This window comes from Pinus tabuliformis, chromosome 4_2 (assembly GCF_031772625.1).
Source record: "Pinus tabuliformis cultivar Carrire ecotype Pingquan chromosome 4_2, CPIR1, whole genome shotgun sequence".
NCBI classification, from domain to species: Eukaryota; Viridiplantae; Streptophyta; class Pinopsida; order Pinales; family Pinaceae; genus Pinus; species Pinus tabuliformis.
The window spans coordinates 605,477,624-605,621,802 of NC_142304.1; the positions used below are offsets into that span (position 1 = coordinate 605,477,624).

Sequence of the window (144,179 nt, forward strand, 5' to 3'; positions counted from 1 at the left end):
CTCAGAAGCAAGCGCAGAAGCCATCCACCTCCAAAATTTATCTTGATGTAGCAAGGAGAAGTGAACAAGTTGACAATCGACAACAAAAGCATAATGCAGATCACCAGGTAAATTAGGGACAATTTGCTTGAAGAATGATTAAAGATCATCAAGTAAATAGGGGGCAATCTATGCCAATGATGAACAAAAGCCTCAACTGACCACAGGTAAATCATTCTCAATTTGGCTCAAGAATGGATGGAAACTACAATCATATGGTTGGTAGATTTGATAATCGCAGGAATTTCTTCAATGGCCAATGTTTCTCTTGTCATAAATTTGGTCATAAAGCTACTCAATGTGTTGCCTACAAGACCATCATGACTAGGGAAGCTCAAAAACAAAGGAGTATGACAGGAATCATGAAAAGAACCTACAATAACTTCTCTTCTCTTGAAAATGAAATAGAATGTTATATCTGTAACAACTTCGGTCATGAATATTCTGAATGCAGAAGCAAGTTTCGGCAAACAACTCAAAAGGAGCAAGCTTCATTGAGTTCCAAAACATGGAAAAAGAAAGAAACGCAATCGGAAAGATGTGGGATAGACTTAAATGCGGAAGGACAAGAAAATCAATGCTACATTGACAGTGGATGCTTGAAACATATGACAGGTAATAAAGAAAAACTTCACTCATATAGTGCCTCCTGAAAGGAAAAGGTCTCATTTGGAAATGACACCCCTGCATTCATAAAAGGTAAAGGCTCTGTTCATTTGAAAGAAAAGGTCAAGGCTGGAAATGTTATGTATGTTAATGGCTTAAAGCATAATCTATTGAGTGTACGTCAAATGTGTGATCAAGGAACTGAGGTAATATTTTGATCAAATGGATGTATTGTTCATGAGCTTGATATAGGGAAAACAATGATCAGATGCATAAGGACTCCAAATAACTTATACGTACTCAAGGGAGAACAAAAACAATGCTATTTAAGTAAGAATGATGAACACTTGCTATGGCACAGAAGACTGGGGCATCTTAGCTTCTCTCAGATAAGGAATGCATGCAAATATCAGGCAGTTCGTGATCTTCCTGACATCAGAATTCCAGACAATACAATATGCAAATCTTGTCAATTTGGTAAGCAAACTGGAACTAATTTCCCTGAGAAGGAAGGGTCAGCTAGCAGGCCACTTGAACTTGTCCACACCGATATATGTGGTCAAACTAGGAAGAGGTCACCTCGAGGAGAAGAGTATTTCATATTTTTCATTGACAACTTTTCAAGGAGGTATTGGATAGGACTCATGAAGTATAAAGATGAAGCTTTTGAAAAGCTCAAGTCATTCAAAGCTTTGGTTGAAAACGAATCAGATCACAGAATCAAATGCCTCAGATCTGATTGAGGAGGGGAATTTACCTCAGATGAATTTTTCGATTTTTGTGAGGAACATGGAATAAGAAGGGAACTTTCTGCTGCAGGACTCCTCAGAAAAATGGAGTAGTGGAAAGGATGAATAGAATGGTTAAACAAATGGCTCGTGCTATGCTTGATGAGTCTGGAACTCCCGCAACCTTCTGAGGTGAAGCCGCATTTGCTGCTATTACTATTCTCAACAAGATAAACATCCGGGTAGACATCACTCAGACTCCTCATGAACTTTGGTACGGTAAGACTCCCACGGTAAAATACTTCAAAATTTTTGGAAGCAAATGGTACATTAAAAGGACTGATGAAAATCTTGGCAAGTTTGAACCTAGAGCAGATGAAGGCATTTTACTTGGCTACTCTCCCCACAGCAAAGCTTACAAATGTTACAATAAAAGACTTGGTAAAATTTTTGAAAGTATTGATGTACTGGTTGATGAAGAAGAAAACACTCCTAGGCAGGTAAAATCTGAAGATTTCGAAGATGGCAAAGACTATCCATCAACATAAAATCAGATTCATGAAGAAGAAGAAACCCATGAGGCACCAGAAGAACAGATAAGGATAGAAGAAAAGACTCCATCGAGATATGTTTAGAAGAATCATCCAGAATCTCAAATTTTGGGGCAGAAAGAGGTAGGTTTACAAACAAGAAGAACCATTTCAGAAGCTTCAAGCTATCTAGCATTTCTCTCCTCCACTGAAATGCAGAATGTAAGAGAGGCTTGCAAAGATGAATGCTGGGTCAAGGCCATGGAAGAAGAACTCGAGTAGATTGAAAAGAATAACACTTGGGAGTTGGTTCCTAGACCAAAAGATAAGAATGTCATAGGGACAAAATGGATTTTCAAAAATAAGCTGAATGAAAAAGGGGATGTGGTTAGAAACAAGGCAAGACTTGTTTGTAAAGGATATGTGCAACAAGAAGGAATAGACTTTGAAGAAACTTTTGTTCTAGTTGCTAGACTTGAGGCCATAAGAATGTTCCTTGCTCTCTCTAGCTTTTAGAAGTTCAAAGTATTTCAGATGGACGTAAAATCTGCCTTTCTGAATGGAGACTTAAATGAAGAAGTATATATTGAACAACTAGATGGGTTTATTCTTGGAAATGATCCAAAACTTGTATGCAAACTAAAAAAGGCTCTCTATGGCCTTAAACAGGCTCCAAGGGCATGGTAGTATGGGTTGGATAAGTAACTCCATAAACAAGGTTTTATAAAAGGATCAACTGATAGCAATCTATATATAAAAATTGACAATTATAAGTTGTCGATACTTGTTTTGTATGTTGATGATATCATCTTTGGTAGCAATGAAGAAGACATGAGTCAAAATTTCACCGTGGTGATGCAAAAGGAGTTTGAAATGTCCATGCTTGGCGAGCTCACATATTTTCTTGGTTTACAAGTCCAACAAAACAAAGATGGCATTTTTCTGTCACAAACCAAATATCTAAAGCAGATCTTGAAGAAATATGGGATGGAGGATTCGAAACCAGTATGTACCCCTATGGTGACAGGATGCAGCCTCAGCGAAAATGATGAATCGGTAGTTGTACATCAACCAACCTATAGATCCATGATTGGTAGTCTGTTCTATCTAATAGGTACCCGACCAAACATTATGCATGCAGTGGGAATAGTTGGAAGGTTTCAAGCAAATCCAAAGGAAACTCATCTTCAGGCAGTTAAGAGAATCTTCAAGTATCTTCAAGGAACTCAAAGCTATGGCTTATGGTATCCTAGAGGTAGAGATCTCACACTTCATGCATACACTGATACGGATTGGGCAGGAAGCATGGATGACAGGAAAAGCACTAGTTGTGGTGCATTCTTCATGGGTCCTAGATTAGTATCTTGGTTTAACAAGAAACAAAGCTCTATTGCCTTATCTATAGCTGAAGCAGAATATGTAGCTGCTGCATCTTACTACACACAACTCCTTTGGATGATGCAAACATTGCAAGATCTTTAAATCACTTGTACTCCACCTATCTCCATTTTCTGTGATAATACAAGTGCAATTAGTATTTTGAAGAATCCTGTCATGCATTCAAAGACTAAGCACATACTGGTCAAGTATCATTTTCTCCAAGAACAAGTGCTTGAACAAAAGGTCAAATTGGATTACGTTCCCTCTGAGGAACAAGTTGTTGATATTCTCACCAACCCACTGCCCAAGGAGACCTTTGAATACCTTAGACAAAAGCTGGGGGTAGTTGATGCATCATCCTGCTGTTGAATCTTGTCTATTTTATAGATTTTTGGTTGTATGCGAGTTTCATATAGGGTATACACGTACATACGCCGGTTTATGTGGGTACAGTCGACTTGAAGAAAAGCAAGGATGAGAAGAGTTCGATATGGGTCTGTCAGAGACCATATGGCACAGGTTCAAGGGGAGCATATATTCTTCTAATAATGCATTGTTAGCATTATCATAGAAGATCTTGGTTCAATTCTTCAGTTGTTTTCATTTCAGGAGGAGCAAGTGCAGAAGGAGAACATGGATATTGATCTGAATAATTATTGACAGATTCTGCTGATATTTTGTCTCTATATTTCTTTTGTCAAGGTCATGTAATGGCCTATCCTGGTGGCCCCACTATGCCTGGGATGGATAATGTAATATGATTATTATATCATGTATCCCCACTTGGTTGGGAGTCGTATGTATGAGTCTTTGGTGATAGGAAGGTCAGTTACGATGTATAAAGTCATATTTCTTTTGTAGAACATCTTCTTGCAGATCTTGCCTATATGTCACGGGGAGCTTGGACAGCACAACAAAGCAGAGATTTCAGCATGTACTCAGGGGGATCATAACCCTTTGCCCTTGATGTCAAAGGGGGAGAAAAGACTTTGAGTGACTTTGGGTTGCCATCAAGTCCAAAGGGGGATATTGTTGGCATTATGAAACAGGTTTGGCACAGGTTTGGCTCGATGACATAAGTGTTGTCCTTGATGGAAACTCACTCAAATAGCAGATCAAAACTTTAGGCTCTCAAAATAGTATAAAATGAGATACCCGCAGGTTCCTGTTCACAGAGCCGCGAACATACGCATGTGTGCCGAACAAAAGGTGCGAACATATACACAGGTGCACTGAACAAAAAGTGCGTACGTAAAGTACACGCACTTTCATGCAGAGAAAAATGCGCGCACGTGGGAAATCTTATGGTTGGTCCATGGTATTTAGTCTGACATTTTTGATCCTATGGTTTTGGTCTGTGGTTTTGCATCTAAAGTATTGAACCCAAGTTTTGGGTCCCTAGAGGATCTTTATGGTTTTGTACCATGGTTTGAGTAAGGCCTAGACTATAAAAAGGAAAGGAGATCATTTGGCTGGGGTGACTGATGTGTTGAATATCTTGAGAAGAGAAAGATCTGAAATACTGGTGATTGGTTGGTGAGTTATAGCTGGACCTGAATCAAGGAGAAAACTTGAGCATTACAAGATGGATCTACTGATGGGTCGAGATCTCTTTGGCGCATGATCAGATCTATAAATCTGATAATTTGGGTTATAATTGAAGTCTGATAAATTATCTATACCTGCAGGTTTGACACAGTGCAGGCACGGATACCCACAGGCTTGACACAGCGTAGGCACGGATACCCGTAGGCTCGACACAGCGCAGGCGCGGATACCCGCAAGCTCGACACAGTGCAGGCATAGATACGCACAGGTTAATGAAGTGAATACTGTGTATGTACATAGGTTTCTAGTGGTGAAGTTGCAGACTTTTCTTGAAATATCTTTTAGCTGCTTTTGTCTATTACTGCAGTGTTCAAGGTTCTGAATTGGTGTCTGGTTACTAGTACTGTGTTTTGAAAAGTTATTGATTCATTATTTGTATAAGGAAGTTGGTTAATTACAGATCTATTTGATGTTTGATTGATATTCAAGGATCCAATATGAAAATTTATGAAACGTGGCCCGTGGAAGAAAAGAGAAGTATTCTGTAGGTCATCATCTACATACTAGTACCTCAGCTAGTACAAGAGCTAACGGGGTTGTAGCTCCCTTCCAGAAGAGTTTGGAGAATGAGAGAAGGTTGTATCCTTATGTAGGTTGAAGCCTGCATACTGGTATAAGACTGCACCAATACAGAATCATTGTAAAAAGAAGTTTCTAATTGAAAGAAGATAGAGACATATTGCAGCAGGTGGTTTTCACCCACATTGGGTTTCCACCTTATATCTTGTGTTATTTTGTGTGACTGTTTGCTCTACTTTTCTGTTCCTGCTTACTATTATATGATTCTGACACATAGATTAATGATCAACATCTAAAGAATAAATTAGATTATATGTCTGGGAGGTATACGCAAGTTTCACTAATCAGATCTGCAAACCTTTGTTTAAATTGAAAAGGAATTTGATAATACTGATTCACCCCCCCCCTCTCAGTATAATTTTCAACACATTTCCCTCAATAGATTTTGAGCATGGACCTCCCTTGCCCTTATCCAAGCCTATGAACTACCCTAACTTTGGCCTTCCTTCCTTCCTTTAAGTGGTGGTAAATTCCTCTCTATTAACCTAGCCTTACCTGGATGGGACATTTTCCTATGTGAACCTGGCCCCCTATTCCCTCAACCCACTAAGCTGCTCATAAATGAAACCATTTAGTTACTCTTTGAATCTTTGATCATTGTGCCACCCCTTGCTTGCTTTTGTTGGTTCACTGAACCCAACCCCCACTTGCACTTGTCATTTAGGGAGTCGGGTCAATTACCACTTGGCGTTTAGGTCCCTTGGTTTCTCGCTTTGGTAAATGTGTGACCTTATGAATAACCATACAAGTAGTGGGAGCCATATCCTACTGAGCCAGAACTAGAGCCGCCTGAGCCAAGAAGGCAGGATGGTAAGCTTGATCGTTGAGTGTCTATTCCTATTGGGTATCTGCTGCCAATTCTGATCACGTCAATGTTCAGAGGGGTGTACATCAGCAACATGTCTACCATCAATTTGATGCACGTAGCGGGGGAAATTTCTCAACACATGTCCGGATTGCATGGATGGAGGGAGAAATGAATTGACCGGATTTGATCTCCTAAGCTGTCTTTAGTGGCTTATAAACCAGACCATGCCCACTCCCCGAAGTTTGACTCCACTCCGGAAATAATCTATGGAGAAAAAAGGCATGCGGGGCATGTAGCTTGTACCTCCCTAGTAGAACAGTTCTATTCAATACAACTGAAGGCTATAAATGTTGGATAATCAATCCAAGGCAAGATCCACTATATATAGAATTGATCTGGGAGATATAGAGAGCTTAGGAGAGGAAGTAATCCATAGAAAGAGAGTAATCTACAACTATGGGCTATATTTATGCGAGGTTCCCAGCATGGCTTCTTCCAACCAATAACATTTGAATCGATTGTTTAAACAAACAAATGAAAACTAATGACATTCGATTGAATCAATCGCTTAAACAAACAAATGAAAACATGTGGGGCTTTTCTTATCTCGATCCAAGCCTATTTTAGCCTTTATTTTGATCAGCAACATAAAAGCTGGGTGGGATCGCTTCGATCATCAGCTCCGATTGGACCCCATAAAAATGAGCTCACCCCTTTATATATATATAATTGTGACATATCTCCTAAGCGTTTCCACACCACCCCATTCCCATGATGATGGCACAAGCATTCAAGTATTTAGATTGGGTTTCGTCTCTCAAGTCTCTTGGGGTGGAAAGCGGTGATCACATAAATGAAAAAACCTAGTTGGGTAGCCGACAAACGTTTATTTCAAGAGAAACTCGACCAGCACTTTAATGTAAAGCTCAACCCTAATCAAGAGGGAGAGGAGATAAGGATGACATCTGGCTTGTAACATATAGTGCCCCAAAACATAAGACTACTTCCTTTTTCGGAAGGATTTTCCTTCCCAAAGTGCACCAGGAGAGGAGATACGATTAAAACATTGTAGCGACCTTCTCCATTTGCTTGAGGGCGAATAGAATAATCCAGTGAGATACACATCAATCATAGGTTCAACGTCTATAAATTTAAAGCACTGATTAAAATATAAGGGGGTATTTATTTTTCTTTTTATAAGCCCACCTGATCAATTTCGTAGTAACTGTTGTTTAGGGAAAAAGGGATACCCCGATTTCCAACTATCTCAGAAGCACTAGGATGATAGCCATTCCCCTTTATAAGTAGGGTTGGGGTGGACTTGAATATCTCCCCAGTATTGTTGACTCAAATATCCTAAATTTTAGGTGTTAGCACTCGTCCTAAATAACGGTTTCTTTTTGAATCCGTAGACAAGAGAGTCAGCCAACCCACCTCCCCGATTAATTTGAGGTTTAGAGATGAACAACAAGACCTGGCTCTTTATAGGCATCTGACTGGCAAACTCAAATTATTTTCCAGATAAATGAGCACTCCGTTGCTACCAACTCTTTTAGCTGTTCAGCACGATCATTGGCGCTCATATTTCCAACGGAGGGATACCTTGTCCCTTCTCCCTTCAAACGTTGGTCGAGCAATAGAAACTTCTTGCTACGAAGCAGGACGAATCAATCTGCTTGGGTATAAAGAACCCATTGCCGAAATCGGTTAATCAGCAGAATATGGTCTTCTAGTAGTAAGAGCCATAACATCCCGCTATGCTAAGCTTTCCCATGTCTGTCACAACGGGTCACATGTCGTTCATTTGTTCTACCCCGCCATTAAGCCATTGATTGGCCTAGACCTAAGGGCAGGCCCCTACTATTATAATAAGGGTATGCAGACAGAAAAAACCAAATCATGGTATACACTTTGGTGTACCAGCTAAAGCATTGCGTATGTCTGGAGCGGATAAGGTTCTCCTCCACACCCAGGAAATCCCATAGTTTCTTCTATTCCACGCCCCAATAGCACAAATTAGGGAAATTTTAGGGCTTTCGATAGCTATGTAACCTTGTGAATTTGACCGAATGTCTCACTTTTTTGTTTTGCGATTCCCTCCTCCGTAATAGGCAAATGACTAAGAAAGATGTTTTCATGTAATTACATAATAACAAGAGAGGTACGTCGAGCCAACTATTCCATCATCCACGACCTCAGGAAAGTGAGTCAAAAATATCTTAAGCATAATTGAATAAGCTACTCAGTTCATAGAGAAGTTAGAAACTGGTCAACGTATTAGTGCCATTCCTTCATGCAAACGTGCCTTTGAATGTTGCCCATTCCTGACCTAAGAGAAACAAGGAAAAATAAATAGAAGCCTTAGAACTAGAGCCAAGGATGAATAGAGAAAAGGTGGGGCCTATTGACACACCACCTTACCACTCTTAAATTTACCATATCCATATGCTCATCATTTCCAACCACTTTGAACCAAAAGCATTGTCAAATGCCACTTTCCCAATCCTAAATTTTCCACTTGAAGATGCCAAAATGATGGAACCATTCTTTGAGCATCCATATCTGAGATTAGCAATGATAGACCAGTCAATTGTGTGCCAAGCAAGCAAGCAAACATTTAAGTCTTGAACCAATCTTTAGGGCGGGAAGTCATTATGTTATGGAGTGCATCAATGCAATGCTTCTTATCGGTCCCAATCAGTGATAAATGTACTTTCCTAATCAAATAGTAATAAGACCGGCCCAGGTGTAGGTGCTTTTCATAGCACCTAGGATGAGGAATAAAGAAGGAAGGTCAACGTCTCCATGGCGATATAGTATATCAATGAGAAGTAGTACTTTCTATCTAGTAGTTCTACTTGTAAGCTACGACCTATCCTAGTGAGAAGGAGGAAGGTGAAATTTTGTACTTTCCATGGAAAGGACGTAGGGATCTAAAGACATAAGAAGGGCGAGGACGTCTCTATGTGATATCATATATCTATTATTGATGTAGAGATCTAGATAAAAGGCAGTGTCATTTCGACCAACCACTATTTCGACATCCATGCTAGGCTTTCCCGCCTTGTCCAAAATAAGTATTCGTTCACACCTAAATCACTATGTCAGCATTGGTGATTGAATGTAGAACGTATATATGTGAGTATCATAGACTTATGATTGGCTCCTTCTGACATTCTATGTGTAGGTCTCGATGCAATGGCTAGGTCTCTTAGTTAGGTAACCCAAAATGTATGGATATCCCACGGGCTCATCAATGACTAACTCACTATTGGCCTAACTCACCTCAACTAATAGTATAGTGCAAACACCTATGTGGTAGTGGAACCTCCTCGGTCTCATCGTCTCTATGGCAGCAGGTTCCATTGCTCCTGGGTCTCTATATAGCGGTATAGCTCCATCTTCATGCTCCATCAGCGAAATGCCTCATGGGGAATATGGCAGCAGTAGTAGGCTATCCAACCAACACACCTAGGGAAAGCCAATGGGTGGGGTGCTAAGGAGATCACGCCTAAGTCTTGGCACAAAAACATGCTAAGACTTACTCTGAAAGTGAGTTGGGGATCTACATTTAGGAAGGCAAAGGAAATTATTCCTTCGATAGGGAGGTGGTACGGAATTATTCTTTACCTTCAGGCAATTTTTTTATCCTATATGAAATGCGAATCAGTTGGATCAATGACGATCCCACTCACTTAGAAGGAGCCCATAACTTTTGCTATAAGAGAGTCTAAACTGATTGCATACTTACCATGTCAGTAGCATACTTTTGTCTCATAGAACTTCATCTTGTAGATTAAGTAATTGAACTTCATTCACTTTTGCTACAATTACTTAGAGGAATTGGGCCAGATATAGCTATCGGCTTGGTTCGGCCAAACGATGTTGAGGCATCTTATTTTGCAGCTTTTCAATGAATTTATATTGCTAATGAAAGAACAAGAAGGGATTTGATTGTGGCTTGTATTTCTGCCACTAGCAAACATAAGAGACTTGAGAGAAAAGTAACTTGCTGCAAAGGTTGGAATGCCCTATGTTCCCAGCTACCATTGGAGAAGAATTCAGAAGTTTTTCTTTGGGGTACAAACTTCCAAGAAGTGACTGCTTGGAGCTTAGCCAGTAGGAAGAAAATCATTGTTGCCAAAGCTGCCAAATTAGTGTTGCTTGAGTCGAGAGAGGGAATATCACGCCTTACTCCACCGAGCATATGAACAACTGTGGAAGATCTTAATGGAAGCACTTCCAGCCCTACCAAGCCGAAGAGGAAAAAGCCACACCCCTTGAAAACTCTAAGCTACTAATTGCATAACTCCCTGCCCCCTGGGGTGACATACTCTTAGACAATCACTCCCCACTGACCCAAGAATTATGCACTAAAAAAGCTATCTTCCCTGCCTCTATCATCTCACAATCTCGCCCTCACACTTATTCATGTATTTAGAGCAAGGAATAAACGACACGAAGACCAATCGTAGTTCTTGGGACATCGCTAATATGCTTTTTCCGTAGCATAGTAGGTTTGACATGCTCATAAGTAATAATGATAGAGTTGCGGTCATCGACTAATGGCTTTCGCGCCTGGCTCATATCACCAACTTTTATCCACTAGCCAAGTGGTTCCAATGATATAGATATATACACCTTTAGGGATCGCCTGAAATAGGCGGTTTGGGTCAGTGAAAAACGGGCTTCACCTTTCCCACTTGTTTCTATAATTGCCGAAATTCTATGATCACGACATTATTGATCTTCAAAGTAGGGTTAGGAATCGGTCCTCATTACTTTCGGCCATGAACATCAATAGATTTGATAGAGAAAGTCAAGATGATAAACCCGTTACCTGTGACTTTGAATTGAAGGAAGAAGCTTATTAATTAGCTCATAAATAAGCTCTTAGGTAATAGGATTAACAGTCCAACATCGTTATCAGGATCACACAACTTCTCGGTTGATGATAGATGACTGCAAGGAGATGGACGATGGATGGATGGATGGGTAGCTTTTCACTATAGGCCACTAGTAGTGAATTTACCAGCTACTCATATTTGATCAATTCTGAAATAGCGTAATTACGTATATAAAATATAGGAAGCATTCTTTTTTAGGGGGTTAGGGGAACAAAGCCATTCAGACCTCAATCAATCACTTCAATTTACACATTTTGGAGGGAGTTCATAACATATTCCTATTTATGTTTGTGGGGAAATTGCAAGGCAGTTGGTTTGGATTCTTATTGCTTGAAGCTAGAACAGGTATATGAGAATTCTCGCTCACCGAACGTGTCGAGAGCAGGCTAGTTTAGCCAGGTTCAGTGCTTCCAGACCTAGACAAATTTGGTTTTGTGGGGTCAGGGATGCAGTCTTAACTCTAGGAGCCTCATTTTTCTCTATGATCCTAACTTTTGATTGCCGAAAGTCAAATTTCAGGATACGCCTTATATTTTAGCAGCCCTTTGTTGCCAATTAGTTGGTTTCCTCAATTGTTATTTAGTACCTCTTGCCAACCTTTTCTTTTGGTTTATAAAACCTTAGTCCCAAGTTATCCATGCCGTGAACCTGGAGTTTGGGTTGATCGACCAACTATGGGTTCCTTTGTAGGGCAGGTCTCTTGATAACGAAACCTTTTGATGAATTGCTATTCTTTTGAACCCACCCTCCAAACATGGTGCCTGTTTCAGTTGGGGATCTTCTTTATAACCCCGATCTTTGGAGGACATTGAATTCAAGTTATGATTATGTTGAGTTTATCATACATCCCCCCATAACCTAAAATTTTGACAAGGTTGAATCCATCTAGATAAATCCCTTGGTGATATAATCTTTCGCATCTTGTGCATTCAGGCTTCTTCTTGAATCACCTTCTACTTGATCTTCCCTATTCATAACCTTTTGATTTAGTCATTCATATGCATAGAAGTTACGGGCGAGGTACAACTTGATTATATTCGTTTTTGTCTGCAAAGGGAAGGGACTTTGACCGGGGGAAATCAAGCCATTTTGACTTGGGTCAATTGGACGTTTCGAATTAACCATCAAGTCGTGGGGACCATACCCCTATTTATTTGGGTGTAGACATGGCAAGGCAAGGTAGCTTGCTTGGATTGTTATCGCGGAAAAAACGTGTTGAGAGGAAGGAGACCCGGGAAAGCGTAGACATACCCATCCCTTTAGTGGATTGAGAGATCTTCTTTATAAATCAACTTTTTCCATATCTTGTTTAGAAAACTTCTTATTTTCTTTATTTAGAACCCACCCACTGAGGATAGATTCTTTATCACATAGGAATTTTCCTTAGAACCGAACGAACCCTTTGATTCTTATTCTTTAGAACCCCAGCTTTTTGGATTATATGGGGCTCGTCTTTATAACAATGAATTTTTTCCAAACGTGGTCAAAATAAAGTTGAGAAAGATAGACAATAGGACAAGGTTCAGGCCAAATAGACCCATACCTTCCAGACAGACACCCTTACCCATTCTTGTTCTCTCAAGCTTCTAACAAACTTATACTTTTATAGATTAAGAAACTTTGAATTATGTCGTATCCTATTTATGAATATTCTTATTAGGCTTTCTTCACAACCAAAACTCCCGTCTTTGCACAACCCAAGCAACTTCAGTGCTTCTGGATTCAAACAACTGAAACACATGCCCTTATTGTGTGGAAGGATCCACATGGTCCACCCTACTTGAGGAATTTCAGTTAGACAGATACCACCACAGTCCTGGGATTGTCAGAACAACCCTCTTGGATTGATTCCCTATAGTCAGACTCAAGAGATTGTACGTGCTTAGGTGGGCTTGGCTTGTGAAGAGAAGGTAAATGAACTAACTTCCTATACTTCCTATACTTTCTATACTTTCGAGTAGCCATACTACAAATGAACTTCGAGACTTTTATGGATAGAATTGACCATTTGTGTTAGTGAGCTACTTCGAAAACTTTGTTAGTGAAAAAATTTGAATGAACTTGGCCCATGGACCTTGAAAAGCCCTTTTTATAAGTACTAAATTGTTTTTTCTCTTTTGACATATAATAGATGGTGGCGTTGAGGAGGCATTTTTCTGGGAGACCGCCAATAAGGTTAGAGCGGCTGCGATGCCAATTTGGTGTCCAAATTTAGGCGACCAATTCAAGTCTATTATAAGCTGCCAATTCATTCTATTATTTAGTAAAATTCTTTGATTTGTATAATAATAAGGGGAAATATCTCTCTGCTTCTTTACTCCCTAGCAGTAGTCTGCCTTTTCTTCTTTCCAATAGCTCCCTTCGGAATTTTCCCCCTTACTTCTCAAAAAGTATAAGTGTTATATATCATACTATAATAGACAAGCATTAGGTCTCTCTGAACAACGGTATTAAGGTCCCTGTCTGATTGTAATATCTACGGGTGACACCGTGAATATATTCTGTTATGTATGGTGACACGGTGAATCTATTCTGTTATGTTATATAGGACCCGCAACCTATATCTATAAATGGTTCTTGGTCATGTGGTATGAGGCATGTATTTGTAACTGTCTAAGTCAGTCTGTTGAGCTGCCCTCATCCTTTAATGCTATATAAAGAATAGCAATGGAGGTCATATGCTATCTCTCATTCAAGCGTCCGTGATCCGAGCATGTGGTCCATTGATCGGGAATGGTTTCATCATGTAAAGTGCTTCGGGATGTGAAAATGTCCAAGTAATTCTAGGCCAATCAATATCTCGTAATCCAGTGATTGAAAAATCTCATATATAGTCTAGGCTCAGCTCGTGTGGTAGGTCCTAAGGTTCTAGGTGACTAGAAGTAAGTCAGTTCTACTTCTTCCCTGTCATCCTCCATAGGCAATATAAAGAATCAAATAAGTTCTAACTTATACCGTTTTGAATCAAATAAGATCTAACTTGGATCGTTGTTTCTGAATATGCATAAGATCTTCCCTCTATAATAATCATACTAGTAGTAGAAACAACTGGACTAGCTCGGCCTCTAGAGGACAGTCATGGTAAGGTTCTAACTAAAATCTACAAAGGTCAAATCTCCTCCCTAATGGGTTCAGCCTCATGAAGACACACATGGTAAGGTAAACCAACTCATATAAGAAGATTGTCTACGTGTGATCATATTATATACTTTAAAACAGTGCTTACGTGCAATACTCCCTCCTCCCTCCCAGTGTTTCCTCCCTGTTTTTCTAGTAGTGTTGATATAAAGTTGGGGTAAGTAAGAGTACCATGGAGCAGTCCCAGCCAGCTTGAGACCAGTCCTAGAGCCCAACTTGAATCTCCAGACCAGTCCTAGTGACCATAACGAGGAGCCGCTCCAGGACCAGCATTATGTCTCTCTGACTGTCATATATACAGGTGATATGGTTCACCTTGTAGGCCATATATAAACTAAATACCATATATAGTAGTTGATTATATCATATGGTAACTCTATCTTCCCTCTTTTATTTATTTTTGACTAAGGTATAAGTACCTACTAGCATTCATAAAAAGGTCCTAGGTGTGATGTTCCATGCCATATTCTATCTCATGACTTCCATCAATATTTGTCCTGTTTGGGCCTAAAGAATCACTAAAGGGGAAAGGGGTTGGGTGGGTTGTCCCATTTACTTCTTCAAACTATTCCATAATATATCTAATAAGAGTATCTAGAAGCATGAGTTCTACATTCGAAAAGGTAAAAATATATATCTCTCTGACTTGAATCAATACGGGTGCTCAAATTCAAGTATTTGGGAATCAATCAACTAAATAACAAAAATAACGTATATAGTCTAGGCTCAACTCATGTGGTACGAACTTAGGTTATGTTCCCTCTAAGTAAGTCAGTTCTGCTTCCCTGTCATCCTCCTTCGGCCGTATCTTTAATAGCCAGTGAGCATAGGCATGTCGTGTCCTCTAAACTCGCATGTGTCATCAGATCTTATCTTCTCTGATAAGCTCTTCTATCATATCTGATTTGATCTTTTCTAGCAGCAAGTGATATGATCTAAGCATGTGGTCCAGTGATTTGGGGAAAATGGTTTCCTCGTAATGGCCAGTGATCGGGGTCCAATCATTCTTCATTGTTATCCAGTAATCCCATCATTTGGGCAGTGAGCCAGTATGTCCCATTCCCTCCCACTGAGATACCTCCTGTCCCGTCCCCTCCCATCAATAGTAACCTGTCTCATATTATGTAATACTAGAAGGGTATAAATCCATATGTTCTGTAATCTAATCTTGGCAATCATCTATCTAGGTTCATGAGAAGAAAGGGATGTACAGGTTTGGTCCCCAGAGGGCACAAAAATACTAATGGGCTCTACCCTGGGAGGGCACAACCGTAATGTCTGGTTCAAAATCCTACCTAAGAAGACATAATCGCCTCTCTTCATGGCTCGGCCTCCGGAGGACACATGAGTAAGAAATAAATGCTTGCCATCCTTCCTTCTGTTCTCCTGATCCATATTTCTCTCCTTTGGTCGAGCCTGCTTGGGCATCCTCTTCTAATTGTCATATTTTCCTCTAATAATAGTGTGTACGTGTTGTCCATGGGGCTTTGGATTGATAGTGAATGAGTGCGTTGTTAAGGCACTCATTGCGATAGGTCTCTGGTTCAAATCCCCCGTGGGTACTTAGGTTAGCCTTAACTAGAAAAAAGAAAAGTGTGTATGTGTTCTCAAATTATATGCGTAATAATAGTGGCTACATGCAAGCCATCCATCCTCCTCCTTCCCTCCCTCCCTGTGGTGTATAGTGGGATCGACTAGTCCTAGTAGTGACTTTAGGACCAAGAATAGTGGGTTGTCCTTCCCATCCCTTACCATCATGTTCTTGGCCTACCATACCTGGCTCTTCGACCACCCACCTTGATTCGACGAGCTCGATGCCTAATATAACAGAATATATACGGGTTATATCGTGAACTAGTAGGCAATCTAAAACCTAAACCCCCCCATATATAGGCAATGTAGTACCTAAATAACATATTATATAGTAGTGACGTCTAATAAGAATGGAGAACTCAGGGCATGGTATCCCAAAGGCTGTTTCACTGCCCTGTAAGCCTCCGCAGTCCGTTTCATGAAGCCGCTAGTGAAGCCAGATGTTGGCCAGTGTTCCGGCACGTACCGGTTCCGCTCTTCGCTGGTTTCGCTCAATGCATATAGAAGCTGGTTCCACTTCACCCTCACGCTTCCATATTCCCCACCCGAATCAACCAACCTTCTTTCACCGCCGAATAGAAGCAACAAATGGATCGGGCCATAAACCACTAGCCTATCTTCATTACTGGATCAGCCATAATAGAGGTCCTGGTCCATACTAAAGCGGCCAGGTCTTTAAGCTTTTCACATCTGCTGGCTGCACGGTTCGGATCTACCTATTGATGGCTTTGATATTTCCCACCTCCCTTCCTCAGAGATCCGAATGCTACCACACAATTATGGCAACTCTATCCTCTCCTCTTGAAGAAAGTGTGACTGATTAGGTGCTAGAAGGGCCTAGAATGGCCTCTGAGGTGTTTTTGGTAATCCCTCTTCATTTCAATATCATGATCAGATCTAGAATTTCAGGAGATAACATGCCCATAAAAATAAGGATTATGATTCAATTATGCTATCAGTTCCATTAATCATAAGAAAGAGGAAAAGGAACAAAATGTGACTAGTTTCATCTTGTGGAAGTATATTACTACTAGATATATAGAATAGAAGAATCGTACGGCTACAACTATATTATAGGCAAAGCCACTGAAATACTTGGATATTGAAGGTAGTTAGGGGTCTGGGTCGTGTCTCAATCCCTTTTAGAGGAGCAACCTAAACTCGTGCCATGACTGACTTAACTGAAATCCAATCGGAGAGAACGATGTGCAGTGAGTTCTCATTAGGTGTGAATTCTATGGAGATATCCTTCATCCATCTATCTATTGCTGGAATGCTATGCCATCTTTGTCTAACATAATGAAACAAAAACGCTAGTCGTCCCTGTGTCAATATTGGAGAGTGGTGGCCAAAAAGAAGTAGTTGTGATGTCCGCCCCCCATGACCCAATAATTTTTTGTTGATGGTCAAACGATGTTGTGCGTCTGCCATTGTGGCTAATCAAAAGACTGAATATCCAATCTAGCAGGGCCAGGTCGCAGCAACTAATAACTGTTAGTCTCTAGCTATAGTGTAGTGAGTGAAGGGAGTGCACGATGGATGAAGGATTAAAAGAAGTCATCGCGAAAGTAAAAGGTGGAGAACTTATAATTGATCTGCTATTTTTTTCTAACAGATCCCTTATAATAATGTCCATGTCCTAGGAGCTTTATCAGGATATGCTAAGACCCGCATTCTCTCTATCTTGTGTGAATCCTCACTTCGAAAAAGATTGGATGCCTGATCGACTCTATCTATGGAATAATGAATCCCATTCTTCAGGATCATAGCTCGGGCTTTTCATTGGCAGGCAAGGCCCTCATTGATTCCCACTATGTCCCACTTCCTTCCCTCCAGAAGTATTCTAGGAGGGCTAGATTGAAGTATTTAAGGCTCAACCGCCTTTCCCGTGTTCTCTCACTAAATAACTCCCCTCATGCATCATGATGTTAAAGAGGGATAGGAACTTGAGAAGTGCAGTGTTCCTTTCACTCATTCCATCACACTAGCAATTTTAGGCTCCATTGCCAGCAGGTTAAGCCAGTTTGATTAGTTAATAACTCCCTATCAGCTAGAAGACAAAGAAGGGATGGGACTATACCTTAACCAGTTAGATTTGTTAAGCGAGATCGATTAGTAAGCTTCATTGATCCCTTGGCCTTTTGCCTCGAGAACACAGATCCTATTCCTTACTTGACTGGCCTTACTTCCTGGTTTGAGAGAGGGTGGGAAATGTTCTATAGTGGTAGCTTGATCTATCTCGATCTATACGATCACAGCCCTCCTCTAAATAAGTATACATCTATGGATGTTTCTTAAGCGATAAGAATCTATCCATCCTATGAATGGAACATCCTTCTTATCGCCATTACTTATTATCGAAACCATCTTCTCCCAACCTTCTTATCTACCCATATTCTTATCTATCCACCTGGCCTTCTTATCTACCATCCTATGAAAGAAGCATCCTTCTTATCTCCGGATCACAAAAAAATGTTCACAATCTAGGTATTCACCCTTGATTCTTAGGGACTCCCTGAGGGGAGTGATCATAGACCAAGCACAATTAGTTCCCAACTCTAGGGATATGAATAAAGGCAGGGTGCAGATTCCTATAGACTGTAGGGTGTGAATGAGTAGACATATCCATGCCTTACCTGTATCTTTCTCACCCGGATACTCTGTATTCTCATAGATTCCCCGGTTCCAGAGATTCTCGGGTTCCTTATCTTGTCCAAACATTATGAACAGGTTCCTTATCTTATCCAAGCATTGGGACCGGCTTACTTATAGGAAGGATAAGCTCATATATAATAGGTTGGTTTCAACAAGGTATTGACCTAAAAACCCATCCGCTTCTTATTCGCTCTCTACTCTACTCCCACCCACCTTATGAATTTCAGCACTGGTCCATAATTCTCACAACCTCTGGCATCAGGTCCATTATCTCTCTTGCTAGTCTTGGCTCAGCAAAAGAAACGTTCTCTCTATCTTATCCCACTATATTATCCCAGCTCAGGAAAGAGATATGTCACAAGCCCTACCCTTCATTTACTTACCTAAAAAATTGGGGAGTATAAAGAAGTACTTACTTACCGAGATATTATATATGAGTCACCATCAACCTTTTTCTCTAGTGAGTATTGGGATGGTGATTTCCTTCATATAGAAGGTAACGCGTTCAACTAATGGATCGGTTTCTATTACTAAAATGAATGCCCTACTACTCAAGAAGGAAGTAGTTATAATACTAAGCTCATCTGGCAATGAGTAACACACCACTAATAGGTAATCATGGATATTGCGTACGTGCAGAGACCTTCTTCCGTAAATAGTCCCTTCAGGCAGGTCAGGTGGTTTCCATGTCCAGTTGAGCGAGTGGTGGACCCTAAATAGAGGAAGGTGAGGAGCTTTGTATGGCCCTGGTTAAACCATCAGTGTCCTACTACTATAGCGAGCACATAGATAGTGCCATTTTTTGTAACGGAATTAATCGGGCATTTAGAGGATAAGTACGTGGTGAAAGGAAGCCAGGGTTTTGTTTTGTGTTATTCCTTCGGAAATGCTTCGTGTGTCCAACATCTCTTAGTGCAAGCAAGAAGTTAGTCAGGAGGCTGACTGAACCACTGAGACTGAGGGGGGTTGTGTACGTCCCATGGTGCCGTGGTGCCAACCATTCCCGCATTTTCCGGTAGAACCAAATACTAGGGAGCTCGGGCGGAACCAATTCATAGAATGCCACAGGCATGTGTAGGTAGATTGATTACACAGGAGAGGGACAAGCGGGATCTTCCCCCAATTGGAATTACTCCAAAGCACCCGCACCCCTAGATAGATAGGCGGTTTCATTATCCCATGAATCTTTTTCAATCCTCCCAAAAAGAGCATTCGAGAGGAAGAGTTGACCTAGTAGATGGGTTTTGGAAGTACAGTGATCAAATGACCTACCCATAAAGGAAGGTATGGGTAGAGTGGTTCGTTCCCCCATTTGTTGGTGAGCCGTGCACTGCCCCTCCATTCGTTCGCCGCTCATGATTAGTCGAGTGCGGCCCTCTTCATCTATCTATATGCAATTCTAAGTGTGTGGCCCTAGACCTTTGCCCATACCACACGCGATTCTTTGCCTGTGTGGCTCATCCTATTCTCCTATTTGGACCTAAGGCGAGGACAAAGCCTAGCCCATAATGAATGAGGACATCACGTCATCAAAATGACTCTACTTGTTAATACTACTATAATAGACTCTAAAGGATTTTACTATTTGTTACACTAAAAAATGTCACCATGGCTATTTACAGTCAGTATGGCTCAATCAACAGTCATACTACCCTTTTGAGCAAGTCTTAGGCCTCTGCTATTCATGTCAAAATCCAAGAAAGAGAGAAAAGTCCTTGTAAAATATGTTTATCTCTGGGTACGCAGGTTCTCTCAAGCCTTGCCTGCGGGCACGCACCTTTTGTTCACAAGGTCTGCATCCAAGGACGCTCTGTATCTTAAGGGGCAGGTGCGTCCCTCTGAAAAGGTTAAAATGCGCGAGTTTCATCTTCAAAAACTTACTTGTGGTCACTTCTAGAGCTTTCTAGAAGGTTCTTGGATGAATATTGAGCGCCTCCAGATGGTTCATGCACTCCTATCAAAGAGGAACTTATCCCATCAATAAGGGAGTGATCCCATCCAAAGAGGGGACTATCCCATTGATGGTGGACCTGATTAACTTCCTCTTGAGCACTATAAAAAGAGGCATTGAGCCAGAAGGAAGAAGGTTGAAAGCTATAGATTTCTAAGGGTAAATGCTGCAGGAATTAGGACTTCCATTTAGAAGTTTGTGAGGAGAGATTGTCACCCTTACTTGTTCTACTTGGAAGTGGGTGAGCTTTGTCAAAGTAGAGGAAGACTCTTGTGGACCCTGGAAGGAGCTTGCACAACACCAAGGCTCAGGTTGTAATGGTTCCTTTTGATTACCTTTAATGCAAATTGGTCCATTCTTCTCAATAGCTTATTGTTAATGGGTTATTTCATGTACTCCTTGGTCTATATGTTGAATATGCTTTGTTTTATGTTATAATCAGGTGCTATTTAATTGTTTGAACTGTTGGTGATTGCAGGTTTTGGAGAACGGGAGGAGCTCATCCGGATCAACAAAGCTTGGACTTCTACAATAGCGTTTGGACAGAGGTAAGAACGAAACACCTTGATTTCTCATATCATAATGTATGTTTAGAGAAGGATAGCTCCAGTTTGTTTTGTTTGTCATTAGAATGTCTTAGACTTCTAGGAAGGTCAGCTGTGTCCGCACCCTTGACCGATTCCGTGCGACAAATTGGCGACTCCGCTGGGGATAGTTTCCATTAATGAAAAGAGTCCTTTCTTTTGTTTGAACTTTGCTTTGAGAAAATTGATTTCTTTTTCTGGTTTTGGCTCTGTGATCTTCTCTCTGGGTGGGTTAGCTTAGGATTAGTTTGATTTTTGGTTTTCTTGAGTTTTTCAGTAGGACGCACCCTCTGAGTGCTGCACAGTGCGTCCCTGGACGCATTTTTGCTGTGTGCACAGAGCGGGCCCGCACCTGTGCTAACGGGTTGCCTGCGTCCCCTGCCAAAATTTAAGAAAATTCCATTTTTTGCCTTTTTTGCCCTTAGATTTTGTTTTTTCTTAGTTTTTTCTGCCCAGATTCATCAATCCCTTGTCAGGAATCTTCACCTGAACTGGTTTCATTAGTATTAAGTGTTTTAGTGGATTTCGTCGAAGTGTAAGCCCTAGGGTTTGATTTTGAGTAGGTCTTGTAGTGACTTTAGCGGTAGGAATTGTCAAAGCCTTAGATCTCTTTGGTTTTGTCAACTTTCTAAGAAGTCAGACCTGTTCTAAACACCTACCTATAGAAGTAACTTACCATCAAGTTGTCTTTTGGGCCATTTTCGAAGTACTTGTTATTTAAGTCTTGAATTCCATTTTACGAAAAGAACAAAAAGATTTGAATTTTGTTTTGGCTAGTCTTTTGATTCTGCATTAGCTAGCCCTTGATTTGTTTTTGATCAAGTAAAACATCCTAGAATCGCCTTTATGAGCTTTTGCCTTGTTAGGTTTACTTAGAGTAATCTCTTTTTTGGTTTGCTTGTGAGTTAAAATTTCATAGTTTTATAGCTTTTGAGATTGTTTTTGTTAAAGGTAGGTTTACATGCTTTATTGAAAATAGAAAATACAAAAATATCTCCTTTGAATAGTTTTGTTTCAAGTAGCTTTAAAAGTTTTTGAAAGAAAAAGAGTTTTTCGTGCAAGTAAAGAGTGGTTATGTTTGTATGCTCGAAAAGAAAAAAGAGAATTGTTTCTTTGATTGTCTTTTCTAAAGAAGTTGTTTTCTCTAAAAATTGCATTCTCTCAACTCTTTTAGTTAAAGATTTTCATTGAAAAAGCAAAAGTAGTCTAGATTATCTTAGGTGCATCTTTATAGTGGTTGGAGTCGAGTCTATACACCATCGGTTTCACTTCCATCACCTTGTGACTTTAAAGAACAACCTTAAAAGTAACGCTTAAAGTAAAATTGAACTAGTAACTTTTATTTTCTAGGGCTCTAAAGCACCAACATAGCTTAGGCTAGTGTCTTGGAATAGGTGAGTACTTAACTCTCCAAGGCAGTAAAACAAACAAGTAGTCGATCTTGTGATAGAATCAAATCCAATTGTTACATTTACACTCTGGGAAAGCTCCTCTTAAAGGAGAAGCACGAGCTCGTGTCCGAACCAGTGAGGGGATCATTCCCCCCTTGTTGGGAACAACGCCAGGCAGTACGTATTACAAACGGTAAACCTCGGATTAACCATTGTCGAGGAGCCAGGGGTCACTTATCGGTAAACCTTGGATTACTGTCAAGGAGCCGGTAAGGGGATTGAGCTTGCTACTCTGCCCTTGCGTGCTGTCGGAGTTTAGACTGTTCCCCCAGGTGTACTTGTGGCCGTTGGTAACCTTAGTGACCATAATCTCTAGGATTCTACCCAAGGTGACGGTGGAGGGAAGGTCCCACTGTACCTGGAGCAGACGTCGGCTATACTCACTTGGATTTTCTGGGGGGTTCACTTCACTTCGAGACGGTTAAAGTGGAGGAACTTGGTCCAGTCTATTAATTAAGCAGGTTTTCGGCGTAACTGTTCCACCCGCCATTTCTGTACTGAATCCTGCGAGGTTGGACCTAATCACCAACTAGCGCTTTTGGTCCGGAAGATACTGTTTGTGTTTGGGTTGACGCTCTAGATTCTTTAGGCGTGTGATTCAATTTGTTTGGTTCTTTAGAGGCTTTAGGTGGTTTGATTTGAAATTTTATTTTGTTTTCGTGTGTAGTAGTTAAAAGTTTTAGCTGTGGCGGAATTACCGAGACAGTCCCGTAGAATTCGGGGCAAGTCTCCTGAGATTGTTACCGGAATAGATTTGTTAAGAAAACTCCGTAAATCGCGGGGTGAATCTCCTGAAGACATTCCGGGTCAGTACGAAGGGTTAAAGGTCCTTGTAACTCCTCCTAGTGACAGTAGAGTAGGTTCACCTGAAGAAGGAGAATCTTCCTTGGTAGTCCATCCAGATTACCAAAGTTTAGAAACAGGTTACAATCCTGAAACTGTTACAGTTTCCGAGCTTGCTGGTAGTTTTTCATCTGCCAGTGAAACAGGCGAAGAATCTGAAATATCCGAACCTGTTACTCCGACTCCTAGTGTTCCTGATTCACCGAGAATAGAAAGAATTATCACCGAAAATCTTCTTGTTGGTTTAATTGCAATAGAAGAACTTGTTCCAGAGGAAGAAATAGGCGTCTCTGATCCTGAAGATCAAATTACCCTTGATCTAAGGGAGCGTGAATCCATCTTTTACAGTCCTCTTAGAAGTACTACTTGGTACCTCTCATTAACCAATTATTTAGACAACTTTGGTTTTTCCACACCTCAAACTCCTTTTCCACCTAGAGGAATTCATACTCCTGTAAATATGTCTGGTCAGTCATCTGTGTTTACACAAAGTCCTGAATCTTTTTTACATGGCGGTCCTTCTGTTCCTACTGGGTATCAATCTCTTTCTGGTACCTTTGCGGGAGCATCTCCTCAACCCATTGATCATGGGTTATTAGTTGGAAACAGTGGTAATGTACCATTGAGTGTAGGAGACATTTACATGATGTCAGGTTTAGTTCCCGTTACCCAACCTCAAGGTGGCCAATTACCGCCTGGGGGGCAACCTTCGTTAATGCCTGGGGGGCAACCTCAATGTACTTCATTCGTGTCTGGGGGGCAACCTCAAGGTCAGTACGCTCCTATGGGGCAATACATACCTCAAGGTCAACCCCAGCCTCAATATGTACCCCAAAGTCAACCTCAGTATCAATATCAACCTCAAGGATGGCAACCCCAAGGGTATCAACCCCAAGGGTATCAACCTCAAGGATACCAACCTCAAGGTCAAGGTCAACCCCAGTACCCGTATTTACCTCAAGGTTATCAACCTCCGGGTCAATACTCTGGTCAAAGTTATCAACCACCTCAAGGGCAATCATATGGGACTGCACCTTACAATTATCAACCCTATCCTCAATCCGGCTATGGATCTCAGTATCCTCAACCTGTTATGGGTCAATACCCTGGAATGTTAGTGTGGGATCCGTCACAGGGTCAACAGATGTTGCAACCAAGTATACAGTCGGTACCTCAAGCAGGACAACCTGTAGTTCCTCGTCCACCCCAGCAACCGCAACCTGTCCAGTCAAGTGTTCAGACCCCTGTAACTTCGGTAGTTACTCAGCTGCCAGTTGCACCTGGTACTCCATCTCAAACGGCTGCAGCAGCTACCGCCACATCTACCATACTTACTTCTGGAGTATCGGCAGCTCCGGTTTCTACTGTCCCTGTAACCACTCCTCAGACATCTGTACCGTTGTCCCTGTAACCACTCCTCAGACATCTGTACCTTGACTTAGTTTACACGCAGTCGGGTACATTACACGAGAAGATTCCGGATCTTCCAAAGTCGAACCAAATCGCTGTTGCTCCTTCGGGATCTCATGCCGCTGATGGTATGATTGGTATCGTGACTACAAAGAGCAAGAAGAAGTCTTCCAAGGCTTCAACTACTCCTATTATCACTTTGCTCGATTCCCCGACAGGAGAGTCTTCTCCTGAACTTACCGCCGATATTCACGCTGTAGAGTCATCTACGGTCAAATCAAAAAACGGTGGGAAGAAGAAAGGAAAGAAGAAGGCTAAAGCAGACAAGGCTCCAAAGGAGAAAACCGAAAGGTCGGAAACCAATGCCGAAAAGAGCAAACCTCGATATCCTTGTCTCATTTGTGAAGAGGATCATTTTACGAGAGACTGCCCTCATCGGGCCGAGGTAGTGAAAATAGTCAAAGGTTCTCCCACTCCTGCTGTGTTAAAAAATCCATTTCCGGAGCAGGAAAATAAGATGATAGCTTCTTCCTCGAATGCCAGTGAAGAACCCATTTTGATGATGTCTCATGTGAGGATTGCGACTCGATCGCAAGATTATGGTAGTAAGAATCCTGTTGATGGCAAAGAAGCAGAATCTTCTCACTCTAACCCATCAACCTCAGCTCCTGGTTCCGATCCACTACAGATCGAGAAACCTAACCCAGACTTAGTAATTAAACCGCCCGCCAAGGGTGTACTTCGAAGGTCTGCTTTCAATCCACATGCGAGAGCGGCCCAAAATTACAACATTGTTGAGGACTTAGATGTTTCACCCTCAGCAATGTCGGCGTTAGAAGTGCTGCAATCATGTCCAGCACAACGAAAATTGCTTTTGTCGGCTATAGGAGCTGTTGACGTTCAGGATCCGAATCTAATGATCTTCGATTTAGAAAATAGTACACCACGACTCCCCCATCAAATGGCTTTCCAAATTCCAGTGATAGTCAAAAACAGGCCTATTCATCGCACTGTGATTGATGAGGGAGCTTCTACGTGTATTATGTCCATTCAATGTTGGAGATCCCTTGGTTCTCCTTCGTTGAACCAATCCCCCACCATCCTTAAGGCCTTTGATGGCCATGGGTTCCGTCCGTTTGGTATTCTACAGGAATTGCCTATAGGGGTAGAAGGTAAAACCGTTAGTCTGGATGTGGAAGTGGTTGATGCCCCTCTAGACTACAACCTTCTTTTGGGTCGAAGTTGGTCATATGCTATGACAGCGGTCGTTTCATCGGTCTTCAGAGTAATTAAATTCCCACACAACGGTAAGATCGTGACAATTGATCAGCTGACATACTTTTCATCCGACCCAGCCTCTTCAGAGAGTATCCAGCATGTCGGTAAGACGACAATCCCTTATAAGGACGTTGGTGTAGGTTTAGTTAAGGATTCTGGTTTACTGGGAACTTTTCCTCTCCCTCCACTCAGCGTAGAACCTTCGTTTGCAACAATTCATATGATCACGTCAGAAAACATTATTTATGATGATCCTTGGTATGTTCCATCTGACTCTGAGTTAGACTCGTTCGGTGATGTTATGCCGTTGAGTCCGTATGAAATTGCTTATGAAGCTCTTATGTCTTTTACCGACTTTCATTCAACCGAAGTCGACCAAATGAATGTGGTCAGTGAAGAATCACTTTTCACCTCAAACTTAGAACGGATAGCGTTTCCCGAAGTCGTGTCATCTGACGAACAACTTCGCGAAATCCTAAGTGTAGACAATCTACCATGGGAGGATCTCCATCACAGATCTTCGTTTTTACCTAAGGATGATGCATTTGAAAATGATTTTTCATCTATCTTTACCGCTGAATATGTCAAAGACGCTCAGGATCCAACGAAACATTCTGATTCAGAGCTGAATTTAGGGAATATTTCTCGTACTATTCCCATTGATATTTCAGTGAAACCCGGAATTGAGGAGAACATTCATATAGGTGCCTCATGTACAGAAGAAGAAATCCAAACTTACAAGGCCCTATTCCAAGAATTCCGCGATGTGTTTGCATGGTCTTACGAGGAAATGCCGGGAATCGATCCTGCCATTGTTGTTCATGAAATCAAAACCTACCCGGATGCTAAACCCATTCGGCAACGGTTGCGTCAGATTCACCCTCGAAAAGCGGCTGCGATTAAAGCAGAAGTCGAAAAGCTGTTGAAAGCAGGTTTCATTTATCCGATCCCGTTAACGGATTGGGTATCGAATATTGTTCCCGTCAATAAGAAACAAGGAACAATAAGAATCTGTATCGACTATAGGGATATCAATCGAGCTTGTCCAAAAGACAACTATCCTACGCCTTATATCGATCAAATTATTGATGATTGTGCCGGAAGTGAAATGTTTTCCTTCATGGATGTTTTTTCAGGCTATAATCAAATCAATATTCTACCTGCCGACCAACCAAAAACGGCATTCATTTGTCCATGGGGGACATTTGCTTATTGCAAATTACCTTTTGGGCTTAAGAATGCCGGAGCCACTTTTCAACGGGCAATGTCTTATGCATTTCACGACATCAAGCACATTGTGCAACCGTATCTCGATGATTTGCCTGCTCATTCTTTACGACGAGCTGATCACCTTGACCACCTACGAGCAATCTTTATGAGGTGTAGGCATTATCGAATTCGGTTGAATCCCCACAAGTGTGTTTTCTGTATAGAAACAGGTCGATTGCTGGGATTTGTTGTTTCAAAAGCCGGCATTCGCGTCGATCCCTCGAAAGTCGAAGCGATCATCAAATTTCCTCCTCCTTCGAGTTTGCGCCAACTCCAAAGTTTGCAAGGGAAAGCGAACTTTTTACGTCGATTCATCCCAAACTACGCCGAGGTCACTAAAGGTTTTACACGGTTGTTGAAACAGAACGTTCAATTCTTTTGGGACGAGATTGCCCAACAATCTTTTGATGCACTTAAACACGCGTTGACCCATGCACCGTTATTGCATCCTCCCAACTACAACCAGGACTACTTCTTATACCTCGCAGCTTCACATTCCACTATTGGGATGGTGTTAGTTCAAGAAGATGAATTCGGAGCTGAACATGTGATATATTATCTTAGTCAAACCTTAAATCCCACTGAGTTAAAATATTCACATGTGGAGAAATTGGCCCTGGCAGTCGTTCAAGCTGTTCAGCGTTTTCGTCACTACATTCTTCTCCGTAAAACTACAGTCATTTCGGATTGCAACCCTATGATTTATATTTTAACAAAACAATTGCTAGGGGGCAAGTACTCTAAATGGATTGTTATCCTGCAAGAGTTCGACTTGGAGTTCGAGAAGTCCAAGTCTAAGAAATCTTTAGTTTTTGCGGAATTGATGTGTGATTTCCCGCGTACTGACACAGAGACTGTGGCAGAAGAGTCCATTGCAGACGAATCTTTGTTTCTTATCAGTACTTTAGATCCGTGGTTCGGGGATATAATCATCTATCTCCAAACCCAAACCTTTCGGCCTGAAGCTTCCAAAGAGGAACGGCGAAAAATTAGGTTTCAATCCCAGCAATACAAAATTATTGGAGATACACTTTATCGCCGGGGGGCAGACTTAGTTTTTCGACGTTGTCTAACTCACGAAGAGGCTGAGAGAGTTTTGAATGATTGTCACTCTGGAGCATGTGGCGGTCATATGTCTGGGTATGCCACAGCTCAGAAGGTGTTGCGCGCTGGTTACTTCTGGCCATCTATGTTTAAAGATTGTATCATTGCAGTCCGGAAGTGCCACAACTGCCAAGTGTTTGATCGAAAGATGCGCGCACCACCTTCTCCTCTCCACCCTATAATTGCCGTTGGTCCATTCGCCAAATGGGGTATCGACTTTATTACTTGTAACCCTCACTCGGCCGGGGGCATGCGTATATCATCCTCGCGGTTGATTATTTCACTAAATGGGCCGAGGCGATGCCTACATTTGACATAAGCGGCAAAACAGCTACAGTTTTCATATTCAATCATATAATAACTAGGTTTGGTGTCCCACAAGCAATTATTACTGACCATGTAAGCCATTTTCGAAACACCATGATGACTGAACTTACAAGCCAGCTTGGTTTGCGCCATGACAGCTCTACTCCTTATTATCCGCAAGCCAACGGTTTGGTTGAGTCTATCAACAAAGTTCTGGTTATCATGATCCGACGAACCATTGGTATTCATCGGTCGAATTGGCATAACATGTTATTTTCGGCACTATGGGCATACCGAACCTCAGTGAAAAACTCAACAGGGTTCACTCCTTTCCAGCTAGTTTATGGCTTAGAAGCAGTGTTACCCATTGAATGTGAAATCCCATCACTTCAAATGGCTGTCGAATTACTTCCAGCTACTTCCGAAGAGGAGAAACGTTTATTGTACTTAGCTAAATTAGATGAGACTCGACGTGACGCTACATTGGCAATAGAGACTCACGCGAAGCGAATGAAAGCTCAGTATGATAGAAATGTGACCCCTCGAAATTTTTCAGAGGGAGACCTAGTGCTTTTATACGATCAAGCTAACGATAAGCTAGGTGCTGGAAAATTCGTTCCTATGTGGCATGGACCCTATATTGTAAAGCGAAAGCTAGCAAAAGGGGCTTATGAGCTAGTAGATTTTGATGGGGACTCTTTGGATAAACCCAGAAATGGCCTTTACCTAAAGAGGTATTATGCTTAAATGGTGGGTATGGAGATTTTTAGTTAGGTTAGGTTTTCTTTCTAGCTAGTTTGATTGTTAGTTAGTCAGTGTGCTTAGTTTAGTGAGTGTGTTTCGTCGTTATTATGGCTTATCTTGGTTTTGCTCTTGATATTGTAGATGTCGACGCCCCTCCAAACATACATTGGATTCGCTGATGGTGCTTGTCGTAATACACGGAATATCTCTTCCGCAGCTTGGGTTATCTATTCACCCTCTGACGAGTTAGTTTCTATGCATGGGGTAAGCCTCGGTCAAACAACGAATAACATTGCAGAATATAGTGCAGTGGTTGAATTATTATCCGAATCTATTTCATTTGGAATTCGACGTTTGATAGTGAGGTTAGATTCTGAACTTGTTGTATTACAGCTTAATAAAGTTTATGCCATTAGAAATCCTGTGTTATTAAGGTTGTTTTTGAGAGTGTGTCTCTTGGAACGTGAATTTGATTACATTGAATATCAGCATATTCCAAGGTACTTGAATACATTAGCAGATGCAATTGCTTCTCGAGTGTTGGACAGACATTTACGATAATCATGCAAGTAAATTTAAAAAACATTTCATCATACATGTTAAACAAGATAAGCCGGTAATAATGATATATATATATAGATAGGAGTGTGTCAAAAAATATACATCGTCTTCGATCATAGGTTGAAAAACACCTTATGATCGGCAAAATGATAAGTACAAAAAGTCAAAATGTCACATGTGTCCACAAGTGACTAGCTAATCACTGGTGGTGCTCCCTGTACGACAACACTGCACGAGCTACCTTGCGCAAAAATCTCCTCAACGGTCCAGGGACCGCGAATACGTAGCGCTGTAGTCTGATAGGAATGTCATCCATAGATGTCTCTGGTATATCTGCCGTCAAACGCTGTAGATCATGCTCCAACTCAGTCAGTACCTCCACAGCCGCCGCGTCCTGTGGGGCCGGTAGCGATGCAACTGGATGTCGCCTCTCAAAAAGCCGGAGGTTGGCTGGACGCTGTGGACCAACGTCTGCATTTTGAAAATTTTACCGTCAGTTTGAGACGATATATATAAAAAACAAACAAAAAAAAAATACATAATTTGAAAACTCGTGAAAAATAAAGTACCTCTGTCATCCCATTGTTCTCCCTATGGAAGAACCATGTCCGGATCACCTCGAAAATCTATTCCGGCATACGGAAAATCCTGGATCGCAAACACCTGGTCCTCTAACCAGTGAAAATAACTGTCAGTGAATCGAACAACTGCCGCACCCTCATCCGGATGTCGGGCCATCACAGCAACCCATCGTACCAGCTTTGGCTCCTGAGGACCCGAAATATCAACAGTGAGATGCTGAGGGATCAGCATTGGTACCCTCTCTAAGGCAAAGCTCACGACTATAGGCCCATATCCAAAGGTCTTTAGTCTGCTGGTCTTTGCCTTGGTCAGTTGGACTTTCAAGTTAGCCAACAGTGCATCACACCAGTTGAAAATGGTGCCTTGGAGACAATCAATTGCCATCCGAAATTGAGACCCAGTAGCAATATGTAAAGTGGCTGAGCCACAAATTCTGGTCACAGTGAAAGCCAAGACCATGAGTTCACGTTGAGAGACATATTTGATCTCTATGCCTTTCTTGTGCTCTCGATCAGGTACGCACCAATCTGCTCGGAGACTATCAAGGGATTGGCCACCCGGCCTAGTCCCAGCCAGATTGAGTTGCTCACCTCTGTTCGGCAAGCCAGTAAGAAAGTAAATGTCAGCAGGCTCTATCTCGAGTTTTTGCCCGCCGATATAAAAGCATTGTTCCTGAACGTTCCATCTCTCAACCAGCCACTCCAAGAACCTTACCTGAGCTCTCATACCAGGAATGGACCAGTATTTGTATAAACCACATCCTCTTAGGGCATCGAGGGAGGGTTGATGATTGATTGCAGCTTCATCAACCTCCTCATGCTCTCTTTCTCTCCAATCCAGCATGATAAGTGCCCTACACATGATTACACAGGCATTAAAATTAGTTTTGAGAAATTTCATTGGGTGGTTTGGGAGTTTGGGGTTTCAAAACCCGCGTTTTACGGGGGACGCACCCCGCGTTTGGCACACAGTGCGCCGGGACGCAGGTGGCCTGAAGGCAACCTGCGTCCCCCGACCTTTTCCCTGTGTAGGAAAAAGTCGGGGGACGCAGGTCAGCCTTTAGGAAAGCTGCGTCCCCCGCAAGGCGGTTTCCAAAACCCAAAACCCCCTAAAAATAAAAAATGAAACTTAAAACAAAATTCTAAACGGATGAAATTGACAAGGAGGATGTTGTGAAATACCTGGAAGAGACGGCGTTCGATTCTAACGGTCGGTTTTTCCGCAGCGACCACAGGAAGTTTCTTGTCAAAAGCTCCTTTTTCAACCTCAACAGTCAAACGGTAAAAATGACATGGTAAAAAGTCTTTTTATAGGTTTTTTGGATGAATTTGTTCATTTTTCACCATGAAAAGATGTTTTTCGATGAATTTTTGCCTATCTTAAACAGGTATGAGTAATGTGTCGCTTTTGTGCAGGACAAAGGGACTTAGAGGGAAAATTGTAATTTTTCACAAACAAAATATCAGAGTCATCTTTTAAGCCCTTTTCTGACTCCTAAAACATGAAAAGATTGCCGAGCGTTTCTTTTACACTCGTTAAAATGGAATTAAAAGGCGGTCCCCTTATAGCTCTTTTCTGACCGTAAAATCAGGAAAAGATTGCCGTGTTTTTGTCGTTTCAAACTCGATACGGAAATAAAACGACGTGTCCTTGATCGCTTTTTACTTTTCAGGTCATTGACACTAACTATGAAAGTACTCCTTGGTCGCAAGATCAAGCGGTTCCCCCATGTATTATTTTATGCTTTTTCGGGCTTGAGGGACACAAATTTACGAAAAAGTTCAACTTGGAGTTTCCTTAAGTTTTTCAGACTCTCTAAAATTGAAAAATGCCGAGTTTCTCCTATACTGGGCTCGTTAAACATTTCACAGTAAAGGACCTGTTCAATTACAAACAGGAACGAACCACTCCTTCCTAGGGTTCGAATCAAAACTAGGTTGGACTCGTCCGAAGGATGAGCTTATAATCAAGCATATGTTATCCTCCTCAAGCTTGTTAAAAATAAAGAGGTACTTGCCAGAAATGGTGGGGGAAAAGAGAGAAGAATGAGCCTATTTGTTACCATTTGTCTCAAAAGAAACTTTATTACCACTCTTGGACACGACACTTTTCATTCACCTGGGTTGGGAAATCTTTTACCTCACAGTCAATCAAACCACTTTTTGAAAGTCTTTAACCGGGTTCTGGGGATTAACTTTGAGTTATTTAGCACCAAACCATCTGTCGTGTCGTTATGTGTTCAAGAGGCCTGCAAACAAAACTTTCATCTGCAAAATACTTGTCATCCATTTGACCATCCCTGAGTCAGTCCTTAAAGCAATATTTCTTCAACTTGAACAATGATTTCGTGTTGTGGGCTTGCCTGCAACGAGTCTCTTTCTATCGACATCAACACATTATCTAGAGAGATGACTTAGAAATCGTCAGTGCCTTGAAGTCTGCATGCATCAATGGCAGGTTTCTCGCCTTTGACGTCAGTTTACATCACTGACTTTCGATCAAAGGATTCCGTGAAATGTTCGACACCAACTCATTCATTCACATCTCATGGATTGTACTGGGTACTTTGAGAACCATTGACATTACTGGTGGTTTCTCTCACGCTTGTTAACAGTTCACATCATCGACTGGTAATCAAGTGGTTTCTACCATGTTCGACATCGACTCATTTATTCGCATGGCTAGAATCGTACCAATTCGAGAAGTAGGAATGAAGACCCTGGATCAAATCTTTACCGTCCAGACTGCGAGGAGTTTTGTATTCATTATCTAAGTAGGCTAATCATAAACAGATGGATGCGCCCATACTGTGTCTACAAAAGTCTATGATTATGATGTACTACAAAATCATTTCTGTATCAGAGTAGTTTAGTCTGTTAGTTAAAGTTTTTATCTGAGTATGGGAATGCCTACCTCAGTGATGATATAATCTTATCCATGTATTTTGTGTTGAAAATTGCAGGTTCCAACCAGGTTCTCCACAAGATAATCCTCGAAATGATAAAGCGCTTCACCCTTCCTAGATAATACAAAACCCTAATCTATTCCAGGCTTCGCACTTTAGGGGGCAATCTGTTACACTAAAAAATGTCACCATGGCTATTTACAGTCAGTATGGCTCAATCAACAGTCATACTACCCTTTTGAGCAAGTCTTAGGCCTCTGCTATTCATGTCAAAATCCAAGAAAGAGAGAAAAGTCCTTGTAAAATATGTTTATCTCTGGGTACGCAGGTTCTCTCAAGCCTTGCCTGCGGGCACGCACCTTTTGTTCACAAGGTCTGCGTCCAAGGACGCTCTGTATCTTAAGGGGCAGGTGCGTCCCTCTGAAAAGGTTAAAATGCGCGAGTTTCATCTTCAAAAACTTACTTGTGGTCACTTCTAGAGCTTTCTAGAAGGTTCTTGGATGAATATTGAGCGCCTCCAGATGGTTCATGCACTCCTATCAAAGAGGAACTTATCCCATCAATAAGGGAGTGATCCCATCCAAAGAGGGGACTATCGCATTGATGGTGGACCTGATTAACTTCCTCTTGAGCACTATAAAAAGAGGCATTGAGCCAGAAGGAAGAAGGTTGAAAGCTATAGATTTCTAAGGGTAAATGCTACAGGAATTAGGACTTCCATTTAGAAGTTTGTGAGGAGAGATTGTCACCCTTACTTGTTCTACTTGGAAGTGGGTGAGCTTTGTCAAAGTAGAGGAAGACTCTTGTGGACCCTGGAAGGAGCTTGCACAACACCAAGGCTCAGGTTGTAATGGTTCCTTTTGATTACCTTTAATGCAAATTGGTCCATTCTTCTCAATAGCTTATTGTTAATGGGTTATTTCATGTACTCCTTGGTCTATATGTTGAATATGCTTTGTTTTATGTTATAATCAGGTGCTATTTAATTGTTTGAACTGTTGGTGATTGCAGGTTTTGGAGAACGGGAGGAGCTCATCCGGATCAACAAAGCTTGGACTTCTACAATAGCGTTTGGACAGAGGTAAGAACGAAACACCTTGATTTCTCATATCATAATGTATGTTTAGAGAAGGATAGCTCCAGTTTGTTTTGTTTGTCATTAGAATGTCTTAGACTTCTAGGAAGGTCAGCTGTGTCCGCACCCTTGACCGATTCCGTGTGACACTATTTGTTTATAAAATTTGATAGTACGAAGTCACTCGTTCGATCATACTGGGAGAGGAATACCTTTCAATAAATAGCCCTTCCATTATGAATATGAATGAAGACCTTTCCTATTATCATAGACGAATGAATACTATTCTCCTCTATAGCTAGTTGTTGTGAACAGTGGTGCTTCTATGGTTAATTGCTAGTTGTTGGGGGTACATCTCTTTTCTTAATCTTGATGGGCTAATCATTCAAGCTTTATAGGTATGGGCGAGTTCCGTTAAGCTATCCCTTGGTCCTTAACTAGGTATCCCTGCAGCCGACAATTGAACAAAGAAGGTTATACCTTACTTTCATAAATGAAAGTAAGTTAGGAGGCAAACCACACTATAGAACATATTTCTTATGACCTATTTATCTATTCCCACCCAACCTGAGAGAGGACATATTCTAATAATATACTATTTATTCCAAGATGAGCATAATGACTAGGACTACAAACCAAATCGACATAAGGACTTGCAACTACGATATGTAGTTATATAATTTCTTTAGCATATCGAAGTGAAGGTTATCCCTAAACTATCCAGGGTCTAGATCGATCGTAGGTGCCTAAAAAATTCTAAACATGAATTTTGTTCGAACCTTTCTGCGTAAAGGCCCCTCACTAAATAAGTAACATTAGGATAACCTTACTTATTTGGGTGTCTCAGTTAATGCTGCCCAAAAGACTTCATAGAGGTAGGTCACCGATGCAAGTATACAACTAGGCTACGTAGCTTTCAACCTTCTACAATGCTGCTAGTAAGTATGGTAGAATGGAAAAGCGTAATGACGTATAGATATCTATTATAGAATGAATGGAAAGAATGACTGGAAGAAATGGCCACTATAATTGAAGCAAAGAGTCACACGCGAGCGCTCCCCTCTTGGGAAAGTATGGTAGGGAGATTAGATATGGGAAATGAGAGATGGGAATAATTACATATAAATAATGACTTGGATAAATGGCCTTACTTTTGAAGAAAGAGTCACTTTATAAGCACTCTTTTAGGGGGTGGCCCATCGAGGATAAAACCTCTGTGGGTCAAGCCTATTTATATCAATCTATGGGAGGCGGTTCACTCCAATGTCCCCACTAGCCTGATCATACATTACTAATCGTGCATCTTGCTAATCCCTTTCTACCTTATCCCAAGCTCTAGGCAAACAAGCACTATCTAAAGTCCCCGACAAGCACTTTGTTTTCTCGTTGGAAGAAACCAACCAGCCCCCCAACCAATCACCCCTCGATCAATTAACTAAGGTCTCTGAATGATTCATTCCTATCCCAGGGTTTCTCTACACCTCCAGTATGCCTCCCAAACGAGAAGCGACCCCTGAGGATTATAATTATGGGTCATCTGGTTCAATCCTGGATCTAGCCATAACGTGAAATGAACTTATGTGCCTACAATAGAGGCACACTCCTGCTCCCATCTAGTTGGACTATCATTTCTAGTTGTTGAAGTTTGCAGGTTAGATGAATGAGGAAATCGTTAATTCATGGATATCGAGTCTCTCTACCTACTTCAAGACAACTCCAGATTTGGATGAGGAAGCTAAGCTCTAGATTGCTAGCCTTCATCTTGAAGCCATTACTGAGACTAGTTGAGATGCTCAGTTGGAGTAGCTCGGTCTGGTGGTGGATCTGCAGTCCATTTATTCCTTGACCTTTGCCTCCCATCCTCTCCAGACTTGGGACAATTTCCGCCAGGCCTTGTGAAACCACTTTTATCCACTGGGGCATCGACAAAACTTGATGTCTAGATGGTTGCAGCTTTGACAATAGAATGGTTAGTCAGTGTAGAATTAAATCGACCTATTTTTCAAGCTTCATATCCACCTCCACATCCATGATCCAAAAGGGGTACTTATACCCAAATTTCATTATGGTCTATTAATTATGTTTCAAGAGAACTTGAGCCCTTTTACAGTACCACCTTGGACAATGCCTTTCTACGGGCTCTTATTGTTGAGCGCAAAGTGTCTCCCTAGCTTCAATCTCCTCAATCTTTCCCTACTCCTTCTTCCTCTTCCAACCCTGTGTCACCCACCTCTCCCAAATCTCGACCTTGGTGTACCTTCCACTGTTTTCATTTTCACTCTTACGTTGAGTGTCGAGCACTCAAGAGTTAACATCCTACTAAAGCACTCGTTGCTTATAATCTTGAGGCCTCCACCAGTACTCCCTCACCTTCTAAAGTATTTTCACTCAATAATAATATAGCCCTTGACCCTTCCTTGCTCCTCATGACTATTGATGATGATGCGACCTCCACAACGCCCCTATTTACTGACAATTGTAAAATGAAACACATTCTTGCTATGTGGATTCTGGACAATGGGAGCCAGTTGAATCTTGTCACTCAAGACCTCGGGCAGCATCTTGATAACCCCACCACTCCTCACCTAGTGCCTTATCAACTGGGATGGGTCCATAAGGATGGCTCTTGCGTCATGGTGTCCCAACTTTGTATCATCGCTTTCGTTATTGGTCCCTTTCATGATACCATGGTCTGCAATGTGTCTCCTCTTGATTATGCCGACCTTCTACATGGAATTCCCTATCAAACTCAATGCCAAGCTATCTATCACACCCGCACTAATCAGTATCACCTTCAGTAAGATGGTCGGACATGCTTCCTCACCTCTTCTGTGTTAAGGACTCCTACTCTCCTTTAAGAAAATTAGGCCATTCACCAAGTCATTCTTAACAAATGCATCTCTCTGTGTCTGGTGTGCCTTATCGAACTTGATAATACTACCCACCTACTTCCATAGGACATGGCCCCTTTACACTTTGAGTTTGTTGATGTCCTTGAGCCTCCCACAGGCTTCCCTCCTCCTTGTCCCATTGAACATATCATCGATATCATCCTTGGAGCATTTTTACCCAATGCCCCCTCATATCGCCTTGATCCTCGTGAGGTTGAGGGGATTGAACACCAACTCCAGTAGCTATTGTAGTTGGGCCATAATGAGCCACGATCCTCTCTTTGTGCCTCTCATGCCTTCATCATTCCAAAGAAGTAGAAGTAGATCAATGAATGGTGCCTTGTGACTGACTACTAGGCCTTAAACAAAGCCATTGTCAAAAACTGGTACTTGTTGCCCCGGATAGATGATCTGTTAGACCACTTGCATGGGGCTCACTTCTTTACCAAGATGGATGTGATTGTTTTCTACCATCAAGTTCAGATGGATGCTTCTCACACATGGAAAACAACTTTGAAGACCAAATTCAGGATCTATGAATGGCTAGTGATGCCATTCACTCTCACTAATGCCCCTGCAACGTTTATGTAGCTTATCAATGATGTTTTCAGACCACACCTTGGGAGCTTTGTTATCACCTATTTGGATGATATTCTAGTCTTGAACAACACTTAGGAGAACAACATTCAACATGTTTAATCAGTCTTGGAGCAGTTGCGCCAACATTAAGTGCAGGTTAAGCAACATAAGTCATTGTTTGGCCAAACATCAATGTAGTATTTAGGATTCATAGTTAATCAAGAAAGTGTCTGCCCTGATTCTGCGAAGACTTGGCTAACTAGCCTCCTCTAGCCACCACCATCAATCTGAATAGCTTCTTGGGTGGTATCATTTTTTTTGGAATTTCATTCATAAATTTTCTTACCTAGCTCAACCTCTGCATCAAGTTGCTAATCACTCCCCTTTTGCCTGGATTGCTATTACAATGGATCAGCTTACTCGCCTCAAATAAGCTCTTTGTTCCACACCTATCCTACATCTTCCAGATTTGCACCAGCCTTTTGATATTGAAACTTACACTTTCCAATATGTAATTGGAGCTATGCTTAAACAACAAATACATCTAGTGGCGTATCACTCAGATACTTTCTCTCAGGAAAAGATCAACTATAGCACCTATGACAAGGAATTCTACAGTCTGGCGTAGGATTTGAACCAATGGCACCATTACATATTGGGCATGAAAATTATATTGCATATATATCATCATCTGCTTATTTTCATTAAATCCCACTACAACAAAACTAGCAATTTGCGCCAGATTTAGCGCCAGATTTTAGTGCATTTTTTTTGTAATTATGATGAGCAACCTGGCGCTAAATATGGCTCTATTGTACAATTTTTAAAGCGTCCTTTTTTGCACCTGATTTTGCATCCTTTTTCACGCTAGATTTTGCATCATTTTTTACACCAAACTATGCATCATTTTTTGCGTCAAATTTTGAACCAAGATTTGCATCTTATTTTATGACAGGTTTTGCTTCTAGTTTTGTGTCATTTTTTGCATCTATTTTTCATTCTCTTATGCTTCCTATTTTGTGTCATTCTTTGCTTCCATTTTTGCACCATCATTTGCATCAAGTTTACACTGTATTTTGAATCCAATTTAACGTCTTTTTATGCATCCATTTTGTGTCAGTTTTTGCATCTAGTCTTACGCCAGGTTTTGTATCTAGTCTTACGCTAGTTTTTGCTTCTATTTTTGCACCAGCTTTGGTGCCTATCTTTGCACCATGTGTTTAATTTGATTTAGCACCAAATTTTGCATCCATTTTTGTGCCCATTTTTGCATCTTTTTTTGGACCATTTTTTACATCCACATTTACGTTTGATTTGTCTCTATTTTTCCCATCTCATTTTGCACCATATTTTGCGTCATTTGTTTCATCCAATTTTGCATCATTTTTAACACCATCTCTTGCATCTAATGTTACATCATTTTGAGCATCCAAATTTGCATTTATATTTGCATCTTATGTTGAGTCATGTGTTGTGTCCACCTTTGCATCTTATTTTGTGTCTAATGGTACATTCAATTTAGAGCCATTTTTTACGTCTACTTTTGCATTTGTTTTTGCACCAAATTTTGCATCCAATTTTAAGCTATTTTATGCCCCTTTTTGCACCATTTTTTGTGTCTACTTGTGTCCAATGTTGCACCATTATTTACACCGACTTTTTCATCAAATTTTGCATTTTTTTGGTGTCTAGTTTTACATCGTTTTCACCATCCAAATTTGCATCTTTTTTTGCCTCATTTTGTGTCCACATTTGCATATAATTTTGTGTCTGAGTTCGAGCCTAAATTTTCATGTGATTAGGAATCATTTTTTACATCCAATATGGCATCCTTGGTTTCACCTTTTTTCAGCCCCATTTTTCATGTTGTTTTATGTCTTTCTTACATCTTTTTTTTTCCTTTTTTGCACCCAAGTTTGCATCCCAAATTTACACCATTATTTGCATCATCATTTGGCATATTAATTTGTAACATTTTTTGCTTCTTTTTAACGCTCAACTTTGCATCTTATTTTACATCTAGTTGTTGTATTTTTTGCATCTAATTTGGTGCCCATTTATGTGTCCTTGTTATTGCCCAATTTGATATCCTTTTGTATGCCATGTTTTGTTCCCTTCTTTGTGTCAACTATTGCACAATTTTTCACTTCTAATTTAAAACACTTTGTATGTCAATTGTTTGCATTTTGTATTAATTCCTAGTTTAACATCCAATTTTACTTTCAATTTTGCATCCATGGTTACATCCGCATTTGACTTCTTATATAGAGTATATTTTTCTTTACATATATGACCCCCTTTATAGATTCATAGCGAAATATATGACAGTTTCTAAATATCATTAAAGCAGATATCACAATTCAAAATCATTTGTAAAGAAATTTAAGATAAATTGACAACATCCATCCAAAAAAATAACAATGTGTCATTAACAATTTTCAAAACATGTATAAAATAGCAACATAATACTAATAAAATCAGTATTATTTTTAATCAAAACAAGTAAAATTCAAATATGATTAACAAATCAAAATATTTCATGAATATCGTTATTCTACAATAAATTAACAACATACATAAATCAAACTCATCGTATGATTACAAAATCAAAATGTCTCATTGATATAGGGTAAATTCACAACACCCATCTAAACATAACAATGTCATTCTACACAATAATTTCTTCATAAAAAACAATGCATGTGCATGCCTAGCTACCACCACCAAGAACATCTTCATGATCATGTTGACCATCCTCATTACTCTGATCCACATCATCACCAACACCGCAACTATCATCATCATCTCCTCCTTCACCACCATCATCCTCATCCTCATCCTCATCATCTCCTGATATATGTTGAACATAATTTGGATCATCGTCTTGGCAATCATTACCTATAGCATTCTGACAAAAAAAATCAATATTACATGTTAGTATTAATTACATAACACAACGCATGTTTTTGTTAGACAATGTTAACCATAAAATGAGGTAAGATATACTAGCATTTGCACCAGATGTTGCAAAGGAAACGCCGTAAGGCATAAATTGAAAAATACAAATACAACAAAAGAATACTTTGATAAAGAATAAAAATATATTGAATGCTCAAATCAATGCCCCATTAACTGGAAGCATTTAGTAGACATATCTAATGCAGAGACAAGCAAAAATATATAATTCTTCAAATTCTAGATGGATGCAATCACTTAGTAATGCCATGTTGAGAACCTTCCTCTACTTGTAATATCCTCCATCAGGGGCAACCTTCACGCCTCTACCTTATATCAACACTGACGAAGTTAGCAATCCCATTGGTCCATCCTATTTATCTGTCAAGTTTGAAGCATAAGGCAAGTGACTAGACACTGGTATTATACAATAAGCTGAAACCTAAACTGAACTTCCCCCATGGGCATGATGGACAAGAGATGGGGCTTTTCTTAAATAGAAGAGATAGGGCAATCTTTACATCCCTACCTCATCAACACTGATGAAGTTAGCAATCCCATTGGCCTATCCTATTTACCTGTCAAGTTTGAAACATACGGCAAGAGACTGGACACTGGCCAATCCTATCAGATATCCCTCTATCAAAGCAACATTCTAATGGCCCATGCTACAATTATACAATATCTAGAGAGCATCATTAGAAACATCCTTTGGAGAGATAAAAATGAAAACAAGTGGCCTCTACTCCATTGGAAATGGGTGGCATTTCTTAAATAAGGTACGAGGGACAGAATGCAAGATCTTTTTAGCAAGGTCCCCTATACAAAAATCTATTGATACTATTGATGGAAACACACTTTGGAATAAATCAATTAGAAGTATCTGGTGTGAGGCAAAAAATAGAAGAGATAATCAAGAAAATATGTATGCCTAAAGGTTGTATAATCTACAACGATGTGCTTCAAAGTAAAATTTTATCTAAGGTAGACACAAAAGTTTCAATTCATACAAAATTAACTATCAAATTGTTTTGTTTAGACTCTTAGAGCTAACTTTAAGTTTTAACAGCAGAAGATCAGACATACCAGTAGTTTAGGAACTCTGCACTCCTCACCATTTTTGTATACTTATGGAGAAATTATAGATTTGTCAGATGGATGAAGATGTTTCTGAAAGCATCATTTTGCAAACATGCAAATTCTCCTCTGCGTAAACAAATAAAAGCTAAAAAAAGAGAAGAAACCAAAAAAGGGGTAGAAGTATAGGCCAACCCAATGTGAAATTTCAATATAACCTTCTCTAAGCTTGTCTAATTTCTAAACAACACATTTAACTAGTCATTGATGTCATGTTTCCTCTTTGATGCTTTACATCAAATTAACTTCATCTAACCCCAGCAAGGTAGATGTGCCCACCACACCACTTCATGAGAATGTGTACACAGTTGTACATCCCTTCATTATCTCAGATGATGCTTTTACTCTCCACCAAACTCCTCGCATGAGAAAAGCAATCTTTGCAAGGTCTCAGTTTAGATTTGGGAAGCTTTGCAAAGGCACATTGTGTACAAGTTTCATGATGGTAAATGTTATTCATGAATGGCAATTTCTATCTGATTATGTTGAATCAAGGGCATCCTCTGTTATTCCTTGCTGCTTTATGGTTTTTCTGGTTTTGTTTATGGTGGTGTGAGGCTTTGTCAAGGTGTGGTGTGAGAGAGGGACCAGACCATCTTGGGCTACCCTCGTCTTGGGATCAGCTCCTACTCAGGTCTCTTTATTTTCTTCCTCTCGTCAAGTCCTTACTCCTCAGTTGGCCGGGGCACGCACTTCTGAGGTGGATTCTATCTACAGCAGGGCCTCCTCAGGGCATACATAACCCCGAAAGCTCATCAATTGCCGTGTGACTTGGAACTAGCATTTGAGGGTGGAAAAATGGCAATGGAAATTTGAGAGGTATCACTGCTTCATTGCTGAAAGGTCATCTATCGAGAGTAGATGTACCAGTCCCATTACAACTAGACAACTGCAGGGAAGGGTACTCCATTCCAAAAATGACACTAAAAACAAAATTCTGATGATGATGAACATGATGCAGTTGGAATTTAAAGCCATGGACAAGAATTTGACAAGGATAAAAGCAATCTTACTGCATGGCAAAGGCCCAACTCATCTAGACAGTCCAGGTGATCAAGCACCCATAGATGTGGAGGTTTCCACCTCCTAGTCTCCTCATGAAAAATTATGTTTTCTATCTTTACTATTATAGTAGGATTATGTGTTATATTTTGTGGCTGTTAAGCCAAGGCACTGTAGGCTTTTTTAGAACTCAGTATATTTTTTTAAAATGTATATTTTTGGACAAAATACCTCCTGTATTGCCAATGGTCCGGTTTCCCTAGTGGCAGACCAGAGGCATACAGAAGGTTGGATCATATGTGATCATCAACAGTTAATAAAAGGCCTTTAAATTACCTCCCCACCCCCTCCCAAAAATAAAAAATAAAAATCATCTATAAAGTTTAGAAACTCAATTATTGAGAAGATTTTTCAGCATAAATCACATCATAAATCATTTGTCGACGCGTTCCTAACCAACAAGTATGGTTCATCGTCAGGACAAGTTGAAGATCCAGACCATGGCAGATTATTTTCCAACTAGCAAAATTAAATCACAACTAGGTTATTATCCAGCTAAGATTAATCAGAAATCAATTTTTTAAAAGTATGTTCTTATCAAGCCCAAATTTAATCAAACTTCAAAAGTATGTTCTTATCAAGCCCAATTTTAATCAAACTTCAATTATACCCTGAAGATGAGCTCTGCAGTGTGGTCAAAAAATTGAGGAATAATCTACTCCAACACAGCTCTCCTCTTGAATAAAATAATGTTCAGCTACCTAAGCTTTAAAGTCATTCTAACCTTTTGTATGGAAGATTTATAGAATTCATTTCCATTTTAGTTATAGAAAATCCCAATAAAGATAGTGATTGATTTCATGTTTGTACATATGTAATGAACACTTAGCACAATAGTATAGCTCAGTTTGCCCAACCCTTTCTACAGAAGGCATAATACCCAGGGAGGTTACAGGATCTATTCCCAAGTAGTTCTGTCCAGTTACCAGCTGGTATTTCAACTAGAAGTCAATTCCATTCCTCACCCAGAAAAAAAAAATACAGGGAAAGGAGGGAGAAAGGGGGATTCCATCACTCTGACAATGTACCAACTTCCTCACTTGGAACAGTTAATATGTGGGCAAGTTAAGGGAACATCTTTCTCTGGGAAAATTAATATAAACAATTACTGATGCAGTTACCTCCTTATAATGGCATAAATAAAAATTTTGTTGAATTAATGTTTGTAAGGAATTATCTTTGTAAGGTTCCAATTTTGATGTACGGGAAGAATAAATTATAAACCTATCCATCAACCAAATGAGTCTTGCAAAAAGAAAGAGATAAAGAGAATCTATTCACAAAACTTACCTTTAGCATTTGATGGCCTCCACTATCACTGGTGCTGAAAAGTTGCAACGTCGGTGTTTCTTTTTGCGAAGGAGAGTGAGTAATTTCACTGCCTTTCTCAAAATTTGATAAATCACCCTCCCAGTCCTGTAGTAGTCACAAAGAAACATCTTAATATAATGAGGCATTTTCCAAACAAAACCTTTTTAAAAATGGTGCATTGGATAAGGTAGCCTACGTCAGAACATTGTATAGGTCATAGAGGGAAGACCTGTAGCTGCTCTCGGATGGCAGGCACAACCTTATGCAAACTGTCAAAACAACATGGTGCACTTCCCAACTTCACATCATTGTATGTCGAATCTATGCTTCAAATAAGACACGGTAGCTCTTTTTAAGATACCAAAACACTTAATACCTACAGATGAAAACAAAATATTACATTAGAATACAACAAACTTTAACAAATTATAAAACCGGTTTTCTGTAAAAGCAAAGAATAAAGGTAACACTGCAAAGGACACGTTCAGAAAAAGATGTTATTGCCATTACATATCTCAGTTCTAATGATACAATGAAATACGCATGGAAATTCAACTGTGAATAACCACAGCCCACCCTTTTGAATCCCATTTGATATACTTGTCAGAAAATACATTAACAAACAAAATTATACATGTACTATGAACTCCAGTATAAACTGACATAAATCTCAGCCAAATACCAAACCTGTTGAAAATTAAAGTGATCATGAATATACAATGAAAATGCACGAATGTAAATTGGATTTCAAGTATTGTTTCTATCCGGATAAAAGAAACAAATTAGAAATAATAACCACCAACTGCTACCATTATCAAAGAAAATCATTTTTTGGTCAGAAAATCATTATGATTTACCAGCATGGATCCATCTTAAGCACGGATTCACATAAGTTGATATTCACATAAGTTATTGATATAGATCTTCAAGTCTTACTACACACATTCAGGACATTTTTTGGTCAGAAAAGCATTATGATTTACCAGCATGGATCCATCTTAAGCACGGATTCACATAAGTTGATATTCACACAAGTTATTAATATAGATCTTCAAGTAATTTATTTATATAAAGTGTAAACTTATTTTTTGAAAAGTATAAGGTTTAAACATCTTACTCGCATAATTTTTTTTACTTCTAATTACTTTACATGAAATTATATTATAGGTCAAATGGATAACTAATTAAACATGTATAGCATATTCTTTTTTTCTTTTTTATTATAGCCAACATTACTTTTCTATTTAGAGAATATTTTATTTTTATTTTAAGAGGGACACATGTCAACTCTAGAGTCCAAGTTGAGCACGGACATATTTACACATCACGTTCACACTGGGTTGTAAAATGAGCCTCCTAGCCCAATTATACTATAAAGACAACAAACATGATCACTCCCAATTTGTGTTGAGAACCCTTGACAGTGCATAAGAATATACCAAAAAACATTTTCTTCAAAATTGCATAGTCAAACCAGGTTTGGGTTGGGATCACAAGTTTGTCCATATCCATTCAATATCTATGCCCATTATACAAAGTTAGCGAAGTACCTATCAGATGTAAAATGCAAAACTCAATCCTTCTTTGCAGAACTCGTCCAAAACATGAAGCATATAAATTGCTCGCTGAATTATCAAATAGAAGTAACTTCAGTGCAATGAAATCAGGCTGAATTTACCCATTGTTTCTCGAGCAATAGACATGATAATGTATGGAAATGACCCTCCACAAAAGACTGTAAATATATGGTGTGCTTAGCTATTTGATTGGAAATCTTGTCTACAACTATTTAAACTACAATGAATTTGTCAACATAAAATAATAAGTTGGATAGGTATTTTTCAGACACAAAGCATTTGAGATCCAAAAATAGACGCTAATCTAAATGTCTCTAATTTAAACCACAGACAATTATTTGTTTGTTGAATTAACAACCAAATTAAGTTTCAATAACACGACGTAATTTTCACATACAAAGCATTTGAGTGCAAAATAAGAAAGATAGTTTAAACGCCTATAAAATAAACCAAGGACATTTTTTGTCTGTTAAACTAATAAACAATTATATCAAATTCAAGCCTACATTTACATGCATGAAGACTGCTCATAACTTAATCTATCAGGAATGGATCATTTGTTGTTAATGTTGAATTTTTCTGTTAATATAGCACTGACAGCAAGGCAAATTCAATATTTAAAAGGCAGCAATCTACATTCGGATCTGGACAACACTTTTTCTCCTTTCCTGTTATGTGATTATTCCCATGCAAAAGGAAGTTCCAACTAATTGATTTTCACACTTCCAAAAGTAAATTCCTCATGTCTGAATTTTCTAGATACAAAACCTAGGTATAATAATCCTAATTGTTGATCCTACCTTGAAATAAGTACCTTTAATCCACCATTGGATCTTGCTTTAAATAAACATGGGGTCTTGCTTGAAGTGTCAAAGTTTATTCATCTATTCCTTGCTATTATCAATAAGACATAATAGAATAAAGGAAAGAGCAATGCACCTTGTGAGTCATCTGAAGAACTGCCTTGGTATTGATGTGCACGAACTTGTGGGAAAATACAAGAAACTGAACAACAAGAGAGCTATAAAAAGGATAATTAGCCAGAACATAGTTTTGCCAATGATCATTATATCCATAACAACTTTCTTTCGTGCTTCTTTTTACTAATGATCCCACAGAATTAGTACCAGTCTTTTGCTTTTGAAGCAAGCTACCTGAAAGTGGAGACAATCGTTGATCCCTATCCCTAAGCATCTTATTCTCTGCCTCCAAATAATGATCCTCTTCGAGAGCAGGCATCATTTCGCCTTCTTCACCAATATTCCAAGGCTGTAAATAATCCAACCATAGATCAATAATGTGTGTAGCCTTCTTCAGACAAGCACCTACTGGCCAATAACTAAAAGCTCGTAATATAAACCTGTACAAAGGCCTCTGTAACAGAAGGGACCATGTAGTAGGCACAACCAAACTACTTCGTGGCAAGGAAAATGACCTCAATCTCAAGGTATCCATTTGTGATGCAGCTCTCCATCCAGAATTCAACTCTTCTTGAGGACAACACAAAGTACTGCTTACATAATTGACCAGTATTTTCACAGCCTCTGTGATTTCTACACTGGGGAGACCATACCTATGATATCGATTATTAACAGGTAACAAAATACCAAAAGACTGGCAAACCCGTGAAGGTAAGGGCGAAAAATCGTCATTCACTAACCAAAACTGTACAAAGGTATGAACAACAAAATCGGCGCGAGAAAATATCGATGGATTCTCCTCGAAAAAATGATGTACAAACACACTGGGAGCACAAAAATCAGATATAGGAACAAATTTGTGTAGATACAAATTCAGAAGATGCAAATAAGGGCTAGAATTGAACTTCACAGGCCTTCCATTGTCATGGCTACCGTGCAAACTATGCAGAGAAGACGCCCATTTCTCGAAACGAGACCGAGAAGCCTTCTTAAACCCCAATTTCATTTCATCTGAATCCGAACGATGCATAATATCATTATCTTTGCAAACAACGTAATAAGCAAACCAAAACATAAAATACTCAAATGCATTCAACTGCACCTGAATCCTCCTCCATGGTCGTCCTCCTTCAATCAGTCTTTAAATAAAGCAGAGCAGACTTCAGATAAGATATACAAACCCCTCTCCGACTGAAGCATGTGACGAATCCACGCTGGAAGGCGCTCGGATGGAAACACATAGCGAACCACATTTTCCTCGTCTGCGGCAAAGATTGACTAGAACAAAGCTCCAGACAACCAGAGAAGATTTACGACCGCATTTGTAGAATGCTCAGAGGTCTGCACGATCCATCCGCCAATGCCGGACAGCTGTAAGACCTCCTCGAAGCCGAAGATCTTGCGGAGCAGAACGGGGAAGCATGTTATGTAAAAATGCCTGGTCTGATCCCAGCTGTGCCTATCGATGAAGGATTCCACGACCCGGCATGAATTCAAAATATCAGACGATGATGAGGAAGAATTCAATAACAACGAACTTAATTCTTGGGCTTCGAAAGAGAAATCTGTCGAAGGTGAAGAAGACACAGCCATTGCACCTCAATTTTACAGTCTCTCTATTGATCCGGTTGGAGGCTTAAATCCCGAGATAAACCCCTTGAATCTTCCTGAACCCTCATGCAGAACCACTAAACCCTACACTACATCGGATCGCAGCACTCACTCATCTAGTATTATAGGTATTCGAAGGTGGGGATACTCTTCTCTTTATTTCAAAATATTTGCACCGCCTTAAGTAGCTTTTCAACTTTTGCCATTTCCCTTGAAAGACGTTAGTGTGGGGTGGGGAAATTATGTTGTTTTTGAGGAGTTTTTTGGTTTGTGGGGACAGGGCCACTCTTTATGTAATCTTAAGTTCTTGCAAGGATATCTTATCTCTTATGGATTAATATGATTATTGATACTCTCTTATGAATTACTTACATTAGTGATAAGGATAGGGGATTAAAAATTTAAATATAATAATAAATTATATAAAAATAAATAAAAATTTGATGGGGTGTTGAGATGTGCGTTAGGTTACTGAGCGGATTTGTTATTCTGTTGTCACCCCAAACATTCAAGAGAGGGATAGTGTCGCCCACATTTAATGATAATGCACTGTTTTAATTTGGAAATCTTTGAAACTTCCTCAATTTCCTACAATTGTTGGGGTCAAATTGATGATATTTGGTGTCAATGTCGTGTTGTCGGGTTATTTATGGGATATTTCCTCTGCGGCTTCTATAGTAGTTCCTTAAGCAACGTGGAAGGTCCAAGTTGTTCTTCCATGTTGGTTTGGCCTTCCATCCTTCACTCCATTTCATGAGCTAGACTATCTACATTTTCCAAGTATTGGCAAGGTTGCATGTGGCCCGCATACCCACTGGTGGGAGTACCTGCACTTAAACTCTTCTAGGTTTATGGGAGCTCAACTCCAACAAGTATACTAGTATTGTCTTTGCTCTTAATTTTTTCCACTGGGTCAGATACATTTATATTACTTTGGTTTGCTTGGTTTAGGATTCTTTGGGGAAGGTTCAACGTGTTATCTAGGGGTGAGGTAGCCTTGTCCTCCTCCTGCCTATGACAATCTTCCTCACATTGTGTCTTGGTTTTACCATTCCTTTGCAACTCCTTTAGCCTTTGGTTTACCTTCCACCTTTATCCCTAAAATCCTTCATTTTGTACATTGTCCATTGGCCTCACTTTGGTTTTTAATCCCCTAAAATCCTTTTGTCTTTCGAGACTTCACCAATTAGGTTCACTCGCCTCATTATCACCGTGCCTCAACAATGGATGTGGTCGAGACGTGGCTCTGATGGTTAAGGCCCTTTTGGCAAACCCTGTGCTCAGTTGAAAGCCCTAATTGTTGTTTACCTCTTCAATGCAACTACCCCCCCCGCCTTCCCACAAGAAGTCTAGGATGAAATTGTTAGAAAATTAATAATAGTAGCTTATTGTACTTATTTTCCTTTAACTTGATATTTGCTTGTGAATCTTATTTATCTTCTTTGTGTTCTTTAGTTAGATCTATTCATCAAACAATGTCAAGAACAATAATAACAACAATAGACACATATATTGGCTTTCTTCTTAAAATATGCTTCAAATGATATATAAAGACCCAAACCCTAGACCAATCCTTCTCCTAGTACCAAGTCATCCCTTCCTTAAATCCTTCCTTGATTCTACACCAAAATGTTAGACACTGCAACTTTGACCTGCTAGCTTCAATAGTGCTACCCAACCTGCAACTTCGACCCTGCAATTTCGACCTTAAAGCTTCCAAGGAAACCCTAGAGCAGCCTCCTCTTGGGACCTTCCTAATAGCAAGACAACTCCTTATGAGTTCTAGATCAAGTATCCTTCCTTCTAGTTACAAGATGTTGCACTTCATCTTCCTACAACTCAGACCTGTAACTTCACTTCTTCCTGCAGCCCAAAAACCCTAGAATTTCACACTTGTGAGAGAGATAGAGCCCAAAACAAAATATTTATGTCCTTCTTGTGCTTTCTTGGCCTTCACTCTTCTTTTCCTGCTCTTCCCAGCTATATATCGAACTCTTTCTTGTAGATTGAACTTGTTGAGTGAGTTTTTCCAAATGAGGTTGAATTGCTTCCTTTTATATCCTTCTCAAGGGGTTGAATTCTCTCATTTAGGCCGACTTGATTTTCCCAGGGTCGACTTGTACTTTAGGAGCTTCCAGGATTTTCTAAACTCAAAAATAATTATTTTTACAAATATATTTTTGCCCATAAGGGTCTTATAAACATGATGTTGACTCCTTTGACTCGAGACAGTAAATCCTAAGACCTAAAAAACCCTATAAGCATGAAGAACATGCTTTACCTAAAACACAATCAATAATGAGCATGAAACCCATGCTTTAATAATAATATATTTTCTTTTCTTTTCTTGTTTGTTACATAGGATACATATTGAAATGAGTACAACAATTATGAAGACCGAAACTAGTTACATTTTCAATAATCCCTCTTAACTAGGGAGGTATTCATAATTGTACACTCAGTACAACATCATATCTCAAATTGAAGAGTTATCACAAAAAGAGTTGGATTGATAAGCCATATTGTAAGCATCATCATCATGACCAGCATTGTCTCTTAGGCCTAACTAGACAATCTCTTCTTTAATCAAGAGCATTATGTTGGGAGGCTTTATGTGTGATACCGCACTACCTCTACAAGGCACATACCCCATCTGGATGTCTATAAGATATGTCCTATTAGGACTATTCTTATCTTGGTTCTCGAATCTTGAGACCTCAAAGAATATCAGTCCTCTTCGACCACTCTTCACTTGGATACTTATCACATCCTCAAACAGTGTTGGTCCCTTTCCTTTCTTGAATGTAATATAATCAAGGAAACCGCAAATTCTTATCCAATTCTCTGCCATTCTCTCTTCATCACTTGAAGAGGATAATGTATAAGTGATGTCCCACATCACTCCCTCTCAACCAAAGACAACATCCCTATTCTCCTTTAATCTTGAGAATAACCCCCTCTAAAAAATAGAGGAGATCTAGACTTCCCTTTTATTTGAGAAGTCATCATCACAAGCCTTACAATTTGCCTTCATAAGAGTATTAGCTACCAGTTCTTCATAGTTTTCTGGCTCCCTCTTTCCTCTACATCATCGAGCTTTCTTTCTTTCAAGATATCATGGAGCCACCTTCTCTCTTCAATCTTGTGACAAGTTTCAGGGTACCTTTCTTGCTTATCACTTTCATATTCAACATGAAGGCATTGCATTGAGCTTTCCCAAAATTGAAGCTTGATCATGGCTTCCTTATAAATGTGATATTCTTTAACCTTCAGGTTATCTTATCATACTTCTACCATCCCTTTCCAAATTAACATTTCTTGAACTTACAGCTTTCCAGTACCAAATATTGAGCTTCCCTCAATATTCTTCATCCATACAATTGCACTTGCCTCAACTGCCATCATATATTCTTGCGACATTCTTCCAGGTAGCAAAATAATATGTTAGCCAAATAACCAATAATAATGAAAATTAGAGTTGCCTCGTTATGATTACCTTCTCATTCCATCAACATCCTCATGATCCATCTCCATATGAATCTTCCTTCATGCATCAAAGTGCCGAAGGACTGAACTTTATTACCAAGTTACAATTTTTCTTCTAGGGACTAGACTAGATGTTAATCATCGTTATACATATATTTTAGAGAAAGTCTTAAATTATTTACACATCCTTAAGTAAGCCAAATCATATTCCTTTCAAGCATCATATATCCATATACATAAGCATATTTTATGACCAACTTTCTTTCACAAGATTCTATACACAAGAATCTTATCTAGAGTTTTAGATCCAACATGCATTCCTATGCTTTCATCCAATCATTTAGATATTCATATATCTCGCAAAGAGCCTACATCCTGACCATTGCATTCTTTCATCCCTTTACTAGTATTGGTTCCACATTACATGGAATGTCTACTTAACCTTGCCATGATGATTTTTCCAAAGACCTTCAAAAAACGATGGTCTTTCCTGAATCATGATGATTCAACTAAGCAGGATGATATCTTCTAATATAATGTTAGATAATGCTTGGATGGTCAATATGAAAAATGGTTTATCTATCCATCTATCTAGATGATCTCTACAAAGAAACTTAATCATGTGAATTCTATACATGCTACTACCATATGCTTCTTTCTAAGATGTTAAACAAAACATATTATCCTAAAATAAATATTAAACTTCACAGAGAGCTGGACAGTCAGTGAACCTTCTTTAGTAGTAAAGATCCTTCACTTCTTCCTTCTTTGCCTTCTTCTCAGGTTCTCCCATTGCTTCGGCCACATGAGCTTCATTCCTTTCCTTTATCTTATTGTTATGCTAGTTTGGAAAGTCCCTCCTAGAGTGTCCAAATTCTTTACATCCAAAACATTGCGCTTTGGATATGTCTTTCTTCTTGGCCTTGCCAAACTTTCCCTTCTTCAACTTCTTAACTCAGGCTAGAAAGGCTTGAGATTTCCCATCTGATCCAATATCATCCTTGACCTTGATCCTTGATTCTTCCAATATGCATTGCACCCACAACTTATCAAAGGGAGTTGAATCCTTCTTGGAGTAGATGCTTGTTGCAAAGTTGCTCCATTATGGTGGCAATGCATTTACTATACAGATGGCTACTTCAGAATCAATGATTAGTTCCCCAAGTCCTTACAGATGGCCTCTTAGTTGAGAGATTGTCATGAGGAAGGATGCCACATCCTAATCCTTTGATTTCCTCATTATGTACAACTTGTTCCTTAACAACATATTTTGACCTGTTGTACTGATGTCATCGACGGCCATATGGTAAACCTCTACTCTAGAGGTTCTATTATTGTAAAATTTCACAACTATGGAAGTTGTGGCAAGGTCTCAAAGGAGGGACTTTCTTTTTGGGGCAAAACTAACCTTTTTTCAAAAGATAGTTTCTATAATTGAATCCATCTTCAATATCCATTTCTTCAACCCCGCTCTGTCGGATTTGAATATTGAATCCCCCCTACTTATTTTGGGATGAGATGATCTTTCAAAAGCCAACATAAATATATTGGGCACTTACAACAATATACAAACTAAGCAAGGAAGGGTATACACACATGTGTTAGAATTTGAATTGAAGTTGACTTGAGCAAAGGTATAACAATGCATATTTAATTAAATATTGGTGATTTTAACAACCATGTCCATTAGATTAAAATAATGATACTTTATGTGTATCTATATGCAAAGACAAAATACTTGAAAGGCACATTCCCAACAACAAAGGTCATTATAAGAAAAATGGAAAAATAACAAGTTGATGGGTGGTATTATTGAATGAAGAATCAAAGGGCAAGAAAGAAGAGACATCCAAGTTTAGTCCTAATAAAAGATTTTATGGCCCCTTCCAAGGAGTGCGTTATTAAGAGGGACACAAACATGATCATGGAGTCTGTGCTAAAGTCTTATGGGAGAAATAAGAAGCATGTGAATGAGATATTATGGATTTCAAAAGAGAAATCATGTTATTCAATCCAATAGAAGCAAGTGGATTGGTGCTACTTGAGACTCCATAAGCTCTAAATCAATTGGTGAAAGCAAGAAGTCTAAAAGATAAATGAAAAGAAAGGAATATCCATCTATGTACAAATCTACAATAAATAAATTCAAAACTATACAGTGTTTCCATATAGACAATGTTAGGTCCCTATAACACTAGTGATACCCCCATTACTAGTGTCATTGTGGCCCTTACTGTTATTGTTGTGCCCTTATTGTCCCCATATTGTTATTATTGTGCCCCATAGAAGCCCACTATTGTTATTTTTGTGCCCTTATATTATTATTGTTATGTTGACTTTGATTATATTGTGACCCCTTAGACTCCTATATACAGAAATGAGGCTTTGTCATTTGTATCATCCAATAATTGTTCTTTTGTGTAATGTAAAGGAGGTTGCCCCCTCGAAGAGGCTGATTTCTAAGTTGTTGATCTATCTTTTCTATCTTTTTGTGAGTTGGTTTCATAACAGACAACCTAAGTTCGAACCCTAAAAAGTGTAGGGTCTTTGTGAGTGTTTGTGAGGGAATGTGTTTGACATCACATAATTGGATTCCCTTCATCATCAAAGAGACATGTGTCCCAAAAGTCAATTTGGTTTAAGTGGATGTTAATATGATACATTGTATATTTTCTTAGGGTAGTAGCACAATTGGAAAAAAGCATGTTGGCAAGCCCTTGTGTATCCAAGTGATCGAAAGTTCAATCCCCCAGACATATCTCACCAATTGAACTTAAAAAAAATATGATACATTGTATATTGCAAAGCCATTAAGTTAAGTAATGACCTTGGCTAACCCAAATATTTAATTAGAATTTAAGCTCAAACACAACATTAGAAATGAAACCTTCACTCTAGATCTAAGGATATAGGGGTCAACATTGGATATTGGATACAAGACAAGGTGATCAAATGTATCTCTTGGACTAGCATTTTTTACAAAGGAATACAAATTTTAATGCTTATATTAACATCTATGTATAATATAATAATGAAATAGTCACTCTTTAGTTCATGGATAAAAGTGTTGGTGTGGAAGGAAATCTCGAGGGATGTGTCACTATAGTCATAAAAATTGCATTTATTGTGGCACATGGAGAACTTATTAATTGGGTGTAGCTTTAAAAATGGATAGGAGTGTTATCCTCCCCACCTAACTGCAATTCCTACAAATGACATATTTAGTGATTAATGAGTATATTGTTGTAATAATTTTGAACCCTGTGTTAAGAAATTGCCCACTTTTCCTAAGAGATCTAGATGGGTAAAGTGAATGGGAAAACTGGGAATCTTACCCATACTAGAGTAGTCATTGGCAACATAGTGAGAGGATTGAAGTTGGGAAACCATGGCTTCACTAGAAGACCAACTCATCCCCAAAACCATGGACCTTGGTCAAGGATTTTTTTCTTATCCTCAAGACATTTGAAGATCACCACAAAAAAACATGGGTCTACATCCACCCAAACCGACGTTCATCCAATCCTATCATAATAGAACAGAAAAACGCTACTTTTTCAATAGAAAATGGGGAATAAAAGTATCACCCAAGGAATATGACCATCGCATCAAGCGCTCAATCATAAGGGAGGAGCAATAATTTGACAATCGCACGTCCTTGATTTCTGTTGATTTAACTCTGAACACTCACGTAATATTCTCTTGCTTGGCGAATTAAACACCACTGCATGGAATGGACGAGGATTGAGCCGAACCCTGGATGAAGCCCACTTCATTCTCATCTAAACACAAAACTATATATACGTCAAAGCTATTACAATAGATTCTGACTGTCAACACCTTGAGGTTCTGTTTATATGTGGCTACCTTTTATGGTTACTATTGAATGTGTGATTGGCAATAGTAATGGAAACTTAGGGCTGCCAAATTTCCTTCGATTCCCTCACTACATCCTAACGCAAATAGTTGTTCAATGCCTTGGGTGTCTTTCAAAACTGGTAGGCAGCGTCTTCTTTGATATTTTTCGATGGTTTTAATTCCACTACAATCACAACTTTCATTTACATAAACTTCGTGTTTTCGCACGAGCGACGATTGTTCCAAGGTGAAATGTCACTTGGATGGTTTCAATGTTGTTGACCCATCATAACTAACTAACGGATATGCCCATTACAATTTTATACCACCCCATTATCAATATCAATTATGCATGGGAACCAATTAAAGCAACTTTTCACATTAATTTTATATGAGCATGAGAACATGTGTTAACAAGCTATAAAGCCTCATTTTGAATGCCATAGTCACTTAGAAGGAATTCCTCTTGTAGTAGCATCCTCCCTACTAAACTTTGCTAGTGCTAACATTAGAACCACCATTACAACAAGATATCTTTCTAGTGTTGACAACACCATTATAGTAAGATACCTCAAGAGAGACAGAAAATTTAAAAAGTATGATAGTATACTTATCCAGAAGATGGTATTGAAACTAGTAATTGTTCACGAATCCATAAGATTGTAAGGTCATTCTCATTATCATAATCATTGTCATCATCATCACCATCATCCTTGTCATTGCTATTGCCATCATTACATTATCATCATAATCACCATTCATGCCATCATCATCATCATTATGGACATTGTTTGCAATTGTTCATAATTGTAGATGTTGTAAGAAATATCATCAACCCAAAAAATGTGATCAATGCTAGAAAAGGGTTGTTTAGGACACATTGATATATGTAAGAGAAATAAAAACTATATTTTTGACAGATGATCGATGATCATCATCATCACCACCATTATCATCATCATTGTCATTTTTATCATCCCCATCATCATCATTAATGTAATTTCTATCGACATTGTTGTAATCATGCATCATCATCATTCATGCCATTATTGTTTTTGATGATGACCTAGATGAAAATGATGATCTTGACACCAAAGATAATGCTTATGATTATGACAATGACAACATCTAAAATTGGGAAGATTCGCCAACGTCATTAGCATCGTCATCATCATAATCATTGCCATCATCATCATTGTCATTGTAACCACTATCGCCTTTATCATCATAATCACAATTCATGTCATCGCCATCATCTTCATTTTCATCATTGTCAATATTATTGACATTGTCATCAAATGTTCATAATTGTCAATGCCATAAGGAATATCATCAATGCAGAAAATATGATGAGTGTTGGAAAAGGGATGCAAAAGAGAACATAGAAATGGGGGCAGCAATAGAAGTAAAAATGGATGAAAAGTGGATACAACATAAGTAGATGCACAACAACATGAAAAACCTGACACAAAAGTGGATGCAAAAGTAGATGCAATTGTCAATGCAAACTTGGATGCAAACATGAAGGAAAAACTGGAAGCAAACATGGGTCCAATGGTAGGTGTAAAACTTGGCACAAATTGTGGTGAAACAAATGTGGATGCAACAACGGAAACAAAAGTATATGCAAAAATGGATGAAACAAAAGTGGATGCAATAGGGGATGCAAACGTGGAAGCAAATGTGGTTGCAATGGTAAGCGCAAGATATGGCGCAACAAAAGTGGATGTAACAATAGACAAAAAATATGCAAAATAAGATGCAAAAATGGATGTAAAAGTGGAATCAAACATTGATGCAACAGGCAAAACAAAATTGGATGCAAAAAATGGATATAATGTAAGTAGATGCAAAAGTAGATACAAAACAAGATGAAAAACCCAATGCATAAATCTGACATAAAAGTGGATGCAAAAATAGATGCAATATTTGATGCAAAAGAGGATGTGAACATGGATGCAAAATTGGAAGCAAACGTGGATACAATAGTGAGTGCAAAACATGGTGCAAATTGTGGCATAACAAAAGTGGATGTAATGATAGATGCAAAAAAAGAATCAAAGTATGATGCAAATGAAGATGTAAAAAGGGATGCAAAAAGTGAAATTTAAAATGGGTGAAACAGTGGATGCAAAATTGTGTGCAAAAGTGGATGCAATAGAAGTCGATGCAAAAGTAGATGCAAAACGAGACACAAAACCCGATGCAAATCCCGGTCCAAAATTGGATACAAAAAGGGATGCAAAAATAGATGTAGTAGTTGATGAAAACCTAGACGCAAATGAGGATGCAAACGTGGATGCAAAATTATAATCAAAAGTGGGTGCAAAAGGAGGTGCCAAACTAGGCGCTAATTGTGGCACAAAAATATTAGATGCAATAGTGGGTACAATAATAGATGCAAAAGAGGATGTAAATATGGATGCCAAACAAGAGGGAAAAGTGGATGCAACAAAAGTAGATGCAAAATTTTATGCAAAACTAGACACAAAACACGATGTAAAACTTGGCACAAAAGGGATGCACAAATGGATGAAAAAATGGATGCAAAAAATGATTTAGAAAAGGATGCAAAAAAGGATGAAAAAGTTGATGCAAGTGTAGGTGCAAAAAGTGGATGCAAATGAGGATGCAAAAGTATGTCAAACAAAATTAGGTGCCAAACTTGATGCAAAACCTGGAACAAAACCTGGTGTAAAGGATGACACAAAACTTGGCATAAAATTTGGTGCAAAACGTGGTGCAAAACCTATTGCAATACCTGGTGCTAAACTTGGTGTAAGATTTGGTGCAAAACTTGATGCAAATTTTGTGTCAAGTTTTGCACCATATTTGATAAATGGATGCAAATAGCACCAAAAATGGGCTCTAGATGCAAAAAAAGAAGTAAAAAGGGATGCTAATCACTGGTTTTGTTGTAGTGTCCTAATCTAAGATGTAGGAAAAACACCACCTTAAATGGACCACACATATTCAACAATTCCCTCTACTGATTAAGTATAATTGTGGTATAACTAATCCAGTGGTAGACCTTTTGAGATGCCCTCCTATTCCAGTTTTGCGATTGCTAGAAGTTTTTTGGGCCAGTTATGATAGTTGGAAGGACCTTTATCCCTCTGATCTGCATTTTGTACCTATCTGGAATGCTTTTCTCCAACCTATAGAGGTAAATCAAACTCCTTTTTTGGACTACACCATCTAGGACAGTTGGTTATATAGGATTAACCCATTTTGTGTGCCCTAGATAAATGACCCTCTGTTTCATGTTTGTGAGGCCCACTCCTCTTATGGGACCCATTTTGGCACTACAAAGACTCTTCAGGATCTGTAGTGCCACTTATTCTAGCTAGTTATTCAATGCCAAGTCGATAGGTATGTGTGCGCTTGTTCATTGTACAACCAAAGTAAGCCCTCTAACCGAAAATATGGTATATCCTAGCCCTTACCCATCCCATTTTTCCTTTGGGAATCTATCGATATGGACTTCCTAAGTGGACTTCCTATGACCTTGTGCAAACATAATGCCATTTGAATTGTTGTTTGTTGCTTCTCCAAGATAACCACTTCTGCCTTGCAGACCACTTAGTTGGTTTTCACCCATGTCATGCCACATTTTGGCCTACCCACCAACATCATTGCTGATCAGGATTCCAGGTTACTTAGCACCTTTTGGAAGACTCTTTGGTCCCTCTAGGGTTATCATTGTTGTTTTCCAACATCCTTTTAGCCCCAGTTTGATGGGAAAACAAAAGTTGTTAATCGTACTTTGGTCCACGCCCTACATATGTAGTTTTCTAAGAATTGACAATGGGTGGGGTGCTAAGGAGATCACACCTAAGACTTACTATTTCAAGTTCTTCAAATGGAATATGACTATATACATTGGAAGTTGGTCTTTCATCACCTCCATCACCATATTATACATTCCTAATATTTGTCTCTTTGCCTCTTTTTCTCTCTATTACATTCCTAATCCTTGTCTCTTTGCCTAAGAGACTTCTTCTCTCCATTTATTTCCTTCAGTGTTCTCTACATTTCCCTTCCCCCTCTTCCTTTTCTCTTCCTCTTGTTCTCTGACACGCCTTACCCTATTGGTTTGGGTGGGAAAGGTTCCATTTGTTCCTCCTAACCTCCCTTTATAACCCAAATGACACAATCATACATATATATATATATATATATATATGGAAAATATCATTATATTCTTAAATAAGAAATATATGTGTTCTCTCCTCAACAAAGTATTCATTTTCAACAACAAGAATATAACCATTACATAAAAATTCATCCTACCATTTATACTAATTGAATGGATGAGGAAAATCCCAATCATTTCTCCCCACTATCACAAATATACTAATTAACAAACACAATATAATCATATTATTAAACCATTATTAATTTATTTTAAAATTTAACTATATTATTGGTTATTTCTTCTTATTTAAATCATCTTACTTTTTCTGGGTAATATATATATATATTTTTTGGGTCTATTTCTTTCCTAAACAGTGAACTTTTTACCCCTTCTCCATATATTTAATTTCTAGGATACTTAAAGTATCGGATAAAAACATTCGAAATCATTTTCTGAAAATTATGGATAATTTTTTATAAATTATACATAATTATGGAGGGAAGCTGGCCGACACAAGCACACGTTTTACATACATTCCCACCACTATTAATGTATGCAAAGCGGCAAAGGCACTCCTCAGTCATCGATTTTCATTTTAATTATCTTCGCAGTTTCAGTGGGCTAGTCAGAATTCGGCACAGAAAGAAAGCAACCATTCGTTGAATCTTTGCGAGTCTAGAAATGGAAGTACAACGACAAGAAAGAGGAAGGGACGTAGTAAGGCAATATATAGAATTAAGAGCTCAAATTGGGGAGATTATAAGAGAAATGGCGGAGCTTGAGGAGCGATGGCAGGGTCTTAATCTTCAACCTGAAGACAAAAGAGCACAAAGTGGGGGAGTAGATGTGAGAATAGTTCGATTTATCACACGACTACTAGTTTATTTGTACAGTTTTCCCTCCGAGGAAATGCAGGTGGAGTTAGAGCGAAGAATAACAGAATTGGGTGAACGATGTGAACGTTTTCCTGAGCAACTTCCATCATTCACGTGGTTACAGGGGTTTGTCGTCAGGTTCCAGCTACCTCGCATAACGTTTACAGAGGAGAATACTAATAATGATTTTTGCGAAATTTGTAATGAAAATTTTCTGTTTGGAGATGTGGGACGTCACCTGCCATGCGGTCACAGGTACCACCAAACATGCATCTTGGCATGGCCGCATCCAACTTGTCCATCATGCCAAAGACACATAGACCAGGCCGTGCTACGTCCTACTGCTATTGCTATTTCAGAAGAACATATTAGTGACAGCAATAGTATTACTTCTTCGTGCCCAATTTGCCACGATGATTTTAGACTTCGGGAAGAAGCTGGTCGATTGCATTGCGGTCACATATTTCACCAAATTTGCATTGCACAATGGATAGCAATAGCCAACACCTGTCCCGTCTGTCGCACAGAATTTCAGTAGTACTCATTACTAGCATTAGAAGTGGTTGTTGACATTTCCTTTCTGATTTAAATTGTATTTGTCTTTTAAATGTTCATATGCAAATAGTTAAAGGTGTCTGTAAGATTTTTGGTTTGGAATCCACCTCTCTACACATTAGAATGGTTCAATGAATTAAACAATAAATTAAAAAGAAACATAATATGGAAAAATAATAAAATAATTTTAATTTTTCTATTAATTAAAGAAGTGTAGATTTTTTGTTTTATTTGATTGTTTTTCCTTATCTTATTCAACAATAGTTGTGTTTATTGCCATTCTCAATTCGTTATATGTTTTAGAATTAAATATTATATATGTTTCATAATTATTATGAAACATATATAATTGACATTTGCACCATATGTAAATGGTCATTGAAAATAAGAATTAATAAAAGGCATGTTTTGCAATATTCACAATAAGAACCTACATTCCAATACTTCGTAGAATAAGTAGTTATGCACACACCTTTGAAATGATCACAAAACATTCTTCAAACTCTATAATAGCAAGTGATTCCCTAGAATCTAAAGTGGTTTCCAAGTTCCTCAAGTATAGTGATAAAGTTACTTTAAGAGAACCACCACCAGCAACTTGTCAAGAAGACATCATTTCCAACAAAAATCTGTATTCCACAAACAAAATAGAGGCAAACAAATATTGAACAAAATTGAGATTCCCCTAGAATAATGGAATTGTTGATAAAGGATGAAATCAATATTAAGAAGATAATAATTTAATCAAGCCAATAAAGAAAAGCTCTATAAAATCTCAGATTCCTACGTTAGATTCCATTGTCCTTATCATAGTGGATAAAGGCGTCATGCATAGAGAATTCTATGTAATCATTCGGACACCTCATAATATTATGGAAATCTAATCTATCACACAAGTGACCCGTGATCTTAGGTAATTCCAAACTAACTGATTGAATATAGTCATCACTATTTTTAAAATCATCACTATTTTTAAAATCTCTTCTTAACACAACAACAATAATGATGCAAAACCCAAGAATTAACACAACTCATAATATTAGGGAAACCTAATTTATCACACGTGACCAGTGATCTTAGGCAATTCCAAACTACCTGATTGAATATAGTCATCACTATTTTTAAAATCTCTTTTTAGCACAACACCAATAATGATGCACAACCCAAGAATTAGCACACCTCATAATATTATGGAAACCTAATTTATCACACGTGACCAGTGATCTTAGGCAATTCCAAACTACCTTATTGAATATAGTCATCACTATTTTTAAAATCTCTTCTTAGCACAACACCAATAATGATGCACAACCCAAGAATTAGCACACCTCATAATATTATGGAAACCTAATTTATCACGCATGTGACTAGTGAGCTTAGGCAATTCCAAACTACCTCACTGAATATAGTCATCACTATTTTTAAAATCTCTTTTTACTGCTTTGGATCACTGTGTGCTCTATTGATCAAAATGACATCAATCAAAAATGGAGGGGAAGATAGGAAGAGAAAGTTAGGGAGAGATAGATAGAGTAAGACGAGGAAAATTTCAAAAATACCAAAATTTCAATATACCTAAATTTCAAAAATATTGAAAATAAATCCATGGACTCTCTCCTTTATGATTTAATCCTATATATAGGTATCAATGTCGTACCAATTAAAAAAAGACATTGCCTTATGCAACCCAACCCAAATGCTTCTAGCGGATAAAGACTTCCGAGGATGTGATCGAAGAGAATGTATTTACATAGTTGCTATTGTTGATAATGTGGTTCTATTTACATAGATTGTATTTACATAGTCTTTATTGTTGATATTGTGGTTACATAGTTGTTAATGTGCTTGTATTTACATTGTTGTACTCGTTGATTTTGAGGTTGGTTCCACTAGAAAGTTTTATGTTTCTTGTTATTCTTAAAGAAATAAAGATATAAATAAAAATATAATTGTTATATAAATAATTAGAAACATAAATTTTTTTTTATAAAATTTTTAATTTGATTTATTTATATCGGTAAGGTCAATTTCTTTATCCAATGAGTAAGAAATCTTTTCCATTATTTGCAATTTTATTGTGACTAGATATGCCTTTTTCACTAAATCAATTCTTCCTCAATGTCTGTCACGAATCGGAATGAATTTCAACACTAACGTGTTGCTCCCTTACATAAGGTTCTCTTAAGGTTAAGATGAAATCACTTTTCTTGAGAATGTTTAGAATAATTTGTTTAACTATGTCAAACAATATATGTAAACCACCAAATATATCGTTGATCTCGTTGATCTCGGTGTGCTTGCAACACTGATTCAATAAACGAATTACCTTAATTCTCTAATTTATCTATTGCAAGCTTGAATGGTTGAAAGTGTCCACATAGAGATGGAATACAGGTTTTAATTAAATTTCTAGGACTAATTACCTTATTGTGAAATAATTTCAGCCATATTTTAGGTTAATGTGAAATACTTTTATAATCATATTTTTACTCTAATAAATATTATCTAAAAACAATTTACTTCTTGGTGTGTGAGAGCGAGAATGTTGATTTGGTTAATTATTTTTAAGTTATTTAAATTAATTAATAATTTGAATAAGTTAAGGACCAATGGTGTCATAGTACTCGTCTCACTCAACCACGAGAACTTGAGAGATATGCAACTCATATTTAAATATAAATAAATAAAATTAAGTGCACATATTTTAAATTATGTCTAAAATTTGCCCATAAATAGACTTTTAAATATTAAGAGTATAAAACATCTTGCCATAACTACAAAATAAATCAAACAATAAATTGTCCCAAAATGATATAATCCACTAGTACAACGTACTCATGGCTTCAACCTCCACTAAACTGAATTGGAGATAAGTATCAGTATGCACATTCATACTTGTACACATACAAATTTGATGGATGTTAGCCATAACTTTTGAGTTATTCAACAATTCAACCCACTCTGTTCAATAAATGACACCTAACCCATTAAATTATCCATTAAATAGTTCAACCCAATGTAACAAATTCCCAACCATTGGATCATATTCAAATCAATTCAGAATACACGTTCAAATTTAACAAATTGCAATTTATGTCAATCCTTGTTTCCAATAAAATTCAATAACAAATAACTATAAAATAACTTCAACTCTTGCTAAATTTGCATTTCAAACATTGAAACTATTCATCAGCCCTCAGAGAGAGCGCACAATATATTTAGGCTATTTTAGTTTTTTCACAGTATGTATTTCAGTTTTCCATACTAATTGATCTTTGTTCAAGTCATTTGTTGTTAATGTTCTTATTTTTTTTTTTCCAAGACAACCTATATAGTATAAACTTATGCACAAAATGTCATAGGAAACCATAAAATCCATACAAAACATTCAATTGTACAAAAAATATATCCTTGCACATTGGAACAATTAAGTGGAGAATATTTTTTAATAGATTAAGAGGAGAACCAATCAATTGATGATTGTGAAAAGATATAGGGCTTAGGTATGTACCTAGGGTCAATATTACCATACATCTCAAGGATACAAATGTTCTACACTTTGTTTATGAACAATCACATATCGATCATATCAAGGAACATACCCATCATAGCTAGTAGCTACGATCCATATCTAGAAACATACTCATCATAGCCAATAGCTACCGTTTCAGTCCTATATTTAGTATAAGATCCAGTCCCAACAACATAGTCAACATATTAACCAGATCATGATCCAAATCCATAGGTCATAATTCTCTTACTTTTCTTATTACATATCTCTTTAATTATGTGGTGTGTTTACATTTTCCATATTCTTGAAACCACATAGGGTTCATATTAATTATAACTTAATTAACTAGTAGAAATATTATGATTTGGCACACTTTTACAAAATTTCATGCTATTGTTCTTGGCATGTTTCTATCAAGTAATTTATAAAGTTAAAGGTAAAGCATGATTCAAGGAGGATTACAAGGCTATAGATCACATCTATATTCATTGAGTTATCATCAATAAGGATGGTTAAAGATAATTTATGGCCTATTGTTGTTTTGAGAACTTAGAGATACCTCTAATTACTTCTAATTTTTTATGAAATGGTATTCCTAGCCTCCTCTCTTAATGGATCACAAAGACACTTAGATGCACTTTCCAGCGCTTGTGATCATCACCAACTTGTGGTTGGTCCATAGACTAAGGTTATTGCCTACGAAACAACTAAGCATGCCACATTTAGTATAGAATGAAATTTTGTGTTATAAACGGTTGCAATATTTTGGTTTTGCTACGTTTAATTGACAGGAGGAGGTTCAGGTTGATGATTTGGTTGTCTTAGCTAATGAACTTCTCTTTTCAAATGTTAGAAACTAGATGGACCTTGAAATAGTTTAGCCTTAGTAAATCCCTCCTTTCAACCTAGGTGAATCTCTCCTTATCTAGGGATGAGTAATATAAAATCAATGTTTAGTTTTCATGATAATCAAGGAGTACATTCATGCTTGACGGAGAAACCAAAGGGGCACCACTTTACATTTTAAAAGTGGTACAATATGACCCTCCCCTTGCTTGCAGGTCAGGAAAATACTCTTTAGATATTTTCTTTCCCAGTTTTAGGAAAACTAGCGTCCATTCCTATACTAAGTATAAGATCTAGTCCCAACATCATAACTAGCATATTAACCACATAACCATCTTAACCAGAAAAAGAACTAGGTTTCACTTTCTTTTATATGAAATCCTCGAATGTCTACACCATTTTATTTGAATTCATAAAACAATTTATCAAAAACATCTAACCAACTCAATAATGAAAGTTGAATATTTTATCTTTTATCAAATTGAAGCTCTCAAAATTCATATAAGCATTATGAATTTTGATTTGGAGTAAAAGGACAATTTTTGGACAATTATGTTGTTGTCAGAATTATATTTTTTGTAAAAAAAAAATAGTTTCATATAATCTATCAATTTTCCATTAAATGGAGTGCTTGTCCTTTCAATTTTCCACACATCTTCTGAGGTATGTGTTTGTTCGCATAGCATAAATTAATCTAAAATGTGTAATTTTTAATATAGATATATATATATATATATATATATATATATATATATATATATATATATATATATATATATATATATATATATATATATATACACGCACACACACAGAAAACTAAGTTTTTCATATTAAAAAATTATTCTTTTATGCAAAAAGTATATATATATATATTTTTTATTATTTTTTGAAGTTGGGAATTAATATTTCAATTACCTTTTACATACAAATGTGTTTGCGTAATATTTTTTTGAAATGTTTAAATAAATTGAAAAACCAAGTGTACACTTTTAAAGAGGACTCATAAACAAATATAGTGGTATGTTTCGAAATTTTTTCAATGTGTATATTTTATGTTATTGATTTTGTATTGAGCCCCTTTGAAACTGTCCAAAAAAAATTCAAGCATTATGTTTAAAAGAAATTAGATGAAAAATATCATATGAATTCAAACAATGTCAAACACATATGATATTGGATAGAGGATTATTCCCTAAGCTAGCTAGGATAGAGAATGATTTTTCAGAGAAATCTATAGAAGGGGAGCTAAAACTCTATCTTTTTTAGGCTCTCAATAGCTCAATTGAGGGTTAAAGGTAAAAATTAAAATAGCTCGATTGGCGGTTCAAGAAAACTTATATTGAACCCTTAATGTGATTAAAAGGTGGCTCAATTGAGCCACATTTTTTATTTCCATGCCCAAGATTTATTAGTGAGAAATTTCAAAAAGAATGGCTCGATCAAACCCCTAACTTCGTGTTACAAAGGAGCTCAAATGAGCATTTGCCTTAATGCTCAATCAAGCAATCTTTAAGCCCTAAAATAGCTCAATTGACGGCTAAAATATTTCTTGATCGAGCACTTAAAAGGACTCAATCGAGATGAATTTTTTCATCCACAACGCACTTTCACTTGTCAAAATGTGTAACCCAACTCCATTCACAGATTTTTGTTGAAATCTCTTAGAAATTCTGAATAAACTAACAGGATATTAATTTCTTGTGGGAAAACAGAGATACTAATACCTTGTAGGAAAGAAAAATTTCAACCTTTTTATAAGCCTATATAATATATTATTATTAACTAAATGCATGTAATAAATATGTAGTTAGTTGCATCTATGGAAAGAGTTAGTTATGTTGATCATATAAGGAGAAGTGGAAGGCGAGTAACTTGGGGTTCCCAGCTGCGATGCTCTTCATGAGTTGAGCACATGGTGGATCATGTGAATGTAAAAAATGCTCCCAACAATTTTGTTGAGGATGACCATGTGGCAGAAGATGATGTTGTCCCGCCATTAACCATATAGCCACCATCAACCATAGTCTAAGCTGCAAGTTCAGGTAAGAAAATCGATGCTATAAGAGGCTGGACAAAGAAGACATGTTAGATACAATTAATGATATAGACTTTCATCACTATTCAATTTAGGAATTTGCAAAAAACCATGGTATTTCTCCCTCGTCAATACGTTATTGGATAAATGGGCTCACTCATACAAAATGTAGAATGCCTCTTACAGTTATGACTAAAGAGGAGGAGGAAAAGATGATTCATTGGTGTAAGGAGATGGCCTAATTGGGACATGGTCTACATTTCATATAACTCAAATCCATAGTTTCTCAAATCTGTCAGGGGAGGCCAAGCTCATTCAAAGATGGGTTTCCTGGTAAATCCTAGTGGTTTGGGTTTTAAAAGAGGCATCCAAACCTTGTATTCCATACAAGCAATGACCTTCACAAAAACAAATGTTTAAATCGATGCCCTACAATTGTGTCTAAGTTCTATGACACTCTTTATAGTGCACATCAGAAACATTCTTATACTTTAGACCATGGAACTGTGACAAAACTTGTTTATAGGGAGGAAGGAATTACGACATGCATGTAATTTCCAGGAGAGGGAGCCGAAACATGCCAAAGATTTTTCCTAAGAGAAGGAACTGGATAACTCTTCTATGTTGTGTTAATACAATTGGTGCTTCAATACTAGGATTTTATTTATTCAAGGGTAAATCTCAACTGAAAAACTATATGCCAAATTGTGAGCTAGGTGCATGCATAATTGCTCATCCCCATGCATAGATGACTAAATAACTTCTTTTGAATTGGATTTTTCACTTTTTATCATTTATACCAAGTGGTGTCTCACTTGATAATAGAGCTCTATTGGTTTTAGATGGACATGGAAGCCACATTGTTGTGAAAAAAATTGAGGAGGGTAACAATTTGGGCATAGACTCGTTAACAATTCCTACTCATGCCACTCACATATTTCAACCCCTTGATGTGAGTATCTTTGGGCCTTTCATGAACTATTTCAAGTTAGAACGAGCTTCATGGATGGAAAATAATTGAGGAAATGAGGTGAAAAGGTTTGAACTAGTAGAGCTTCCAAGTAAATCCTTTAAAAGGGCTCTCACACCATCAAATATCAAGGTTGGATTTAGGACGACTATAATCTAACCAATAAATAATGACACTATTATGCATGATACTAGTTGCAACGAGGCATTTCATGTGGATCGTCAATAAGAAGGGAATTTCCAAATAGATGTTGAAGTGCAAGAAGAAGTGGATGAATAGGAAGATGCAGTTGCAGCTAATAATATGATTTCCCTCTCTTAAGGACACTTATATAATGATGATGATGACCATTTAAGTGAAACACAATACAATAATGAACCAATTTCCAATTGCATGGAATTTTTTCTATCAACTGAAGCAAATGAAACTTCTACATGTGATATTATTAATGACTTTGTTGATAATAAAACTAACAATGAGAATGTGGTTGAAAATGACATTGTTGATATTACACTGGGATACTGAAAGGCAAGTGTCAATAAATGACATGGAAGTGTTAGGGAAGGAGCAGTTACTTAGTCAGTTCTTGAAGCTACTAGTAAATAGAGTGTCAATGAAAAGAAAGAAAGGAACACTAGGTACTCTTCATTCGGATTGAAGTTCAAAGTTACTCACCTCATAAGACTATATAAAACTATTAGTCGAGTCTGAAAAAGTGAAACTTGAAATTCAAGAATTAAAACACAAAAATAAGGATTTAGCTAATGCAACACCCTCCTCCCAGATCTACCCAAGAAATTGGCCATCCAGGGTAAACATGTGACGAGAGGCCACTATGATATGATTTGACCTCCTAAGTCAAATTAGGGAAGTGGAACCAATAGAAACACACCATAACAACATCCAACATCATCAACAAAACCCTCAGAGGACATGTCATGCACTCAGACAACCTATACCTTAGTCCCACTTTTGTTTTAGGTTTCTTGGGCCATATTCGATCTCATGATATGGGCAAGGAAGTGACCAAAAACCTAAATTTTCTCTCATAGGTATGCTTGCCAGTGATTGTGGACCAGAATTGCCAGTGTTGTACCAGCGGCCCTGAGATTTAAGCCACTTTTTCAAGCTCAAATCCCAGGTCACTTTTTAGAATTGATCCATCTTCTAAAATCAACAAGATAACATGGAAATGATAGTACTAAATAAAATACCTATTCAATACCTTGACTAGACCCCCACTAGCCATGACAAGAATTTCATCAAACATATTGCAAATATGTAATCTACAGGTGTAATTCACAATTCTGAGCATAGGGGTCTTATACTTAGCTGAGAATCACTAAGAACCATTGATGCCTCAATGCATCAACTACAATTTCATTCATTAGGTCATAGATACATTGATAATTTAATTATAAGTGAAAACATGATGAGAGCCACACATGGTTGCTATCATAAAACACATAAATAACCAAAATAATATATAAGAAAATACTCATGAAAGTATAACCATGCAGACCAGATATAATCCATCAAAATTCTCATAGAAATACAACGAGAAATATCCTTTCATTAATGATTCAAAATCCAAACCTGGGATGGGACTTCCACGCTCCACCTGAACGTAGAATGGCTAAGCCAAATATCTCTTCATATATTCACCCTCATACCATATTCCAAGCGTGAATGTGGGATCTCATAGAACACATAAATCAAAACTCATCCAGGGCTTCCAGAGCCCATCCACCTCAACCAATCAAGCAGTGATTCCACCTCACACTTGGACATCACAAAACCATCATCAGACTCATCTCCATCCAATCCTTCTAGGGCCTCCAGAGTGTTCATTCCAACCAAGGCTTCCAAGACTAGTATCTCAACCCACAACTGCTGCCGAGCTTCTAGAGCATTTTTCCAACCAAGGCTTCCAGGACTAGTAACTCAACCCACCAAGGGCTTCTAGAGCGTTTTTCGAGCCAAGGCCTCTAGGACTAGTAACTCAACCATAGTTGGTATAGGGCTTCCAGAGTGTTTTTCCAACCAGGCTTCTAGGAACTAATAACTTAACCTAAGTAAAGGAAACATGAGAACCAACCCAAAACAAACAATGAATGTGAAACCAAAATCGCCATGGCTATCTAGGAAATGGCAAGGCTAGGCAATCTAGTGTCAATCTAGGAAATCCTCCATGCCAATGATACATCACAACAAAGAAACCACATGCATGTGCCATGCATGCCAAAACTAGTGAAGGAAACATACATGCAACTTGATACCTATAAGAAACTATGATGTAGCTATTGATCCCGATGCCTCCTTATGATTTCTTGCTTTTCTTTTGCTTTCTTTTTCCAAGAATCAAACTATGACACACCCTCAAAAAGTTCTCCAAGAAAAATATAAGTCTCCAAGATTATGAAATAGAGAATAATGGGAGAGAGTTCCAACACTGAGTTGACAAAAGGTTACCAACTGACCCTCAGAACCCTTTTTATGGATGAGGCCTATATTTTCTTCATTTTCCATTATTTTCATAAATAATTGAGCCAAAAATGTGAATTTTCGTTTCCAAAGCCTTAACCATTTCCTTTTCCAATTTCCTTAGCCATAAAAAACCAAATTAACACCCCCCCTAGGATGTTTTTACCAACATTCAGCTTGGAATACATGTCCCATCAACTGCGATTATTGCTTGTTAACTTTTATTACATGCAAGTTTTCACTAGGGTTGTCAAAGAACCCTCCCCTTTGGGGGACATTGTCATCGGTGTTCAATCTCACATATACCTCAACAACTTGCTAAAAGAAGACATATTGCTCATGGATATTTATAAGACAACTCGACGCAATAATTATAATGAAAGATCTACTCAAGTGAAAAACAACATGACTACATACCACATAGTGGAGCTTTAAAACACAACTCATTACAGTATTTATAATGATCATCCTGTTGAATGCCAAATCATATAACATCATAACATTATGATAACATAACCACATGATAGCATAATAACATGACACCTATAATGCATAGTGGATCTTTATAACATAGCTCGTTGATGAGCCCCAATTTTTGGTACAATTTGGGCTCATATTGGCCTGCTTACCTTGCTCAACCATTCATATTTTACCACTTATGCATTCATTTCTTAGTATATTCGTGTTGTTTGTAGGAAGAAGGGCAGGCATTATATCTATGTGACTAATACATGATGATTTCAGGTTCTTGGCATTAAAGAGAGCAAAAGACCACGCAAAAGGAGACAAGGAGACAACAAAGGTGACATTGCGGGTTATAGGGAGGTTGTACACAGTCTTGATAACCCTCCTCGTGATTTTCACCTTAACTCCGAGCTTTAACAGCTCTCCCCACCGAGCTTAAAGGCAGCCAACACGTTCTACAGGATCAGCAATTTTACAGCAGTTTGACTTTCAGTTGGACAGCCAAGCTCCACGAATGGAGGAAGCCAGCTTGATCTTCATTTTGTATAAATATGAAGGCCGTAGCCTTTGTTAGGAGATTTTTGAACTTTTGGACTGATATTGTAATTTTTGAGCATAGCTCGGTGTTTGTTTTTGTAAGCCAGTTTTGGCATGACATCAGACTTTTGATTATGAATAAAGGCAAGCAGATTTGGATCTAATTCTGAGATTTTAAGGGAGCTATAGCTCTTAGGTTAGGGCCCAACCTGAGAGCAATAGATCTCCTCTTCTTGTAGTGTTATTTACCTTTCCTTCCAGCACTTTGTTTACTTGTTTTGATATGCATTTCAAGAACACAGTTTGCTGATTTGATTTCTTTAATAGGATTGAGTAGGATTGGTTTATGATTAAATTACTTTCAGCTGCTTAGATTCGGATAGGAGGTTTGTAAACCACTGGAGCTCCAAGAAAAGGTTGTTAGAGATCACTGCCATCTCCGTTTAGGGATTGGGGTGCAGTCTATACCAACCACCAAAAAAAACGCAGTCTTTTCTACTTTCATGCAAGCTGCAACACAGTCGGTTTAATCGTGGATCCTTCCATGCACTTCTGCTCTTGAGCTATACAGCGTCATTGCAATTCCATGCACGAATTTTCTTCATGATTTACATCACTGTTTATTGATTTAATAGCACAGGTAGCACTGGTTAATGAATTCTCGTTTTTGGTACAAGATATAAGTTATTTGTTTTATTTACACTGCTCCATATCATTCTACTTCCTTCTTCTTCTTCTTAACCTCTCCTCAAGCCACCTACTCGGCCTCTGTTCATCTCGTTTACCTTCCAACTCATCCATTGCCACATAGCTTCATTTTTTTGAGCTTTCGTTGCTGCCGTCCTTCTATCCACCAATCAACTCCGTGCACTCTCTCTCCATCTTATGCCTCTGTCCCTGAGCCATCACAAGTTCCATCTCCACCTTACCTATCCACCCAAGCCATTCCATCACTTCACCATCACCCAAAACTTCCACTTACAGCACATCCTGTAGAAGTTAGCAGACTTCCTGTAGAATTCCTTAGTTTCTTGTAGGATCCCCTGCAAACATCCTGTAGAAGCCTGCAAACTTGGTTGCCGAGCATCTGAACGTTGTAGACTTCTGTGGACTGATGCTAGGGACCCTCTGGGACCTCTCCTAGCCATCTTGACCTTTCCCAAGCTTTCTCTCCCTTCTCACCACCTCTGCACAGCCAAACCCTAATAAGAAACAAAGTCATAATCACTCCATCCACTTAAGCAAAAATACAAAAACAATGTTCTTTTCCATAGAAGTAGTTTGAGTTCATGCATTTCACATCATTAGAGGTAATGGCATCCTTTCTAGACATTTTCACTTTCACTATTGCATCATAGAGGTCAAACTAGTCAGATTAGGGTTTACTAGGGTTTCCATGCTTTGGTTGGCTTTCAGTTCATTTTTGCAAAGTAGATCAATTTCCCTTGAGATAGCCTTCGTCCATCATTTAGAAAGCTTCTTCTGAGAGCATATAGAAGTTGGCTTGAGCCCTAGCGGACTTGTGCCAGCTGACCAAGTGACAGCTGCGACAAGAGCTAGTACTTGTGCATACAACACCGTCGCTTCCAAGTTTGTACAAATTACCGGGTTGATAAAATTAAAGATAGGGAGCCCCAGGAGTTGTAGCATTATTGCTACAATACTGGAGCCCACCATCTTTTTTGGCGTCGTTGCTGGGGAAGCGTCAGAGTATTATCAATTGTTGTTTTTCTTCTATTTTCTTACTCTTGCCTTCTGCTAAGTAGTTTATTTCATTTCCATTCTGCAAAAGTAGCATAGACATTTCCTGCTTTCATAGATTAGTATTTCCTGCTTTCATAGATTAGCATTTCTTGCTTTCATATATTAGCCTTTCATTTCTGCAAGCGTAGACTAGTGTTTCATTTCTGCAATTTCATTTGAGCAAAGTAGATTAGTTCTTTCCTGCTTTCAGTTTAATTCTGCATCTTTATAGTCAGCTGTAGATCAGTCTGTCTCAGTTTTGCAGGTACAAAAGGAAAAAAGCAAAAACAATCAAAAAGAAAGAAAGTCTTTTCCATTTCATGCCTCGTAGGAACCGAGATAAATCAGGCAAATTCCTACCCAACACCCCCACCACATCACTGAGTCACCCTTCTCTCTTCTTTGGTGACAGCGACCCAGAAGAACCTATAGGTGAACATCCAGAGATATACCAAGATCCTATAGAAGAAGAAGAGTTAGAGACCACTCCATATGAAGCTATGGCTGACAATAGAAGAGAAGATGAGAGAATAGAAGGTGCATTCCCCATCCGAGAGACCAATGGAGAGATGAAAATGAAGAACATTAGCCCCTCCGCCTTACCTCACTTCCATGGACTGACTACTGAAGATCCTGATACCTTCCTGTTTGAGTTTGCTGTCCTCTGTAGAACCTATGACTATACTGGAGATGAGCAAAAGCTGAAACTCTTCCCTTCAACTCTTAAGGATGCAGCATTACGCTGGTTCATGGGTTTACCTAGGAATAGTATCACCACTTGGGCTCAGATGTAGCAAGCCTTCAATACCAAGTACAGGGATTATCGTAGGTCTAAGGAAACCAAGGGAGAAATCTTTCGGATGACCATGGGAAATGATGAGTCCTTAGAGGATTATGAGGAAAGATTCCAACTAAGCTATAAGCGGGCCAGGTGCACACTTGACCCTGAATCCCTCAAGTTGGTCCTGCTCCGAGGAGTCCCTAAAGACCTCTTAGATACCCTTCACATGTTAGCTGGGGGGGACATTTACCAACTGCCTTATGAGGACATCAAGACTGTGTTTAGAAACCACTCCAGGGCAGCTCGGAAACGAGGTAGGGGAAACCTTCTCTCAACTAGTGTCCCTTTCTCCAAACATGAGCTTGCAAATCAATTAGAAGATCTCAAGAGTGAGGTGAGACAGACCATTGCCATGCAGCTGGACACATTCAGAATCCAGCAGAAGAAAGAAGAAGCTGAGAGAACCTTGGCTGTCTTCTGCCCTAGGTGCACAAGGAGACACCCTAAGAACGAATGCCCATTGCATTCGGTTGATGTATGTTTCGTTTGTGAGGAGGACCATCCCACAAATCAGTGTCCAACCTTACCTGGGTTTAAAGCCATGTGCCAAGGGACAGAAGCTCCCACTGAACCTCTCTATTACCTCAACCAAAGGAGGCCACAAGGATCTAAACATTATCAGCAGGGGATACAAGGGGCACCTCAAGCTTATTACAGCCCCAACCAATCGACTCCTATGCCTTCCTGGGGTCCCCCTGCTCATCCTTCCTGGTCCATGCCTCCTCCATGGTCTTATCCACCTCAGTACCCTACTCAACCTACTTCTCATTCATATCATTCACATGCCCAGCCACAGCCTCAGTGGAATGCACCTCAGTCAGGGTGGAGGCCCCAGTACAATACTCCTCCTGCCATTTTGCCTCCACCACCGGTTCAACCTCAGCCATTACCTCCTGCTCCTCCAAGGAAACCTCAAATTCCTGCTCAACTGAACCCGAACCCCAACAATAGACAGGCCCAGCAGGTATACACTGGGGAAACCTCATGCCCTACCTATGCTGTGGAGATCCAGGAGATCAACCTTCGATCTGGAAAGACTCTACCAGATCGCCAACCTCCTCCCCCAGAGGATGAGGAAGATAAACAAGAAAGTGAACCAAAGGCTATTCCACCCTTTCCTGAGAGACTAACAGCCACCACACAACCCAACCGAGAGGAGGATGAGCTTATGGGTGAGCTCAAGCAGTTGTGTGTAAAAATACCACTTCTCCAAGCCATCAAGGATGTGCCAATATACAACAAACTGGTTAAGGAAAAGTGTTTCAAACACCCAGGCAGGCGGAAGAAAGATGCTTCAACCATCAATGTCATAGGACAACTGTTTGACCTTATGTTAGGACAAGTCATCTGCCCAAAGTACCTAGATCCTGGAAGTCCTGTAGTAGATGTCCACATCAATGGCACCATCATACCTCACACCTTGATTGATCTGGGGGCTGCCATTAATGTGATGACCAGGGACACCATGCTCAAACTCAATCTTCAGGGTTCCTTGAGGAAGACCTCGATAGTACTGCAATTAGCAGATCGCTCCACTATGATTCCCGAAGGGATTGTGGAGGATGTCTTGGTCTCTATTGACTCTTGGGAATATCCTGCAGACTTCTTGGTTCTGCAACCCAAGGCAAAGCTTATTGGATATCCTCTCATTTTGGGAAGGCCTTGGTTAGCCACTGCAGATGCTTACATAAGTTGTCGTGTAGGAAATATGGCCATCAAAAATGGTCCTATGTCCAAACAGCTAGTCCTATACCCTCCTGCCCAACCCTCCTTAGAGCATGACTTACCACTTTGGTTAGAAGAAGGAGAGGAAGGCGAGGTGTACTCAGCACCTCTGTGCACCTTAGAAACCACTAGAAGAGACCCCCCAACCGAGGATGACTTGATTGAGACCTTGATCCAGAATCCACCTTCCAGTGCACTATCCTTAGAGAAATTGATGGAGGATGCCCAAGCTAGCACCTTAGTGGATCTTTGTACAACCAACCCTGTCACTCCCAGAGTCAATAATGTGGAGTTCGGCCCTGAGAGGACGTTAAAGATCAGCTCCTCTCTATCTCCTTCCCAGGAAGAGGAGCTGTGTAGCCTGTTGGCCAGTCACCTAGATGCTTTTGCTTGGAGCTATAAGGAGATGAAAGGAGTCCATCCTTCGATTTGTACCCATCACATATACATCAAAGAGGATTGTAAGCCGGTTAGGCAACCCCAGAGGAGAATGAATCCAGCTCTTAAGGACATTGTCAAGGAAGAATTGCAAAAACTGTTGGATGTCGGATTCATCTACCCCATCTCAGATAGTGAATGGGTGTCCCCTCTGGTGTTGGTGCCCAAGAAAAATGGGAAATGGAGAATCTGTGTGGACTACCGGGAATTGAACAAAGCTACCAAGAAAGACCATTTCCCTCTACCTTTCATAGATCAAGTGTTGGATGGATTGGCAGGAAAGAAGTTCTTCTCTTTCCTGGATGGGTTTAGCGGGTACAACCAAATCCAAATCAGCCCGGAAGACCAAGATAAGACCACCTTCACTTGCCCTTGGGGTACCTTTGCCTACCGAGTCCTTCCCTTTCGGCTATGCAATGCTCCTGCTACCTTCCAGAGAGTTGTTTTGAGCATCTTCTCGGAGCTGGTCCATGATGCAGTGGAAATCTATATGGATGACTTCACTCCTTATGGGGCCAACTTTCAGGAAGCATTGTCCAATCTGGGAAAAGTCCTAACCAAATGCATTGAGATGAACTTGTCCCTTAGTCCTGAAAAATGTGAATTCCTAATGACTGAAGGGACCGTGCTAGGCCATACCATTTCTTGTCAAGGGTTGCAGGTGGATCCTAACAAAATTGCTCTCATCAAGAAGGTTCCACCTCCTCAAAAGGTAAGGGATGTTCAGAGTTTCTTGGGATTAGCAGGATACTACCGGAGATTCATTAAAGATTTCAGCAAGCTAGCCTCGCCATTGTTTGGCCTGTTGGCAAAAGATGTGGAGTTTAAATGGACTCACGATTGTCAGAGGGCTTTAAATGAATTGAAGGACAAGTTGGTGTCAGCCCCAATCCTGAGAGGTCCAAACTGGGCCCTACCTTTCCACATCCACACTGATGCCTCGAACAAAGCCATAGGTGCAGCTTTAGGACAAGTTGAGCAAAAACTTCCATATGCCATTTACTTTGTTAGCAAAAACTTGTCCAAAGCCGAGCTGAATTACACTGTAACCGAGAAAGAATTCTTGGCTGTGGTCCATGCACTGAACATGTTCCGACATTATATTACTGGCTATCAAACCTTTGTACATACAGACCATGCTGCAATTAGATATTTAAAGATTTAACCAGATGTGAATGCTCGTATTATTAGATGGTTACTTTTATTGCAGCAGTTTGATTTGACCATTGTTGACAAACCAGGTAGAGAAAATGTTGTTGCTGACTTTTTATCTAGATTGGATTTGTCTGCAGATGAGGATGGAACGGTGGATGACCAGATGCCCGATGAACATCTGTTTGCTATTTCAATACTCTCTCCATGGGTTTTTGATATAACAAACTACCTTGTTTCAGCACAGTTCCCTCCGCACCTATCTTCCAGAGAGAAGAGCAAAATCATCAGAAAAAGTGCCTCATTTACTTGGATCGGGGGCAATCTGTTCAAGTTTGGCCCCGATTAGATCTTAAGGCGTTGTGTAAGGGAGGAGGAAGTCTTTGATATCCTCCTCACTAGTCATGATGGGCCTTATGGAGGACATTTTGCAGCAAAGAGAACTGCCTTCAAGATCCTGCAGGCGGGCTACTATTGGCCCACACTTCATCAAGATGTCAGAAGATATGTCAGCCAGTGTGACCAATGCCAAAGAATGGGGAAACCGACCCAAAGGGATGAGATGCCTCTCCAACCTTAGGTGACTCTTGAGCCATTTGAGAAGTGGGGTATGGACTTTGTCGGCCCAATCAACCCTCCTTCGAGGCAAAGGTCTTACATCATTGTGTGCACTGACTACCTGACAAAGTGGGCAGAGACCAAAGCAATCAAAGCAGCAACAGAAGAAAAAGTGGCCGAGTTCCTAAGAGAAAACATCTTCTATAAGTTTGGCTATCCAAGAGAGTTGGTCACCGATCAAGGGAGCCAGTTCACCTCCAACCTGGTTGAAGATCTACTAGTTCATCACAGGATCAAGCATAGGACTTCCACCCCCTATCACCCTCAAGCAAATGGGCAGGTGGAAGTCACCAATAGAGCATTAGAAGGGATCTTGACTAAGGTGGTGAGCAACAACAGAAAGGACTGGGCATATCGCCTGGTTGAAGCCACATGGGCTTACAACACCACTTGGAAGACCACCACCGGCTTCACACCTTATGAGCTGGTCTATGGGAAGAAAGCTTTGCTGTCCATTGAGTTTGAATACAACACCTTGAGGATGGCAGCTCAGCTGGACCTAGATCTCAGCCATGCACAACAAGAAAGGCTATTGCAGCTGAATGGCCTGGATGAGCACCGAATGCAGGCCCTCCTTCACTCAGAAGTGGTTCAACTTCAGAGAAAGGTGTGGCATGACCAACATCTCCATGACAAGCAATTTCAGCCGGGAGATTGGGCTTTGTTGTATGACTCCAGATACAAAGATTTCAAGGGGAAGCTGAGAACCAGATGGCTAGGGCCATATTCAGTGGAAAAATGTCATGACAATGGATTTGTGCTTATTCGGACCATTGATGAGGAAGCCATCCCCATGCTTGTCAATGGGCATCGATTGAAGATCTACAGGAAGCCTCCCTCAAGACAAGAGTTCATCAAAACTATGGAGAAGGCAGTGTTGGTCATGGAGAAGGGTTCTACCTCTGCTTTGGGCATACCTTGAAGAATCTAAAAAAAAAAACAAAAAAACAAAAAGAAAAAAGAAAAAAGGAATAATAATAAAGATCCTTGGGTGAAAACCTTTCTGAGGCGCCCAAGGTAGGTGGTAGGGGTGAATACCTCATTGAGGCGCCCCTATTGTCTTTTCAAAAAAAAAAAAAAAAGAGAAAAAAGAGATTGGAAAAATATCCTTGAGTGAAAACCTCTTTGAGGCGCTTAAGGCAGATGGCAAGGGTGAAAACCTCAATGAGGCGCCCCTGTTATCTTTCAAAAAAAAAAAAAAAATAGAGAAAAAAAAAACAAAAGAAAAACAAGGTCAGCAGATTCATTATGTAAAATTTCATGCAGGTGTTCTATGGAGGAGAGGGAGCCTCTTAACTCAAAGCCAAGGGTCCTCATCATGCAGCCGGGACACCTCACCAGCACCTCCTCCAAGAATGCTCATTTTCTCCAAGGTATGTGAAATTTTATTACAGCTTGAGTCTTCTACAGGAAAATGCAGAGTTTCTACAGGAAGATGCAGATCTTCTACAGGAAGGTGCAGACTCTCTACAGGAACGCATCCTTTCTACAGGAAGCGCTGTATTTCTACAGGAAGCTTCCTGTAGAAGCTCAGAACGGGCCAGAATTCATTTCATGAGGCGATCTAAGGGCTAAGGATTGGTTTGGACGCATGCATGCCACTGTTGTCAACCATGCACATTGCTGTTATCTTGTTCCACCATCCTTGTCGACATGCAACAAAGTACCTGCACCAGCAAAGCAGATCGATGAGTCTCGAGAAAAAGCAAATTGTAAATGGAAAAAGCGCCAGAGATCTCACACCATATTCCTCACAGTCAGCCCGAAGCTCCGAGAGCATGATGGTGAGGCCATCCATCGTCGTGCAGCATGCACCCAAGGAGGAAGAACTATTCCAGGACATCCCGCGGGAGTCCTGTAACAGTTAAGCCTGCTGGAGTGGATACCATTCACCGCGCAGGCCATATGAAGTGAAACGCGGGTGCATGCAACTGAAGCATCCCATCCATCGACGGCAGCTCATGAACATGGACCTCCGGGCCTGTGTAAGTCCGCCAACAGCAGGTAAATCGACTCATCAGCGTCCAAAGAGCCGAAACATTGTGTGTAGCCATGCAGGTAAGTGTCTCGACCCTTCCTTCCATCAAATTGCATGAATGTTACTTTGATTGATTGCTTAAGTGTAAAGGTGAATGGGTTGCACGGCAGTATGGTCAGTTGGCCGGCCACGTCGGCCAGTTAATGGTCTAGTTGGATGTATGGGTGGCGGCCGTGACAAAAAGAATGGGCAGCACGCACGTGAGAGAAATCCCGTCGAGAAAACGAGTTCAACAGAAGAGGCGGTAGCAGATCCACGGGAATTGATGTGGCAGCAAGTGAACGAACTGTTGAATGATGGGGTGACGTCACCCAACGGTCCGGCGAGGACAGCTCAACCCCGCGCCACGAATTCCGCCGAATTCGAAATCTAATCGGCTAGATCGCATTCATGCATTTATCACCCACCGGTTTGAACTCGAGTGGCTATCCTGATCCTTCTGCAGTGTGATACGCCGAGCCTTTGTCTATCAGAGCGATTGAGAAGCACACCCAAGGCGCAGACCGACTGCAGTCTCTCCCGAAAACCACGCGCTGCACTCTACAGGAACGCTGTCATTCTACAGGAACGCTGCATTCTATAGGAACGCAGTTTTCTATAGGGAAGCGGGTGCCTCACGTAAAAAGGTGGCCAATTAAAGAGGTAACCCTGAACTCTTCATGCAACTGGTTATTAAAGGTGGCAGAATTGTCGTCCACAATCTGGTCATAGAAAAACGGTGAAATTATTGGCTGCTGTGCCTATACTATCATTCTACAGGATGTCGAGTAATTAAACTATGTTAAGTCCTCAGGGATAAGTTTTGTGGGTTATGTGCATGATATTCTACGCTCTGTCTCAGTAAACTAAAATCTCTTCCACAGTCACCACCTCTGGTTAATAAAATTGTTTCATCATGCCGGGTGGGTTTATAAGACGAGAACCCACCGATTCAACCAAATTAAGGGAAAACCAGGAAGTGGTAGAGCTCTTCACATGGGTTCAATGGATATCTTTTTGTGACAAATTGCAGGGGTACGATGATGAAGTGGCAGAAGAATTTTTGCAGGCTCTGAAGCCGAAATCCAAGACACTGGCCACAGTGAACTTCAGAGGTCTAAGCCTCAAGCTCACCCCGCAATATATCAGTCGGATTACTAAACTTCTGATGGGTTTGCCATGGGATAAGGAAGAAAGAAAGTTGAGCCAGCAAGCCAAGAAATAATTCTTTCCACCTGAGGAGGAATTTTCGGAGGACAAAAATGGGGTGCGAAGAACCAGCTTGCTGCCACCATGGAACGAAGTCAGCCTGCAAATCATGAAATATATAACTTGTGAAGGCCGTTTTAGCATCGTCTAGGAATATCATTTTCGGTTGCTCATTGAATTGAGGCACCAGATTGATCTTCCTGTAGAACAAAAACTGAGCATTCCTTATTTCATGTTGTAGTCTCTAATTGAGTGTGCCACAAAGCTAAAAGAGGGCATACTAGATCAGATAGCCCACCATGGGTTGATCAAACTTCTTGTAGAGGATGCGCTGCATTCATATAAGGTTCCCCTCTCCTGGGAATCATTCTGGAATTTGACAAGAGATGGAGACATTAAAATGTTGATTGAAGAAACGGTTCCTCCAGCAGTGAGGAACAAGAAGCAGTGGCCGAGGGAAAAAGAGAAAAAGGCCAGAAGACCCCGACCACAGTGCAGAAGAAAGAACAAAAGAAGAAGCATGAGGAAAAGGATGACAAAGAAAAAGGTGGCACACCCATCTTGTTAGCAAGAGAAAAGAGGTTGAAGAGCAGAACGGACAAAGCTGAGGTGGTCCACATCAGCCCAAGTACCTCATCAGCACCTGCAACCAAAGCAAAAAGCAAAACCCATGCGGCTAAGCAAGAAAAGGTGGTGACACCCGTGTCTGCAGGAAAGCAGAAACAGGCTTCTACAGGAAGCCCGAAAACAGAGAAAGGGTCTTCCACAGGAAGCCCGAAATTGGCAAAGGGGTCTTCTACAGGAAGCCCGAAAATTACCAAAACAGGGGCTTCTACAGGAAGCCCCGAAAAGGTGAAACCCAAAGAGAAGAAGGTGGATATTCTGGCATGGGAGGCAGCAGCTGTATTAGCTGGCCTCAGCACGCCACCTAAGCCAAAAGAAAAGAGGAAGAGGGAGACCCCTCTATACTTTAAAGCCCGAAGAAGTGTTAGGATAAAGACGGGCAAGCCACAGCCTCCGTCCAGCAGCCCGATTGTCATCGAAGATACACCTGCTGTTATAGCTCCAAATCTCACTCTTATGGTTTGTGATGCTGCACTTATGGCCTAGGGCAACCCCTCCTTCCAGACCTGGTCCAAAAATTTAAAAAACAGTGTTTTATTCCCTATACGCGACTTTGCCCTGTGTTAAACGCGTGTACACGCGGGTATGTCATACCCAACCCGCGTGTATCTATTAAAACACTTAAAAAAATATAATTTCCTCTTTTTCGGGCGGTGATCGCGGGTTTACCTGCTGGATCACCTGTTAGTGCCCGTGGCCCAACTGTTCCCAACCAACTCCTAACTAAAAAACTACTTTGGAGAGGGTATAAAAAGACATCAAAGGGAAGGCCAAGGAGAAAGGAGAGCAAGATTATTATGCTGAGATTTTTCCCTTAGACCAGGTCTGAAGTCCTTGGTGCATCCTGCACTTCCCCCATTTTGCATAGGAAACCCTTGTTTCCATGTGTATTGGTGATCATTCATCCTTGACATCATCATTGAGTAAGACTTGGAAGGAGCTCTTGTTGGAGGCTGGAGGCTGGAACGAATCCGGGAGGAAGCTTGCTTGGAGCCTGCTGAAGGTGTTCAGGTGATATCTTTCCGATATATGTACTTTATTTGCCTTTATATATAAAGAAACACGTCTTTGTTCCCGAATAATCTTTCTTTATGCTTATGAGATTCTTATGTTGAATTCTTATGAAAGTAGTTACTTAAAGATTTTTTATAACTAACTTTATAGCATAAAGATGATTTATACATAAACTTCTATACATGTACTGTTGTGTTCTTTGATTTGTTTGTCTTGCAGGTCAGAGAAAGAAGAAGGGAACTCCAAGAAGGGTTTGCACCCTAACGGTCTTCTCGAACGTAGGACCTTAGGTATGTACCCTAAACATTAGAATTTGCTTAAAAGTAAAAAAGATGGCTGTGTGTGTGTGTTTCTTTGTATAAGCAATTTTCAGTCTGGTAGAGTCTTAGCCCAAAGGACCCTAGGGGTATTTTCCCTTCAACCAGAATTGGCGACTCCGCTGGGGACAACACTCTTGTTGTTCCTAGTTTGGGTAGTCCTCAAGCCAATCAAGGCTCAGTCCCTCTGTTTGTTGGTTCTGACTGTCTGATATTTTCTTGAACTCCAAGCTTTTCCAGTTTTTCAGTTTGTGTTTTTTATTTTTCTTGAAACACTTCATATACGCACTTTTTCTGGATTACAGAAGCGTATATACGCAAGTTGCACTAAGTAAACCCGCGTATACGCAGGTTTCCTTAGTTACAGTCGCGTGTACACGCATTCTGCAAATAATTGCAGGCGCGTATATCACATAATTTTCAAGATTTATAATTTTTCTTTTGGCTGAATGTCTGTCTGGTGGTTTGGGTCAGTTTAAAACAGTCAATTCCCAGTGACAGTTCTCTGTTTAACAGGGGGCATCTTGTTTCGAACTCTCTCTAGTTATAAGGAGTGCTAGTCTTGTTTTTCGTTGATTGCAAGCGTCATTGATTTTTGACACACAAGGTTTCTGTTTAAGAATCTTGATTGCTCTGTTTCGGCAGAGTGGGAAGATTGTCTTCAAATCTTTGTGTCCTTTTTGTTTTCATGACATTTATGTTTGCTTAACGAAATCGTTTTTATGACCATTTACTCCTTTGTTTCGGGAAATTTGCTTGTTACCAGTTTCTTGAAACTTGTCTTTTGATATTTTGGACTTTCATTGCTGCTTTTGATTGTCAAAAGCGTTTTCGAACACATTTTATTTTTGTTGAGTTTTCATCATTTGAAAGGTGTCAATTCACAAAAGTGTTTGGTGGCTTGTTTATCAATCATTAGTGTCAGTTTTTTTTTGAGAGTTTTCCTTTGAAAAAGACTTTTTGGTTTGATTGAAAGAAAATCTTTTGAAAGTTTTTGAGTTTTGCTTTCTTAAACTTGCTTCTCATCTGATTTCCTTTTTTGCGAAGTGAAAGTGCTTTTTTTTTTTTATCTTAAAACTTGTTTTTATTGTTTGGACGAAATGATTAGTAACAAATCATCTTCTATCTAAGCATTTCAGTGGCAAGACAAAATTTGGTAAAACAGCAACTTTCCTTCTTTGTTTTTAGAGTAGTCTTTGAATCGTGCATCCACATTTAGTTCTTGCATTAGGGAAAGATTTGCATCTCTTTTTAGGCATATTTAGTTTTGTTAGTTTTTGTGAGTGTGGAGTCTGAAAAGAAAAAGGAAAAATTTTTGTTTATATTACAAGTGCCTTCTGAACCTCATAGAAATTGCTATTCATCGAAAACAAAAGTGCATGTGCATGTAGCTAGGTTTTATTAATTTCTTTTGCGTCCATAAAACACCACAAGTTTCACCTCCATTACCTTTGACTTAAAGAACAGCCTAATAAAATCAAGCGCTTAATTAAAATCCACTAGAACTTTTTGTTTTAGTTATTACACCAACAAGTTTAGGATTTTAGGGCCTTGGATTAGGCGAGTGGAGAGTTAACTCTCCAAGGTCACACAAAACGTCAAACATAAGAGTCTGATTAAAGAGAGTAAATCCAATAGCGTTAGGGAGACCAGGAAAGCTCCGGATCTGGGAGTTAAGCACGAGGGTCTGTGAAGACAGGGAAGAGAGATACCCCCTCTCCTACTTGTCCGAACTTACCTCACGACTGTTCCGCCTGGCTTCTGTGACGAGTTGGTACCCATAGTTGCCTCTCATAGGGATCTGCATAGGTGGCTGCGGAGGGGAATCCCGTGGCACCTGAGGTCGACGTTGTATCACTCTCGACAGTACTTCCGGAGGGCACCCTTGCGAAGCTTGGGGGCTTGCACCAGCGCAGAATGTTGTTAGGAGGTCAGCGTAACTTCCTCTGATACCTTCGCTGATAGGACTGGGCCCTCATCATCCCAGACTATCCTCGGAAGGCCCTTTGATTCACTTTCTCGTATTTTGGTGTCCGGTCTCAATCACCCGGAGCGGAAATACTTGAAAGTTGTTTGACTGGCTGTATCTTTAGGAACTTTATACTGTGTGCTCTGTGCTCCTAGTCGGCTTAGCTTTTAATTTTTTTTGAGTCTTTAGTTAGATCTTAACAAAAAAAATTCAAAGTGGCTGACCGGTCTCCAAGACGGTCTCGAAGACTTCGTGGTCTCTCGCCACCTAGTTTAGAGCCTTCTCCTAGAAGGCGCAGAGGGAATACTACCGGTGGGGTCCGTCCCACGCCGGCTGACGCATCGGGGATTGATCCTCCTCTCGGGGATATTAGCGGCCAAGCAAGGCCTGGTACTTTTGAACAAGAGAGGGACGCTCCAGTCTTTTCTCAAGTTCGCTTTCAAGCGGAGGATAACGTAGAGGTAGAAGAACTTTCAGAATCATTAGTGATTCCAAATTCTCCACTACCATCTAGTTACCCAGACGTATTGCAATACGTTGGGCCTCCATTATATAAACCAGCGAGTCCAGGTTACGCTACGCGCTTACCATTTATGATCACTACTGGAAGCATGGCTTCCACGAGTGCTGCGACTATGCAAACCCCAACATCGGTGCAAGGGGGAGGAACCATTTCCATCCCCTCCGCTTCCTTGTTCGGATCGTTTGCTAGCACATCTTTGGTTGGGTCTACCTCCATTCCGTCCACGAGTGGAAATGCCCAAACCAATGCTTTTAGTACTGGTTCCTTCCTTTTTGGCACCCAATCACAGGGTATTCCGTCAGTTCCGTTCAATGCCGCTACGTCCATGATGGGCGGATCGGCTTCATTTCAGGGTTTTCCTTTTGGAAGTGGTCATATTCCACATTCCAACCCAACGGTAGGATCCATGCCTTTTTCTTCAATAGGACAAAGCAGCAATCCTTTCCAAGGTTGGAATAACCCTGGGGCTAGTAACGCAGGAACTGCGAATCCATTCATTGGCCAACAAGGAAGTAGGCCGTATTCCACGGTTAGCATGTTTCAAAGTATTCCTCCCCTCGCTTCGGCTTGGAACCCATATCAGGGGTTATCGACTCCTTACAATTCTTTAGGAGGAAACTTTGCAAGCTATGGAGCTTATACGGCAGGAGTTGGTCAAACTCCGAATTTTGCTGGGCCACAAGGCTTGCCCTTTTGTTCAGCTGGTTCTACTGGTCACTTGGGGTAGCCTGGTGCCTCTCAAATCCCAGGAAAATCTTTTCAGAACTTGGGGAGTTCTGCCCAGTCTGGGTGGAATCCCCTAGGTCCTCCTAGGCTTCCATTTCTGGCAACGTTAAACTTGCCAGATCTCACTAAGCTAACGAACGACCCTATCAGATACAATCCGGCCTGGCCTCCGGTCCCAACCAAACTACCTTCGGACATCCCAAAATTCGAAGGGAAGAGTGGTGAAGATCCGGGCGATCATGTAACCACATTCCATTTGTGGTGCTCATCTAACTCCCTCATCGAAGATTCGGTTAGGTTGAGACTTTTTCAGCGCACCTTGACTGGTAATGCGGCTAAATGGTACATAGAGTTGCCAGGGGGCAGCTTTACATCGTTCGCAGACTTAGCCAATATCTTCTTGAATCACTTCCAGTTGCCTGTCCGCTATGATGCCGGAACTGAACTTCTGGCTACCTTTCGTCAGGATAAGGCAACCCACATTTCTGATCACATACAGGAATGGAGATGGAGAAAAAGGCTCATTAAAGCCGAAATCCCTCCGGAGTACCGTCTAGAGTGGTTTTTGAAGTCTTTGCAACCTGAGATCTCCAAGGATGTCTCCATGTCTGGGGTCTATTCTGAGGAGCAAGCCATTTTCAGGGCCCAGCAATTAGAACTGATCTACTCTCAGTCTGGGATCCTCCAAAAGTACTTGCCAGATGCTCCTGGATCTAAGGTTGATTTAGCTAAGCCAAAGCCAGGTCCGCATGCGGATGGTATCGTGGGGTCTGTAGACTCGACTACAGTGAACTTGTTGAATCAATTGCAGCAGTTGTCATTACAAACTGCTCCTAACAACCAAGTCACAATGTCTAATCCTCAAGCTTCCCAAAATTCTTCCATTAATGCCGTCCAATCCGATAACCCCAAAGGAAATCAAAATTCCGATGGAAAAAAGAAAGGACGTGGTAAGAAGAAGAACCAGGATGGGAAGCCCGATGCAAATAAATCCGGCAACAACGCTGGTGGTGGTGGAAATGAGTCGAGAAAGAAAGTTAAGTTTCCTTGCAAGTTATGCAAAGGAGACCATCTAACGCATCTCTGCCCTAGAATTGAAGACGCTCAGCGCTTGTTAGGACAGCAAGGGACTTCTAGTTCGCAAGCTGTGTTAACTAACCCGTTTCCCCAAGGGCAGCAACTTCTTGCTGGCGCAAGTTCGAACCCTGGTACCTCTGCAGGGGGCAACCAGGAAGGGGACAAGTCATCAAATGTTTTCATGATGGGTGCTCACGCTAATGTGGCCACACGGTCACGCGATTATGGTGAAGGTGAAAATTCTAAGGGTAAATCAGTTCCCGAAACTAACAACCCACTTCATATTGAGCGACCTTCTGTTGAGACTATACCTCGGATGCCGAAAGGTTCAGCTAAACGCGCGACTATCAACCCTAATATTAGGGCAGCCCAGAATTACTCCATTGTCGAGGATCTGGCTCAGAGTCCATGTGCTATGTCCGCGTTAGAGGTTCTCCAGACATGTCCTACTCAACGAAGTGCCTTGCTATTGGCAATGGGGGCAGTAGATCCAAGTAATTCCTTAGCTCTCTCTTTTGATATGAGTAATGTCAAAAAGAGACTTCCTCATCACATGGCTTTCCAGATAAAGTCTACCTACCAGAAAACGAATATTTTTCGGACGGTTGTAGATGAGGGAGCTTCCACGTGTGTCATGTCTATGTCATGCTGGAAGGCCATTGGATCACCGACGGTTGTTCCTTCACCCACCCTATTGACAGCATTTGATGGTCACTCTCATAGACCGTACGGGATTATCCCGGCTTTTCCTATATGTGTTGGAGGAAAGGTCGTTAATATTGAAGTAGAAGTCATAGACGCTAACCTAGATTATAATCTCCTATTAGGAAGGAACTGGGTATACGAGATGGAAGCCGTTGTTTCGACTCTATTTCGTGTCATTTGCTTTCCTTATGAGGGGAAAATCGTTAAGGTTGACCAATTGGACTATTGTCCAGCTGATCCTCAAGCAAACTCTGACTCTACCATTCCTTTAGTGGGTAACCCCCGTCCGCCTATTGAGAGTCTAGGAGTCGGGATGTATTCTTCATTGATGGGTACGTTTAACCTTCCCCCTCCTACAGCTGGTATAGATACAATTTCATCCTCCAGGGATCCTTTACGGAGAGAGTTTGTCCAAACTCTTTATTCTTCGAATCCTGGAACCTTAGCTTCATCTGTGACCACATCAGGTGACGACAAGGTGGGTGAAATAGAATCTCTTATGTCTGCAGCAGAACCTAGATGTGAATCTATCGATAACTCTGTAGATAACCATTCTACTATTTCCTCTGGGAAAGAAATAGATGCTGATGTGGCTCATTTTCGGACCCCTGATTCCACCTCTGCATCGGATTGCTCGGATATTGTTTTTCCATCGGATGAAGCGATATTCGAAGCAATGACGGCCGTAGATCGACCTTTGGAAGATTTACATCGTCGGTTATACTTTCATTCCCCTGTGCATGAAGTAGAATCTCGGTCCTCCAGTTCGACTAGTGATGTTTGTACGGTCCCTTTGGCTCCGACACATTTATTTGCCGAAGAGAGTATATTGATTGGTTCGATCATCGTACCTATAAACATCCCTAGGAGTCAGTTGGCGGAGCCCCCTGACGGGCTCTACCTCAGGAAGTGCTTTGCTTAGCTTTGGCCAGGCAATGGCTTCTTTGTGTTTTATGTATATTTGTACATATCTTATCGAGCGTTTTCTGATATCAGCACTTTTGGTCTGCTTTGGCAGGTGTTGATGGATGATTTGGTTTATTTTGGATTCGCCGATGGTGCTAGTCGGCACACTCGGAATCTTGCTTCCGCAGCTTGGGTACTTTATTACCCAACTGGTCAGTTGATGACATCGAGAGGCGTGTGTATCGGTCCTGCTTCAAACAATATGGCCGAGTATACAGCTGTTATCAATTTATTATCCGAGGCAATCTCTCATGGGATCGACTCGTTGGTAGTGTATCTTGATTCTCAATTGATAGTGTCTCAGTTAAATAACATTTATCGGGTTAGAGATCCATCATTATATCGCCAATATTTAAGGGTGAGGTTGTTGCAAAGATCATTTATTTACATTAATTATTTGCACATTCCAAGATCTCAAAATTGGTTAGCTGATTCTATCGCTAATCAAGCATTAGACTGGCATATCAATCATTCATCATCATAAAATCATGCATCAAAAAGTCAAACTGTATATATATATATATCGCAAAGCGTCTCGAGTGTACATATGTGTGTCCAAAAATATACAAAATTGGGACTCAAATGCCCATAATCATGTCAGGCATATCTAATGCCCCGGCTCTGGATGAGCAGCTAAATAACTAACTATAGCATTGGCCACGCGCCGAAAAACGCGAACCCAGTCACGTGGCATCCCAACCACATGACGCTGCATATGTGGAGGAAGGTCCTCTATCTCGGCCATCGGTACTTGATAGCTCAATCTCGCCAAGTGTCGCTGGACGTTGGCGAGGGTCCTTTCCGCATCCGCAGCCGCCTCTTCGGCTCCTCGGCCACGCCGTCCGTGCCGTGGGAATCCATCTGGTCGCACAGGCCCAATGTCTGGAACATGATCATCATATCAGTAATTTGAATCTCATCAAAAAAATATATCTTTCAAAGTTCATCATTATGCTTGAAAAATCCTAAAAATCATAAAATCATAAAAATCAAAAAATCTTACCGATCTCGCCCCATGCTGCGTCTGGTGGTAACACTAGGTCAGGATCTCCTCGGAAATCCAGTCCAGCATAGGGGTAGTCGTCTATGGCGATGATCTGTTGCTCCCACCAAGCAAAAAAGTCGTCGTCGAATGCATTCCTGGGCACTTCCCCACCCCCCAGATGTTTCATCAAGTCAGCCCACCGACCCATGCGTGGATCACGTGGACTACTGATGGGAACTGCTACCCTGGGGCGGAGTGCGGGAACCTTCTCGAAGAAAAACGTGCATAAAATGGTTCCGTACCCAAAGTTCTTGGTCTGTCCCTTCCTGATAGAAGCAAGCTGCTCCTTCATGTTGGCAAGTAGAGGAGTACACCAGTCAAACACCGTGGTGAGACAGTCCACTGCTACGCTCATGTTTACCCGTGATGCCTGATGTAGCGAAGATGACCCGTTCACTCGAGCTATGGTGAACAGGATTATCCGCAGTGACAAACTCGCCACGTGTGGGATCGAGATCTGACTCCCGACCTTCCGATGACCTGGGCAGTAAAGTTGTACATAGTCGTCTACGCTGAGACTATTCCGGGTCCTGCCCCGGGAGTGGACTACCTCTCCCCTTCGGGAAAGGCCTGTGATGAAATATATATCTTCCACTTCTATCCTGAGTGGCATTTGATCAATCATAAAAGCTTCTTCCTCGACATCCCAATAATCAATAAGTCTCTCGAGCAGACGCACATTTGCTTTCATATTCGGCAACTTGAAGAATTTTAACAATCCGCATCCCCGTAAGGCATCTAATGCCTCATCATTGTCCATAACTTCATTATCTACAGCTGAGTGCTCTCTTTCACGCCATGTGAGAGTCATCCTGGAAGAAAAAATCATTTTCATCCATTAGTTTTTTGTATAAAAAATTTTCGCTGCGCACACGCGGTTTACCCTATACACAGTCGCGTGTAGGGCCGTCGTATACGCGATTTATATACATCCAACCCGCGTGTACGCCGCAGAGCAATTTTTTGCAAAAATCTAACGGTGAAACATTAATTAAACTTCCTAAAAACTATCACAATTGATTGCAAGACAAGTTTAGTGCTTACCTGGAAGTTTTCGGCAAGTTTGAACGGTTGAATAAGTCACGGGGAAAGTTTGCTCCTTTTGCTCCACAATTTGCTCTCCAAGTCAAACGGTGAAAATGGTAAGTCCAAAATTTCTTTTTATAAGTTTTGAAAATGCAAAATTTTTTCAAAATTTTATTTTGTTTGGTTTCATGTCACTTTTAACTTGGGAGCTTGGAATGTCGAGATTGAGTTGTTTTTCAGGACATTTTGGACATTTTTCGACGGTTCGAGACGGTTCCATGACTGCTGACCCGTCATGGCAGGTATCGTGTTCTCACTGGCATATAGGTTAGGGACACCATTTTTCCGTTGCATTATGCATACTAGCCTCCATTTGACCGATACATCTGCCGTAGGGTCGACCCCATCATGTTATGGTTCACAAGCCATTTTCACTCGCCGATTCTTTAAATCATGACATGATGGTAGAGCCATCCTTTTACATGGGCATCCTAGTTAGCACCTCACTGACATTTGTTGCCCATGCTGCTTCGTTTTGAGTAGGCTCGGGAGTCCTCTGTAGTCCCGCCATGACTTATGCGTTGAAGACTCATTCTTCTTTGCTTCTTCGCTTCGTTCTGGCCTTATACCCTAGAGGCTCCTATGTGTGTTGAGTTGTACTTCTGCATTGCATGTCGACCATTTGCACCTTTTGGCCTATAGCCGGCTTCACTTGGACTCGTGTTTAAGCCCACTTTTGACCATGACGTCTACAAAAATCAACCTTGCATACCCTTGACCTCTGCAGCTTGACATACCCAGATCCGTGGAAGGGACATACCTCTGAGTGTCACTGACCAGTTTTTCACCTCCCTGCATTGAGCATAGGAACGTTCCTTTCCCAGGAACTAGATCATCTGTTTCACCGACACTCGTTCTTTCCACTGTACCATAGCATTCTTTTATTCTTTTTCCGGCTTATCAGAAAAAGACAAAAAAATTAAATATTCCAAAAAGAGCGGGAACAGGGACATTATTTCCATTTATTGTTGGCAGCTAGAGTCAGTCGTGTCGCCCTTGAACAAAGCACTCAAAACAAAGTCTCCTCCGTATGGGTGGGATTTAGTTTGACTTAGGTAAGCCATAACCTTGTTATCGAGTCAGTTCTCCCCCGATTGGTTATCTCTTCCAATCATATGGAGGGTTCGTTCGTGCCTCCTGCATGACGAACTTATACAGATTCATTATATGCTGCCACATAGTCACATTGAGTTGTGCTTTTGTTCAAGGGAAGTTAGCCTGAGTCGGCCTTTCTGCGGTGTCTCTTGACTCATTTTTCAGTCGGCCATCCCTGGTTGTCAGTGTCATGTCTATCATCACATCAGTTATATTGGTCCTTCACTCGTGCCGGTTTGAGAAGGTCCCCATTGACTTCTTGCTGGCGGGTCTTGTCCTTATCGACGACGACACATTGCTCTGAGGGCAGACCTAGAGACCGCACCCTGGCCCTATTTTCATTATTGATAGGTCACCTTGTGCTCAGCATCGATCAGTATCATGGGTCTTTGACTGAGTGGTTTCCCTTGTGTTCGACATCAGCATACATTATCACACATTGGGATTCGTGCAGTACCTTGGTTTCCATTTGACCCTATTGTTGGATACCTCGCCTCTGTGTCAGCTTTCATTATTGGTTGGTTCAGAGGGTTTCTGCCGTGCGCTAGCCACATCTTGTGTACGCCGGAAACGTACTTCGGTTGGGTTACTACATCTTTTTCGTCCGATTCCTTCCACATTATTGGCCTACGGGTTACACTCGCGCTAGATTGATGGAGGATGCCTTAATGCCTTCCTTCTAGCGGATCTTTCCCTATCGACTCCGACTCATTGCTCTGGGGCAAAGATCTAGAGTCCATTTGGCAGTACCTTGGGGTTTGCAGTCATTAGTGGCAGATTCCTCGCTATCGACAGTGGGAAACCATCATTGTCTCCTGATTGATAGATTCTTACAGGTGTTCGACTTCAGCTCATCTATTCACACTTGTTAGATTGTACTGGGTACCTTGACGCTCATTATCATTATCGGTGAGTAGTCTCGCGTTTGTTAACGGTATACATCAATGACCGGTAATCAAACGATTTCTCACATGGTTGACTTCAGATCATTTATTCCCATGGTGTAGAAATGTACCACGGCGGTCGGTGAAGACCTCAGGTTGTATCAGCATTCATTGGTTCACTTGACAGTTGCTCCTGTTGCTGCTAGTTGATACCATTCCACCTTATATGTTGCAGTCAGTCATGGCGACATTCTATATGCTGGCACCTGAGTTTGCAGTGTAGTACCATCCTATTCCATCATGTTCAGTTGGTACCTTATGGGATCAGTCTTTGATTTCAGTGATCCGTTGCATCTTTCAGCATCATTGACAGTTTTATATGTGATATTCAGACATGTACTTACTCATTATGATCAGATGATCCATTATGTATTTTACAGTCATTTATACTTGTATACTTAGTGGATCCGCTTGTACTTGATATGCGGACATGCTTTACTTTTCCTGAGCATGGGTATGCCCGCCTCAGACAGTGTTTGTTTCTGATCTCCTTTCGGTGGCTTGGCAGGCTGAATTCTGGTGAAGTCCTCCTCGGTTTTTCGGCAGAGTTCCTTTCCTTGTACTTACTTAATGTATTTCGGCCATCATGTTCCCCTTCTGACCTCATACATTAGGGGGCATCTATTATAGCTCCAAATCTCACTCTTATGGTTTGTGATGCTGCACTTATGGCCTAGGGCAACCCCTCCTTCCAGACCTGGTCCAAAAATTTAAAAAACAGTGTTTTATTCCCTATACGCGACTTTGCCCTGTGTTAAACGCGTGTACACGCGGGTATGTCATACCCAAACCGCGTGTATCTATTAAAACACTTAAAAAAATATAATTTCCTCTTTTTCGGGCAGTGATCGCGGGTTTACCTGCTGGATCACCTGTTAGTGCCCGTGGCCCAACTGTTCCCAACCAACTCCTAACTAAAAAACTACTTTGGAGAGGGTATAAAAAGACATCAAAGGGAAGGCCAAGGAGAAAGGAGAGCAAGATTATTATGCTGAGATTTTTCCCTTAGACCAGGTCTGAAGTCCTTGGTGCATCCTGCACTTCCCCCATTTTGCATAGGAAACCCTTGTTTCCATGTGTATTGGTGATCATTCATCCTTGACATCATCATTGAGTAAGACTTGGAAGGAGCTCTTGTTGGAGGCTGGAGGCTGGAACGAATCCGGGAGGAAGCTTGCTTGGAGCCTGCTGAAGGTGTTCAGGTGATATCTTTCCGATATATGTACTTTATTTGCCTTTATATATAAAGAAACACGTCTTTGTTCCCGAATAATCTTTCTTTATGCTTATGAGATTCTTGTGTTGAATTCTTATGAAAGTAGTTACTTAAAGATTTTTTATAACTAACTTTATAGCATAAAGATGATTTATACATAAACTTCTATACATGTACTGTTGTGTTCTTTGATTTGTTTGTCTTGCAGGTCAGAGAAAGAAGAAGGGAACTCCAAGAAGGGTTTGCACCCTAACGGTCTTCTCGAACGTAGGACCTTAGGTATGTACCCTAAACATTAGAATTTGCTTAAAAGTAAAAAAGATGGCTGTGTGTGTGTGTTTCTTTGTATAAGCAATTTTCAGTCTGGTAGAGTCTTAGCCCAAAGGACCCTAGGGGTATTTTCCCTTCAACCACCTGCTTCTCCCAAGGAAAAGTCACCCTCCAGGATCACAGTCACCTATGAAAAGGGGAGTCCAAGGAAAAATATGTGGCAAGAGAGGTTAGACCTGTTGACTGAAAAAACTCGGCTACAGGAAGCTGAAAATGTTCTACAGGACACTCTGGCCCGGCTACAAGAAACAGAGAAGAGGGAAGGAGAAGGACCCTCATCACCACCAAAGGAGGGTGAGGTAGAGCCACCTGAAGAGGCAGAAGAAGTACATATACGAGAGCCTAGCCCTCAGCCTAGTCTGAGTTCATACTACACCTTTTTAGAGGCGGGCAAAATCATACCACAGAAATTTACTGTACCCTTATTTTTTGCATTAGAGGAAGAAAGAGTCCATTCCCACACATGGATGCAGATCGCCAAATCAAAGGGTGTGGCGGACATAGGCCCTTTACAAGAGCAACTCAAGGAGGTCAGGAGTGAATTCACCATGGCCAAACATGTGGCTAATTGCCAACGTGTGCTTCTACAGGAAGAAAATCAGAAGTTGAGATTGCAGCTACAGGAACTAAGGGCAGGGGCAGGAACATCGTCCAAAGACATCACAAAAGAACAACAAGGCAAAAAGGAGCTAACCACCGGTCGTGAAGAACCAGTGACACTTCTATAGGAAACAAAACAGCAAACAAAAATTGAAGTGCAAGCTCTAAAAGAGCAGCTGCAACAAAAGGAAGCACAATTGGCCTGCATGGCCAGTTGGGCCATGGAGGCAATACAGTGCAGACAAACTGCAAAATCCTATGGATTGTACTTAAAATATCAATGGCTGCAGTTCCAAATAAACACCTTGGCACAAAGAGGTATTTCACATATCCAAAACCCACAACAATTTTCTGAATTGTGCAGTACTAGTTCGTCAGAAGACAAAGCCAAATTAGCAGAGTTTTACCTCCACAATTTGGCTTTGCCTAATGAAGTCTCCTGGGATCCCAATATTGCCTTGGGTGATATGCAATTGATGGCGTTCGCTTCATGGTTAAACCATGAGGATCAAAGAGCAGCTGAAGCAAAATCGGTCATGAACCGAGAAGTGAGCGAGCCACTGTTCATTCGAGCAGAACCAGAGGATCCGGTGGCACTCATCTCTGCCCACCAATAGTTGGCTACTGATCCCACAGCTTCCTTGAGATTCATGGACCAACAGGCCCAAGCCATAGCTCACTTTGAAGACATGGAAAGGTTGTTAGGAGAAAGTGCTGCCCAAGCATGTACACGCAGATGCAATACTTTGGCACACAGCTTGAAAATCCGAGAGTACCATACCCCCATTCGGATGAGGGAAGCTTTCGCAAGGGTTGACCTTTACAAGAAATCCATGCAAAGCCTCCAGGCCAGCTGGATTGGCCTTAAACTCAGCCCACCACTACTGCTAGGGTTGACTGAAGGCAATACAGAGGAGGATGACAGTCAACAATGGGAAGAGGTGAACAGGAAAGCAGGTTTTCATATCAACAAAGAGGACACTACCATAGAGCCTTGGGATGCAAGGGAAGCAGTGAAAGCAATGAAGGATGAAGATTCAGACTAAGTTGCTCAAGGATGAGCAAATAGTTTAGCTAGGGGGTGATGATGAGCCCCAATTTTTGGTACAATTTGGGCTCATATTGGCCTGCTTACCTTGCTCAACCATTCATATTTTACCACTTATGCATTCATTTCTTAGTATATTCGTGTTGTTTGTAGGAAGAAGGGCAGGCATTATATCTATGTGACTAATACATGATGATTTCAGGTTCTTGGCAGTAAAGAGAGCAAAAGACCACGCAAAAGGAGACAAGGAGACAACAAAGGTGACATTGCGGGTTATAGGGAGGTTGTCCACAGTCTTGATAACCCTCCTCGTGATTTTCAACTTAACTCCAAGCTTTAACAGCTCTCCCCACCGAGCTTAAAGGCAGCCAACACATTCTACAGGATCAACAGTTTTACAGCAGTTTGACTTTCAGTTGGACAGCCAAGCTCCACGATTGGAGGAAGCCAGCTTGATCTTCATTTTGTATAAATATGAAGGTCGTAGCCTTTGTTAGGAGCTTTTTGAACTTTTGGACTGATATTGTAATTTTTGAGCATAGCTCGGTGTTTGTTTTTGTAAGCCAGTTTTGGCATGACATCAGACTTTTGATTATGAATAAAGGCAAGCAGATTTGGATCTAATTCTGAGCTTTTAAGGGAGCTATAGCTCTTAGGTTAGGGCCCAACCTGAGATCAATAGATCTCCTCTTCTTGTAGTGTTATTTACCTTTCCTTCCAGCACTTTGTTTACTTGTTTTGATATGCATTTCAAGAACACAGTTTGCTGATTTGATTTCTTTAATAGGATTCAGTAGGATTGGTTTATGATTAAATTACTTTCAGCTGCTTAGATTTGGATAGGAGGTTTGTAAACCACTGGAGCTCCAAGAAAAGGTTGTTAGAGATCACTGCCATCTCCGTTTAGGGATTGGGGTGCAGTCTATACCAACCACAAAAAAAAACGCAGTCTTTTCTACTTTCATGCAAGCTGCAACACAGTCGGTTTAATCGTGGATCCTTCCATGCACTTCTTCTCTTGAGCTATACTTCGTCATTGCAATTCCATGCACGACTTTTCTTCATGATTTACATCACTGTTTATTGATTTAATAGCACAGGTAGCACCGGTTAATGAATTCTCGTTTTTGGTAAAAGATATAAGTTATTTGTTTTATTTACACTGCTCCATATCATTCTACTTCCTTCTTCTTCTTCTTAACCTCTCCTCAAGCCACCTACTCGACCTCTGTTCATCTCGTTTACCTTCCAACTCATCCATTGCCACGTAGCTTCATCTTTTTGATCTTTCGTTGCTGCCGTCCTTCTATCCACCAATCAACTCCGTGCACTCTCTCTCCATCTTATGCCTCTGTCCCTGAGCCATCACAAGTTCCATCTCCACCTTACCTATCCACCCAAGCCGTTCCATCACTTCACCATCACCCAAAACTTCCACTTACAGCACATCCTGTAGAAGTTAGCAGACTTCCGGTAGAATTCCTTAGTTTCCCGTAGGATCCCCTGCAGACATCCTATTGAAGCCTGCAAGCTTGGTTGCCGAGCATCTGAACGTTGTAGACTTCTGTGAACTGATGCTAGGGACCCTCTGGGACCTCTCCTAGCCATCCTGACCTTTCCCAATCTTTCTCTCCCTTCGCACCACCTCTGCACAGCCAAACCCTAATAAGAAACAAAGTCATAATCACTCCATCCACTTAAGCAAAAATACAAAAACAATGTTCTTTTCCATAGAAGTAGTTTGAGTTCATGCATTTCACATCATTAGAGGTAATGGCATCCTTTTTAGACATTTGCACTTTCACTATTGCATCATAGAGGTCAAACTAGTCAGATTAGGGTTTACTAGGGTTTCCATGCTTTGGTTGGCTTTCAGTTCATTTTTGCAAAGTAGATCAATTTCCCTTGAGATAGCCTTCGTCCATCATTTAGAAAGCTTCTTCTGAGAGCATATAGAAGTTGGCTTGAGCCCTAGCGGACTTGTGCCAGCTGACCAAGTGACAGCTGCGACAAGAGCTAGTAATTGTGCATACAACACCGTCGCTTCCAAGTTTGTACGAACTACCGGGTTGATAAAATTAGAGATAGGGAGCCCCGGGAGTTGTAGCATTATTGCTACATTACTAGAGCCCACCACTCGTTACAGTATTTACATCCATACACGGGTGTACATAGAGTAAGATCATCAAAATATAGATACCAAAACATATGGCAAATCATATACCAATGCATATAACAATGCATATATCAAAACATATACTAAAGAACATGTATAAGCATATATCAAAACATCATATAGCATATACAAAACCATCATAAAGCATATATCAACCACCATAAAGTAAATACCAAAGCATCATAAAGCATATACCAAACCATCATAAAGAAAATACAAAACCACCACAAGAAAATACCAAACCATCATAAGAAAATACAAAACCACCATAAGCATATAGCAAACCACCACATCAAGCTGCTTTGCCTAACCCAGCAAACAAGGAAGGATACATAGTCCACATCTGATCCACCATCTCCCATGTAGCTTCATCGGTCCCAAAGTGTTTCCATTACACTTTAAATTTCTTGATTTCTTGGTTCCGAAGAATGAGCACCTTTTTCTGCAATATACACTAAGGCTTCAACTCGAATTCTCCATCTGGTTTCACCTGCAATACACACCAGTCAATTACATGATCAACATTATTAACATCCTTCTTAAGCAATGAGACATGGAAAACATCATGGAATTTCATTTTCAGAGGCAGTGCAAGTGGATAGGCTACTGGCCCAATCCTCTCAATAACGCTGAAGAGTCCACAAAACCATGATGCCATCTTGGAACATGAGACAATCTGCAAGGAGCTCTTCTTATGTTTGAGGTGAAAGTACACCTATTCCCAAACCTGGAACTCCTTGAAAAACCTATTCCTATGTACATAACTCTTATGCCTATCCTGTGTTTCCTTTAGATTCTTCTTGATTACCTACATTTCCTGTTCCATGTTTTCCAACATATCTGGTCCAATCAATACCCTACTAACTGGATCACTCAAGCTGATAAGAGTGTTACAACTTCGCCCATACAGTGCCTCAAAAGGACTCATCCTCAATGACTCCTGATAAACATTGTTGTATGTGAAATATACCGAGCGGAGACACTCTTCCCATTTCCACTGTTGATGAATCACATACATCCGCAACATGTCCTCCAATATGCTATATATCCTCTCTGTTTGTCCATCTATCCGAGGATGATACTTTGTGCTGCAGGAAAACTTTATGCCCAAACCTACAAACAACTCCTTCCAAAACATGGAAGTGAACTTCACATCCTTGTCTGATACAATCTTCTTTAGAACACTGTGCAGTCTAACGACATCTCTGATGAATACCTATGCCACATCAGTAGCTGAGAACATAGAATTCACCAAAATTAAGTGTGCAACCTTTGTTAACCTATCCATAATGACCATGATGGAATCATGCTGCTTCATTTCCTTCGGAAACCCTATGAAGAAGTCCATGGAAATGACCTCCCATTTCCATTCCGGAATCGTGATTGGATTTAGCAGTCCACTGGATGTTTACACTCTATTTTCTCTTACTGACAACAAAATATATAGCCACAAACTCTGCTCTATCCCTCTTCAAGTTTGGCCAATAGTAAGGTCTCTTCATTTTTGTCAGTGTCTTCTGGTAGCTTGGGTGACCTGAATACAGTTTCTCATGAAACTACCTCAATATCACCTTCTTGAGAGCACTGCCATCAGACACATATATACAATCTTGGAACCTGACCAATCCATTTGTTGTAAAACATAGTCTAAGTCTTGCGCACCTCCACCTATACCTGTAACACTACTTGTACATGTACATGTACCTGTACCTGTACTCTACTACAACCTGTGCATAATCTCCATATATTTGACATCATGTTGTCTTGCCCACAATATCCTGTCCCGCAAATCTATCCCATAAGAGCTCATAAATGTTAAGAGATTCACTTGTACCTCCCTACTAAGAGCATTTTCCACTCTATTCTCCTTGCCTTTGATGTATTTGATCTCAAAGTTGAGCTCACTAATCGTGGCCAACCATTGAGCTTGCCTACCATTTAGATTTGGTTGGTCAAATAGATACCTCAACCCACTATGATCACTCATCAATGTAAATCTCATGCTTAGAAGATAGTGTGTCGACATATTCAATGGTTGTATAATTGATGCCAACTCGAGGTCATGCCTGGAATAGTTCCTCTCATGCTCATTCAGTTTCCACAACTCATAGAATACTACCTATCCATCCTGCATAAGGACTCCACCAAGTCCTCTCTTGCATACATCTATCAACACAACAATCTCTCTGTCTAGGTCTGCAATCTTCAACACTGGTGCATGTGTTAACAACTTCTTGAGCTACTTAAAACTAGCCTCACATTCCTCTGCCCATTCAAAATTCTTACCTTTTCTTTGCAATGACGTGATAGGATAAGAAATCTGTGAGAAGTTCCTGATGAACCTCTGATAATAGCCTTCCAAACCCATGAAATATCTCACCTTATCCACATTCTTAGGAGATACCCACGGCACGATGGATCTTATCTTTTCTCAATCTACGGAAATTCCTTCCTTGGAGATGAAATGCCCCAAGTAATGTACCTCAGTCTGAAAGAAACCACATTTGCTAAGCTTATCTTACAATTGATGCTCTCTTAATAGTTTCAACACTACTGCTAGATGCTTGGTGTGCTCTTTTAAATTTTTAGAATATACCAGTATATCATCAATGAACACAATAACAAAATTATCCAAATATCGACACAATACATTATTCATAAAGAAAATTAATGTAGCTACAACATTAGTTAAGCCATGTGGAACTACAACAAACTCATAATCCCCATACCTTGTCCTGAATGAAGTCTTGTAAATGTCTTCTTCCTTGATGCGTACCTGATGGCATCCAAATCTCAGATCAATCTTTGAGAACACTGTTGTCCCCTTTAGTTGATCAAACAAGTCATCAATCCTCAGCAAAGGGTACATGTTCTTGATAGTCACTTTGTTCAACTCCTTGTAATCAATGAATAATCTGATAGTACCATCTTTCTTCCTCACAAATAAGACCAGTGCACCCCATGGTGATACACTTGGCATAATGTGTCCTTTGTCCAACATTTCCTTAAGCTATAGCTTCAGTTCTACCAACTCATGTGTGCTCATCATTTAAGGTGCTTTTGATGCTAGAGCTGCCCCTCCCACTAACTTAATATAAAAGTATACCTCCTTGTGAGGTGGAAACTCTGTAATGTCCTTAGGAAATACATCCATGAACTTCTATAAAACTCAATACTTTTTCAACACATCTGCATTCTCAAACTCCTTACCCTTATCACTAGAAATGTGCATTGTGAATAGCTTGCACCTTTCCTAAGGATATGCTTTGCTTGAATAATTGTAACCATCCTAACTGAATGGGCTTTTTTCTTACCTTGTAAGACTCTTGGTTCTCCATTGTCATCAACGCACTCAATAGCTTTGCCATAGAAATCTACCTTGGTTCTATGTAGATACAAACAATCCATGCTCGATAAGATATTGTGTGATCCCAATGGTAATACATTTAAATGTGTTGTTGTAGGCATACCATTTAAGTGAAATATGAAATATCTTACCCAATGATAATATCGCTTCTTTATACCTATAGCCAACTTCGCTAACCAATATTCTTCATGCAATTCCTTACTCAAACCACACATATCGACCAAGTCAGGATTAACATAGCTATAATTAGATCTAGGGTGAATCAAAATAGAAATAACTTGATCACAAATCTTACTCTCCATCTCGATGATAAATGCCTATTGCTCTGCATGTTTGTTATCCAAGGCTACATAAATATGTGGAATACTCTGACCAAAATCTCCAACAGTATGCACCTCCAGTGCACTGTATATTTGAGGTCTACCACCCTGATTTTGCAGACAATCTCTCCTGCAATGATCTTTTCCACCAGTCCAACACTCTATAGGCTTCTAGCATCCATCCTTATTATTTTCTTTAGATTGATTTCCCTGTCTTCTATCTAATGCATTGAACCTCTTACATGGTGCAACATTCTCCTTGTTATCTTTACCCTATGGTCTTACTCGCTTTTTATCACATTTTACTTTTTTCTTTATATTACCTTTCCATCTTAGCTTAGTTTCAGTGTTGCACTTCGATCTTTCGTAGCAATGCTTCAAATTTCCAATGGTATCCTCTAAAGATATAGGCTCATTAATCTCAATCATGTCTTTAAATGCAACCTGTAACCTGTTAATGAACCTCTGAATCTTGGCCTTCTCCTCTGTGAGGTAAGTCACATATCTTAGTAACTCAAAGAACTTACTAGTGTACTCGTCGTCTGTCATGGAGCCCATCTTTAGTTCATAAAATTTTTTTTCTCTTTCATCAAAGTACCTTTCTGAAAAGTACTTCTTCTTAAATAGTCTCTCAAACTCACTCCAAGACAAATCTTCCTCATGAATACACCTAATATTCTTCACATCTTCCCACCAAATGTTCACATTACCTTTGAGACTAAAGGTATCTTCTCTAGCTTTCATGTTCTCTAAATAATCATGCAACCTGAAGAACTTCCTCATGCCAAGCAACCATGCCTCTACATCCTGTGGTTTCTTCATTTCCCCATCATAAGTAGGTGGCATCACTTTCTTAAATTCCTCCGAAATGTATCCCCTATCAATCCTCCTGTAAGGATGATACTGATGACGATCATATGCCTATCTAAATCATACCTATGTCTATCCCTTCTCCTCTTTGGAGTGTCCAACAATATTCCATCTCGGATTGTGTCATCTCTATCTGATTGCTGACAGCCATGCAATCTATTTCCATATTCCCCATTAGTTTTTTTCTCCTGCTCATGACTAATTCGAAGCGGCCCCTTTCGCTACAAATCTGACAAGCTCTAAAGTATGACTACATTTACCTCTGCTAGCGTTTCCTATGACTGTATGATTCTATCATTATTTTCCTTACAACTCCTTATCTCTTCTTTTAAGCTTCTTAGTGTCATTGCTAAATCAAAAGAGTTCCCAACACCATAGTGCTCTTCAAATTCATAGGGAGAGTCTTTGTAGTCGACCATCTTGCTATCCATTCAATGTTTCTTCCTATAAGGTATATCATGTTAGCTAAACCAAATCAAAATAAACCAACTACCTTATTATAGCTCGGGGAGGATACCTTGTCTGCAAGATCGAAAAATCAACATGATACGTGTATAACATAATAATAACAATATATACAAATAATACATATGCATATAACCATGCAACAATCATTCTAGATAAGGTCCAGTCATCAATACATGACCTTAACATCACACAAACAACCTCATGCATGACGACATCCACTACATCATGGTACACTTGACCACATGCTAACATGAAAATCCATAAGCATTACATAACCATACATAACATGACCTTATGCATGACAACATAAACCCTACCATTATATGTGGACCATTCACAACCACAATGTAGACAATAGACCAGCCTACATGCAGATATCACTCACACACGATTACGGGCTATTCCCACACATAACACATAAAATAAAGCATAATTTAACAACACTCATATGTAGCATAATGTAATCCAATAGACAAAAATGATACATATGACCAAACATACAAGAATGTAACCAAGCAACCCCATGATACATGTAAGTGATATATAACAACACATAAACAACCATATACTCACAGTGATGCATCTTTAAAAAGAACTCTAAGTTCCTCATGATGACATCACCACAAAAATGATCAAAATCATGCAATTAAAACAAAATATGGAATGGAAGTGTGAGAGACACGCATGGAATTGACATGCATGCATGACCAACAAATAGGCCATCCTGTTTGAGGGGTGAACCATGCTCTGATACCACTCTATAACAACCTCCTCCCGCATCTACCCAAGCAACCAACCAGCCAGGGTAAACATGAGAAAAGAGGAAAATATGATATGATTTGACCTCCTAAGTCACACTAAGGAAGTGGAAAAGATGGAAACACACCATATATACATCCAACCTCATAAAAAACAACCTCAGAGGAAAAGTCAACCACTCAGATAGCTTGTCCCTAGGCCCCATTGTTGTTTTAGGTCTCTTAGGCCATATTCTCTCTCATGCTATGGGCAAGGGCACAACCAATAGCATAAAGTAGCTCTCATAGGCCCGTGTGCCAGCGATTATGGACCAGAATTTCCAGTGCTATGCCAGCGACCCCGAGATTTAAGCCAAATTTTTCAGGCTCAGATCCCAGGTCACTGCCCGTAATTGGTCCATCTCTTCAAGTCAGCAATATATCATGGAAATGATATTACTAAAGAAAATACTTGTTCAAGACCTTGAGTAGACCCCTACTATCCATGACAAGCATTTCGTCAAACTTATTGCAAATGTGTAATCTCCCATTGTAATTCATTGTTCTGAGCATAGGGGTGTTATACTTAGCTGAGAATCGTTAAGAACCATTGATGCCTCAACGCATCAACTTCCATTCCATCCATTATGTCATAGATACATTGATCATTAAATTATAAGTAAAAACATGATGAGAGCCACACATGATTGTTTTCATAAAACACATACATAACTAGGATAATAGCAACAGAAAATACTCATGAATATATAGCCATATAGATCACATATAATCCATCAAAAAGCTCATAGAAATACAAGGAGAAATAACCTTTCATTAATGATTCAAAATCAAAACTCAGGATGGGACTTCCCTATTCCACCCGACCGTAGAATGGCCGAGCCAAATATCTCTCTAGCCATTCACCCTCGTTCCACATTCCAAGCATAAATGTGGGATCTCATAGTTTAACACATCAATAAAAACTCATCCACAACTTCCAGAGGCCATCCACCTCAATCCATCAAATAGTGATTTGACCCACAGCTCCGTCGGGCTTCTAGAGGATTTTTCAAACCAGTGATTCCAGGATTAGTAACTCAACCCACAACTTTGTCAGACTTCCAGAGCATTTTTTTAACCAATGGTTCCAAGACTAGTAACTCAACCCACTAAGGGCTTTGAGAGTGTTTGTCCAACCAAGGCTTCTAGGACTAGTAACTCAACCTAAGTTATTACAGGGCTTCCAAAGCTTTTGTCCAACCAGTAAATCTATTGTTAATCTAGGAAATCCTCCATGAAAATGACAGATCACAACCAAGAAACCATATGGATGTGCCATGCATGCCAAAACTAGTGAAGGAAACATAAATGCAACTTGGTACCTGCAAGAAAATCTGACGTAGTTGTTGATCCTGATGCCTCCTCTCACTTCCCTGATTTTCCTTTTCCTTCTTGCTCCAAGAATCCAAGAATGCCACACCATCTAAGAGTGCTCCAAGAAAATTCTATGTGTCCAAGAGTATGGGAGAGAAAATAATGAGAGAGAGCTCCAACAGTGAACTGACAAAAGGTTACCAATTGACCCTCATAAGCCTTTTTATGGATGAGGCCTCTATTTTCTTCATTTTCTATTATTTTCCTTCATTTTCCTTGTCACATGCAACTTGTGACCTTTCACATCCTTTTTCTCCTAATTTCCATTATTTTCATAAATAAATATGCTGAAAATGCCATTTTACCTTCCAAAGCCTTAGCCATTTCCTTCGCCAATTTCCTTAGCCATAAACAACCAAATGAACACCACTGAGGATGTCTTTCCCACCATTCAGCTTGGAATAAGTGTCCCATCGACCGTGGTTATTTTTTCAAACCTTTTATTACGTGGATTTTTTCACAAGAGCTGTTACAGCTAAGGAAAAGAAGGAAGCAAGGATTTTTGTAGCACAACATCAAGCAGAGGAAAGGCTTGAAAGAGAGAAATTAAGGAAATATAAGAACCATAAAAAATAATTGGAAAGCGAGGAAAATGAATCAAGAAAGGATCAAGTGCTTCAAAATTAAAAAGGGATTTCACATAGGGTTCACAATGATGCAAGTAGAGTTAATGAAACCATGACGATTTCAAACACATTGGATCATACTGCAGATAAATAGACCATTATTCCGAGACCTCATAAACATCCAAGTCTTTTGCTATCAAAATGGAGGTTTTCCAACTTGCTATATTCCTACTAGTGCATGTGAAATCTAATGTATGATTATCAGACAACTCCACTTAATGTGATCGATAGTAGTGCAAATGTGAGCTATTGTTACTCAATTCCTCCATGGATATAAGGGGAAAATTGGAATCAATCATATCGCAAGAATCCAACAAATCCTAATCAACCATTAAGAGGTAGCTGAACCTACTTGGTTCAAGCAAGAAACTCAACAAGTTTGGGCACTGAAGATTCCAAAGGCCATCAAGCATAGGGTTATCATATTTTTTTTGTTGTAACCACATTAAGATGTGGATTCTGGATGGACTACCTCTTTTCATTGTTACATGAGGGTTTGAGATTAAATCCTAGGTCATTTTATTTCATACTATTTGGGGCATTGTAATCAAAATACATTTTAGAAGCAACATTCATAGTCTATTAGAATGGAGAAATTCTAGCTGAGAACACAAATTGAATTTTTTTTCTTCCTGTACATACCAAATGATTTACAACAAATCATTTTTATTTGAGTTGTTAAACAAATGAAAAATGAGAGAATAATGAAATCTTGAACAACTCACTTCTTATAATTTGAAAACTCCATAAAATAGTGAACAATAATAGTAAACAATTACCATAATAGTAGCAGTAAACAATAGCTATAACCATGAATTGGATTCAACATGGATAGAGGCACATTAACCACATGCCCTAGCTTTTAAATAGTGAAAAATAAGAGTAAAGAGTGAGAAGTAATAGTAAATAGTAACCATAAACATGAGTGGGTTTTAACATGGCTAGAGGCCCATTAGCCCAACACCCTAGCTCTGACATGGATAGGTTGTTTCTGAGTGGATCATGGTCCTATATGAAGAACCCCCCTTCTTTGGCTTATATTTGGACCTTTGAAGATAAATTTACATCAAAGAGTCTTCCACACAGATGTGTTCATTTGGAGCATCATATAAAATTTAATTTCAGTACTTCATGATTCGAAATAATTCATGAATCACACAAATTTACAAAAGATAATACAACACTGGGTTGCATTTTGATTCCATTTGAAAAGTTGTCTTATGATAGAGGTTCATATTTGAAGAGGAGGGGAACACTATTTTGAATTATAGATATTTCTTGTTTGTAGATTGGTATTATGGCCGTTCAAGCTCAATATCCATCCAATGCATTCATCCTAGAGTTTTTTTTTTTTTTTTTATTTAAATAAGTATCAATATATTTGATTATCAAAATAAGACATACATCAGAAGTGCATGCCAAAATTTGGCCTGAACAAGATTAAGAAGCACATCATCTCACATCGCTTCCCATAATGATGAACACACTCAACAAAGGTAAATACGTCAAGCCACATAAGTTTGTTCTCTTTACAATTAATTTTCTAAAAATAATCGCCATAGGTCACTACAGAGACCCTGCTACCAAATGTTATCATACAAACTATTTTACTTCTCACCAATACTTAAGGTACACAAAAGCAAAAAAGAATCATCATACTAATTCTGGGAATACAATATTCATTAAAAGTCACACATCGGCGTAACTTCAATGTATACATAGTTTTTTCCAAAATCAAGACCATAAAAAGACATACCAAAATTCTACATTCATCCTAGAGTTAAGGAATAGGTGAATGTGTGATTCAGATTTATGAAGGAATGAAATGAAATAAAATTTTAAACAAAAACACAAAGATATAATGAAAAAATAAAATTTAATTACTTAATGCAAATACTAAAAATTGTTTACATGTAGAATGAAAATAAACTATCTCTGACAATGGTAGGTTATCTCTGAGTAGAGATGTGATGGCTACATGCCTCCCAACAATGTTACAATGAGGATCATAGGCATTTTTATCATAAATAAGAAGTGTGAAATCCTAACCCTAGGAGATGAAGTGTCAAAGGTTTTAGGCCCCGTTTGGGGAAGTTGGACCACTAATTTCCTGGGGTCATAACTTTGACATATGATTGTCGTTTCTCTATCATAATACCTCATTTCAAAGATATCCACGAGGAGGAAAAAAACAAATATGTGAAACATATTTTGGCACTATTTATTTTCTTTGATTTACCAGAATATTTCTTTTTGGAACTCAAAACTACTCTGAAAGTTTAGGACCTGAAAAATTGCAAAAAATAGAAAAGTGTGCTACAAGTAAGGAAACTAAAAGAAACAGTATTAGATGTCCAAGTAGAAAAGGTGAGTGACCACTAGTATCCACTTGGATCAATGAGAGTGTAAAACCCTCCTCTCACATCTACCCAAGTAACCAACCAATTGGGGTAAACATGTGATGAGAGGCTACTATGATTAGATTCAATCTCCTATGTGACCTTAAGGAAGTGGAATTGATGGAAAAAAACATACAACCATTACACATCAGCTACAAAACTTCGAGGAACCATACTAACCACTCAGGTCGCTAGCCCCTGGGTCCCACTAAGGGTTTAGGCAACTTGACCACCAGAAACTCCCATGGTATGGACCTGACAATGTTCATGAGGCTATGGAAACTCTCATGCCAAGTACGCTAGCATCTAGGGACTATTTTTCCCAGTGTTGTGCTAACGTCCTCGGGATTTGAGCCACCTTTTCAGTCCCAGAGTCCAGGTCACTGCCCAGAATTAAATGACACCTTCAGAACAGAAAGTTAACAGGGAAACACTAATGCAAATGTAAATACTTGAATAAGCCCTTAACCAAACCCCTACTAGCCATGACAGAAATTTCGTCAAACATATCACAAACATTTAATATATAGGTGTAAACAATAGATTTAAGCATGGGGGTCTTATACTTATTTCAGGATCTCAATGAAGCATTGTTCCCTTATATAATTTTCCACATAATCATCTATTAGGTCATAAATACATTGTCCATTCATTTACAGTTAAAAATATGATGATATCCATACACCATCACTATCATAAAACATAATAGCAACAAAAATACCAAGGAAATCGCAACCATATGATCCACATATAAACTTGTATAATACTCATAGAAATATAAGGATAAAAGACATCATATTGATGATGAAAAATCCAAACCCGAGATGGGAGTACCATGTTCCACTTCACCATAGAATGGCTGAGCCAAATTTCTCTTCAGCCATTCACCCAAGTTCCATATTCTAATCATGAATGTGGGACTCAAACCAAAAGAACCAACCAGGGCATCCTGAGGCTAAACCACCTCACCCTCATCAATAGAAACCAAGTTTTATCGTAATCCATCCGGGATCACGAGGCAAACACAATAAACATGTAATAACAAGATTTATCATGATGTCCACCCGATCATGAGGCCAAACAAGAATGAATGCCACTGTATTTCTCCAGCTACAACGTGAGAAATTTTCTTATCTCCTAGTCTCTCAGGCTTTATCGCACACCAGATCACTAGAACCTAAACCGAGACAAACTCTCTAGGGTTTACCACATATCCTATCCCAGGATTACTAGGACCAACAGAGAGAAATCTACCTCTTGGCTTTACCGTATATCCATGCCATTCACTAGAAAGGATTCCTAATCCCACCGATGCAACAAAATTTTTGATTTACTGTTGGTAGGCTAAATTGCTTCATTTTAAACACCTTTTCACTTCAAAATCATAACCTTAGACCTCTGTTTTAACCTTTCAAACCTTCCTATTCTTGCACTAGTCCAAGAATCATGCCTTGCACTGGCTTTATATTTCATGTTTAAGGGTTACGAATGTGCTTAATTAATTATTTTCATAGATTTTGTGCCTTTAATAATCTTTGCAACTATTATTTCTCTTCCTAAAGTATTTGATAAGCAATGCATTGATCATCTCATTAACATGGTCGAGTGCAGGTAGGATTCCTATACCGCTAGCAAATCTTCATCTGTCGTGACAACTCACCACCTCATGCGGACATCGTGTTCCAAAATGATCAACTTGAGTTGGGCTCGGAGCGGAGAGAAAAGTTAGAGATATGGTGGAGATTGGTTCACCAGTTGAATACTTAGATTAGCATTTTGTTATAGTCGAAAGACTTAGTATGAATTGTTATTATTATTTTATTATAGTCGAAAGGTTTATATTGGAACACTTGATGTAGTTTGGTTACAACTACTGGCCTGAACGAATGTATAAAATATAGGATTTAGATAGAAAATGGTAGTGAGCGATAGCTATAGCAAGTATATTGTAATTACATTCTTCTATAATTTTGCTGGTATCGCCCTCATTCTGGGTTGGATTTGAACTCATGATGTACATTTGTGGATTTTTAATAGAAAGGGACCGCGCCATGATATCTCAATATTGCATTGTAATTATGTGTTGATGCGTTGATTAAAGAGCTCGTTTTCCTTCGTGTTCTTCTTCTCCGATTAAGGTGTGTTAATTTTCTTTAATGCAAAGTGTGAAGTAAATAGATGCTTTTATTCTTCTGCAAAGTTTAAATCTGATTTCATTGCTGTGTGACAGATCCGTGGTGTGCATGATCGATTGAGTTTAATTTTTATGATTTCTTTTCCCTTAAGTTTAATCTCATTTATTCCTAGATTGTGCAAGCATGCATTCCTGCACTAATGCATTTACAATTTCGCAGATTGATTCCTTTGGTTCATTATAGTAATAGTATTTTATTCTTATATGATTGATGAGAGTTAATGCGATTCTATAGTACGTGATTTTCATTCTGAGGTGTTCTTGATATGTCTAACTAAACATGAAGTTGATCATTTTAAACTGAACGTCGTTGTGACACACTAGTTTGTACCTGTACTTCATGCTCTTTAGGAAAGATTTGAATTTATGTGTAATTATTCTTAAAGATAATCTTTTTGAGTTAAGAATGTTATGAATGCAGATCAGTTCGTGTGAACAACTATTACAAGATTGAAGCCTGCTGTCACAATTATATGAACTCTTTAGATTGCATGAAGAAGTTCCTTGATTAAAGAAGAGTGCGCTTTGAGTTTGGAAATTAATTATTATTTTAGATATCAAGATTGGTTGAAGCATATTTTGGTTTGAGGAAATTATTTTGAAGTTTTGTTCACCTTTGCAAGTTCTTTTCCTAAGTTAACACATTATTTATTTTCTTATAAGAAGGATTGGAAAACTTGGTGCAGGAATCTCTATTCCGGTACAGGAATCAATATCCTGATACAGGATCAGAGTGCTTTAGTCATGAGGCTTAAAGCTCTTGCATGAAGACATAAATCTTCAGTACATGTGTAAAATATACTTCTAGCACCTGAACTTTGTTCAGGTACTAGTGCAAGCACGTTGCAGAAGTACATGAATAATAGCTTAGTGCAGGGACAAAGATCCATAAGAAGTTAGATATCTTCAAGGTTCCAATTATTAACCTAGCACACACTTATACTGAAGATAAACATAAATTTACATTTTCATTAGTCAATATTGTTTGCAAGAAGTTTGAGATTTCCTTTCATTTATTTTCCTACAAGACTACTTTCTTTCACATTCCAACACTAGAATATCATTGGTGTAAATTGCCAGGTGATCTTTTCTTTTCTTTTTGGTTCTACAAGATTACAATTAAGGAAGTAGGAATAGAGTTTTGAAAAGTTTATATCATTTTTCGCATTTCCTATGCTTCATATCTAAGTTTACAAAACCCCCAAGTTGATAATTAAGTGTTGAAAGGAGTTTGCCTAACCGCAATTCTTGCACCCAACATTTTGGCGCCGTTGCTAGGGAGATGATTAGAAATTGGTAAGAAATTTCCGTTTTCTACAATAGGGGTAAATCTGCTATTATTTTTTCCTGCAGTGTGCTTCTATTATTTTGAGGATTTTACGAGTGTTGATTTTTTATTCATTGCAACAATTAATAGATTCTTTTTCTTTATAAGCATTTGAATTTTGTTTTTTAAAATGAATGCAAAAGAAAGGTAGGGGTCTGAAGCCCAATAAGGGACAAAAAAATACTGAAAACTTTTAAAACTCTTCTCATATTGGACCTTCTTTTGCAGGTAGAAAGTACAAGAAAACCTAGACCCATCACGTCGGAACGGTCCACTTGGATTCCGGAAATAGTGATTCAGATGTGACACAGCAAGAAATGGGGAAGAAGAGGCTAACGGTGATCGGAAAGATCAATTCAACATTAGTCAACCTTCACCTTCTAGAAGTGGTCCGATTGGAGGCATAACAATGGTTGATCACGAAGACCATGCAGAGGGGACTAGCGAGAATGGGGTAAATGAAGAGTTGTCCCTTTTGGATTTCCAATCGTGAACTTAGAAGAGAATGTAAAAATAAAGAATATTTCACCTTCAGCTCTTCCACACTTTCATGGTAAGGTGCACGAAGACCCAGATTCATTTCATTTTGAGTTTGATATGTTGTGTCGGAGTTATGATTATTCTTCTGATGCCCAAAATTAAAGTTGTTTCCAGCAACTCTTAAGGATTTAGTCTTGCATTGGTTCATGGGACTAGGAGGAAACACTGTAAGTTCTTGGGACCAAATGGAGAGAGTATTTTTGAATAAATATCATGAATATTGTAAAACTAGAGAAATGCATGATGAGATATTCACCATTGTACAAGGTGATGATGAGACGTTAGAGGATTACCTAGAGAGATATTTTATATACTCCAAAGGTCCAAACACAAATTTGATTTAAGTACTATTCAAACATTTTTCCTATGAGGAATTACTAAGGATTCTAGACATAATCTGAATTTGTTAGGGCAAGGAGACATTGCTCATAAAACTTTTGAACAAATTTGTGACTTGTGAAGGAATTTCTCTAGAAATCAATATAGATCCACTAGAGGAGATCAAAGCAAAACTAACAAACTAGCGTCTACAGATGCTATGATCATTGGCTTGGAGAATAAAATGGACAACATGAAAATCGAAATAATGAATATTGTTAGCAAACAAATAGACTCTTTGAAATTTTAGCAAAAATTATGAAAGGAACAAGAGTCACTGTCTATTTTTTTCCAAAGGGTATGAAAATGCATCCTTTAAGAGAGTGTCCTACTGATATGAAAGGTGCTAATAAATGTGTGATTTTTGTAGAGAACCATGTCACCAAGGAGTTCCCCTCCATAACTAGATTAAAATCTGTACTTGAAGGAGAGAATTCCGAACCTAATACTTTACATGCCATGGGAGCACAAAGAAACTGGCCACAAGTAAGTGAAGATATGGCTCTTGAACCACATTTTTATGGCTATAATGCACCTCCATATTCCTATTATAATAATAATAATAACTCTCATCATTGGCAGCATGAGAATCATTTTCATCATGGACAGTCCTCTTAACCTTGGCAACAAGGATGGAGAGGTCCAAACCATTCATATCATTCCTATCCTACCCAGATGCCATCATATCCTCCTTCCTATGCACCACATGATATGTCACAACCATATTTTCCCTCTCTACCTCAGTAAAGTCAATCATTCCCACCATTTCCATTGCCACAACCATTTAGACCACCTCAACTACCTACTCAACCGGTACCGAATCCTAATAATCAGGTAGTACAAATGTATCATTCGATTGGATCATCCCTCTTCCTACCTATCGAACCCTGCCATTTGGGTTAAATGAGCTTCAATTGAGATCAAGAAGGGTAGTTAAACCAAAAAAACAAAAATAGTCCACGGTGATTATTGAGGAGAAAAATGAGGAGGTAACTCCTGATCATTCTAAAAACAATGTCACCCTTCAACCCATTCTCGTACGTTCAGATTTACCATCTCCATCAAACAAGCCCCCTATCTAAAGCAGTTCATCATGGAGAAGAGTGACCCCAAGTCCACTCTGGCCTCTGAGTTAAGGAATATTTGTATAAAGGTTCCTTTACTTTAGGATATCTAAGAAATTCCCATATTTACAAAGATCATTAAGGAATTATGTCTTAAAAAGCCAGGGAGGAAGAGGGTAGAACGTCAGACCATTGACTTTGTTGGTAGAGAAATTGAGATGATGACATGATGCGTATCAATGGAAAAATACACAGATCCTGGAAACCCAGTTGTTTATGTCTAGACAGGTGATATCCTTGTCTCTAATTTGTATTAATAGACCTGGGGGCCACCATCAATGTGATGACCAGGAAAATCATGGAACAACTTGGGTTGGGCCATTCGTCCTACACCCACCGTGCTTGAACTTGCAGACAAATCTAAAATCAAGATCGATCGAGTATTGGACGACGTGGTTGTCTCTATAGATTCATTGGAATACCCCATGATTTCATTATGCTTCAACCAAAGAATCTAGTGGGAGGACATCCTTTGATTCCGTGACGACCATGGCTTGCAACGACCAATTCTTATATTGGATGTTGCTTCGGTGATATGTACATTTGACATGGAGACTCTAGGAAAAAGGTCACCTTATACCCACCTAGTAGATCTATTTGGGAACTCAAGGATTCCTTATGGTTAGATTATGACAATACTGATGAGGAGACCCGAACTATTTGTTCAATTCAGCATCATACCGAGTCTACCCACGATGGTGAATTGTGAGATTCCTTGAAAAATCTAGACATTATACCTAGTTTTGATACAGTTCATCATATCTTTAGTATGGATTTCCAAGAAAATTCTGATTTCCAACCTCCTTATCCCAAACTGTGGAATCATCTCCTTGTACTATTGAGCCCAAGACCACTCTTGTTGAAATTAGTCCAGACAAATCTTTACACATTAGTTCAGACCTGGATTCATCTTAGCAAGAGCTGCTTGTTACCTTGTTCCGATATCGCTTGGATGCATTTGCTTGGAGTTATGAAGACATGAAAGGTATTCCTCCTAAGACTTGTACTCATCATATCTATATCAAGGAGGGAGCCCGAACTATCCGACAACCCCAAAGAAGAATTAATCTCGCACTAATATATATTGTTAAGGAGGAATTACAAAACTCTTAGATGTTAATTTCATCTACCCCATTTCTGACATTCAATGGGTCTCTCCGTTAGTGATAGTCCCTAAGAAATATTGGATATGGTGTATTTGCATTGACTATCGAGAATTAAACAAAGCCACTCTCGAGGATTACTTTCCCCTTCCTTTCATCGATCAGGTGCTAGAGACCCCTACTAGTAAAAAGTACTTTTCATTCTTAGATGGCTTCAGTGGGTATAACCAAATCCAGATCACACCCTCAGATCAAGACAAACTACCTTTACATGCCCTTGGCATACATTTTCCTACTGAGTACCTCCCTTCAGGTTGTGTAATGCACCCACTACCTTTCAAAGTGTTGTGTTGGCTATTTTTATTGATCTTAAATGTGTTGAGATTTATATGGATTATTTTTTTGTGTTTGGTAACTCATTTGATGAAGCTGTTAAAAATCTAGAAAAAGTGCTTTTACATTGCCAAGAGACCCATCTTGCTTTAAGTGATAAAAAAGGTAGATTAATGTGAAAAGAAGGAGTGGTTCTTGGTCATTTGGTTTCTGACAAAGGAATTTAGGTGGACCCCACAAAAATTGAAGTCATTATTTGTCTGCCTACACCCAAAACCCAAAGGGAAGTGAGAGGTTTCCTAGGACATGTTGGTTATTACCGGAGATTCGTTGAATTTTTTTCCAAGATTTCTACCACCCTTTTTTGATTACTAGCTAAGGATAGCGAATTCACCTCATCCACAACTTGCCAATAGTCGTTTGAAACATTGAAGGAAAAACTGGTACAGGCACCAGTTTTGAGAGGACCCAACTAGTCCCTGTCATTTCATATTTCCTCGAATGCTTCATACACTACTATTAGGGAAGCCTTAGGACAAGAGGAGAATAAACAGTCCTATGCTATTTACTACATTAGTAAAAATTTGTCACCTGCTAAATTTAACTATATAGTGCCTGAGAGAATTTTTACTCGTTATCTTTTCTATCAATAAACTTAGACATTACATTATAGGATATTTAAGTTTATGTGCATACTGATGATTCTTCTATAAGATATTTAATGAATAAATATTTAACTAGTGGTAAAGTGACTAGGTGGTTACTTCTATTACAGGAATTTGATGTTACAATTATCGATAGACCATGAAAGTCTAATGTTGTAGCTGATTACCTTTCCAGATTAAACAACACTGGTGAAGTAGTTCCTGTTGATGATGATTTCCCCGACGAGCATCTTTTTTCTATGTCAGCAAAATCTCCATGGTTTGCTGACATAGCCAACTATTTAGTCACCGGAAAGACACCATCTCACTTATCCGCTCGTGAAAAGTGAATATTATTTAGAAAAGTGCTTCATAATCTTGGATACGAGGAGACCTCTTTTACACTTGACCATATTTTGTTATTTGCATATGTGTAAGAGAGGAAGAAATGTTTGATATCTTAAAATTTTCCCATGGTGAGCCTCATGGTGGCCACTTTGCTGACAAGTGAACTTCATATAAAATTTTATGCATTGGCTATTTTTGGCCTTCTTTTTTTAAGGATACCAAGAAATATGTTAGGTGTTGTGATAGTTGTCAACAAATGGATCAACCTGTTCAAGGAAATGAAATTCCTTTATTTCCTTATGTCATGATTGAGCCCTTTGAAAAACGGGCTATTGATTTTGTAAGACCCATAAACCCCACATCTTTAAATAAAAAGCATACCTTGGTTTGTATTGATTTTGTTACTAAATGGGTAGAGGATAAGGCTATTTCTTTTGCCACTAGAAAAAGTTGTTGTTGATTTTTTTCAATGAAATTTTTACAAGATTTGGTGTTCCTAGAGAAATTGTTTCTGACAATGGATCGTGATTTGGTTCTAACTTGAGACAGGAATTCATGAATCTATACAAGATTCAGCACAGGAAATCTACACTGTACCACACGCAAGTAAACAGCCAGGTGGAATCCAGAAATAAGGTGATTGGATCCATCCTCACCAAAAAAGTAAACATGCATAGGAAGGATTGGGCTAGCCGATTTCCTGAAGCCTTATGGGCTTATCGAACCAATTTGAGAAATAACACGGGGCATACACCATATGAGCTGGTGTATGGAAAACAAGTCCTTCTGTCAATTGAATTTCAGATAAAGACTTTCAGGACTGTATTTCAATTGGTTCTAGATCTCTTAGAAGCACAACAATAGCATTTATTGCAGCTAAACAAGTTGGATGAATTTCGAAGGGATGTTCTTCAACATAATATTTTGGTGCAGCAGAAACGAAAGAAGTGGCATGACAAGTTTATCAGAAAGAAACAGTTCCAATCTAGTGATTGGGTACTTCTCTATGACTCAAGCTTTAAACATTTTAAAGGGAAGTTCCATACTCATTGGATGGGACTATATGAGTGATTCAATTTTTCAACAATGGGCGAGATTCAGTTTCCTTGTGAATGGGCATAGGGTTAAAGTATATTTTCAGTCCATCACAAAGGAGGACTTCATGCAGCAAGTGATACAACAGTCTAAACTGCAGTTGGTAGGTGGCTATGCCAACCCGTCGTACTCTGATTTCTTCTCTCTTGAAATAAAGTTTAAAGAAAACCCCAAAAAAATATATATATAATAATCAAGAGAAAAAAAATTAAAATTAAAAAGAAAAAGGATTTTTTTTCCTTGTGATTGTGAAAATCAATAGAGGGATCAACCTAAAAACCGTCTTGCTGGTAGGAAGAACAATTCCAATAAAATGAGAATGTTTCTTGATCTTTAGATGTGTTAATTGTCACCAAGAAGAAACGGGTTCAAGTACAGGAACTAGGTCCTTATCCAAGTTTCAGGTAGCTGGCACAAATTTTTTTATTTAGGCAACACTCAATTCCCATTGCATTTATTTTTTGGATCAATACTATACAGGCAGATGTTAGGTGCAATTCTGCTCTTCTTGTATTCCCATTTTCATAAAAAAAAATTCCCCTTATTTTCTTATTTTTATCCCATAAAGTTTACCATCCCTTTCTTCAAAGAAATTTTCCCTATCCGATTTCATATTCCCTATTTTCCCTTGAATTTTTTTTCGCAAATTCCCTTTTTCGATTTATACGTCTTGGTGGTTTCGCTCTTGAATTCCCTGTCATAATTTCTTTCCAATTCTAAAAACATACCCTTTTTCCCACTTCCTTTTTTCCCTCATGGATTGATTGTAGGATCTAATGTGAACTCACAAATCAGATTGAAAGGCATATGTCAACACCAAAGAATGGTGAATAAAACCTTCTTTGTATATTCAACAAATTTTTTAATCCAACCTATGAATTATATCCTATCAAAATTTTCTTTTGGTTCCCATTATGCTACAAATATCCCTGGTGCAGTAATGTATATGCGAGTGCAAGAAAATTCGGTACAGGCATGGGTAGTGCAAGCATGTCTCATGTGCAAGCATGCTCGGTGTAGGCATGGTTGGTGCAAGCACGTCCAGTACAAGCACGTTTAGTACAAGAATCCTCACTGCTGAGAGTGCCCAGTTCAAAAACACATGTTCTGGTGAAGGAATACCTGGTGCAAAAATACGTATTCAAACTTATCTTTGTGTTATAGCTCCAAATCTCACTCTTGAGGTTTGTGATGCTGCACTCATGGCCCAGGGCAACCCCTCCTTCTAGACCTAGTCCAAAATTTAAAAAATAGTGTTTTATTCCCTATGCGCGACATTTCCCTTTGCTAAACGTGTGTATACGCGGGTCTGTGTATACCCAACCCATGTATATGTCTAAAAACACTTAAAAAAATTAAATCTCCTTAATTTCGGGTAGAGATCGCGGGTGTTACCTATTGATCACCTGTTAGTGCCCGTGGCCCAACTGTTCCCAACGAATTCCCAACTAAAAAACTACTTTGGAAGAATTATAAAAAGGCTTCAATGGGAAGGCCTAAGGGAGGAGAGACGAGAGAGAAAGGTTATTATGTTGAGATTTCCCTGACCAGGACTGAAGATCCTAGTGCCTCCTGCACTTCCCCCATTTACAAGAAACCCTTGTTTCCTTGTGTGACGATGTCCATCTACTACTTGAGATATCATGGACTAAGTCATGGAAGGAGTTTGTTAAAGGCTTGAGACTGGACGAATCCGGAGGACAGTTCCGCTTGGAGCCTGTGAAAGGACGAATCAAGTGAAATTATTCCTTTCTGTACTTTATTTGTCTATAATAAAAGAAACACTTGTCTTTGTTCCTGATATAAATCTTCTTCATGTTTATGATATCCATGTTATGATTCATATATGAAAGGTTGTTTAATTTTATAAGTAACTACTTTTCAATATACTATGATGATTATTTCTTTATAATGTTTAGTCCATATACTGTTGTACTTTCTGGAATTGATTGTTTTGCAGGTTGAAGGAGAAAAAGGAACTCCAAGAAGGGTTTGGACCCTGGAAGGCTCTTCCCAAACGTAGGACTCCCAGGTACACCCCTTATCATATAGTTTGCTTATATTAGCATTATGGTTGTATGGAATGTGTGTTTCTCTGTATAGACAACCTCTGATTTGCTAGGGTTCCAACCCAAAGACCCTAGGGGAATTTGTCCCTTAACACTTTGGTTTCATGAATTTTTGTACAGGAAGAATAACTGTAACACCTACAGATCATGGCATTCAGTTTGTATTATGATTAACACTTTGTTTTATCATTTACTAAATTAGGAAGAAATAGTTTAAGTACAAATATATTTTAGGTTATGAAATCTTATCTTTTCAATGAGTACTAAGTACACCTTATGTGAAATCATGGAGTAAATGTAGGATAGTACGATTCTCCTGAAATCCAATACTTACCTTCCCTTGAAAATTTCATCACCTGATAATAATGGCCTTAGTCCATATCCAACCTTGCATGACTGTTATGTGAAATTATTGTCTAAACCATCGCCTCTTCCTATCATCATTGCCTTCTTGTACTTGAACCAATTCGCATTCACATCCGTGTAATTTTAATAATGAAGAACGACCTTTATGGAAATTGTTAATATAACGATGGATGTATAGCTGATCACCATTTGAGTTATTTTTGTTGTAATATATTTTTAAAACTTGAGACAAAGATTGGGTGAATTCGAACAGACATGGCGCATGTAAGGATTGAGCCACGATCCATACAAGAGATGCAATAGATAACTGGGTATAGGAATAGTCTTGTAATATTGCAGGAATCTGGGTTCCTCCCGTTTCTATAGAAGTTCAATGGATTTGACTCAGCTATGGAAATAGCATTCACTCGAACCTTTGATGGAAGCCGAGCCAAGGTTGGTTCATTAGAATTTGCAGTCATAGAAGAATCCATATCTCAAGCTACATGTTTACCAATAGTGGGGGTGAAATGGTTCAAAAAGGAGAAGTTAGAAAAGAAACTATGGTGCCAGTTCATCGTCAAATCGAAGCAGAAGGTGGACTGGAAGAATAGCCTCCAATGGAATGTTATAATCAAGAAGTGGAAGGATCTCCTGTATGTGTTGCAGAAGTTCCTTACTTGTGAGGGCCGCTACTCACTAACTTTCCTCTACCACATACACCTACTATTGCACTTTGAGTCTAGTAAGCTCATCAATTTTCCATATTATTTGCTTAGAAGCTTAGAAAAGATGGCAAAAGGGGTTCATAAAGGGAAGTCTGGTCAGGCTGCATATAAATTATATCATGATGGGCTGATCACAATAATAATTAAGAAGGATCTGGAAACTAAAAATGTGACTTGGGAGGAATTCTTGAAGCAATTTTAGGGGCAGAGCGTAGAGAAGTCGACTCAGTAGAAGAGTGCAAAAAAGCCGGCTCAAAAGAAGAGTGCAGAAAAGTTGGCTTACAAGAAGAGTGCAGGGAATTTGGCTCAAAAGAGGAGTTTAGGTAAGAATGAGAAATTAGAAACGATGAACTCGTGTCTTATTGAGACCAGGAGGTCACCCAGGAGAAGGACTACCTCTTCAAGGGTGGGTCATGTTCATTCAACCTCTCCGAGACTGTTAGATGTCTTGCCACCTATTTGACCAAGTAAAGAAAATCTTTTGGTTCTCGCTGAGGCAACGAATGATAGAGTGGTTGATGCTGACTATGTGGAGAAGGAAGACAACACACCCTTTTCAGTCCTCTTTAGCAGGATGAAGAAAAGAAAAGTGATGTCGAGTGCAAGTAAGGACCCGACAAAGGGCTGGGTGGATGACAGGACATAGGGTACTGAAGCCCTCAATGATTTTGAAGAGCAGGGTACTGAAACCCTTGGTGCGATGGACGAGCAAGGTACTAAAACCCTTGGGAAGATGGACGAGCAAGTTACTGAAAACCTTGATACGATGGATGAGTGGGGTACTGAAACCCTCAATGATTTTGAAGAACAGGGTATTGAATCCCCTCGTGAGATGGATGAGGTGGGTATTGAAGCCCTTAATTACTTTGAGGAGCAGGTTACTAAAAGCCTTGGTAAATTGGATGAGTAGGGTAATAAAACCACAAATAAAGTAAAAATGTAGGGCACTGAGACATTTAGTGACATTGAGACTCTGAGTTTTGAAACCCTTGATGATATTGCAATGCAGGAGCTGAAAGGTGGCTAGGATAACCTTTTCCTTGATGATGACGACACATGTCTTGAATCAACTACCAAGAAGTCTGTGCCAGAGGAGTTAGGGGTGGAGAACTCCACCCTCTGTCTGAACAGTTGGATAGAAGAGCTCAAGCAACATGTTTACGACTTGGAGGTATTAAACCAAGCCATGAAAGAGTAGAGTACAATGAAAAAACGAGCAAATGTAGAGTTGGCAAGAGAGGTGAAGGAGCATAAAAGGCAAGTTAAGATATGGAAATATCGGGCCTCGAAGTGTTATGAACATATTAAGAAGGTGAATAATAAACTCAAAAAGGCTCGAAGTAGGAAGGCAAAGACAGTGAAAGCAGGGATTAACATAGAAGTTCAGAATTGAAGGGAGGCTCTTCTGTTTTGGTATTTTTGCAACAGGTAAAGGTTATGTGAGGAACCCAATAGCTTAAGTAGGAGAGGATGTTGGTAGGCTAAATTTCTTCATTTTTAACCCATTTTCCCTTCAAAACCATAACCTTAGACCTCTATTTTAACCTTGCAAACCTCCCTATTCCTGCACTAGTCCAAGAATCATGCCTTTTCCTGCACTAGCTTTGTATTTCATGTTTAAGGGTTACGAATGTGCTTAATTAGTCATTCTCATAGATTTTGTACCTTTAATAATCTTTGCAGCTAATATTTATCTTCCTAATGTATTTGATAGGCAATGTATTGATCATCTCGTTAGCATGGTCGAGTGCAGGTAAGATTCCTACACTACTGGAAAATCTTTAACTGTTGTGACAGATCACCACCTCATGCAGACACCGTGTTCCAGAACAATCAACTCGAATTGATCTTGGAGTGAGAGAAAAGTTGGGGATATGGTGGAGATTGGGTCGTCGACCGAATACTTAGATTAGCATTTTACTATAGCCGAAAGGCTCAAATTGGAACACTTGATGTAATTTGGTTACGGCCGTAGGCTTGAATGAATGTATATAATATAGGGTTCAGATAGAAAATGGTAGTGAGTGATAGTTATAGCAAGGATATTGTAATTTTGTTCTTTTGTAATTTTGCTAGTATCACCCTTGTTTTAGGCTCGATTCAGACTCATGATGTTCATTTGCTGATTATTAATAGAAAGGGACTGTGCCATGATTTCTCAATCTTGCATTGTAATTCTGTATTGATGCATTGATTAAAGAGCTGAATATACACATTTCCTACATAGGTAAATGAGCTGGTTGGCTAGGGCCTAGCCAACCCAGCTTGTTTTCCCTCATGTTCTTATTTTCTGATTAAGGTGTGTTAATTTCGTTTAATGCAAAGTGTGAATTAAATAGATGATTTTACTCTTCTGCAAAGTTGAGATATGATTTTATTGTTGTGTGACAGATCCGCGGTGTGCATGCTCGATTGCGTTTAATTTGTATGATCTCTTTTCCCCGAAGTTTAATCTCGTTTATGCCTGGATCGTGCAAGAACGCATTCCTGCACTAGTTTCGCAGATTGATTCCTTTGGTTCATTACAATAATAGTCTTTTATTCTTATATGATTGATAAGCCTTAATGCGATTCTATAGTGTGTGATTTTCATTAAAACTTGTTCTTGATATCTCAAACTAAACATGCTTTTGATAATTTGAAACTGAACGTTGTTGTGACACACTAGTTTGCACCTGTACTTCATGTTGTTTACGAAAGATCAGACTTTATGTGTAATTATTCTTAAAGAGAATCTTTCTGAGTTAAGAAGGCTACGAATGAAGATCAATTCGTGTGAATAACTATTACAGGAATGAAGCTTGATGTCATAATTAGATGACCTCTTTAGATTGCATGAAGAAGTTCCTTGATTAAAGAAGAGTGTGCTTTGACTTTGGAAATTAATTCTTATTTTAGATATTAAGATTCGTTGAAGCATCTTTTGGTTTGAGGAATTTATTTTGAAGTTTTTTTCACCTTTACAAGTTATTTTCATAAGTTAACACATTCTTTATTTTCTTATAAGAAGGATTGGAAAACTTGATACAAGAATCTCTGTTCTGGCACATGGATCGATATCCTGATACAAGAACAGAGTGCTCTAGTCTTGAGGCTTAGAGCTCCTGCATGAAGACATAAATCTTCATTACAGGTGTAAAATATACCTCCAACACCTAAAATTTGTTCTGTTACTAGTGCAAAAGCATTGCAGAAGTACAAGAATAATAGCTTAGTGCAGGGAGAAACATATATAAGAAATCAAATATCTTCAAGGGTCCAATTATTAACCTGGAACACACTTATACTGAAGATAAACAAATATTTACATTTTCATTAGTCAAGATTCTTTCCAAGAAGTTTGAGAGTTCCTTTCATTTATTTTCCTGCAAGAGTACTTTCTTTCACATTCCAACACTAGAATATATTTGGTGTAAATTGTCAGTGACCTTTTCCTTTTGGTTCTGCAAGGTTACAATTAAGGAAGTAGGAATAGATTTTGGAAATGTTCATATCATTTATGGCATTTCGTTTGCTTCATCTCTAAGTTTACGAAGCCCCTAGGTTGACAATTAAGTGTTGAAAAGAGTCTGCCTAACCGCAATTGCTGCACCCAAAATTTACAGTAACTCGTGGTCTGGCTTAGGGGTTACTAGTCTAGTTGCTTTACCGTGATCCACGGCCCAGTTCAGGGACCACTGGGTCATGTGCTCTATAATTCATGGATCCACCTTACTCAGCTTCGGATCCATTCGCCAATCCATCTCAACCAAAACATGAGAACCCCATCACACCATTTTTATCCATAAATGGCAAGTCTAGGCTAAAAACATTGCCACACATGGAAAATTCCATGCCATAACAACAGAAGAACCACATGCAATATCATGCATGCCAAATCTAGCAAGGAAAATACACATGCAAATCGATACCTGTAAAGAATATTGTTGTACCTTCTTGATCCTGCTCTTCCATGCTTTCTCCTTCCTTCCTTTTGCCTTATTTTCCTTCCTTTATTCAATGCTAAAATGCTCCAAGAAAACTCTATGTGTCAAGAGTGAGAGAGAGAGAGAGAATAATGAGATACCTCCAAAACTGAATTGAAAAAATATTACAAACTGGTCCTTAGAAGCCCTTTTATCAATTAGGCCTCTATTTTTTTCATTTTCTATTATTTTCCTTCATTTTCCTCCTCACATGCAACATGTGACCTTTCACCTTCCTTTTCTCCTAATTTCCATTGTTTTCATAAATAAATGTGCCAAAATGAAAATTTTTCTTTCTAAAACCTTAGCCGTTTCCTTTTCCAATTTCCTTAGCCATAATAAACTAAATGAGCACCCACACTACGATGTCTTGCCCAACATTCATCTTGTAATAAGTGTCCCATCAACCATGGTTATTATTTTTTCCTTTATTAAATTTTATTACATGGAATTTTCACGAGGGCTAGTACAAATCCATCCCCTTGGGGGACACCGTCCTCACTATTCAACCACACCCATACCTAAGAAAAACCGCTGAAAAAAATATACTTCCCATGGAGCTTTATAACATAGCTCATGGCAGTATTTACATCCATATACATATGTACATATACCAAAATATCATCAAACATGTACCAAAACATATACCAAAACACCATACCAAAATAGCTTTGCATCAATTGAAAAACAATGAAGGATACCATTATGGGAGTTTTAAGGTCTAAAATGGGTCTCATAAGGGAATTATAAAATAATAGTGGAAATAATAAAATAAGATTACATCATCAAATTTTAGCAAGGAAAAAAGAAAAATATAAATTTTCAACTCATATTTTCAACTTATCTCAGCATGGGTTTGCTCAAATTTCAAGAAGAAACACTCGTTGGATGCAGAATTTGATTAATCATATAAGGAGTACCCATGTTTCATACTGTTGACGGACCATGCTACACGAAAAATGAGAAATACATGAAAAATGTGATTGCAATCATGTCGTTTCATGACTTTCTCATTTTTCATGTAGCAGGGTCCATTGAAAGTATGCAACATGGGCACTCCTTGGATGAGGAATTAAATTTTGCATCCAATGGGTACTCCTACTTGGAATTTGAGCAAAACCTTATGGAGATAAGTTGAAAAGGTGAGTCAAAAAAGTAGTTTTATTATTTTATTATTTTTTAATCTTTTTACTTTTTTACTCCAAAAGTGATGAATCATCCCACATGGTTGACATGATCATATTGAATCCTATTGGTTCTTATAAATTTTATTTTGGTTGTACATTTTTCTTAAGAGGCATATTTTAGACCTCGAAATTCTCTTAGTGATAGCCCGCATCTCACCCACCATCTCCCATGTAGTTTCATCAGGCCCAAAGTTTTTCTACTTCACTTTAACCTACTTGATTGCTTGGTTACAGAGAATGAGCACCTTTTTTTGCAATATATGCTGAGGCTCCAACTAGAATTCTCCATTTGGTTCCACCTCCCATATAGACAAGTCAATCACATGATCAACATCTTTAAACATACTTCTTAAGCAATGACACAAGGAAAACATCATGGACTTTCATTCTTGGAGGCAGTGCAATTCGATAAGCTACATGCCCAATCCTTTGAATAATACTAAGGGGTCTAAAAAACTATGGTGCCATCTTGGCACATGATCCAATTCTTAAGGATCTCTTCTTTAGTTTGATTCATAAGTACAGTTGTTCCCCAACCTACAACCCCTTGAAAAACATGTTCTGATCTGCATAGATCTTCTTTCCATTTTGTGCTACTCTCAAATTCTTCTTGATTACTTGCATTTCTTGTTCCATTTTAGCCAACATGTTTGGTCCAATCAATACTCTGCTAACTAGATCACTCCAATTGATAAGGGTGTTACAACTCCGCCCATATAGTGCCTCAAAAGGGCTCATCCTCAATGACTCCTGATAACCATCATTGTACACAAACTCTACCAAGGGGAGATACTCTTCACATTTCTGCTATTGTTGCATCACGTACATTTGTAGCATGTCCTCCAATATCTTGTTGACCCTCTTTGTTTGTCCATCTGTATGTGGATGATAAGTTGTGTTGAAGGCCAAATTTTTTCCCAAACTTGCAAATAACTCATTCTAAAACTTGGAAGTGAACTTCGCATCCCTATCTAATACAATATTCTTTGGAACACTGTGCAATATAACCACATCTATAATGAACAATTGTGCCACATCAATAGTTGAGAACGTAGACTTCACTGGAATGAAGTGTGCAAGTTTTTTAACCTATCCATGATCATTGCCTTTGACAACCCTATGATGAAGTCCATTGAAATTACCTCCCATTTCCATTCTCGAATCGTAATCGTTTGCAACAGTCCACGTGGATGCTTATACTCTACCTTCACACACTGAAAATTGAAAAACCTAGCCACAAACTTGGCTACATCCTTCTTTAGATTCAGCCAATAATAGAATTTATTCACCATGGTCAATGTCTTCTAGTAGCTTGGGTAACCTGAATATGGTTTCACATGAAACTCCCTCAAGGTCACCTTCTTGAGCTCATTGGTGTCTGACACATATATCCTTTCTCTAAATCTAACCAATCCATATCCTATAAGACAATAATCCACATCCTATGAACCTGCACCTTTACCTATACCTGTACCTATAAAACTACATGTTCTTGTACCTATACCACTACTTGTACTTGTACATGTACCTATACCTGTACCTATAGTTGTACAACTACATGTACTTGTACCTGTACAGCTACATGTACCTGTACCTGTACCTATACCTGTAACTCTACATGTACCTATACTTGTACTACTACCTATACCTATACTTTTTTACAACATGTGCATGATCTCCAAATACCTGACATCATACTGACCTCCCTGCAAGATCTTATCATGTAATTCTATCCCATAGCAGCTCATAGCTCCTAAGTGATTTACCTGTACTCACCTGCTAAGACCACCTACCACCCTATTCTCCTTTCCTTTGATGTACCTGATCTCGATGTCAAATTCATTGATCATGGCCAACCATCTAGCTTTCAAGGCATTCAAGTTTGGTTGGTCAAACAAGTAGCTCAACTTAATGGATCACTCATTAGTACAAACGTTCTGCCAAGAATATAGTCCCTCCACATCATTAATTGATGTGTGATCACTCCTAACTCAAGATCATGTGTCAGGTAGTTATGCTTGTTCTTATTTAGTTTTCGTGACTCATAGCATAACACCTGCCCTTCCTGCATAAGGACTCCTCCAGGTCCTCTCTTACAAGCATTTGTACATACTACAAACTCCTTGTCTAGATATGAAATCTTTTACACTAGTGCATGTGTCAACAACTGCTTAAGCTGTTCAAAATGTACCTCACACTCCTCTGTCTAGTAAAAATTCTTACCTTTCCTCTACAATGATGTAATAGGACAATAAATATGTGAGAAGTTCAAAACCTTTCAACCCCATGAAGGGTCTCACCTCATATACATTTCTAGGAGCTACCCACTCCATGATGACCCTTATCTTTTCTAGATCTACTACAGTTCCCTCCTTGGCGACAACATGTTGCATGTAGTGTACCTCAGTCGAAAGAAACTGCACTTACTGAGCTTAGAATATAGCTTATGCTCTCTCAACAGCCTCAACACTGCTGCTAAATGCTCGACATGCTTCTTCATTTTTAGATTATACAAATATGTAATCAATGAACACAATAAAGAAATTACCCAAATAAGGACACAACACACTATTCATCAAACACATAAATGTAGTTGGATCTTTAGTAAAACTGAATAGAACTACAACAAACTCATAATGCCCATACCTAGTCTCGAAAGTTGTCTTGTAAATGTCCTCCTCTTGGATGCATACCTGGTGGTATCCTAATCTCAAATCAATATTCAAGAACACTATTGCTCCCTTCAACTCATCGAACAAGTCATCAATCCTCGGAAACGGATACCTATTCTTGATGGTCATTTTGTTCAAATGCCTATAGTCAATGCATAATGTAAGAGTACCATCCTTTTTCTTCATAAACAATATCGGTGTGCCCCAAGGTGATAGACTTGGCGTAATGTATCCCTTGCCCAACATGTCCTTCAACTACAACTTCAACTCTATCAATTCGGGTGTGCTCATCTTGTAAGGCACTTTTGATGCTACAACTGCCCCTGGCACTAACTCAGTAGAAAATTCGACCTCCTTGTGAGGTGGAAACTTTGAAATCTCCTCCGGGAATACATCGTGAAACTGCCGTAGAATTGGGTACCTTCTCAAAACATTTGCATCCTCAACTTCCTTACCTTTGTTGCTATAAATATGTACAAAAAATAAAACACACCCTTTCCTGCCACTACGCTTTGCCTGCATAGCTATCACCATCCTAACTGATGTGGCTTTATTCTCTCCTTGTAAAACTCTTAGTTCCCCATTGTCATTCACACACTCAATGGCTTTGTCATAACAATCCACCTTGCTTCTATGAAGGTACAACCAATCCATCCCCGACAACATACTGTATGATCCCAATGGTAATACATATAAATGTGCTATGGTACGCATACCATTCAAATAAAATGCACAAGCTCTTACCGAATGATGAAATTGCTTCTTTGTACATGTAGCCAACTGCACTAACCAAGATTTTGCATGAAATTCCTTACTCAAAACACACTTATCCACCAAGTTGGGACTAACATAGATATAATTAGATTTAGGGTCAATCCAAATAGAAATAACTTGATCACAAAGCTTACCATCCATCTTAATGATAGATGTCTAATTGTCTGCCTGTTTGTTATCGAATGTTGCATAGATATGAGGAATGCTCCAACCAACGTCCCCAACAATATATGCCTCCTGTTCACTTTATATCTCAACCTACCACCCTGATTTTGTAGATAATCTCTCTTAATGTGTTCCTCACCACATGTCCAACACTCCAACCGACCAATACCCTCACCTCTACATTGCTAATGTGATCGATGTCCTCGTCTAGTTGTATTGAACCTCTTTTTTGGTGCCACATTCTCTTTCTCGTCTGCATTATGAGGCCTTGCCATTTTTGGCTGCCATTTACCTTTAACTTTATCTTTCCATTTCCATCTTTGCTAAGATTCATTCTTATGCTTTGACTATTCATAACAATGCTTCAATTTCCCAATAACTACCTCAAGTGACTGAGGATCATCATACTGTTTCCAGTCTCTAAATTCTAATGGAAATCCACTGAAAAATCACCGAACTTTAGTCTTCTCATCTTTAAGATATGGTACATACCTCAATAGCTCCGGGAACTTAGTTGTGTACTCTTCATTTATCATTTATCCCATATTTAGCTCATATAATTCTTTGGCCTTACTGTCATAGTACTTTTCGACAAGTACATCCTCCTAAAAATCCTCTTGAACTCTTGCCAACTCAAGTAATCTATCCTGATGTCTCTAAATTGCTTCACATCTTCCTATGAGAGGTCTGCTTTACCTTTCACACTGAAGATAACTATTATGGACTTCATTTTATTTTTGTAACTATGCAACTCAAAGAATTTTTTCATCCCAAGTATCCAAACCTCTGCATTTTTTGGCTTCTTCAAATCTCTGTCAAAAGTAGGTGGCTTTTCTTTCTTAAACTCATTTGGCAAGTATCCCCTATCACTCCTCCTATAAGGATGATAACGATAGTGATCATGATACCTATCAGAACCAGAACTAGAATAGTACATGTATCCATCACCTCTCCTATCCAGAGTATCCAACAATATTCCATCTCTATCTAACCTATAACCACCATGAGATCTACTGTGATATGCCCCATTAGTTTTGTCCTCCTGTCCACAACTAATCTGAAGTGGCTCTTGTCACTGCAATTTTGAAAAAAATTGAAGAAGTATTTCATTAACCTCTACTTCTTTCTCTTGTGCCTCTATGATCCTATCATTGTCTGCCTCACAAATCCTTATTTCTTCCTTCAAGCTTCTCAATGTGCCTTCCAAATTAGAAGAGTTCCCAACACCACATTGCTCATCTGATTGATACAAAGAATATTTTTAGTCTACCATCTTGCTAGTCATTTGATCCCTTTCCTCCAAGGCATACTATGTCAGCTAAACCAAATCACAATAAACCAACTTACCTTAGCATAATTCATGGAGGATATCTCATCTACAAGATCATCAAATCAGCGTGATATATGTATAACATAAGCATAACAACATATAGACATATAATGCATAAGCATATAACCATGTAACCATTAGTCTAGCTAGAGTCAAGTCATCAATGCATAACCATATCAACTACATATACCATGACCTCATGCATGATAACAACCATACCAATGTACAATGACAATACACAAGCATAAAAAATCTGTAGCAAATCACACACTCATGATGACACATTTTATAAGAACAACATTTTATTTCATACGATGACATCACTACAACCATGATTGACACCATGCATATGCAACACACACATAGACCACAAGAATGATTAACACACATTCAAACGATATGAATGCATGACCAACATACCACCCATCTATTCTGAGGGGTGAACCATGCTCTGATACCACTTTATAACATCCTCCTCCCACATTTACCAAAGTAAATGGCTAACCAGGGTAAAAATGTGACGAGAGGCTACTATGATTAGATTCAACCTCCTATGTGACCTTAAGGAAGTGGAATTGATGAAAACACAACATACATACCTTCCACATTAACTACAATACTCCCAGGAGCCATCCAAACAACTCAAGTAGCTAGACCCTAGGTCCCACTAAGGTTTTAGACCACCTGGCCCACGGATGCTCCCAAGATATGGATCCGACAGCGTCTAGGGGTATCTAGACACTCTCACACGAATTCATGCCAACGTCTAAGGAATACTTTTCCTAGTGTTGTGCCAGTGTCCCTAGGATTTGAGCCACTTTCTTAGGTCCAGAGCCCAGGTCATTGCCCAGAATTGAATGAGACCTTCAAAACATAAAGATAACAAGGAGACAATTATGCAAATGTAAATACTTGAACAAACCTTAACCAAACCCATACTATCCATGACAGGAATTTTGTTAAACATATCACAAACATGCAATCTACATGTGTAAACAATAGATTTAAGAATAGGGGTCTCATACTTATCTGAGGATGGCTACAAAACAATGTTCCCTTATACTTTTGTTGCATAATAATCTATTAGGTCATAGATACATTGTCCATCCATTTACAAGTAAAAACATGATGAGATACATACATCATCATTGTCATAAAACTTGTACCTAACCAACATAATAGCAACAAAAATACCAAGGAAATCACAACCATATGATCTACATATAAACCATTATAATACTCATATAAATACAAGGAGAAATAACCTCATATTGATTATGAAAAATCCAAACCCGAGATGGGACTACCACATTCCACTCAACCATAGAATGGTTGAGCCAAACCTCTCCCTCCATTCTCCCCCGTGCCATATTCCAAGCATGAATGTGAGACTTAAACCAAAAGAACCAACCAGAGCATCCCAAGGCTAAACCACCTCACCCTCATAAATACAAACTAGGCTTTACCGTAATCCATCTCTGATCACTAGGCCAACACAATAAACAAGCAATAATAGGCTTTACCATCCACCCGATCAATATGCCAAACAAACATGGATTCCATTGGATTTCTCCACCTACACTGTGAGTAATTTTCCTATCTCCTAGTCTCTCAAGCTTTGTCACAATCCACACCAAATCACTAGGCCCTAAACCAAATCCCACTCTCTAAGCTTTACTGCATATGAAAACTCGGGATTACTAGACCCAACGAAGAGAAATCCACCTCTTGGATTTACTGTATATCTTGCCATTCACTGACAAGGATTCCTAAGCCCACCTAGGCAACACATTCCCATATTTACCGCAACCCAAAGTCTATCTCAGGGGTTACTAGGCGAGTGGCTTTACTGTCATCCATAGTCTTGTTCAGGGACCACTAGGCCATGTGTTGTATCATTTGGAGATCCACCTCACTTAGCCTCGAATCCATCTGGACATCTAGCTCAACCAGAACATGAGAACCCCATCACACCATGGCTATCCAGAAATGGAAAGGCTAGGATGAAAACATAGTCACACTTGGAAAAACCCATACCATAACAACAAAAGAACCACATGCAATACCATGCATGCCAAATCTAGCAAGGAAAGTACACATGAAAATCATTACCTACAAAGAATACTATTGCATATTCTTGATCTTGCTCTTCCTTGCTTGCTCTTTCCTTCCTCTTGCGTTATTTTCCTTTCTTGATCCAATGCCAAAATGCTCAAAGAAAGTGTTCAAGAGTGAGAGAATAACGAGAGAGTTTTGGAACTAAACTGAAAAAAGCTTAGAAACTCATCCTCATAAGCCTTTTTATCAATTAGGCCTCTATTTTCTTCAATTTCCATTATTTTCCTTCATTTTCCTCCTCACATGCAACATGTGAGCTTTCACCTTCCTTTCTCCTAATTTCCATTATTTTCATAGTTAAATGCGTAAAAATGCCATTTTTCGTTACAAAAGCCTTAGCCATTGCCATTTCCAGTTTCCTTAGCCATAATAAACCAAATGAACACCCATAGTAGGATGTGCAAACAACAGGGAAACAACAAAGCACACAACAATTTAACGAACACAAAATTGTAGTCCATACCCAATGAACTCTCTGCTAGAGTGGATGGCATTGGAGGGGAATTGTATCGCCATTAACATTTTGTCATATTGAGAGCTAGTAAGTTATATGAAATTGAATGTTAGATGACACATGATTCAACCACATTGAATTGTCATTGTAGTCTAGATCATAGTAAGTTGTAGATGAAGCTTGAAGTGACTAGCATTCTCTACACTGATAGTCCCTATGTCACTCATGCAATGAAACCATACAACCTATGCCATGCTCAAAGGTTGATGGAGAGGTTAATTTTACTTTTGGCTAGCATAATCCATTTCATGTCTCAATGATCACAATAAGTGAGAGATGCATAGAATTGTTTTACTAAAGTTGTAAAACAAAATATTATTGTTATTAATATTTTCTTAGATGTCACATGTCTAACTCCATGTTGAGCATGAAAGGATTTATACACTCCTTCATATGATATTGTAAAATATCATAATCCATGACGAACAAACAGATAATTAAACATCTCCTTCATGCACACAAACATATAAAAAGTGCACAATTTTTTATTTTATTTTATGTATGTAAACATAAAGGGGACCAGGCACTGAAAAAATTCTTTTGAATGTTGATATATTTTAGGTTTATTTGGTTTGTTTTTACTAAGTAAGTGTTGGATTTTCTATTGATGTTTGAACACTATGAAAATTTTGAATAACAAAAAACTCACGAGAATCACGTTGTTTGGCCTATTTCATTATTGAATTGGGTTCGCTGCTGTTATTTTTCTCGTTATCAGATTGTTAGCCTCCATTATTGACAACATGCGTCCGGTGAGATTCGACTTGCTAAGGCTTTGTACCAGAAAAAGGTAAAAATGCTATATATAGCCAGTCCCACTATTTGATTCTACTGTATGTGCCCTAATACCCATCTTCTTCGTAATAGCACGGCAGAACAGCTCTGAGCTGCAGACGACCTAGCATCTTCTGGTTATCTTTTTTTTTTTTTTTAACACATGGTGAATTGGTAACTATCAAGTTTAATCCACGGGATAAGATCCTATGATTTTGGCAAGAGCACATCCACGGTAGGGGGTCCGCCCCTCTAGCCGCCACCACAGCAGGTCACTGTACTCCATGAGATTTGAACTTCAGACCTCCCGGGCTTCGCCCATGTGTCTTACCGTCAAACCACACATCACATCCTCTTGTTATCTTTCAAGCATCGTTCTGCTCCGTGTTCGAGTCCATCGGCTGTCTATCACTTATGAACGGAACGCTAAAAAAGCGCCTCCGTGAGTACGAGGCCCTGCCGGACTTCATGGGCGTCCAGGAGCCGAAAATTAAGCTCATTTTAATTTTATTAGCGGTTAGGTTATTCATCTATCCGATAAAATCAATCTAGTTAAAAGAAATAATTCAGGTATTTTATAATAGAAATGTTAATTTAATTGTGAAATTTTATTTAAAATATTGATTATAATATGATTTAAATAGAATTTATGTAATATTTTTTTTAATAATGATCAAACTAATATAATTATATTAATAAATATAATGATAAAAATAAATTTACATATATCATTAGTACTCTTAATCATATTATTAGAATAAATAATATTTTTAATTCTTTAAGTATATTATTATTATTAAAAATAAAAAGTATTAATATTATAATTTATATTGGGTATACCTTGCATGACTTTCAATGTGTTCCATCAAAAATTAGCCTATGCATGTACCAATTTCCAACTCTACATTTAATTATGAAAGAGTCACGAATTTATGTGTTATCTGTGCTAAATTATTTCATTTTTTATTAAAAGTTTGATATTCTTTTATTTTACGGAGGAAAGATGTTTACCATTTAAAAAATATGTATCCATGATCAAAAGGCATACAAGTTGAAATGATTTCATCGTGCTCTCGTATGTTGTAGATCCATCTCAAAATAATTATTTATACATTTTTTTTTTTGTTTATTTAGCTTGGGTGGTAGGATTTGTTTATGTAGAAAATTAGGTGTACCTTTTGTTCAGGTAGAAATACAGCCAATTAGATGAGGACCCAATCATTACTATGTCTTCATTTATAACCAAAAGATAGATCAGGACACAATCATGAGTATGTTTCCATTTATAACAGAACAGAAGTGTTTACCATGAGCCAATCACCAAGGGCAGCTGGATATAAAAAATGGAAGAACTCTTTAGGGTTGGAAATTCAAACTAATTAATTTAAATTTTGCCATCAATTCACCTCTAGATAAAATCACTTTTTGTAGTAGAAGTGAAATGGCTTACACAAATATTTGCAAAAACTTATTGTAAGACCCATAGTTCATATTTAACAAATTTGTATTTGAAAGATTTTAGTTTATTTTCATTGACCTATCTTAATTATTAATAATTTTTTTAAGGATCCATCTCTCATATTAACAATTTTGAATATGAAAGATTTTAATTAACATCTTAATTATTAATAAATTTCTTAAGAACCCATCTCTCGTATTAACTAATTTGCATCTGAAAGATTTTAGCTTATTTTCATTGATCTATCTTAATTATTAATAAAATTCTTAACTATTAATAAATTTATATTTCAAAATATATATAAATATATATATATATATATATATATAATTATAATTTTTAAATAAAAAATTTAATCAATTTCAATTATTCATCAATAATTACTTCAAATAAATTTAAAATTTGTGTTTAATTCTTATCAAATTTCAACATTTATATAATTTTTTCTTTTCATCTCGATAAATCTTCCTATTCGAAGGTATGTTCATACATCTTTCTTTAAGAACCGGTATAGGTAAACTCTCTAAAAGTATAGACAAACTGTCTTCTAATAAGGCTTTCCAGATATTTTCTTTCATCTGGTTCTTTTTTCTTCTTTCTTCCTAGGTTGGTGAGTAGCCATAGTTCACCACTTCGGTTTCTCTTAACACTTTTTATTCTTAGAAATATACGAACGCGTCTGAGTACACTTCGCCATCAAAACAATGTAATAATGAAATTGAATTATTTCCATGATGAAAATTAAAATATTTTAAAATATATATATATTTTTAATATCAAAATAATTAATATAAAATTATTAAAATATTTTATTTATAATTTAAATCATTATTTTACTAATTTTTAAATAATGGCAACACCATAGTAAACATAAAATGAAGTACACAATCTCCTTTGAATAATCTTTCTCACCCTAACTACGACTACTTAAATTTCATAGCACAACTATGAAATAAAACGATCCACATAAGTTGAGGACATTCGATCCGTATAAGTTGAGGACATTCGATCCGGTTTGTTTTGAAATGCATGTTTCATGTTTTTTTTTTTAATAAAAAATAGTTATTTTTTTCCAGATGAAAAAAGTAGTTATATATTCATTCATGAGGAAATTCTTTACAAGTTTATAGATATAGAGACTGTAAATAGATTTTTCTATTATCATACAATATAGAGTTTTTTTTTGTTAAAATACTTGCAGAAACAACCCACTGAGTTCAAGTTTTCCCTGTAGATTTCCCCAAAAAGAAATTATATGAAAACTATTCATCTTTCTATCTTGCAAACAAAAAAAGAAATTTTTGGGAGCAGCAAAGGATTAACCCAAGTATTATCCAGGAATTGGAAATACCCCAACTTCGTGCCATATCTCCTGCATTTTGATGATCACATGAAATCCATCAAGCTCCGCATTCAAACCAAGTTTTGATAATCTGTCTGCCTCAGAATTAAAGTTCCTACTTATGTGTTGTATTGTGGGGTGATTGAGGGAATTCCAAATTTTCTTGATCTGCTGTAACCAACCTTGTAGGGAGGATTTTTGAATATTAGCATATGATCCAACATAATCAATGACAGTCTTGGAGTCACCTAAAATATGAATGTTTTGTATGTCCAGAAATTTAGTGAACCACAGAAGTCCCCACAGAGCCATCACTTCCGCTTTTGTGTTGGTTCCAAAGCCGGCTCCCCAGTGAACATGGTATGATAACTCAGAATGTATATGAATGATGAATCCGCATCCACATTTGTGGTCCTGTGAAGCCCCATCGAAGTAGCCAGTCGGATATACCATCTCCAGAATTTACAATGGGTGAGTAGGTTGTTGTTTTGGAGCGGATTGTAAAACAGATTCAAACTCTTGAAGAGTTCTTGTAAGCACAACCAACACGAGGTCCCTGTGATGGTTGAAGATAATGTCGTTGCGCCATTTCCATATTTCCCAAATGAAAATAGCATGGATGAGGACTAGCTTGGTTGCTCCACCATTTCAACCAAAGCTCTATGTCACACATGTACGGCCCTAGGTGGCTAATTTTGTGCTCCAAATGTTTCCATAGGATGGAGACCTCATTACATGATCTGAAAAGGTGAGTATTATCCTCAGCAACATTCCCACAAAGAACATAGTAACTTAGGCCAGACCAGTTCCTCTTTTAGAGGTTTTCCCAGGTCAAGTTCTTATTCCTCCAAACAAGCCAGAGAAAGATTGTGTTTTTGATGGGAAGTAGTGGGCTCCAAAAATTAGCGAACCATCCATTCCCCGGGTGATTTGTTTGCAGAGAGCACAGTTGATAGTAAGCATTAGCAACCACAATATTATTTTCCAACATTTTACCATTCCAGGTAATTGAGTCTGATGTCGCTTCTCTATAGAGACTCGCCAGCCTCATTTGTATGCAGATGTGCTTCCAATCATCCGCAACAGGGCCCAAAAGATCTAAATCAGCTGCGTTTTTCCAGATTGGGTAGTTGTTTTCCCAAGCAAAGATTAGTTGGTGCTAGAAGAAGGTTCCATTTCGATGGAATATTTTTATGATGCGATCCGGGAGGGGATCAATGTCTAACAGACCTCGAATGTGGTCACGTCCTATAATTATATGATGCCCAATGCCAAGTTTCCAAGCCAACATTTTAATAAAAGTGGTTTCAATTTTTTTGAAGCTGCACGAGATAGCAGAGCCAACAACTTTGTCGATATGGCCATTTCTCATCTAGACTTTAAAGTCTATGTTCCTGAGGTATTTTTTTTTTTTTTATAATATGGCTCCAGATGTTATTTCCAAAAATCCTGCACCATATGGATTTTAAGAGAAGAGCTTGCCCAAAGCGGCAAAGATCAAGGATGCCCCATCCATCAATTTTCTTTGGAAGGGTAATGTACTACATCTTTGATAAATGATACTTCTTTCGGTGCTTCATTCTGGACCAAATAAAATTTGTTGTGATTCCATCTAATTTCTTAATGATGGCAGCGGGAAGCTAGAACAAGTGTGCCCAATATACACTGAGTTGTGTTGTCACTGCTTGGACCAGAGTAAAGCGTCCTCCCATAGAAAGGAATTTATTTTCCCAACCGGAAATTTTCAGAAAGTATCTGTCAACTAGCCATTGCAAGTCCATATTTCTGTACTTACATAGTTTTAAATGGAAACCAAGATATTTAAGACTAGAGGAAAAGCAATCAGAAGAAATACCAAATAAGTTAGGAATATATGTGATGCTCTCCGAAATTTCCACAGCATACATTATAACTGATTTGGATTGATTCATTTTGAGACCTGAAGCATTTCCAAATCTATGAAAAACTTGAAATATATGTAGCCAAGCAAACCTGTTAAGAAGCCCCATGATGAGAATTTCATCCACAAAAAAGCTATGTGATATCTGGATGTTTCTGCTAGTCTTCAAAGGACAGAAGAAGCCCTTATCCACAACGTCAAATATGTGCAGACTGATTCCTTCGAGTGCTAGTATGAATAAAAGAGGTGATAATGAACAACCTTGCCTAAGACCCCTACCAGCTTTGAAGAAGGAAGTTGGATATCCATTGATAATAATTGCAAATTGGATAGTAGTAACACAAGTCATGATCTAGTTTATGGCCGATGCTTGAATACCGATATTTTGAAGGACCAGTCTCAGGAACCCCCAGTCCAGATAGTCAAATGCTTTTTTAAGATCAACTTTCATAATAGCAGCATCAAGATGTTTCGGCTAGATGGAGTGTAAACATTCCTATGTTGTAGCAACAACATCATGAATTTGCCCGTGTTTGAGAAAAACATATTGTTGTGGAGAAATGAATTTGGAAAGAATTGGCTTCAGACAATTTGCAATGGTTTTGGATATGATTTTGTATACTAGATCGCAGAGCGATATGGGTTGGAAATTAGAGAAAGTGTGCAGGGTTTTCTTTTTAGGTATGAGGGAAATATACGTGGAGTTTAGATGAGGGTGCACAAAACCTAAATTTCAGCATTCTTCAACAAGGTTTACCAGGTGAGACTTAAATAGATCAGATAAGTGAGAAAAGATTTCCATAGTCCATCCATTGGGTCCCGGATTTTTGTCACCCTGGAAAGATAGTATGACCTCATGAATTTCTTCGGAAGAGACCGGCTTGTAGAGATCTCTATTAGCTTCTTCTCCGAACGTCAACGGGAAGTGAGATACCCCCCATAATAAATCTTACGGGACTCTCGATAGAGTCTGTGCAAAGGCCGATTTGAAGAATGTTAAGTTATGGTATGTTGTATGCTTATAACAGTTTACTTCTTTTTCTTATTATATTCCACCGATTAGCAATCACATGTACATAAAGTAGAGTGCAGATAGAACATTAAACAATCGACAGAAAACAAGCCAAGACAAGAGACACAAGATGTGGCGGCTAGCCAGGGACAAACCCCACAATGTGTAGGGAAACCCTTTGATCAAATCTTCTTTTATCTTCAATAATTCAGCAGAGAGAAATAGTACAATAAATCTGATTCATATCAGCAGTAGCAAACCCTATATCAATAGCATCAGCATTAGCGGCTTCATTATCAAACTATGGCAGACGATATCTTACAAACCGTTCGTCGGATTGACTTCATTCCACCACCAAAAGTTGCGGCTTTCAGAGGAGGTTCAGATGAACCTACAGTGAAGTTCCAAATAGGAGATCTTCTAGGCCACGCAGGTCAATCTTTACTTCTGCAGTTGCTGCTTCAGTTTCAACAGTTTCCGGCTTCAAACTAGGGCAGTCGATATCTTGCAAACCGTTCATCGGATTGACTTCATTCCACCACCAAACGTTGCAGCTTTCAGAGGAGGTTCAGATGAACCTACAACGAAGTTCCAAAGAGGAGATCTTCTAGGCCATGTAAGTCAATCTTTACTTCTGCAGTTGCAGCTTCAGTTTTAGTAGTTTCCGGCTTCAAACTAGGGCAGTCGATATCTTGCAAACCGTTCATCGGATTGACTTCATTCCACCACCAAAAGTTGCGGATTTCAGAGGAGGTTCAGATGAGCCTACAACGGAGTTCCAAAGAGGAGATCTTCTAGGCCACGCAAGTCAATCTTTACTTCTGCAATTGCAACTTCAAATTCAACAGCTTCCAGCTTCACATGTGTCAGAGAGAGACCCATTTCATCGCAGTAAAGAAGAGACTCATTTATGCGTAGTAGAGAGAGAGAGAGATGTTATGAGATGAGTCCAAATGAGGAAAATTCCTCTTATATTTATACACAACGTTGGTGGGTGAATAGATGCGACTGTTGGGCTTCTGAGCCTACATGAGTTGTAGGTCGGCTTGATAATAATTCCATAATCAAAATAAATTCATATCTACCATGTATACTTATCGGAATTGGATGATCTTTATATCAATCCTACACCTCTCAATGAGAGGAATCTAATAAAAATATCATCAGCCATGAATAAGATGACCCACATGAAGTTTTGCCCTGGTTTCCAATTTTAACACTCCCTCTCAACCATGGAGAACTTCATCTGCAATCTATCTATTGGTCGTTACTATTCATCCATCAAATGCACTGCCCTGTACAGCCTAACCCTTGCCCTGCTCTGCTCTATTCTGGCTGTTCTGCTTTGTCTTGTTCTGCACTGCACTGATCTGTATTGTTTTGCTTTGTTCTGCTCTGCTCTTGCATTGTTCTGTTCTGCTCTGCTTTTGTCCGAATTATGAAGAAGAAGAAATGATCGAGGATATATCATACTGACTCAAAGTCAGTCTCAGAGTATGTACCACTAGTCCCAGACCAGTCTCAACCAACCCGAAGTCAGCGTCATAGTGAGTACAACTCCACTGGTCCTAGACCAGTATCATCCTCCACTGACTCAAAGTCAGTCTCAGAGTGTGTACCATTGGTCCCAAACCAGTCTCAGCTGACTCGAAGTCAGCTTCATAGTAAGTACCACTCCTACCACTGGTCCCAGACCAGTATCACAGTCTTAGAGAGTGTACCACTGGTCCCAGAGCAGTCTCAACCGACCCGAAGTCAGCGTCATAATATGTAACACTCTCACTGGTCACAGACCAGTACTGCACTGACACGAAGTCAGTCTCGAAGTATGTACCACTGGTCCGAGACCAGTGTCAACTGACCCGAAGTCAGTGTCATAGTATGGTACAACTCCTACCACTGGTCCCAGACCAGTATCACAGTCTTAGAGAGTGTACCACTGGTCCCAAACCAGTCTCAACCGACCCGAAGTCAACGTCATAGTATGTACCACTCTCATTGGTCCCAGACCAGTACTGCACTGACACGAAGTCAGTCTCGGAGTATGTACCACTGGTCCCAGACCAGTCTCAACCGACCCGAAGTCAGCGTCATAGTATGGTACAACTCCTACCACTAGTCCCAGATCAATGGAGGTCATCCTAGCGTAGGGAGTACAGTAGATACAATGATGCATCCATCGGTACTACTATGGTCCATAACTTCATTTCCCTGCTCATTGATGAGATGAGAGGTACTTCCCATGAGTCCCAGACTGCATGGGTAGGATGCCTCGACAGGATAACTAATCAATCCTGTCCTCACAGGAGAACACATCAATCCTGCTACAATTGTCGTGGAGAACACATCAATCCAGGCTGCCATGGAGAACACATCAATCCAGGCCTCACAGGAGAACTAATCATCCTGCTTCATAGGAGAGCGAATCATCCTGTTACACAAGAGAGCGAATCATCTTGTCCCACAAGAGAGCGAGTCATCTTCTTCCAGTGTGCACCACCAGGGGAGGGTGAGTCACCCTGTGGTCATATGTTGCTCTAGTAGGAACCGCAAGCCCTTAGAGCTCCTAGAGCTCAATGTATGCAACATGCAGGACCCTTGTACAAGGGTTTCTTTCCGAATCCAAGTCGTTTGGGAAAATCACAGGTTCGATCTTTCCTCGGGGCTTTGACAAGGTGTATCGACCTGTACATCATCTTAATGTGATGGAGCTTCCTTGCTCATCGACTTACCATATCCCAGATGATGTCTATCTGCTGGAGCAATTAACGAATACGGGATTCCTCAATAATCGAATCCCACCTCTCGTTGTTACAGAGAATCACAGTGGTATCCAATGTAAATCAAAATAGCTCACTGAAGAGCTTTCGCAAC

The 144,179-nt window shown here is 39.1% G+C and overlaps 1 protein-coding gene across 1 annotated transcript; it reads right to left on the minus strand.

The window, feature by feature from the left end:
- Positions 1 to 15,337: 15,337 nt before the first annotated feature.
- LOC149170741 (uncharacterized) lies at positions 15,338 to 103,889 on the minus strand. The gene is made up of 7 exons (XM_089425711.1): positions 103,655 to 103,889; positions 48,248 to 48,328; positions 47,132 to 48,107; positions 45,136 to 45,256; positions 44,931 to 44,945; positions 44,549 to 44,674; positions 15,338 to 15,433 (listed from the first exon to the last, which is right to left on the minus strand). Exons 1-7 carry the CDS (start codon positions 103,887 to 103,889, stop codon positions 15,338 to 15,340), a joined length of 1,650 nt encoding a protein of 549 aa, XP_089281837.1.
- Positions 103,890 to 144,179: the final 40,290 nt, after the last annotated feature.

Bases quoted from the DNA above. Each gene is read 5' to 3' on its own strand.
- LOC149170741 (XM_089425711.1), bottom strand. From the start codon at position 103,889: ATGGGCTCCATGACAGACGACGAGTACACTAGTAAGTTCTTTGAGTTA. The intron at 48,329-103,654 runs GTAATATAAAGA...TCTTTGCCGCAG, and splicing joins AACTAAGCTAAGATGGAAAG to ACGAGGAAAATGTGGTTCGC. The intron at 15,434-44,548 runs GTAAGTTTTGTG...AATATGAGACAG, and splicing joins GAGGCCATCAAATGCTAAAG to GTTACTATTGATGGGAGGGG.